The sequence below is a fragment of the Onychostruthus taczanowskii genome, unplaced genomic scaffold, assembly GCF_017590055.1.
Source record: "Onychostruthus taczanowskii isolate IOZ18803 unplaced genomic scaffold, ASM1759005v1 scaffold122, whole genome shotgun sequence".
Classification (NCBI taxonomy): domain Eukaryota; kingdom Metazoa; phylum Chordata; class Aves; order Passeriformes; family Passeridae; genus Onychostruthus; species Onychostruthus taczanowskii.
The window spans coordinates 1,409,195-1,553,373 of NW_024498374.1; the positions used below are offsets into that span (position 1 = coordinate 1,409,195).

The window sequence follows — 144,179 nt, forward strand, 5'->3', positions numbered from 1 at the left end:
CTCAGAATAAACATAGTGAAATCAGCTTGACCTACCATACGGGTTCTGAGCTTGCCCTCAAAGAATGGTCTTCCATTACGAACTGCTTGTTTCTGTTCACTGTGATGGAAAAAAGTGTTAAACATCAACTTTATTTCAGCTCATTAAAGTCAAACAAGTTCTTTCTAAATATACACTTTTCTTCTACTCTTTTACTGTTGGTAAAGCAAATATTAGAGTCATTGCCCTGATATACCTTCAGCATATTTTTGTAAACATTCCTTTCAATCTAACTGCATGACTTAATGTTTTACTTCAAAAATTTCCCCAGCCACTGAGAATATCTAAAGCTAAATCTGATAATTATGTGTGGATGAAAATAGGGATTAGATTAAGAATGTATTTCAAAAAGGATCTACTATAAAGCAGAATAGTAAAAGAGATCATAATATTGGTATGTAAGACAAAATATTATGATGAAATTTAGACCAAAGGGAAAACCACCATGGCTGTTTTATTTGAGTCGGAATTGCTGAGTGTCAACTCTGTTCAATAACACACACAGCTGCATGAGGGTTTTCACATGTTCTAAATGTCGCATTTGTTCAGTGCAGCATTCTGTATTCAGGACTGCTCTTTATATTGTAGCAGAGGCCAAAAGTAATAGTCAGACTCAGTGCCCTACTGTGAGCATCACTGAGCTGACACGTAGGAAGCCGAGGTCCCTGCCCTGGGGAAAAAGGGACATAACAATTGGAAAAAAACAAGAGTAGCAAAGAGGAAAGATAACAGAGCCAAGATCATAGATAGAATCTGAACAACAAACAATTTCTCAATAGTTTTAGTGTTCTCTCCATCTTATAAGGAAGGTAAATAAATAAAGTCAGTTTTTCCCAAGACTTACTCAATTAGCTACTATTTATTTCAATCTTTCTGAGATAGTTTAATTAGTTATGCCTAGACAAAGACATGCTCAGAAGCCAAGAAATGCTCATCAGTCCAGACCGTCACTTCAGGCAAACTGGCATATCTCTACTGTTGAATGTATGCTGATTTGTTTCAGGATTGGAAATACGTCTGTTTTCACAGACTCATATAATGGTTTGGATTGGAGGGGACCTTCAAAGACCATCGCGTTTCAACTGTTCTGATATGACAGGGATACCTTCACTAGTCCAGGTGGCTCCAAGCCCATCCAATCTGGCCTTGAATGCTTCCACTGATGGGGCATCCACAGCTTCTCTGGGCAGACTCTTTCCCTGTCTCACCACTAGCATTGTAAAAAAATATCTTCCTTGTATCTAACCTATATCTACCTGCTTTCAGTTTAAAAATACTCCTCCTTGTTCTGTCAGTACAGGCCTCAGTAAGAAGCCTCCTTCCATCTTCATTACAATCCACCTCTATAGACTAAAATGCTGCTAGATTGTCTCCCTGGAGCCTTCTGTTCTCTAGGCTGAACAACCCCAACTCTCTCAGCCTGTATTCAAAAGCAAGTCCTCCAGCCCTCTGATCATTTTTGTCTCACTCCTCTGGACCTGCTCCAACAGGTCCATGTCTTTCTTGTGCTGAATACCCAGAACTGGACACAGTACTCAAGGTGGGTGTATCTGAATGCAACAGAGCAGAGAGCAGAACTGCCCAGGATCCCATTGGCTTTCTGGGCTGGAAGTGCATGCTGTATCCCTTCTCTCCGTCAAAGAAAACTATACCACTCAGAAAACTTTTTCAGGATGCCTTCAATCCCGCTGCCTTTGTAATTAATAAAGATCTCAAATACTACTGGTCTAAATATTCACCCTTGAGGGACACTCTTTGTTACCGATCACCATTTGGACATGGAGCTGTTGATGGCAGCTCTTTGGATTTTGCCCTTGGTAAAGCCATGCTGGCTGCCTCTAATTAACTCCCTGTCACCCAGGAGGATATGTTTATGTAATCCACACAGAAAACCTTTTTCAGGGTTTACACAATGAACACAGCTGTCTGATAAGGAAAATAGAAACAATAGGTGTTAATAATATCAAACATTTTCTTGCCAATACCATGCTAGGAACCAAGACTGAGTTACAAATGTGTTATTTTAGAAATATCCTTTCCCCTGATCAGGTATTTCCATTTTGACATCATGTACAGCAAAGCACTGCTGTAGATATTCAGGAGGGACAGATGCCTAAACAATACTAGGCATATACTGGTTTTCTATAGAAGCTTGGCTAATACAACTTACAAGCTGGAACCCGCCTCCCTTACCAGAAGACCTTTGTCAGGTTCCTGTGTCCTGCTAGAAGCAGATCTCACTGTGGAGAAGTTGGACCATTCAGCTGTTTCTATTCTACCCTTATTTTTTTGAATGCAAACTTCAAACTCTATTTCTAATGTCCTTGATTCCTCTAAACATTCTCTCTAATGCGAAGGTGCAGGGGGCTTGCTTGTTTTTACTGTGTACATATTCTCCAGTGAAAACAAAGTGGACAAGTAAAATCCTAGACATAGGAGTTCCTCTGCCAGATCTTTATTTACCATCTTCAGTGCCCCACTTTTTATTGATTCACATTCACATTATGGAGGACAATAGTGATCAGTGTTTTAACTGAGCCTTGTCAGTATTTTTTTTTTTCTATTGTCAGTTATGAAAATTCACCTTGGGATTTGAAACAGGCATTTTCTCTGGCATTTTTCTGTCAGGCATTGAAGTTCCACAAATAAAGTCACCTGTCTCTGTGATAGCCATGCAAATTTAGGGATGGTTATGAAGACAAAGATGCTATTTAATAAAAATCACCTCCAGGTGAGTTTAGGAGAGTTTTTGATGAGATGCATAGTAAAATCATATTCCAGAATTTCTGCTGACATGTTCTGTTCTTCCATTATGTTGGGAAGTGTTCCTCTTTGTTAATGATTTACAGCCACTCATCCCCTGCTAAAGATGGAAGAAAAATGACAGATTTGGAAAGCTATCCATTTCTCTCCCTTCATACATAATCTCAACCTGGTGAAATGTCTCGATTCAAAACTAATTATTATCTCAAGCCTTCCTCAGCTTAGGCTTACTAGATGGGTTTTCTTGCTTTTGTGCAAAGTATGCATAAGGAAATATTCATTTTGAAGCACTGCCACAACAAAGATATGTATAGAACTGTTCAGCCAGTTTGTGTTTTTCACAGTAATCTCTCCTCAGTATCTACGAGTTTCAATAAAATTAGGTGTTTGTGCCTGAATGGTGGGCAGTCCTTTAGCACCTGCTCAGCTTGTGGAGACAACACAGGACTGAACTACCTAAGCAGTAAGGCACTGTTTACCCATGCACTGTCTAATCTAATCTGAATTTTACTGACCTTGTTAAAAGAAGATAACTCTAGTTCCTGTTGCAGGTGTTACTGCACAGATCTTTACTTCGAGTGTCTTGGACTGGTGTTCCTTTGTATGGGTCATCAGACAACTTGCATACTATTGCAATGAATACTACATAGACAACAGAGAGGGAAGCTTTCATTACAGATGCTGATGTATAAGAAAAGAAGAAGCTTTGGTGGATTTTTAACTCTCTGAATAAATTTGAAGTAACTGCATATTTATCTGTTTATTTCACATTTTTTGAAATCTCGCTTTTATAGAAATCTTGGAAGACAGAAAACAAATAGGAAAGTCAGAAAAAATATATAGAGATGGAACACATTATAAATTCAAGAAGTGAAAGGCTTTTTGTTTAATATTCACTGTGCTCTTTCAAAATCTACATTGCAGAAAAAACCATGTAACTGCATCCTGTGAAACCACTCACATTCAGCTTTAGCAACACTTCAATACTCTAGGCTTAATAATACTCATATTAAAACCTCATCATATATCAGTGATTTGACAAATTCACTGATATCAGAAGGCTTTGTCTTCAGCCCTCACCATGCAAGAAAAGAGCAACATCCGTCTCAGGTCCTGTAGCTGCTTTTCCCGATCAAGTTGTCAGAGATAAAGTGCGATTAATTTACTTCATCTGGTGAAAGTATTTGCAATTCTACCCATGGTGCATAAACCAAAGCAACCACAAACTGGTGTTGTAATGCAGATAGATAAACCCAAAATATTAGAGAAGGGACAGCTGGCATTTTGGCTGTTAATTTTGAATTGAGGACTTTATCTGCTAATAAAATTATAATAATTTTATTTTTTTCAACAAATTGGCAAGTTCATTGAATCAACAAAAATCTGTTTGTTCCTTTGTAAGTTCAGAGCAGAAAACAAAAGTCTATAAGTTTACTTTTGCATTTTACTTATGGTAGTGGAAAGTTGCCTGATTAGAGACTTCAAAATAAGACATACAAAGGGTAGTTAAATTTAACTGGAAGACTAACTTTTGTAAAAATAATAACTGTCTGCTCCAAAGACTACTGATGTCAGAAAAAGTCTATAACTCTTGTCTCTAATTAAGTTGGTTTGTTAAAAAATATCTCATTACAGACCTGAATCTGAAAGTGCTCAGTATTTTAGTTTCTAGTAACGTTCACATACTGTAAAGAATAACTTTACATCTTAATCAAAATTATTAAGGCGAATTCATTAAAATTAGGAAGCTTTTAATCCAACAGACTTACAAGTGACTTCCTAAATAAAGATACCTGGACCTTCTGTAAAACATGCTTCAGAAAAATCCACAATGTTCTGGTGTGTAACAAAATTGCACAATTTTTAATATTTGAATGCAAAAAAAGGGCAAGTAATAAAAAATATTATAAGTAAGATCTACAAAGTAAGATAAATTTGAATAATCTAGTTGCAACTCAGTGTTTATGCAAACTGAAGAATCAGAGTAAGTTCTGTGCCTATTCAAGCATAAATCAGCTTAATACACTGAATATTTCCCAGGTAGAAAAAGCTGAAACTAACCCCTGCTTTTCAAGATTTTTATTTTAGTGACTCCTCAGCAACCAACCCTTCCATCCCAAGTGAAAAAATATCAGTTTATAATTATACTTAACACATATTAAGTTTGTCTAGTTTCCTGTTAGGATTTTATAAAATTATTTCTATTTCTTGGTTTATGTGTGTGAACCTAGCTAAGCATACCACTTTTTGATTAAACAAGAACACTAATTATCCAACCCATTACTACAGAGCTGATATTTTAAAAATAATATTAAATGTAACAAATAATGTGATTGAAATTGGCATTTAAAATTGCTTCCCCTTTTTTACACTATCATACTTTTTTCATACACATATCAAATAGTAAGATTAAAGAACCTTAAAATGTGTGTCTTAGGACATGTATTAAGACATGCCAAATTCAAATAGCTTCGATTCTGTTTGGGGTATTTTTGTTGATTTTTGTGGTGAACAGGTTAATATTTTTCTATTTTCAAGATTCGCAACTGAACTAGCAGCTTAGCAGTAGCGTACATATTAAGGAAACTCCAAATGCTACTAATGCCATTGGAGACATTTTACTATTTGTAATATCTGAATGAGGACTGCTACAACCTTACAATTAAATATAAATTTAAATGTAAGTTACCACATGATACCAGGTTCTGAGACATTGCTGCAATTACTTACTGGCATCTGCTTTAGTTATTGTCATTTTTTAGTGAAGGAAGATTTTATTTCTCAGTTGATATGCACTGTATTTATTTCTGTAGGCAGCAGAAATCAAAATCCCCAGTGCAAGAAGTACCCAGGCATACCAGTCATTCCAGACAAAAAAGAAAGGGGTAAGCAAATGTTTAAGTAACTGAATTAACTGTGATCAGTTTAAAAACTGGACTTTACAAAGCATCTGTATAAGCCTCATGAGAAAGTTTAATATCAGAGTGCTTGACAGTTTTTGGGGCAGTCACAGTACCTGACTTGCTTATGAGTCTTTTAAATTATTGCAGAAATTTTCACCGCCATACCTCAGGTCACAGAGCTTTTTGATGGTCTTTTCAGACCCATGATGTAAGAACCTGGTGTAATTGGGCAAGCTGTGGGGAGAGGAAAGTAGTTAAATGGACATGGACACCTAGTGCTAAGGGAAGGACATGACTCTCTAGTGATGCTATTAATGCTTTTCAGACATTGTGAACCCTACATTAATTAACAAATGAAACTTGTGCTATGGAAAGAAACAGCAAACAGTATGAATGGCTGATAGATGGGTGAGAACACCAGCCTCAAATATGCTTTTTCCAGTTTCATGAAAAATAGTAACTTAATCAGGCATAAGAAAAAATGGCTGGAATCCCACTGTGTGGAAACATTGTCTAATATCACACATTGGGCAACAACCTGCTGTTTGTAACATTACTAAGATTTAGAGGAAGATTAAAAAGACAGAAATCTTATTCCTTCAGTGTTGCATTTTCCCTATCTTCAACCTTTCCATTTTACTCAGCTTTAGTCACTGATTGTTCCAGGCAAACCCTTAAGTGGAGAATAATATTTTCAAAGCCACAATGAGAAAGATCATAGGGGATGAGCAGCCTGCAAATGCGATGAATAAGAGAACCCAAGCCAAACCACCTCTGCAGCAGACTGCCCAAACCAGCACGGCCCGCTTGTGGAAAGACACCAGTTACTGTTCTGGCGGGGGGCCCAGTCCAGCAGATGCTCCCCACCATCCTGGTGCCAGCTAGCAGTGGTAACAAGCACCCACCTGGCTCGTGGATATGTTCTCAGGTGAGAAGACTTTGCTGTCTTTGGAGCACCAGTGCCCTGTGCTCCTCAGCGTTCTGCAGACTGACCATTTTTATGGCTAGAGCACAGCCAGCCTGGCGTGGCGAGCAGCCGGTGCCAGCGCTGGTCAGAGCCAGTGACTCCCATTCCATGGGGGGACCTTTGACACACAGAGTGGCACCACTGATTTCAGGGTGGTGAAAGTACTTTAAAGATGAGCACTGCAACTAATAATTCTACAGCAGTGTAAATCAGCATTCACCATCCATCACAGCCACAACACGGGACCTTATTTTTCTGTTTTTCTATTATTAAATGTGCACCATTTAAAGTAGTATGCAATTAAAATAAACTACAACACAACAGATGACAGGAGAACTATACAAAACCATCAAAATCCAGTGGCAATATCCACCTGGCCAGTAACATGTGGCTTGCTAACCTGACCTGGGGAAGCTGGCAGCGGTCCTAGGGTGCCTTGAATCTACCTGAGTAAGGTGAAAACCTCCAACCCAGACTGATCATCACTGACAAGATTCACTTAAATATCCTCACCACCAAACTTTCGGTGAAGGAGAACTTTTGTGTATTCTCCTCAATTCCTTTGCAAGGATTCATAAGCAAACAGCCTTTGGAAAAATACACCCAAAAGAAGTTTTGGCTGAAATCCATGAAACTTAATTCATTTGCCTTACTGGGTGATTGTACTTATCAAAACACAGCCTTGATGAACTCTTGTAAAAGCAGAAAGGAAGGGAGAGGCTTTCAGGCTGCAGCCTGCTCCTCTTCTCCAGCATGATTTTGCGGAGACACTACCCAAACTAGGTTTATTTGTTCTGGTGATGGGGCTAAGCCTCTCCCATGTGAAATTTCACTTTTCAATGAAAACTTGCTCCTGGAGGATCATCGCCAATATATTTCTCGTGTGACTCATATGCACAAAACCCAAAAGTCAATAGTCAAGAGTTTATTTGATGAAGGTTTTCTCCTAATTAAGAGGTCATCAAGGGGATCCGACTGTAACTCAGCGCTGAGACGAAGGTCACCAGCAGCTGCTCCAGCCCGGGAGATGTGCCGGCCAGCACATTTTCCAGAAACATGTTTCCTCTCTCGCCAGCGGCCCCTTCCCCCTCCCCGCCACCCCGTTTCTAGTCTCTCCAGCGCTGATGAGCTAATAGCATTTTTCCTTTGCATACTTTGGCGCTGCCCCACGGCATACTCTGGCAGCCTACGTGTGTCTGAGTGCGCCCGCCCGCCGCAGGCTCGGCACGGCTCGGCGCGGCTCGGGGCGCGGGGGGAGGCAGGGAGGCAGGGCAGGGCAGGGAGGGAGGCAGGCAGGGAGGGAGGACGGGGAGCCCCCGCCGCCGCGCCGGCCCGAGCCGCCCCGTTCCCCCCGAGCCGCCCCTTTCCCATTCCACCCGAGCCGCCCCGTCCCCGTTCCCCCCGAGCCGCCCCTTTCCCATTCCACCCGCGCCACCCCGGCCCCGTTCCCCCCGAGCCGCCCCTTTCCCATTCCACCCGAGCCGCCCCGTTCCCGTTCCCCCCAAGCCGCCCCCGCGCGGGGCGGGCGGCGGCGGGCGGGGGCGGCTGTGGGGGGAACTGTCAGGGCCGCACGTTTCCAGCCGCATTACGTGAACAAATGGCGGGGGTGCAGCCAGCCCAGTCAGCGGGGCTTGTGTAACTTTGCGAGCGTGCCAGCAAGTTTAAAGTCCCTGGTCTCTCCTCCTCCTCCTCCTTCCCTCGCTCCAGACACCAGCGCGGGCCGGAGGACGATGAGAGGCTGATTGTTTGCTCCGGCTCCCATTCGCATCCCCTCGCCTATAAATACCGGGGAGAAGAAAAGCCGCTCTCGCCGCCTCCCTCTGGCCGGGTTTCCTTTCCGACGGCCCGACCTGCCCGATGGCACCTCCCGGGTGCTGCAGCGCCTGAGACCCCGCTGCCCGCTCGACCCTTCCAGAGGCGCAGCCCGCACCCCTCGGCCTTCCCGCACCGCCCCCTGCTCCATCCGAGCAGGAAAGGCGCCCCTCACTCTTCTCTCGCCCCCTCCCCCCCTCCCCTCCCGGTTTCGCCCGTATCTCTCTACCCGCCGGCGCCCACGAAAGCGGAGAAGATGCGTTTCGCGCCGCCGGGGCTCCTGCTCGCCCAGCTTCACGCGTGCATCTACTGGAGCTGCCTCTGGCCCGCCGGCTGCCAGCAGCAGCCGCCGCGCCGGGATCCCCCGCCGCCCCCCGCCGCCTGGAGGCAGCGGATCCAGTGGGAGAACAACGGGCAGGTGTACAGCCTGCTCAGCCTGGGCTCCCAGTACCAGCCCCCGCGGCGCAGGCAGGCGGCGGAGGCGGCGGGCAGCCCCATCCTGCTGCTGCGGAACAACGGCACGGTTCTGCCGCGGAGAGCCGCCGCCCGCGCCGCCGCCGCGCAGCCCCCGCAGCCCCAGCCCGCCGCCGGCAGCCGGCCGGGCTCCGGAGCTCGGCACTGGTTCCAGGCCGGCTACCAGGCTTCCTCCGTGGGTCGCGCCGCTGCCGCGCAGCGGAGCCCAGCGGCCGCCACCCCCGCGGCCCGGAGCGCCTCCTCGGGGGCGCCGCGACCCAGCCCCGCCGGCGGCACCACGACCGACGGCACCGGGGCCGGCAGCCTGCCGCCCCTGGGCAGCTTCAGTCCCGGCCGGGAAGATGTCATGGTAGGAGACGACCCCTACAACCCCTACAAGTACACGGACGATAACCCCTACTACAACTACTACGACACCTACGAGAGGCCCCGCCAGGGCAGCAGGTACAGACCCGGCTATGGCACCGGCTACTTCCAGTACGGTAAGATCCCTCCTTTCCGCCCGTCCCGTCCCTCCCCCGCCGCACGGCCCGCTCGCTCCGCGCACGCCGGTCCCGGCGGGATAAGCGGCGGGGCTCGCCGGCCCTGCCCGGCCCTCGCTCGGGGCAAAACCTGACCGGGCAGGCGTTCTCCCGGCTCTCGGACTGCGGGCAGCCCAGACCCCGCGCCTGGGAGAGGGGCGAGCTGCCGATAAGCACCGGGGGTCCGGGAGTCGTGTTTGCGGTGGAGTGTTTGGGACAAGCCTGAGCAAAGGGGAACGCGAGGCTAACGGAGAGCAGGGGTCCGTACGAAAACGACTGCTTCTAACGACTGGGATGGTAGCCAAATATTTGCAAACGTGTCCTGGGTTGATCTTACTGTTATGTGGTTGGTTTGATGAACTGCAGGTCTCCCTGACTTAGTCCCGGATCCCTATTACATCCAGGCGTCCACATATGTCCAGAGGATGTCCATGTATAACTTGAGATGTGCTGCCGAGGAGAACTGCTTGGCAAGGTAGGCATCGTCCCAAGATTTTGCCCATTTGCTGTGGATTGCTGTGCTCATGTTTCCACCTGTGAACACGGTGAAGAGTGGAGAAGGGTGAGGCTGGAGGGCTCACGGAAACACAGCCCTTTGTAACCTTCTTCCAAGTTTGTGGCAGGTGATATAGAGTATGCACGTCAGAAAGCAATCCTGCCATATTAGAGAGACAAGCTGCAGATCCCTTCCACTCTGTGGAAATCTGTATTACATGTTTTTATTGCCAAGCTCACTTGAACATTTCTGAATTTTGTGAAATGAAGGCATCTAGAAAACCACTTCATTCTGTTGATTTTCATCTCCCTCCTCTACTCCCACAAGATCATATGTTACTTAAAAAAAAAAAAAAATCAAAAACTGAACAAAACCCCTATTCTTAACCAGCACAATATCCTACTAAGATTATAATAAGCTAATTGTTTCTGGACCTATGCCTTTTAATATCTCCTAAAACTAAAATCCCTCTGAAAAGTGTTTCAGAGTCTCTTAAGGGGTTGAAATAACAGCTTTGTTATGAAGTTAGGTCTTGTCCAGTTGGCAAAGAGAGATTTTTCCTGTTTTGTTTGGAAAGAAATCAACATGGCTGTTTTTAACTATTTTAACTTGTTTGATACCTTATCATGCAAAACAGGTTTATTGATTTATCAGCATGATAAATTTATGTTTCAGGGTCATGCCTGCTCTTCACTTGCAGAAAAAGAAATGTGACATAGTAGGGGTTTTTTTGCTAGCTTAATTGAAGTGTTCTTGCTGGCTATTAGTTGATTAAAATATTCCAGTATTTAAAGGAGGGTAGATAATAGCTGTGTAGAATAGGAAAACACAGCCTGATGCATATATATATTAGTTGTTTTTTTTTTTTACAATAGAATCAAACATCTGTTGTGTGATCTTGCATACACAGGGTGTTATTTTGGTTAACAGCAACTAATAAAATTATGTTTTTTGGTACCAGAGTAATTTTACAGCTCAGCAGTGATGTTTTTCATAGAGGGAGTCAGTCAGTGGTCAAACATCCGTTTATAAAATTAAAACCAGCTCTGAGTTTTACTCAGGTCTTGGTCTGACACCAGGCATTTCCACATCCTATGGAATTCCTCTGTGAATCTCCAATGCATGAGGCTTATGGAGCCTGAAAAGATCTCTGCTACTAGTTACTTGTGAGACAATAGAAAGCATTTTTTCAAAATATTTCTTGTGTATACTTATGGCCTTTTCCTCTCTTTTCTTTGATTTGTTTCATTGCAGTTCAGCTTATCGAGCAGATGTTAGAGACTATGACAATCGGGTCCTCCTGAGATTCCCCCAAAGAGTGAAAAATCAAGGCACGTCGGATTTTCTGCCCAGCAGACCCCGTTACTCGTGGGAGTGGCACAGCTGTCACCAGTGAGTGAAGTGCTCAGTATGGCATCTTCTAATGCTTTCTTATGCTTTTCACTAACAATTGTCACTTACAAGGCAACATTTTCCAAAACTAAAGTGAAGTAGAGAGAAACCATGGGGAAACTTTAGCCTTTTACTATCTGATTAGTTTTATGTTGTGGTAATTACTCTTTGTAGGTAGTGATAATTACTCTTTGCACAGCCACATGAAACAAAGATAGATACAAAGCTTATCCATATGTATGAAACTCTTACAATGTGTAGATTAAATACAAATACAAGTCTGAAATTAGATTTGACAGTAGCACTTTCTCCTTTTATTTTACATATAGTCCACTTACATTTAAGTGTAATCAGTAAATAAAAGTCCCAACCATGTAAAACTAAATAGAAACGCTAAAATGTACATTTACTGCAATATTCCCTATAATAACACCCAATCACTTCAAACAGTGATCCATGCTTCTTGAGCTGAATTTAATGAGCTAGTTCTTCACAAGGAATGGTCTGATAAATATGGAAAAAGAAAGCTACTGAGTTGACTCAGGTTGACTGACTTGATCCCCTTATCAATAATATTCTATACCTATGTGATGATATTTTGACATAGCAGCATTGCTCTAGAAATAGTATATTTGCTGGAAACACAACAAGGGAAATGTAGTAGAACAAGCAGGTAACACTGCAAATTTGTACCTTTTTGGAAAACTCATATACAGAAGTTTTCAGGTTTGTTCCAGTGTTTGCTATTTCTCAGCAGGAGCAGTTATAAAATACTAGAACTAATTACTCAGGATACTTACTTCCACCTTACTTAAAATACAACTCTGATGCTACAGGTACATAAGTGATAACTTAATCTCTTTCAAAAATGGTGTGCAGCATGGGTTTGGTCTGAAGGCTTCTGAGCCAACGGAATGTTTCCCTCTAGGTGCAGAGGCTTTAGGTATTGAATGAAAAATTAGTATCATTAGAACAAATTCTTTCAAAAAGACTCATATTATCAGTTCATAAATCTTACATGCATTAAAAAAGCTAAAACTAAATCAAACCTAACAAAAAAGCCTCTACAAGTCCTTTAGTTAACATCTATCCCTGAAAAAAATCTCCACCAATAACAAAAATCCCCCAACCCTCATGCCTACAAACTTGATAAATGGATGAAATGGGTAGAGAGCAGTTGAAGTTTTCCATTTGTAGAGGAACAGTTGCTTACTGTGCCACGACAGCCCAGCTTTCACTGTCCAGATGCAAAGTGTCTCTGATGTTGATTCAGTTCTTGGACAGAAAATACATTGCCTACAAAAAAAAAATGCATCTCTCATGATCATTTCCATAACAGTGAAGCAAACTCATTTGGAAACGAGCCCTAACTGCCAGTTGCTTTGGCGAGCCATCAGACCTCAGTGTTAGTCATCATCATCTGTGGAACGGTTTTAGGGTTCTGGATGTGCCTGCTTGTGTGCTGCTTTGTTTTACCAACACATTTGGGTTTTGTTTAATTAGGCCTTTCTCATGTACCTCTTGAGCTGACAGCATTCAAAAGTAATGACAGCCAAATCCTGCAAAGACACGGTTTATTTTCCCACACAAGAGAAAAATTTCCCAAGGGTGAAATTACAAGAATACGAGGTGTTAAAACTCCACAGTAAGAGCTAGAAGTTACTTTGTGCGAAAGCAAGGAAAATGCATCACTTTGCCCAAATCAAAAGCATAAACGCTTCTGAAAGAGAGACAGCATTAAGTACAGACTGTAAAAATAGCTGGTATTGAATGAAATTTGCATTGCCAGTACACAGAAGCTCATTTCTTTATGCAGATTTTGCCTTCACCAATGTTACAAATGTGTTACATTGAGGGCCAGGGAAATGTGAAACCAAATTGTTGGGGTTTTGCTAGCAAGTAGCAAACTTCCATGGAATTTATGGTATGTAAGGTAAGCATTCCTAGCAAACCTCTGGTTAAAAACACTTATAAGATGTTAAATTCAAACATGAAGTACCAAATACTTGCTATTGGAAAAAAGGTGAAACAAAATTTTGGAGAAACAGTGCTACTGTGGAATCTTTCCCATAACAAAATAAAACCTGTTATTTATTTATAGGATGACGTGGTATTTGAAAATGAGAGTAATGAAAATAATTGAGTGGTCAGTAGTAGGAAAGTATACTAACACACAAGTTTTGGGTAGTAAATAAAATTTGTCCAGATTTAACGAGATGTAGATCAAATAGGAATATGTGAAAATGCCATTGATAGGATCGGAGCCATCTCTAATAATGTATCTGTGGTTTAACAGACATTATCACAGCATGGATGAATTCAGCCACTATGACCTGTTGGATGCAAGCTCACATAGAAAAGTTGCTGAGGGACACAAAGCAAGTTTCTGCCTTGAAGATACTTCCTGTGATTATGGATATTACAGGCGGTATGCATGTACAGCACACACACAGGTAGGAGCTGCTCTGGAGACAACCATGTGTTTGTGTTTGGGTAACTTTTCTGCCAATCACCTGATACCCTAAATTAGCTGATGCCCTAACTAGCTTCTGGAATCCCCATTACAGAGACCAGGATTACCAACCTGGAGATGGTAATTCACCCACCTGCTGTTAACTGTGGGTTTTTGCTAAAGGGCAGTGACACTCCCTAGTGTAGCACCACTGCTGACTGAACTATATGAAAACACACCACAAGCTCTCGTGGCAGTAGGACTGGTTGGGCTTGCTAAGGGGCACTCCAGCCAGCCCAAAAAGGAGCTGTTCCCAATGCTCATCTCCCCAAACTGATGTCATTGGCTGGTGCCAGAGTTCATAGCTGGTGTTTTTCTCCCTTGTGAGGTCTGAAGCTGTCAGGGGCTGGACTGGCTGGCAGCCTGGCACAGTGATCTCAGGGTATTGTTCTGTGCCATAGAGCAGGAGGCTGTTAAAGAGAATGGCTCCTGCGTGGATGTCATGATGGGCCACGCACAAACGTAAAGCCAGGTGCCAGGGGAATGTGGAAAATGGAACATACCATTATGATAGACAAATCCATGCAAGACTCCTGCCTTGAATATTGCATCACCACCTCTCAGAACTGCTAAAGAAAAGCTTAAAAAGTCCTAACCAGCCAATGCCAACAGAACAAGGTTGATTAGCAGTGTAGTATGGCTAAGAAATTTCATAGACTATTCCATTTGGAAAACCAGAAATAAGACCAAAACTTGACTGGTGGATTGAAAGAAGAAATTTTTAATATTTACTGACAATAGTTGATATTTCTGTCAGTATATGAACTGAAGGCCTCTCGGGTAACAGTTTTAAAATAGAGAGTAGTGCTCTTTGGACATATGAATGAAGTATTAAATTCCTTGCCATTGAATGTTGCACAAATTAAAAATCTCCAAGGGATCAAGAAGAATTTAGACAAAGTAACAGATGTTATTAAACACAAAAATCCCATGCCTTAAATACAGTTAAATGCCTGGTGGAAGGAATTTGCCTGACATTACACATCCCACTCCTTATACTCTTCTTGTTAGGTGTCTGCTGCTGACCACTGTCACACACACATGACACTGAACTTTGCTGGATCTGTGGTTTAACCACAGTGTGGCCATACGTACACATAAACCTGTGTCCCTTATTCTGCAGCTTTTAATCTAGAAGGTAGTTATCCTGTCACAGAGAAATGCTATGTTTCCCTGCTGACGTGTCCACATTTGATTTTTAACTATAATGAATGATCTGCAATACATAGAGGCTTTGAAGAGGTTTTATAAATACCTTTTCTACTTCTGTAGACTATGACATCTAACTAAGCAACATACATATTTTACAGCTGGTGTATTTGTGTCACTAGAATCATGGCTGTGTCAGCATTTCCACTGGAAGCCCATATTTCAGGGGTTTGTAATTGGACTGTAAAACTTTCCTCCAGCCTCAGACTTGGCACAAACATGCAAGAGTCTGAGCTGATCACCAGCTGGGTCAAGAGGGAATTCCTACAGGACTTGGGTTTTCTGCACTCTGTGTGTTGCCAGAACAGATCAGCTCTGCCTAGAGCAATCTGTATTTGCCACAGCTAAAGACACTAGCTTTGAACCACCAATACATTCATTTGTGGGGATTCTTACTCTTGTTCCTAACAACAAAGAATTTTTCAGAAAGATGCATCTGGAACAAAGGCTACATTTTCAGTTACCTCAGATTCTTGTATCACTATTTGCCTGAAGAGAGACCATTTCCATGCAAAGCTCAATGTGAAAATGGCCCTTAACCCTACTATTCAAAGATGGCACATTCATAGCAAAAAGTTGCACCATTCCTAAGGGTAGAGAGAGGTTCCAACATGATGATCACGTCTGTGTTCTGAATATCTCAGAAGATACTCACTCGACATTTACAGATACTTAACTCCAGTCTTTGGTCAAATTTTATTGTATTCTGATCTTATGTGAAGAACAGAAAATAATATCATCAACAGTTTTTACATAAAAGGAGTACTGTAACAAGTGATTATAAGAAAATACAGATACCTCACAGATGAACAGCTGTCAATATTATAGGTGTTTTTTATCCAGTAGTCAAAAAGGGCAGTCTATAAAAGTGGTACATAAGACCTAGGTGTTCTAGTTTAGACACACAAATAAAACGCCAGCTAAAAATAAGATTCATTTTCTAAGTTAATTTTCTCAGTGAACTGTGCTAGTTAAGTGAACCTCACTCTGAGGGTCCCTAATGTCTAGAATGTCACTGTTTCTAAAGATTAATGTTTTTTCACATTAATCTTTACTTCATTCTTAAGGGTCTGAGCCCAGGCTGCTACGACACTTACAATGCTGACATAGATTGCCAGTGGATTGATATTACTGATGTAAAACCTGGAAATTACATTCTGAAGGTAAGCGTATTGGGAATGGGGAGGTTTGGACTTTTTTTGGGAGCATGTTTTTTTATTTTTTCCTGTTTAAAGAAGCAAATCATTTGCCTACATGCTTTGGCACGTAAGTTACCAGCTGAGGCGTGGCAGCAGACAGCAGTGTGCTCTCTCCCCTCCAGGTGAGTGTAAACCCCAGCTACCTGGTGCCTGAATCCGATTACTCCAACAACATCGTCCGCTGCGACATCCGCTACACGGGCCACCATGCCTACGCCTCTGGCTGCACAATTTCACCGTAAGTGCCTCCCCACTGCAGGTTTCTCTGACACTCTGCCCCACTGTCAGGATTCTATTTTGTGGGAATCTTAAAATTTGTGGGAATTTTGCTCTGGCACTCATGCTGTTGGAATACGTAACACTTTCTAAAACTGCTGCTCCTGTCCGCTCTGCCAGATAACAACCTGTGGCTCACACACCTTCTTTTGTACTTGCACTAGGACCTTTCCAGGATCATTCCGTGCCCTTTTACAGCACCCACACACAACTGAGCAGCCACAGTGCTCTTCAAGAGATTCTGCAAAATCCCACACTCTCCCTGAAACAGTTCTTTCACACATCCTTTATTGACAGTTTTGCTCCTTAAAAGTTTAAGCAATGCCAAAATTGTGCCTTTTTTACATTTTTTCCTCCAAAAAGGCAAGTTCATTTAATAAATGTCCTCATGGTCTCCTGTACCTTAGTATCTGTGAAACACACACAGAGAAAGCAGTCTTCTGTAACACAGAGGTAAGCAGATCCCAGAACACTGTGTAAGTTGCTCATATGAAATATTTGTCAGGAGACTTGGCTTGGATTATATAAGGAGTATTAACATTGTATAGAGCTTCATATTAAACAAATTCCAGAGCAGTCAAGGAAAACATGTGACCAGTGTAGTCTTCTATAACAAGAAGTATCAGTGAAACAAATAGACTGAATTAATGTGACTTGCTTAATTAGCCTGTAAAATATTAATTTCTCACTTTGCATTAGGAAATCAGTAGTTAAATGAGCCAAACTTATATTTCACGCTTTTAACTTCTAATCTCCCCATCCTACCTCTGAAAATGTCATTGAGTACATAGAATAATAGAATAGTTAATGTCAGAAAAGACCTTTTAGATCATGAAGTCCAGCCATCAACCTCAGATCAACACCATGCTCACCATTAAATCCTATACTCAAGTGCCATATTCACACTGCTTCTGCTCACCAATTCCCTGGGTATTCCGCTCTAATGCTTCACAACCCTTTATGCGAAGAAGTTTCCCCTGATATCTCATCCAAACCTCCTCTTGAGGCCATTTCCTCTCATCCTGTCTCACTGGTTACGTGGGAGAAGAGACCAACCCACACCTCACCACTGCCTCCTCTCGGGGATTCACAGAGAGTGATGAGATCTCCCCTCAGCCTCCTCCAGGCTAACACCTGATATACATATATACATTTATGTATGTATGTATGTATGTATTTATGTACACCATACTTTATATCTCTCTCAGGCACATGTTCATGCAGGGCTAGGGAACACAATGTGTTACTCTTGGCTGGCTTGTGCTTTCAAGGCGACAAGTGGGTATTCAGCAGTTCCTCCTTCTGTGCGTGCCTGCTCACCTGCATAAAATTATTTCTCCTCTTTCAACAGGTACTGAGAAAGATGCAAGAAGTGGATGAGATGGTGACAGATGTTTTGAACTGAAGTATCATTATACAAACTTCACTAGGATGCAAACACTATAGAAACAAAGCTACAGAACATACACAGAAACACCCACACACCTTATGTGACTTTGAAGCACTTCTGCTGCTTCTCAGCCAAAACTTAACTGGATTTTAAGAATCTAAATTGGCATTACTTTTATTGCTATGGAAATGTGTGAAACTGGTGCTTCATGTAGAGATATTTTAAATTTTTATAATCTAACTCATTCATAAAAACATGGGACCATTTCATAGCTCCTTCAAATTTGGAATTTATGTGATAGTAGACTTCAGTGGGAATATTACTGGCAGATGAGTTGAACATATTTAAAAATGTAGAATAAAATGTACGTAAAATGAATTAAATAAAACTCAAGAGAAAGTACTAATGTCAGCTATCTCAGAAAAGACCATAATGAAAAACAGATTAAGAGTGATGATACAGTACTATTAAAAATTCTTGCAAGGACACATTGATATGAAAGAGAGAAGTATGTTCAGTTTTCAAGGAATATTAACATATAGCAGAGAAATACATATATATTATATATATCAGTTATACCCCCGCAAGAAAAGTTATGTTTACATTTTTAATACATTAGAAGTTTTTCCATTTTCTTAAGTGAAAAACAGATGGGGTTTTGAAATACACCTTTCATCTGTGAAAATTAATTAAACAGCTTGCCCATCTTTATATGTTCGATAAATTTTTCAAAATGGGACTTTTAAAAAAGTTCCACAAACTTAATGTGGATAAAAAATACCTGTCAAGAAATGGGCTCGTGGAGATGATGAAGAGTCTCTGATGTGGTCATCTGTGAAAAACATCCAACTTGAACAGGTTAACCATCAAAATAATACAGGCAATTAACTCAGGTGGCACCACAAACAGAAGTAGGTCAGAATCTCTTACAAAGTATTTTTAGTGTGAGCAAAACCTACTACCTGCTTCCCCCTTAAGTACTGTAGTTGACTTTAAAATGTATATCTCAGTATTCAAAAAAACTAATTTGAAAATATACTATGTAGAGAGGAAGAGCAAAAATCAGTGCATTTGACATCCTACTTTAGGCTGTTCAGGAACTATATGGAACATTGTTAAGGGGACAAACTTCCAGCCCAAATTAATGTTTTTGCTGAACTGCTTAACTGGTGCTGGGTGTACTACTCCTCCTCCCATCCCCAAAGTATTTTGCTTTTGCAGTGCACCCTGCTGTAAGCTACAGTAGCTGTGATTTTTGTTTTAAACTGTGAAATGACATATCACAAGGGGATCTGGCTTTTTTTTTTTTTCCAGAAGATTTCTGATCATGTAAAATGAAGAATCTACTTTTGGAGCAATGGGACCTAGAAATATTGATTGGTGTTCATTAATTTGATCAGCAGTTCAAAATACCTAATGAAATATTGGAAGCTCAGTAAATTAGAAAAAATAGAAAAAAAAGTGCTATTCAGTATAGTTAAAAATTAAAAATCTGAGGAGTATGGAGAGATTTTATTATCACTATTGAGAATACTTCAGGTAGTATTTGGAAATATTTTATACTTTGAGACCCTATGGATTTAATTTGGAAGTTTGTTGAATTACCATAATATCCTTCACGGATCAGCTGTTCTTTAGTATATTAATTTAAGTTTATTTCCAACTTAATCATAACTTGGTTACGAATTTGCACAATCAGAACTTAAAAGGAGCCTGAGAACCAGCAGTCTGGTGATGACCACCCACCAGTGGGAGAGGGTGCGGAATAATTTCATTTACATCTGCAGGTCCCTTTCTGTTTGCTGCAAGATCCATTTTAGCAATCTGTAACCAGTATGGGCAATGAACAGAAGCAAAATTTGGAAACTTGATTTACGAGAAGACCATTTGTTACATATGTGTGCAAAAACGAGGGCCTGTTTCAAGTCTAGGCTTCTGAAATCTCAGCCCAGAGTTCTTAGGTTCAAGAGGTGTTAAGGGATGCAAGTGCATTCACCTTTCTATAGACTTAGGTCAAAACTGGGGTCAAAGTCTGGAGAGCAGCTTGGGCAATGGACACAAAAGCTACTGAATGGAAGCCAGGCTGTGGGCATGGGCTGCTTCCTGGGAAGAGGTGGTGTGCTCGTACCTCATGGTGCCTGATGCTGGATGTGGGATATGAGAGCACTAACTGGAGCCGGAGCAGCCGCGGGAAGGGGGTACCCCTCCTGCGTGACACACTCACCTGCTCTCACATCTGTGCCCAAACTACTTGCAGAACTCCACTGAAGTCAGCAAGGAGCCAGAGGGGCCTTGAGCATCTGTGTAGGTGGAACAAGTGGGAATGGCCTCATTTGGAAAGGTGTTGAATGCTGTAACTTTGAATATTGGGGATACTGGAGCTACAAAAGTGTAGCTTTTTTTTCCGTAGCAAAATATTGTATTTGTTTTGAAATGTGTGTTAAGCGACATGACATTGATGTACAATAGCACAAAAAATTGCCTAAGACATGAACAGAAAACCAAGGGATTTTAGGATTAAAAAAAATGAAGGAATGTGACTTCAACCCTAATTATAGTAAATCACAATGCAGTTAGAAGTAGAAGAGTTTATTATGTAGCATGTGTAGAAGTAGTTCTAACTAGGGTAGCGCCAACCAATATTTTCAGTATCTTGGCTCTGCAGATTTGACACCTTATTTTTTGCATACTGGAATATGTTTTTGGGATTATGTGCATTTTTAAAAAGTGTTTTGGAAAAAGTTTTTATTTTTACAGCAAATTGTATTTGGATTCCATTTTACCAGACATTGGGCTTATTCCCTTATCTTTGAAATGTATTGACATTAGTCTCAGTGGGAGCACAACCAGATTTAAATTTTGTGGGATTTCTACTAAGAATTTGCTGTCTTGCAGTCTCAAATTTCTTCTGAAAAGCCAGAATGTATAAATGTGTGTGAAACAATCACCTCCCACACTTCAGATCTTTACTTAAGAATTGCACATAAGGAACATAATGTATGTCAGGCTCATTAGAGGAAGGGTTTGTTATATATATTTTTTTAATCCTGAAATACATTTGGTATTTGTGTATTTCTAGACAAAAGTGTAACAAAAATGACAGACTGGTCACCAATGGAACCAAAACATTGTGTAGATGATGTTTTTGTGTTAGGAAAAGTCTACTCGGTTTTTTTCTGCTCCAGAATGAATGCACATATCAAATGTACCTTCCTATTGTCATTCATGCATTGTTTGCAGTGTGCTCATTCAAAACCAGCAGGGTGGTTTTCATAAATGAGACACTGAAAGGTGGTTTATCCTGTGTCTCACATTTATGCCAAAAAGGCATTTTCATTTTCTCCAAATCCTAAAAGGTGCTGAAAGATTTTTAACTTGAATTAAAACCAAAGAGTATGTAATTGGGAGGTTTTTATTATGCAACTAATTGCTACAGATACAGTGAAATGCCACTTATTTTTGCAACTTTCTTGAAGACTTTTCGTTATTTCCTTCACTTTTCTTCAAAGAGTCTTAATTTCAGTAACTTTGCATCTTTATCTGAAGAGCTCTAATTTATAATATTCAGGCACTAGCTTTGTATTCTTCACTGCACTTTCATATTTTTGTGTTACCTGCCCGTATTATGGTTGCAAGTTTATGTGAAAATGACTTGAATAAAATGTTTCAAGCGTTCTACTTGTCGAAGTATTACACTTACTGCACAGGCGAGATACAGCCCTCGGTGAGAAGGCTTCAGTTAAGGTTGTTATGTCTACATGGAAAAGAAGAAAATTCTGTCTTGCTGACACGGTCTCAAAAAAAATGTGACAAGAAGGTAGAAACAAAAGATAAAAAAATTCAAGGCACGATAAATTACCCCCCATACTACACAAAGGATTAACATGTCAAGGCTTAACAGGAGGAGGCATATGGTTCATCTGGACACACAATTTCCCTACCATATCTGTCTTGGTAAAAACAGGAACTTAAAAAGCACTTTCAGAATTTCTGTCCCAAAAACTATGCTTTCACAGACAGAACATTTAAGCAGTACATGGTAGGAAGTCTATGTACTCTAGAAAACTGACTAACAGATTAAACATGCAGCTACTCCAAACACATTTTATCCTGTTATTTACATCCTCTGAGTACAAGCCAGTGTCCTGCTGCCTCTTCAATCTGTCTGCTAAACTGATAAAACAGTCTGCGTTGTGAAGCATCCCTTGCCCCTTCACTGAGGGACTGCTGCAGAAGGGAATAGTTAAAAAGAGACTTGGAGTCTAAATAGTTTAACTCTTAATAGTTAAAAACAGTCTCACTGGAGACTTGTTCCAATAAGAAGTCACCAAACACATAAATATCAACTAACTGGTGCTCTTGGCTTCAAGTAAATGGAGATGAAACTGATGTAATATCTTTTAAAATTCATAAAAAAATGTAGAATTATTTCAGATATAACCCACTTTGTGTAATGCTTCTCTATTTAAAAAGTATTTCCTATCCTACTACTTATTAAAGCTAAGAGCTTTAAACTGAGAATTTCTTCAAGTGCTACTCCCAGAGCACAGAATCTGGAGTGGATCAGCTTCTGTGCAAATACAAAAATGCAATAAAAATGGCATATGATAATTGCAGAAAGCATATTCAAATCTATTGAAAATAAAGCATCTCCTAGTTCCCACATGCCTTCTAGCCCCATTCTATCGCACTTTTACATTAGATCACCTGCCTAGTATCACAAAATGATCTACCACCAGTAGATCTACCACCATTCACAAAGCAGCTCCAGAAAGTATTGTTGCAACTGAATTTTCATCTAAGCCCCATTTTTTCTGATCTAATTATTCCATAAAAACTGATTAAATAAATATTCATGCCTGTTTGGAAGTCTACCAAATGGTCCCATCAATAATACACCTCTTTGCTATTAACAAAAAACAACAATCACATTTAAACTAGTGATGACTGTCTTAAAAGATACTGAAAAATCTGAGATTGATTTGTTGGTAAGCATGAAGTGAAGAAATTGTGCACCTGAAGCAGCCTAGTAGTATCTGACAGTACATACCTGGCTAAAGACATTTCTTCTATGGTATGGTACTGAACTGAAAAGCATGGTTCTCAACATTTTGAAATCTAATCATCACAGAAAGAAATAACTATAAAAATGTCACTATAAAAACAAATTACTAGTACTTTGTGAGAGGTTTCTGTCTAAACAGTGCCACAGATATGATGTAAGTTAAAATCACATATATGCTGAAAATGTTATGCTGTTATAATGAAAACACTCTAAACTTTTATCAACAACCTCCAGGCAAGCTCACTGGGTTTATCAGTTCATACACAAATTGCCCAGTAACTTGTAAAAGACATTATCAGGTCTCCACCATCTCTACTCATTTGTATAATATATTAAGGTTGTGATCCAGGTGAGTCACTAAGCACCAGCAGAAAGTAGCAGTAACCCATTAAAACATGAAGTAATGCCAGTATCCTAATCTCTCTTCTCTCATTCATGTTCAGTGTATGTTATCTGTTTTATTTCCTTTAAAGTAAGAGCTCAGAGTATTTTTGAAGAAAAAAAAAAAGGGATGTTTTGATAAGTCAGGCTTCCTTCAGGGAGAATTCTGTGGCCACAAATTACAGCTGTAATAATGCAGTAAGAAACTTGCTCTAATGCCAAGATAAACCAATGCTCCTATCTTTTAAGCACGTGCAAAAAAGCACTTTAGAACACTGGCTCTTTGAAGTCTTGAGGTTTTTTTTCAAACTATTTGCAATCTTTAAGTTTTTGATCCTTAAATAGGGTACTCATCTGCTAAAAGAAAGCTAAGTAGTCCATGAAAAATAATGTTACAACTGATGACACCTACCAAAAGACATTTCTCTTGCCTTACACAGGAAGCACAGAAGTCACATACCAAACCTTTGTTTGTTGTGGCATTCATCTAGGATTTATTTACTTGTTGTATTTAAAGCTTTAAGGATTAACATTTGCATCCGAAAGTCCTGAAGTTTGTAGAAAGCACGTAAATGCATGGCTTTTTCTGTGAAATATAACCCTACAAAACCACAGTAAACATTTTTCTGTGCTTCATTTTGCAACTTTTGGCCTTCAATACTGTTCCATACGGTACAGTGAAAATAACAGCAACAAAACCACTTTGAAATGGAAGGTGGTTTGAATTTCTCACTCCTCTGGGAGGCAATGCCATTAAAGGCAGTATTACATATACTGACATTTGCACAGTATTTAGAAAAGAAAGCCTAAATAAGTGAGGCAAACCATGCCCAAATATTAATACAGAACAGACCAACTTGAAGGTTTTGTCTTCAAGAACTTAACACAAGATGGGATGTGTATAATGTAGCATTATCTGTGTTTAGTCCAGGGCAAGGACCCTCATACTGCTGGCAACGTTCTCTAATGCAGCCCAGGAGCCACAGAAAAACACTAGGCTTTTTTGGACTGTAGTAAGTAGGAAGGCTATCTACACCTTTCAGGATGACATATTCTACAAGTTTCTAGGGATTTAAGAGCAGACAAATCTGAAGAAAGGAAATTGATCAAGGATTATTAAACTCCATAAGCTACAATATCACAAGATGTCACTGAGCTGTAAAACTGGAAGCTTGAAGAGATGGATATTGCATGATGTATCACTGTGTGCTCCTTCTGTTCTTAAATCATTATTTTTTAACTACTTTCAAATATACTAGGTTAGATGGGCCTTTGGGGTGATGCAGGGCTTTCCTCAAGCATCCCGAAATGCTACATGAATAGTACAGTCCAGTCATTTACCAAGTTTATGAATTAATTTGATTATGAAAGGTATCTATATTTAAATAAACAACACTATTAAAGATTAATTACACGTTGAGAATTTCTTTCAATTAGGTAGTAGAAAAAGCACTTGAAGAAGTATTCAATGAACTTTTTTTGTCATATTCTAATCAGAACTCCTCACAGTGTCAGACTGGTACTTAAAAGTCAAATGCTTCTTAATGTACAAAGTTTCTTCACGTTTTCACATTCTTTCAGAAAGTACAAGCCACATATGTTGAAGAATCCAGACATAACTACCAGAACAAAGTATTAAAGACACCTCTTCATTTCTTCAAATTGGCAGTATAATCAGAGGACAGAGATCACAATTTAAAAGCACAATATTTTATTCTCTCCAGAAATTTTCATATTATGCTTAAAATGGATTGACTTTTCCAGCTACCTGATACACTGATGAATTTATAAAGTCTCTTCAAGTTTAAGAATCTTTTACTTTGTCTCAGTTGAGATATGACAATACAGAACCTTTCTTCTGACAACCAAATTCTCATACAAAGCACAATTTTTTACATATTAAAAAAAAAAAACCAACCACAAACCCTTCCAAACTCCTCTCCAGAGAATGTGTACTATTCCTATAGGGCACAAATTATGCTCCTAAAAACCCTTTATTCACGTCAGGGTATATTTAATGAATGGTGGTACTGCATAATGGGACTTATGAACCAAATGGCCATTACATTAATCACCAGACAGCAGAATGAATTAAACAATCTCGGTATTCTTCAATGGTAAATAATAGTTGCAATTTTGTAGGTTGCGAAGGATATGGACAGTACAACAAAGATGTTCAAACAGTAGCTGCGAAAAAATTTTTCTTAGAACCCCCATTTATGTATAGTCTAGTCATCAAATTTAATCTTTTTCCCCTGGAATGCTGTAATTTGAGACATTTGCTCTCTGCGCCTCCTGCTTGCTTCCCAAGAAGGATGAAGAGGCTGCTCCAAAGATGCTTTCTTATTGTTGCATTTAATATCCCCTGAAGCTTTTGCAAATGGTTTCTTCTTGAGCTTTGTTTCATTTTTAAGAAAACCTGTGCAAGTAAAAAACAAAACATTAACCACATCAGGAACCTTCATAAAAGCAGGCAAACTACCTTGGGATTGTAGATATTTTCAAAAATTTCATAATGAGCCATGGGGAACGCAGTTATCTGAATATTCACAGCAAGATTTCTTCATCTTGCAGCCTGGTAAGTTGCCACTCAGTAGGCTGCAGTTAAGATTTATTAATACTGACTAAACTCTAAATTTGTGTAGAAAAGCATTCAGCACAGATTAAATTTTTTTCTTCACAATAAACCAATGACTGTTACACAATGTAACTCAATATGACTGGAATTATAACCTCAGTCTTATGAACTCCAAAATGGTACCACAGAATATAAACTGAATAAAATATTCCACATTCAGGAACTATTGAAGAAATTACTTGAGACAAGGAACTAGTTACATATAACAATCTGGTACCTTTACCTGTGCACAAGTAATGCTAACTGCTTGACAGACAGAAAAGCATTTCCAGTGTTAAGTATTGCTAATATGAAAAAATAGAAAATAGCAGACAATATCCACAGATTAAAATGAAAGCTGAGCAGTTTGACCATTTTAACAACAAATGTTAAAATATGTACCACAAACTTGAAAAGAAACAAATACATCCCATCATGAATAGACTGCAGAGGCAACAAAATTTCAAAATGTTTTTTCTCTCCTACTTTTACCAGGTTAAGTAATACACACCTGTTCTTTCCTTTTTGAGAGGCTGGTGTTTAGTATTTCTAAAAAACAAAAAGAGAAATTAAGATTTTTCATTAAAATTTTAAGATTACAAACACCTGTGAATAAAGAATCATCATCACCAAAACACTCAGGGAGTAACTTCAAACATAACATGTGAGCTTCTTCAATACTGCTCCACCCATGTTAATAAAGAAGTAGAAAGAAAAGTATTCAGAAGTGATTGAATTTGGGTTTAGATCTAGTTAGGAATCCTATGCGTAAGTCAGTGCTATTATGAATACAAAAAATTGTCAAGAAAGCTTAAGAAGACTAGTGAGTAGTTTCTGTGAAAATGTTCTAAGGTTTGATGGGCTGAAATTCTCTTTGTTTAGTAAGAATTACTAGAAATCACAACCAGAAATCACATTTCCATTGCCATGAAGGAGGAAAGGAATGGAGAACGTAACATGGGGAAGAGGTTTACCTTCTGTTCTGAGATTTCTGATTGGTAGTAGATAAAGAACTGCAGAACACTGACTCCAGCTTGCTTGCTTTTGCAAGTGATTTTCTCTCTTCCATGATCAAATCCTGTGCTGTCCCAGTCTCTGTACTCTTCTCTGTTTTCATCACATTTTTCTGAACACTACCCTTTTCTTTTGTTGAAGAAAAATTATTAACTGCTGCTACTTTTTTCTTCTTTTTTACTTTTCCAATAAAGAAATCATCATTGCTGTCACTGTCAGAATCTGATGACTCATTATAAAACCTCTCTTCAGTACTATCATCAAAGTATTCCTTTTCATTGGTATGCTCTTGGTCACTATCATCATTTCTTTCTTTTATCACATTTAATTTGTTCATACTCATATTTTCTTCCCTTTTTTGATAGTCAAGTTTCTTTCCTGTTTTGTTTTGAGTAACTGTTTGCATTTCTACTGCCTGAAATGAAGGTTCTTCTGGAGCATACACTCTCTCTATTTCCACAGTTTTCTGCTCAGATTCACTCTCACAGAGCTCTTCAACCACTTTGTCAGTTTCTACTTTCATGCCTGGTTTTGTTTTGTGTTCACATCCTTGCTGTTTTTGAGGCCGCTTACAAACTTGGTCATCCAAGTTGTTATTGGAATGTTGTGCTGATTTAGGCTTTTCTTCTGACTGATCCTTTTTTACAGGAGTGGCTTTTTCTGGGTTCTTCCTTGCATCCTTAAAAGCTTTAACAGCAGCTGTACATGGAGCAAAAAAATATTTTGTTGCAGCTACATATGAATTATTTTTATACAATAAAACATTTTTGCAACCTCTATGTGTTGTATTGAGCATATTTTGAATGCCCTTGTGAAGTATTTACCTAAGTATTTACATGGGACAAGAGATACCTTAGAATACAGTATCAACAAAAGTGAAGGAAAAATGCTGAAAATATTTTCAAAAAATACACTATGAAATCTGAGTTAAACTGTGAACTTCTCTTTCAAAAAATAATCTGCAGCTGATAATCATGCTCACTTAGTGTACACTTGTACACACACGTACACTTTGTGTGCAAAAACTGCAAACTAATATTAATTTGTTTCTATAAAATTAAATGGATATTTGGTATGCTCTGTTATTAATGAAGTAACTGTGTGACATTACTACTAAGACTTTACCCTTCTTAACATTATTTGAATTTTAGGTGGAAAACTACAGTTTCAAGAGAAAAACAGAAATCCTAAATAACCAGGAAAGATACCCTAAGGATTCTGAGGACATTTTTCAGGGAAAATTAACAAAGAGATTTGTAAAACCTTTCAGGTGCCTTTGAAAATCTAGTTGTAATGATCCATTTATATTCCTATTTAATTTAGAAACACTGCATTACATCTATTTGATTTTTAGAATTCACATAATAAGCTCTGTTTGTTCAATACCCTATTTTAAATAAATGTCATATTGCATACAGTCACATATAAAGCTATATAAATTTCAAGCCATAGAGATGGTTTGAAGTTTGTGGCTTGGTTCACTGCAGCTAGTTAGGCTAATTACAGAACCTTTTAGTTTTGTGGGTTTTTTACTTTTGTTCATGTCAGAAATACAAATGAACAAGGTAACACACCAGTAAGCTACAGATAAAATAAAAAATTCAATAAAATGTTTCATACCTTTAAGTTCAACAAATCTGGGCTTCAAGGTGGGGTGTGTTGCAAGTCTTGCCATGGCTCGCTCAGCTGCAGTACAGTTTGGCTGCACAAGAAAAATTCAAGGGCATGAAGTCACCAGAACAGTCAACTTACACAGGCCTGTATCAGTTATGCTACAACACATACTAATGTGATTCTCACCAGGAACTGAACAAGAAGAAAGCTTATGACACTAACAAGTATTTTATTTTTCATGTATTACTGTCATGCTAAATGCATTAAAATCGGCCTGCCTAAACATTGACAGAAATGTAGCAGATATCACACAACACGTGGTATTTCTCAGGTACTGAACAGGGATAACATGATTTATGTTTTCTTCAAAGCATAACAGACGCATTGTTCACTGATTTGACATTTATATATATATTTATTTATATATTTCATACAAGAGCAAAGAAAATTAATGAACTCACTGAGTAAAGAACATCATACTGGTAGAAGGCATTCTGCTTGAAGGAATGCAATAGCTTGCAAGAATTACAGTATTGAAGCCATGAAAGTTGGCAAAATGACATAGCAGATACTGAAGGAATACATGTAAACCATTGAAAGGCAAGGTCTAACTTGACCATAAAGACAAATAACCTTAAATTTGATGTGGTAGAATACTGGAACTCTGCGAACTGATTCAAAGAAGAAATATGATCTTATTTCAATTAAAAAAAAAAAGAGAAAAGAAGGAATTGCTTCTATTCTGACTTCCTCTTTTTGATACTGGAAATCACAGGTATAACACATTGTAAATGCTCTTATTTTCAGGTTCTTGTCACCACTCTGCTTGAAAAACAAAATGAATGGTATCTAAGACTTTTTCAAATACAGCTCTGTCTTCTCTTAGGGTTTTTTTTTTCCTGTGTGATTGTTTGTTTCATTTTTTCTTATATTCTTTACTGAAAGAAGGAAAAGCTCAACAGATTTGTAAAGCACACCTTTATCAGGAAGATTTCTTAAAGTCTGCAGTAGAATTCTCTGGGAGAGAGTGGAAAAGACAAACAAAAAGACATACCTTTCTCTCTTCTTCCCAGTGGTACTGCAGTGGGTACATATTCAAATTGTTTCTGTGATTTCACCTTTGTGCTATGGAAATACCACTGCAGAAGCCACCAGAATCAAGAGGATGATATTCATAAAGAACCAGACAAGTGCCCTGTGACCAAACCTGAGCTGATTTTGGTGCCACCAACTCAACAGAGCATGCTGCCTCTCCTGTCCTAAGCAATCACCACAGCACACGCAGCCCAAGCCCCAGGAGTTACCTGGTAGACACCAAGGAGTAGAAGTGGTACAGGCTCTCTCCTGGGATGGAGTTAAAATGCTTCATAGTAGACAAGACGGCGCTGCATTTTGGATTTGTGACTAAAACATTTTAGAGCTGGTAACACATCAGTGTTTTAGTTACTGCTAGGCAGTGCTTGCACAGCATCAAGGCCTTCTCTGTTTCTTGCTCTGCCCCTACCGTAAGCAAGGAACATCCCGGTACAGCTGATCCACATGGACCAACAGGATATCAAGTCTTTTTCAAGGCATGCTAAGCAATAAAAGCTTGAGGTAACAAAAAGGTATGGGGAGATGTTTGCGGTTATCACATTTATTTTCCCAAGAAACCGTTATGTGAAGTGAAGCTATACTTTTTGGGATGTGGCTAAACATCTGTCTGGTGATGGGAAGTGGTGAATAAATTCATTCTTATCCTTTTCTTGTACATACAGGTTTGATTTCCTCCTTGAACTGTCATTTTCTTAAGATAGATGCTTTTCTGGCTTCTGCTCTTGGGATGCTCTCCCCATCCCACCGGGGCAGGTGAGTGAGCAGCTGCTGGGTGCTTAGCTGCTGGCTGGGGCCAAACCACCATGACACACACAATACACAATACATCAGCAATTCACACTTAAAGCAACTGACGTGATCCACGTAAGACTGTTCAGTGGTGAATGTCACTTGTTTGCATGTCCCTTTTCTTCCAGCAGAACCATGTGACTATAAACAGTTATATATCCAGTGCATAAAGACAGAGGGGGCAATTCCCACCTACTGCTAGTGCAAGAGAGTCACTCTCAGTGCTTTGGTCTGAAGGAAACACGGCAAAAGAAGGCACTACAAATAAACCAGAGCCTGTACTTCTAAATGCAGAAACATTTAATTGGTTTGCCAGCCATAAATCTTCCTCAACCAGTGGAAAGTAAATCCCATTTTGTAATTCTTCTCCCATAGTTTTAGAGCTTATAAAATATACTCTGCGGTCAGCCATATTTCAAGTTTGAAGTGTAGAGCATCTAGGAATTCTAGTACTTTCCTTTCCCCTCAAGTCTCTGCTACTACAACATTACTTCTTCAGGTCAAGAAAAACTGGAAAAATGTTCTCTCTGAAGTCTGTCTATAGAATCTGGCCAGAGGCGACAGGTCAAAAGATGGGTCCATTTCCAAGGGCCACAGACTGGCTTATTTCCAGGCCAGTTTAGCTCTAAGAACTTGAAATCTGAATTTTGATACCCATGTGACAGTGCTGCATGCTGCCACTAGATTCTTGGGACAGAAAGCCCACATTTCTGAAGATCATATGCTATTTTCTTTGGAGATTTTCCTATAGCTGGAAAATCTATTTCTGAACTTAATTAATACACTTTTTCCCTCAGCTACTTCCTGTGGGTTTTGAAAGAATATACCATGACGTTCAGAAAGCAGCAGCAGCTTCTGTGCAACATCTGGTGTCTTTTAGTTCAAGTATTTATAGAAAGGCTTTAAGCATATATAGGAAAATCCATATAGAATAACCACATTTTTTTCCTTAGAGCAAAATACTTCACAAAGTAATATAAATAAAATACTTCATACTAATAAAATAGTTCACAAAATACTACTCAGACTGATAGCCACCAGCTAACAAACATACGATATTCACATTCCCTCAAATTTCTCATTTTTCTGTATATGGATTTTTTGGTTTTGCTTTGGTTTGGGGTTTTTTTGGCACAACCCATGCTCACTTTATTTTCCCTCAAATATTTTCCAGTATATAAAATGTTTTAGAAATATAGACAATATAGAAAAAGACTTAACAAAGAAATGGCAATTATCTTTACTATCAATAACACTTTCCGCCCTCCTTCCCATCCCTTGGATGTTTAATTAGATACTAAAATTGTACATCTTTATTCTGACATAATTCTGCTACTTTTTGTATTATTTTGCACTACTTATCGTTTATGCAACAATGTGCTAGTACTTTCTACAGGAACATTCTTCCTCCCTCAGTGTGCAAGTGAGGCACTGGAAAGTGAACAAAGCAACAAAGCAGTGCATAGTCACACTTTCCAGTGAGAAATTTTATGTTATTGTGCTGGTTGAGGCTGAGGTAGAGCTAATTTCCTTCACAGTGGCTGGCATGGGGCTGTGTTTGGGATTTGTGCTGGACACAGGGTTGATAATACAGAGACGTTTTGTTATTGCTGAGCAGGGCTTATACAGATTCAAGGCCTTTTCTGCTTTTGTACTTCCATGTTGGTGAGGAAGTTGGGGTGCCTGGGAGGCTGGGGGGAGACACAGCTGGGTGAGGTAGCCCCAGCTGACCAAAGGGATATTCCAGCATTTGGAGTGATGGTGTTTGTTTTTCCAAGTCACTGTCACTGTCTGATAGGGCCCTGCTCTCCTAGAGATGCCTGAACACCTGCCTGGCATTGGAAGCACTGACTTCATTCCTTGTTTTGCTTTCCTATTGTGCACAGCTTTTGATTTCTCTATTAAATGGTCTTTATCTCAGCCCGTGAGTTTTCTAGCTTTTATCCTTCCAATTCTCTCCCTGATCCTGCTGCTGCAGGAATGAGTGAGCAGCTGCCTGGCACTTGCTGTTGACAGCTACAGTTAAACCACCTGAAGACAGTCTCCTCAAAAATTCTATCTTGGTAAATAATGTGTTATTTCTGTAAATAATATTAAAAACATCTATTATCAAACACACATGTAAGTCCCACACAAGAGAGACAAGCTTGGCAAATAGTGGCAGTGACTGTAAAGAGAATGGACGTTAAAACTTGCGAAGATAAAAACAGATTCTCAGTGCAAGTTTTGAGATGTGCTGGAACAGGTCAGAAGTTTGGAATGGCTCTGAGAGCTGGCACCACAGGGTAAAAAGAAGGAGCAGTGCGATGTAAACATCAGGCAGAAGCAGTGTGGGCAGAACTTGTTTCATAAAATGCAGGTAATAAAGTGAGAACGAGAAAGTGAGTGTCTCAAGGCAGATTGGATTGCAGGAGCTAAATGGTATGCCTCGGTAGTAAGCCTGAGACAGTAGAGCTTCAGGATGAATTAAAGGGCAGAAACCTGTGATTAATCCGAGAACCTGAAATGTAGACTTTTGACCATTGTTGTATTCTGAATAATCTTTCTGTTCCAATACTTTTTTCTGTACCCTCTCTGCTATAGTTATAATCAATAACAGGAAAGAGGTCATATTCTGTTCTTCAACAGACTTTTGCACAAAAAGGGAACTGCCTCACTACAAATCTCATCAGAAACAAGACTGTTATTAGAAGCATATACTACTATAAGGACAACAACTACAGATTCACCTGGGTGAGAGTGCTACTAAAGTGGTAATGCTTTGTGGCTCTGCATCTGTCATTAGTCAGTTATTTAAAACAATGACATTCAAATGGAGACAGTAAGAAACCCCACTGGGAAGTAAACAGTACATGGAAAAAAACATGATACAGAAACCAACACTGGAGAATGTGATACTAGTTTTTAAACTATCTAGAAGTGCAGTTTAATTTCAAATGTTAACAACACCCTGAATTTAAGAAGGAGGGAAAAAAAAGAGTCAATACTAACTAGAGTAAGCATGAAAAAGGTTAACACCCAGTTCTGGGCCAAAGAAGATGTCATTGCAACACTCTTTATTAGCACCTTGGGAGAAGACCTCTCTATTAAAAAATAGCAAAAACTGACCAAACAACTAGAAAACCTGTTAATCCACACATTCTTTACAAAATTCTAACTAGTTACAGTTGTCCTTCATAACAGCAGATGTGATTAATGTGAAGTCACAGGGTGGTTGAAGGTGCCAAATCATGGCTGCCACCCAAGTCTATACCATGACCTCACACTGCTTTGGAACAAGACTTGAAAGAAGTTACTTTCTGACTGTGAAACTCAGCAAGTTCTCCCTCTTGCTTTATGTCTGTAAGGCATACAGCATATGATTTGTGGCCATCAGACATGGTGATGATTTTGGTAGAGGAAGCCACTGGTTAAAGGCATTACTCATGGCAGCATTGCTGTCTCAGCTCCTGACAGCAAGGGGTTGGTAGTTGACTATGTCTCACATTAATGATGATAAATTATTATTATTTACTCATCATCTGCTCTCATTTTTTACTCATCATCTGCAAAACCTCTCATTTTTATAATAATCTACTACTTTGACTCCACTCAAGCTTTAACTATTTTCAGCATAACATCAAAATGATCGTACAGGTGTTAAAAAGTAGCAGTAAAGTTCTTAAAGAAATAATTTCTTTATGGATCTCAAGAAATTATCCAAGTTTCAGCAGATTTTTTTTTTAATTGGACAATACACAATTTTAAAATAGGCTGATAAAAATTTCCATTTGAAGATCAACAGATCTAAAAGTCTTAACAGATCTAAAACCTTTGCAAAAACTCATCAAGACAATGTTCTATGACAGAACTACAGAACTAAAAGTGAACAAATTCTTACAAAACATCAAGATACACAAGAAAACTTGTTTATTATTCTTTTCAATGCTTGCCACAGTTTATATTAATTGACATTGATTTCTTTTATCATAGTAATTCAACCATGAAAGTATTTGGATATTTACTTTATTTATCTTGAAAGCCATGATGGGTCAACCTCGGCTGGGTGCCAGGTGCCCAGTGAAACTGTTTTTACCACTCCCCTCCTCAGCAGAACAAGGGAAAGAAAATACAATGAAAGATTCATGGGTCAAGGTATGGACAGGGAGAGATCACTAAGTACCACAATGGGCAAAACATTACTTGGGGAAGTAATAATTTATTGCCAGTCAAATAAGAATAGGGTTATGAGATCTAAAAACAACATCAAAAACACCTTCCCTCCACCACTTCTTTCTTCCCAGGCTCAATTTCACTCGCCGTTTTCTCTGCCTCTCCCACCCCAGTGGCACAGGGAGATAGGGAATGCTCTGCTTCCTCCTCAGCTCCAGTGCCTGAAGCACTTCCTCCCCTTCTTTCTCCCACATATTCTCACTCCTCTCTTCCCTGGTTGCAATTGCTGCTGCGCATTCCCCCCATTCCTTTTTAACTCTGTTATTCCAGAGGTGCTGCCAACACTGCTGAAGGGCTCAGCCTTGACCAGTGGTGGGTCCATCCTGGAGCTGGATGGCATTGGCTCCATTAGACACAGGGCAAGCTTCTGGCCCCTTCTCACAGAATACATACCCTATAGCCAACCCATTCACCAAAATCTTGCCATGCAACCCCACCACAATACACTATGAAGAACATTATCAAACTGAAGACATGAGGTACATGGAAATATGCAAATTTTTGCTCATATGTAAAACTGCACACAGTAGAAGGCAGAAGTCTGGAAAATCTATCTGAGCTTGGGCTGCCAGCAGCAGCACTGACTCAACTCATCCAGCACCAGGGAACACCACTAGATTCTTCTAAATACTGTCAAGGTACTTACACTGCTGTAATTTTATTTGAATGTCTGGACCAAAGCTACCCTTTTCCCAATAGATTTGTTCACTCAGATTCATGTTCCTTTCCACATTACATTTGTCTTGTCTTGTTTTTTGGCTTGTCTTTTACCAAAAAGAAGTCTGATGTATAAACATGTTTCTATCATTCCTTCTCTCTTTTAAAATAAGAGTTTCAAATAAGTCATTGATTCAAACAAAAATAGATTATTTGGTGTTCTTTACCACATGCATGATAAAAAGTACCGACTATCTAAGCATTTCAAGATGTTCACAACAGGCTCTTTAAAAAGCCTAGCCCTCTGCAAATGTTAGATGGCCCTATTTAATAAGAGTATAAAAGAGTCAATAGAGTTTCTTTGGACTAGTCTGCCCCAATTAATTTAGCCAGGCAAAGAAGTGTGAAGTAAATGCTTATTTTTCAGATTTGGAAATGGTCAAACAGAAGAGGAGTCTTTCATCCCAAACTATCAGAGTGATCTACAGCAGAGCTTGGCATAAACCCCAGACCTGCCCAAGTACAAATTATGTACTTAATCTTCTACACTTTTCTTTTTCTCTGTATGCAAAAAACAATTCCTATGATTGTTTCAATAAAGAAAAGTCAAAAGAAAAAAGTCAAGATGAAAGTAGTGATGGATTCTTGCTTATTTCCTTATGGAGAACAGGGTCAACTCTAGGTGTAAGTGGAAACTGCTTCTAACTCATCTTCATTTTTTCCAAGGCTAGTAAGGCTATGTGTCTATAATCATCTCAATTTGGCATCCCACACAAACAATGTGCACATTAAAACAAACAAACAACTTCTTAAGGTTATGAAATAGGACATAAAGTGAGCTTTGTGTGACAACTGCTCCCCGAATTGTGATGGTCTAATTCATATGAACACTGAAACCACTGCTTTAAGAAAACTTAGGAGAATGCTGAACATTATTTTATGCTATAGAAAACTGTGGACAAATTCCAAGTGGAAAACAGATGTGAAGGGAGTGCTCCCTAATTAGAGTCTAAAAAAATTAAATAATTTAAATTGTACATGCTGGACAATTGACCAGAATAAAACACATGCAGTCCTGACTTATACAAATGCAAAATCAAAAATATAAAGTATAGCAGTATAAAGTCTACTTTTTTTTTTTTTTTGGTGTTTTTTAAATATATAGCTTTCTATAAAATATATGCCCTTCATATATTTTGACATTTGAACCGTTTGGGCACACTATTGCTATAAAGGTGTTTATGCACCTTGCCAAACTGCATAAACAATTTTGGGAGAGAGCATAGATGACACTAAAAAACCCACTCAAACCCCACATAAGAAAACCAAGCAAACATTCCATCCCAAAAAGGTAAGAGACAATCATACTGAGAGATTAAATGGTAAAGCAAAATAAGATCAAATAGAAACCCTGAAAGAAAACATTTTCTTCAGGGGGAATAGAAACAAAATACATCTTGGAAAACAGGCAGTCGCTGTGAGAAAAAGAAACTTCTTTGCCACAAAATTCACACAGTCTTAAGAGAAGAAAATGAAATTTGGAGAAAACATCATAAACAAATTAGTTGCACACCAACTAGGTATCAGATCTGAAACGATTACTGACTTTTACAAAAAAGTAAAGTTGAGGTTATTTCTTGAAACTGGCCAGCTTGAATGAGGGTCTGAAAAATTAAAACAGGCAGTTGTTTATTAAGTCTGAATAGATAGTTAAGCTAGGTAATATAAAAATTAAATATGAAAGAAATTTAAAAAAAAAGTATTAAAAATTGATTATTTATATTTATTTTTTCTAGAAAAGAGAGCAGAAACACAAAGGAGACCAACAACACTCAGGCAGAGCTGTAAACAATCAGTAAACAGAATTCTCTGACTTCATTTTAACCTGAATGCATCTGAACTCCCATTAGTCAGCTGCGCACCATGGGCTTGTCTGAGGACTGAGTGGAGCTGACGGTAGCAACTAAATTGATGATACAGGGATGAGCTCTGTATTATTAAAACTATTATAATGAACAAAAAAGTTAAAATATGCTGTCTTGGATGAACCAAAGGAATTTCAGAACTGAGATATTCACAATTGTCCCTATGACATCGATATGCTGACAAAACTCTGTACCAAACTATCAGGGATGCAGTCTTGAGATATCCTTACAATACTTCACTTTAAAACAGATGTTCAAACCTGAAACTATAACTACTCAGATGCAGCTTGATACTGCACCATAGTATAAACACACATGAACTTAAGTTTATAGCAGAGAAAGTAGATGTAGTTGAGCTCTTCAAATTTAAAAGAGATGTAATGCTTTAAAACTAGCTAACATTTCAAAAAGAAGTGCCACTTGAATCAGGTGTATTTCAGATAATTTATAACATAAAGGAAAAAAAATTATCCCTGTGGACAAATCTTGTCTTGCTCAGACCTTTACAGCTGCAAGCATTTCCACCAGGGAACACACCTATACGTAACTAAAGCATTGTCAAGTTAATGTCTTCACATAAAACTCTCAGGAGAGACGAACTTCTGTTCAAAGCACTGTTGAAGGAACTAAGAGAGAGGGAATTGGAGGCACAGATGACTTAACAGACTTCACAAGCACTGCGCACACTAAGCAGGGTTTGGCCATGTTATAATATGCTACTCAAGACATCATTTCTTGGCATACCACATTGCAATTTGCGTGTATGATTGAAAACAAATTTTTTAAAAATATATATGTCTTTCAGACTTTTTCTGAAAAAGACAATGGAAATACAAGTTCCATTCACTGAAAAACTATTAAAACATCAGAGATAAACATGCCAGTTCTCTGGCACCAAAATGTAGATTTTCCATCATGAAGTCTATTGACTCAATGCATTCGAGACCAACTCTAAAGATAAACACATGTCAGATACACATGTAATCCTTGGTATTACTTGAGCACATCAGCAGAGAATGGATGTAAAATGGATGGCAATCCTTGGTGTTCACATTTTATAGCTGGTATTTCACTATATGGCAACAGAACCTTTAGGCTTAGAGGCTCTCGGGCATCTTCTAGGCTATTACATATTATTATTACTTAACTCTGGCATGCTGTTTTCCTAGTGCAACCACTCAACCACTCAAATCATTTGGCAGTTATTTGAATTCCAAACACAAGAAAAACCAGACCATCACCATTAGAAATTGAGTGTTATATTTCCATTAAGTCACTAGTTACCTCCAGTTTCCAATACTTTGTCTTTCCTATCAATATTGCCAGAGAGGTGCAATGTGCTGTAAAATTATGCTGTCATTTTACCAAGATAAAACCTCTTCAAGTGGATGGTCTTAGCAGCTATGATCATTGGCATCTCAATACATAAGAATTTTTTTTAAACAGAATTCCATTAATTCAGGAACATCTTCTACAGTTTCAGGCAACAGTGGCTCTAGCACTTTTTCTCCTAGTTTTCCAGTGTTAACAACAGTTTGATGGGGTTCCTAATGAGCTGAAAGAGCCTGCTTAATTCAGTAACTTTTCTTTTACTTTTTTGATTTTTCTAAGTATCATTTTCTTAGTACTTAGTTAGGCACTTAAAAAACTTACCTGGATAAGAGAGATGGGAAGAAATGAGAATAGTGTATTTTATTTTTACATTATATATATAATGAAAACCTGATAGAGTTTCATTTGTAAAAATAAAAGGAGCATAAGACACCAGCAGCTGATTTTCATTTTCAGATATATCAGGAATGTCAGACTTTTTTATTTTGCAATGCAATTCTGAGTCACGCGACAAAGCAAATATACAGAAATAGTTTTTCCAGATAATAATGCACAAGGAACTGTTAATATAAGTAATCACGCTTGTTTATATAACATTAAAGACATCTTAACACTTACAATTCCCTAAACAAGCAACCAAAATAATGCTTAAACTCATGTAAATTCTCCCTTACGTTGTCTCCTTGCACTTTTCTTCTAGATAGGAGTGCATTCACTTGGCACACTATCATAGAGTCCCAACTCTATCGTGCTTCTCAAAGCAAGATCAAGACATAAACTATGGCCATTTTCCCCCCCAGGGTTCACCGATTTCCCAAATTCACGAACACAGAAAAAAGCCTTCCTGCTGGAAGTTTTATCTCTTAAAACCAGCTATAGGAAGCTTGGTTGAAATGGCTCAATGAGCATCAATTCTCAGATGATTTAGAGATTCATGACAAGACAGAGGAAATATTTTGCTTTGTCATTTGGTTGCACAAATCTATCTCCCTGCCCCTTGATGTGGACCAACTTTACAAACTGATTACTTCCCCTATGGATATCCCTATGGTATCATTTATGGATACATAAAAGATACAATTTAAAGATTCTGTCTTCAGTATTCAAAATAATTAAGAATAACTGAAAACACTGATTCTTATCTTTCCTAAATTTGTAGCTTCTCTAGTCTCATTGAACATTTTCTGTTCACCATTACCATTCTCACTGGGGCCTGTAGTACATAACTGGTATCAAACTTTTGTTACAGTTGGAACTTCAATTCAAAATACCTCTGAGTGCTTTTTTTTCTTGTAATACCTTTGAGCTGTTAAGCTACAGTGCTTCACAGAAAAGTACCACTCTCATGTGTGTACATCACATCCCATTATCCCTGTAAAGATAGTAAATTGCATTAAATTGCAATTTGCATCTTGAAGATCTGGTGGAAGAAGGGCATCAATATTATCTGTGATGATGATAACGGAATTCTAGTTCCCTGCCATGACTGTTTTCAGTGCAAGGGTAAATATTGAAGCATTCATAATTTACACTATTTCCCTGTATACCTTAGTATTGGAGGTGTCAATCAATTGTCACTGTAGCCAGTCTGATTTACCCTCATTACTGTTGGATCAAGCTGTTCTGTCCTTGGCCTGTAAGAGACATCCTCAAAAGTAGCCACATGCTCCCTGTGTGTCATATTACTGTTAGTTTGATGTTCCTCCATGCATATAATCTTCCCTGAGCTTTTAAATATTCCTTTACGTCCTTTAAAATTCTCAGTGCTGACAGCCCAGTGCAATAAGGATAATGCTGCAGGTCATCCTTCAGCTTTTCCTGGCCCCAAACACACTACAAGTATCTAAGTGTCTCGTTTTTATACCCTACACTTATCTAGGCACTGATATTCTGCCTCATAAGCATTGTACATGAGTCTGGGCAATATTCTGGAGAAGGAGATTGTGGCTATCAGTAACTTGGCCTATATTAAAAAAAAAACAAACAACCCCAAAACCCAACAAAACAACAAAAAACAAACCAAAAGGCTGCCAAATCAACCACAATACCCCGAGAACCTCTTTTTATGTCACTTTTCGTGTATTTTCTTCAAGCTTATATTCTCCTCTATTATTCCTGTGACAGCTCAAATGCAGATAGATACCAATGACACATCATTAATTTAAAATAGGAATGAAAGTTGTGAGTTGCTTGTCTTTTTTGAGTGCTGCAAAATAAAGCTTTCTGTGACTGAAGAAGTACAGCCATGCAGCATCATGCATCACAGCACCACTGCCACAGCTGTATCTGACTTTAACAGCACTGTTCTACCCACCCTGCTTTTCATCCATTACACTCTCACAAGCATATTCATTCTGTTTGAATTACCTGGGGATCCAAGCCAAGTCTCACTCACAAAAATGTGAACGAACCTTCTCTAAGCTTTACTAACTATGATATGTTTGCCCACATTCTGGTCTGGCACATCAAGTAAGTGAAATGAGCACATTAAAATCAAAGGCAATCACACCACTTCTGAGTCTAGGGACAAGACTCTGCTTTAGCAAACTTGAACTGTTCAGCCAGGCAACAAAATTAAGAAATACAGTCTCACAGGAATGCAAATGAGTGGTAGAAAGATTCTTGGACTAGCAATTTAAAATCTGAAAGGAGACAGCCCTTTTGTGTCAGAGATAAACAATATCTCTGTGAAACATTGCCAAAGTTACTAGCAGCTTATTTCGATACTGAACTTAAAAGAAGACTCCTTCCAGAATGAACAAAATCAAAGCTGTGGTTAAACTGAGTTCATTGCAATTGCTACTCTGATGTTGAAGATGATGCTAGCTTTGGTCTAGCCTACCTCCTTGCTCTCAAATGGTGGCACTATAGTGGAGCGTGTATGGCAGCATAGTTTGAATGTGAAGGGGCAACTGGAGAAGATGGGTAAGGTGGGAATGACATGGACAGAACCCAGTACAACTCAGTACTCCCCCACTGTAAGCCTGGGAAGGGATTTATACTGGCTAGGCTAGCAAACATATGGACAATTGCAAAGCAAAGTAGGTGGAAAGAAGACTGGAGAGAGATTTGTCAAAAATTTGCAGACTTCATTTACACTGATATAAAATTACAGTTGCAGCCACAGTAATGGATTCTAGGCTCTAAAATACAGCCTGGTATATATAAAGGCCATGCTAAACAGCTTGGAGTTCAAGTGATCAAATTTGGAAGATGAGGAACTTTCAGGAAAAGAAAACAAAGAACAATCAGTCACACAGAGAAAGTATTTACACCTGAATGTGATATTCATCAATGAATGCAAAATTCTTCACTTCATCAGTGGTCTTCGGAAGACCAGAGACATTCCTGTTTAACACTAACATCTGGTGTTTGACACAGAAAATTCTCAGGAAACTGTGGCTTCATACATTTAGTGTAACTTCCATTCAAACTGAGTAAAAATACTCAGGAAAAAAAGAATTAAACTCTGTAAGACTGATGCCCAGCACAAAGACAATTATCTTAGTCTGTGACGCAGGAAATTGTAATATTAAATGAATGCAACATATTTCCAAAAAATATAACAAGTTGACAGATGCATCTACTACAGAGAGAAAAGTCTATCTAGCATCTAATATGCAAATTAGTATCTATTGTTTCATGCTGAAATAAGATGGGAAGGTAACATTTTAACATGCAGGAAAATAAATTTACTATTATTATTTGGCTACTTCAGCATAAACACTTTGCTGGAGAATAGAAACAACCATGTACATAGTAAAGCAATACAGTCCTTCTGGAGCAAAAGGAAGTAAGATAACAATGTTTCCAATACTTAATACTTATAGGGAAGGGAGCAGGGAGGGAGGTGGAGATTATCCAAGAAATCCAGGTAGGCCATTAAACCATCATTGTGTAATAACCAAAATTTAGATAAAATTGAGAATCAAGTTTTTCATGGGGTCCCCAGAACCACCAGCCATCTGCCCCTACATAGCCAAAATCAAACCACAAAATTGCAACATATTAATGATAAGCATATTATACAATGCTTATGGAATATCACATCAGTATTACAAAGTAAATTGATTCATACAATAGTCTTGTCCCTATGGTTTATGTACTGCAAACAAAATATTTCCATAAGCAATGTTAAAAATTCATTTACATAAGAATCTACTACTAAAGGCACTAACAACAGAAACAGAAGTTTTACATCAATAATAACATCTAGACTAATTAGTATGCTTGTGTCATGAATAGAATTCTTCAGGAGGGCTGGGGGGAGGAGAAGAGAGGAGGTTGTAGAAAAATCCCCCAAACACTAAACAAAAGACAGCAACTATTCTGTGCCTGATCCAAAGCCTTTGAAGCTAACAGCAAGTCTCCAATTAAAACGCAGAAGACCCTTTTTAGGGGCCCTTTTTATGATTTAGTACATTTTCTCAGATTAAATCTACAATACATACAGAGGGGTTTGCTTAGATATTTTCAGCTAGGAAGTACATTTTAAAAATAAATGAAAGCAAAGCTCATAAACATACATTTAGGATTATCAGATGAGAGAGAAACCTTTCTATTTTTCAAAATTAGGAAATACAGATATGTCAGTTGCTCTATAGATATAGATGTGTTTAATCAAAAATTCTACTTGATTCTGAAATAATATCTTTCTTATCCTGCCACAAAGTTCAAAAGCACAAGGAGTATTAAGTTTGAAATTTCCTTAGTAAATAAGTATATTTAGTCTCATGTATTCTTTCAGCACGAATGATGTCTTGTATACATCTAGTGAGTTATTCTGGGACCCCTGGTGCTTCAATTAATTACTCACTCTTAATTAAAGCCTTAAAGCTAGCAGCCTTTCATAAACTGCCTTTCACATACTGTTGGTGTGAAAAACATTTTCAATATAAATCTAAAAAGAAGAATAAAACTAGTATTGTGACTACTCCACCCTTGCTCTTTTTTATGACAGAGAGGCTGTGAATTTATAGACTAATCTGAGGCCATTACCTGCATAATTTAAAAAAGACACAAATCTGACAAATGCTATTTTGATAATGTGATTGAAACACACTTTTGAAAGAAATAAAGTTAATACATATTTAGCCCTATAACTTTGTCATTCTTCTTCCTGTCTGTCCTGGGCAGAAACACCTTTCTAACCTCTTTTTTCTTATGTCCTTTTTGCTCAAGGACTTCCTTAGCCCTACACCAGAGACTGAGTGAATTCAAGGGGAAGTTTTGGAGGTGAAACAGAAATGTTCTTCTCACACGTGAATAAGTCAAAGTCCTGTTTGATAAGTCACAGAAAACCCTTTCATATTACTGTTAGTATTTTGGTTGGTTTCCCCATCCCAAGTTCCTTTAAGCCGTATAGGTAAAGTGCCAGAGATACTAAATTCAATCACCCCAGAACTTCTAAGTGTAATATATCTTTAGGCATCTATTAAAAATATCTGCACCAGAAGACACACAGCACTAATGTCAACCCTCCAAAATCAGGTTAAGCTGAGTTGTCCTCATTAGGCAGCTTATATTTTAAATGACCAAACTCATACTGTGTACCAAGTTGCTCAGTTAAATCCTGGCATGTGTCCCTATGGCTTTTCATGAGCTGCCTGAGATCCTATTTCTAAAGCCTTTGAATTCCTTTTAAATTCCAAACAAGGCAAAGTTGGTTCCTGTACATGAAGCAATGCAAAACAAGCTTGCCAGACCTTAAATTAGGGGAAAGAAAAAGAAAGTTCTACAAAAAGCTGCTAATGACTTCTATTTCTGGCTTACAATTTTATTTTTTAATATTTAGAAACTGTGGCAAGCTTTTCAGTAATCTTGAGATTCAGAGGAATGTGGCCCCAAAAAGCTCTGAGGATCATAATACACTCTATTTTCTGTGTAGAATCCTCTTTGCAGACAAGCATCTGTGTGATTCAAACACAACAGGATTTGAGCAATGGGTAGAAATACAAGACTTAACAGCAAAAGGTGGCATTCTTCTCAAGAACCACAGATTTAACATCAGTGTAAAAGAAGGGAGTATTATGCTCCTAAGGTTACATGAAGATTGCATCTGGAAGCAAAAAATATAGGTGGTATTTATCATCTGTGAATGCTTGTTCTGCAAGTCAAAAGCACATGCTCAATCCTCTGATCATAATGTATATTGGTACTCTATTCTCCACTCAAAGTAAAATACAAGAAGTTAATTTCTGTTTCAGCCCTGCTCCCCATATCAGACAGTTGCTGAATTTTGAACATAGAGTTTATTCTTTAGAAAAAAAAAAATAAGAAGTATTTTGACAAAAGGCAAGATGACATATCACTGCTTGTAAGCACAGTTCCGTCATGCTGGAATTCTGTCATTCTCAAGTGTTTAAAACACAGGGATTTCTTCCTTATGTGCTATACACCAAAGAATTACTGGAAGAAAAGCTAAATGAGATGCTACAGTAAGTTAGTGAACATCTGTTAGCAAAAGCAACAAAACCAACTGTGGTTATGACGAAGGTGTTTGCAGGTGGACCAACGTCCTCCTTTCCTGAGGAAACAGCCCAGACTATAAGCATACTTTTGTAACACTGGAAAAACATTAATTCATATTAACTTAGTTATCCTGCCTATCTTCACCTATCTGAATTATTGTTCAGTAAAATCTCTGTTAGCAACAAGCTGAAGAGAACAGTTAAGACTTTCCCAGCGCTCAGCTCAGTTTTCTGCTTGTAATGAACAGCATTATTAAGATTAGCTTCCCATTTGTAACATCAGTGTCCTGGAGCATAACACTGATGAATCAAGCTTCTCACACATACACTGCAGGAATATATGTTGTGTGCAACAGTTCAAAATGCCATCACAGCTGCAAATGTGAGTTTAAAATATGAGGTCTATAACATGTTTTTCTAATTTTACTAATGTCTGCCACAAATATATTTGTGACAGACAATGCACAATTTGGTACAAAAAGTGCACAAGGACTTGTAGAAAACCTACAAAATACAGGTTCTGTTCTTCAACAGCAGTAAATAGAACCAACAATATAAAGTCTAGTCAAAGCTGCATGATCACATTTATTACAATTTTTACAATATGATTTATCCCCTGTTGGTAACAATAGTGCTAGCTGCAGCAATATTCAAATAGATTAAAAATACTTCAGCAGACATAAACAAAGAATTGTTCACCAGCTGCTTCTTGTAACACTTTTATAAAAAGTCTTGTGCCATGGGGCTGGTGACTCTTGCCAACACCCCTTGCAACTTGATAAATCTATCTGCTTATTATCAATACAGCCATATTGAAATCTAAATCACAGGAACTCCCAGTAAACTGCTACCTGCTAAACACTTAGCACAATTTCATTGTACTTGATGGAAATATATCCAAACTCTTTTTAAACAGAAAAGTATTCTTAACTTATTCTGAAAAAGGTTGGGAAACAGCAATGGAATATAAAAGCTCAGTGAGTAGAAGCAATTAAAAAAGTATCCTGACTGCATGACCACTATGCAAAACTAATATTCAGCATTCCACAGTGAATTAAAAGCAGACTGCCTTTTGTCAATGAAAACAAACCTATCCTGAAAATGAAAACAGCCACAGGATGTTTTCCTTCAAATATTTTGAAACTCAAGTTAATGAAAAGGTAAACAGTGTAGTCGGTATTTCATGAGACTACAGAATATTGCTAAGGATAGAAAATCAAATTTTTTTAAAATTGTATGTTTAATGACTAAGTGGGAGAATCAGAAATAAAATACTGGAGAAATAACTTCTGTTCAAGCATAGAAGGGATGCCTTCTTTAGTTGGGGATGTTATAGTCAACCAAAAGCAACCAGTAAAGTTATGATATATATTGTACATATTCTTCTACTGCAGTGAGGTTAAAAGCCTTCTACGGATTTAAGAAAGCATCAGCATTCTATCCATCAGCTTGATTTGAAATGTAAGTTCCATCCACTAAAAACTGTGAGATTAACAGACTTCCATTCCCCAGAAAAACGGGGCCACCAGCAGAAAGTAACAGAATCAATAACAGATCAAAACCCTGAAACAACTCCATGCATTATACATTTTCAAGAATTAAAGCCTATTTTAAGACTCTAAGTAAATATGAGAAGCATATTTTCATATCAGTCATGACTATGAATATATAAAAAATAATGGGGTGAAAGTAAGATTAATTAAATTCCTTCAGCATTGTTTTCAATAAAATTGCAACCTTAGAAAATAAAATTTCAGCTGTGAACCTACAGACTCCTTTAAAAAATAGCATCAATAATTTCATTTTTGTGCTCCTTCACTTTATGAAATCAGGATAAGCCTGATGAATTTGAAGTCTTGGCAGAAGAATCTCCTGTGGTTAAGTGACAAAATGTCACTGAATTTAGCATCCCTCTTCAAGGACGAAATCCCTCTCCACGTGTCCTCACACATTCAAAATCTTCATGTCTGCCCCATTTCCAATATCACAGTAACCAGTTTCTGACTGCCTCATCTTCACACTGGAAAATCCTCGTTAAATAAATTTAAAAGAAGAATGTTCTTTAGCTTCATGTCAGTGTATCTGTGACCTTTTCCTTACTCTCTTCTATCATTAAGAGAAGGAAAAGCAGTTAGGATGCTTCTACCCAAACCCTTCTCCAGAAATACAAAATTCCTATGATATTTTCCTATTAACTTGATTTTGCTGACATAAAACATTGAAAAACTTGCTGCACACTATGCTAATAACTGAACTACATCACACAACTGTAATATGCAACAGCAGAGTTACATTACAAACTAATGATGCCATTAAAGGAGTAAATGACCCAATTCTACATTAAAACTTAGCCTGTGCACAACAAAACATTTCAAGTTTCAGCCTTCCTCAGTGGACAAACCACAGTAATTAAGGATAAAGTGAAAAAACCATAAAACCTAATGCACTGACATTTTTAAACTCAGAATTGCCTTCTCGCATCAAAAATGTAACATGCTCTTTGAAATAGGACTGCTCTCAGCCTCAGCTGCTTATTTCACTGAGTGTCTTCACACTTCCATGTCTTCATTTTATCCCTTACGACACCACTAGTTAGGCTGTTAATATTTGATACTGGACCATCAGCAGACTTCAAGAGAAACATTACACTGAAATGAATGAGGCACAGGAGTGTAAGAATTCCACCTTCATTTCAAGCTAATGTTTGTCCTGTTTTGTTTACACATGGAAACTTCTCTCTGCATTTAAAAGTATTGAGAGCCTTTTTCCAACTGTTGCTGAAAGCTTACTTAGATTATTTATACTAATTGAAAATGAATATATGCTAATTGAATTTATACTATATAATGTATATATACTATATAAAAAAACCCAAATCTATTTATAAAGACTAAGAAATCACTACTATGCTTCCTGGTATTCTGTTCTAATTACTATGGACTAACCCACCTGACTAATGACAATTCATACCAGATAGCTATTCATTTTCCTGTAGATACATCCCAGTGGATAAACCTCCTCAGAAAAGGAAGATGTACAATGAAGATACATTGTGCCAAATCCATGTTCTTGCACCCACGCATGCACCTTTTCATACTCAGAGAAGCAGAGGAAGGAAAACAAAAACCAGCAAGTCTTACCTTTTTGCAGACACTTTCAAAATTAACTTCTGTCCTAAGAGCAAGTCTGGTAACTTCATCTGGTTTTATTTCCTGTAGATGAAAGATAAATTTATTCTTCTTATGATCAAACTATATGAAGTCTTACCTTCCTTATAAACAGTCTAATCGTGGCACCTCCCTCATCTCTTAAAGGAAGAAAATCAGCTCATTATATGGCAATTTTTTTAGTGTGTATGTAAACACTACATTTATACTGACTGACCTTTTCAAAACACTACCTTATACTTAATCTGACTGCATATACTAGTGCTGAAGGCAATAAGGGTTTTTCAGCAGCAAACTATGTAGAATGGGTGGTTTCATTCACAGAAATATTTCAATTGTCCATATTGTTGTACTACAAATAAACTTCGGAACGCCTTGACATCCCAACTTATGTTCTGATGAAGTTATGTCTTATCAACATACATGAATATGTAAGTTAAAGACAATGAAAATGAAGCTGAGATGAAAAAAATACTATGGTTTTTTTTTCTAAAGAGATTGACTGAACATGCAGCTTGCATTTGTGCACTTAAGCATTTGCACTGGCAGCTGAAATAGAGGAATGAAAATTCCGGACACCGGATTTTGTTAAAAGCTGAATATTTTACAAAGCATGCTCCCACGACAGATTTCTTGCTATTTTAAGATACATGCTTTCTGTAGGTTGTATTATAAAATGCTCTATTAACCTCACCAAATTAATTAATTGAACATTATTTTCCTCCTAGAACAGTGCAACAAAAAGTCATGTTGCATACCAGTTAGTTTCCCAGATAGCCATTTCAAAAGCAGTCTAACTATTCTTATGCCAGATCCAAATAACGTCACCACATTTTGAAAAGTTAAAATTCTCTACAAAGTAACTTAGTTCTTCTGATAGCTTTCATGTTCAACAACTATATTGTATTTGTTAATTTCTTTCTTTCCCTGTTTAAGAATTCTTGAAGCAGTCTGTAAATTTCCTTAGACATAATTTCAGGAAGAACCAAGTAGCTTACCTTCTTATAAAAGGTCATACCTTACATCTCAAAACCTTATGTGTTTCTTCTTTGTATATATAAGATACTTTACAGACACTTGCAATTTATCCATTTATTTATTAAGAGTTTCATATGACTTAAAAGTGTAAACAATTATCTACTAACGGGAAAAAAAGTAACAGAACTCAGTTAAATTAACAACAACAACGAAAAAAAAAATCTCTTTTTGTGAATGTCAGAAGAACTTCCTGACAGTAAGATCTAGAACTCTGCAAAATCGTCTCCCAAAGGCACTAGTGGAAGCCCAATCACTTAGGGGACAGGATCCACACTGGAAAAACACTGGTGGATGTAGGAAACAATCTTCTACTGGCAGATGAACAATTGGATGACCTAATAGAGATGGAAAAGACCTATGATTCAGTTTTCCATGACTTCCCAAAGCGTTTCACAGATGGTGAAAGTAGGACACGTTGGTTAAGTGACATACTTACTGTCACATAGGTTAGGAGTTACGAATGAAGCTCTCTAACCCAATATTTTTTATTAAATCAAGCTGTTGGTTTATGAAAAAAGAACAAAACCACAAAAAAAGATAATTCCTGTGATCTTCATCCCAAATAAAACTGCCTATTTCCTGTCTCCTTAAGATTTAAATGCTGCAACAGAGTTCAGGGCAGAGGCAGACAAACTTCAGCAATCCCTCCATGAGAATGTCAGAAGTTTAATTTTGATATGACAATATTGCAGAATTCCCAGGACATTGCAGAATCATGAATAATACTGAAGAATGAATTACACTTTGGAATGTGAAGTCATTAAAGCCACACTGAAATGCCTAGGATACAAAATGAGGCCAAGAACCTTCCGTTCAGGCTTAAATCCCCAACTTTATAAATGATCTCCTTCACTTCTCCTAGACTTAAGGCAAACTAAGCATTTTTGACTTACACATTCTTCCACAGAACCTTGGTTTTGTAAATGTAGTCACATTAGTCAAGTTACTGTAGTAAATACATGTTTATTCTGTCTCTATTAATGGTCAGCAACAGATAATAAAATAGAAAAAGAAATAGTGCTATTTTATACAGTTTTATCAACTTTGAGATGCACGTGACACACAAGGAAAATCTTAGTACTGAATATCTATTATGGAACGTTCTTTCCAATTATGCTAAGGGATGTTATAAATGGAGCCCCCTCCAGCATCTTTGAGGCCCATCCAGGGATTCCTCCTGCCCTGACGCTGCAGCCCAGCCCAATGTGTCCAGAGATCCATAGGTGTCTGGCCCAGGTCCATATATGTAGCAGTTGCTTTCTTATTGACATGTTCAACCAGTAGAGAAGCTCAGCTTTACAGGATGTAGCACTCTCAGGACTCACACGAACTTCAGTAAAGCCAGCCAAGACCTCTCCTTTCTTTTCTCATCAGGACTGAAGTTCACTATCGAGAGCATGCCACCTTCCACCACCTCAAAATGCACAAATCCATGAGGACTTGTGGGTCCCTCAGTAGCAGCACAGCTTATGCTTCTGTCCATCTAATACCCCTTGGCCTGGGCCATAGCTCTTGCGCACCCCCATGGGCCTCCCATTTGCTGGCTGGCAGCGAGTCACCAGAAGGTACATGCACACACTCACCTTACAGGCACCAGCAAGGGCCCTCTGGCCACCTGATATCCCTTCCCAGATCACAGAAACACAGAACACAAAATGGTTAGAAGAGGCCATAAAGATCCTCTAGTTCCAACGCCCACCATGGGCAGGGATACCTTCCACTAGACAAGGTTGCTCAGGGCCCCATTCAACCAGGCCTTGAACATTCCCAGGGATGGGGTATCCACAGCTTTGGGTAACATGTGCCAGCACCTCACCACCCTGACAAAAAGGAATTTCTTCTTAATATCTAACCCCAATCTATCTCAGTTTAAAGCTATTACCCTATGTCCTATCACTACATGGCCTTGTAGAAAGTCCCACTCCCACACACCGCTACTCCAATTTGAGGTTTGCAAGTGAACTGCACATGCCAAAGAGACACACACGTGGGGTCAAAGCACGTGAGTATTAGACAGTCTGCCTGTCCCGTCAGCAGTAGCACGGGCACACAGGCTGTGACCAGCAGCCCAGTCCAGATGTGCCAAGAGTCACCCCAGCATGACTCGCTCCAGTCTCACCCGCAGATGCACATAGGATGCACGCTGCCTGTCCTCCCTGACAGTGCATATGCTGTTAGTGCCCAAGTGCCTGAAGCTGAGACCCTGACTGCACTGACACCACAGGCTTGGGGCACCTACACTCCTGCCCTGACCCCTGCTGCTTGCCCCATACCCTCAGCAGCTGGCACCTAGTCCTTACAGCACTTGCCGGCAGGGGACAAAGAGGTGAAATTACAAACAGGTAAGAAAAGAAAAAAATGTCAAGACGACACTGGGAAGAGGTGGCAAAGGCGGCAGGACCAGCCTGACTCAATTTTTGTAACAGTGTGGGGACAGATGCTCCTCCAGTCCTTCAATGCTCAGGCAGCTGCTCCAGTGCGCAGTGGAGCAATGTCAGGAGAACTGACCTGTCAGCCAGCTGGATCCTAGCTGCAGATGATCAGGCCTTGGCCTGAGACTAAGATGAATAAACAGGGTGTGAAAAACTACTGGACATAAGAAAGCTGGATGTGACAGACAATGCAAGAAGCTGCAGAATGGCTGTACAGATCATCAGGGCAGAGTTACACAAAAACCAGACAAGCTCCATGGAAAGGTGGAATACCGGGCAGACTTCAGGGGTGGACATTCTGCAAGGTACTAAGGTAACTGAACTAATAATATTAAATGAAGCCAACACTGCATACAGAGTTACACTGAAACACCAAATTTGTGGAAAAAGTAACTATGGGTGGGCAAAGACTGGCCTAAACTGGGGGAAGTGAGCACTGGGGCACAGGAAGGGGTGGTTGTGGGGCAGGCAATCATCTCTGAAGAGAGAACTAGAGGCAGCAAGCTCACCTCAGTACTTACAGAAACTCAGAATAGCAATGTTAGTAGATTTATTTTTTTTAATAAACCATAACTGTCTTACACAGAAAGACAAGACTATATTGAAGAGAAGTATGTCAAACATAAATGGTATGTGAAAATAGGATTTCATACTTATATTGATTATGGCTGCTCAGATGACACTTTATCCAAGTGATACTGAGTAAGATAGAGGTTCTAACCGAAAAGGCATGGAAATGCAATTTATTAAATAGCCTCTGGAAGACAGCAAAACCAAAAAAACTTGCTGTCAAATGAGGCTTCAACACATCTCAGAAATGCAAGATTTTTCATACAAAATGTATTCCCAGCTATGCTGTCTCAGGCAGTTTTAGATTACTGAGAAAAAAACCCCAGGCTGCCAGTGGCCTGTGGAAGCAATTTAAGAGTCCTCAGACTACTAAAAAGACATAATTTCAATTTTGTTTTGACTAGTATTTTTTGTTTACCTTTATCATAAAATCCATTACTTCTCATCGTTATTTTTTGACACTTTCTTAGTGTCAAAAATATAGAAACAGAACATTCCTACCAAAAGTCATATTTCTGGTGAAATCTCAGGTATAGTTTGCTACCCATTTAATACACTTCCAGCTTTTAAAACATAACCATAATCTTTACTCTTACACCAGTGTTTGAGACTATTTCCTCACAAAGTTTCTTCTTTCATTCAGTATCATTTTGCTACTTTGTCATTTTTCTAGGCTGCTTATGGGGAGAAAGGTATAAGAGAAAAAATTCCATAACACTTTTTTAGCTTTTCTTTCCCTAAAATTTAATCCCTCTATATCTTCTTGTCATAATCAATTTGCTCTGCTAAGTCTTCAGAAGTTCAGTATTTTAGTCATTCAGAACAAAAGTAGTCTTAGACTTACGGGTAAGCATTACCATTGTGAAAATATACAAAAATGGGGTATCTTCAAAGTAGTGAAATAAATCAGCCATGTCTCATCTGAAAGCTTATCCAGCTTCCAAAAAGAAACTAAATCCATTCTAAGAGCACAAATTTTTTAAGTTACAAAGGCATGCTTTCCAGAAATGCAGTGCTGTAACTGATTATTATCAAACTGATTATGAAGAAAAATAGTACCTTCTTCTCCTAGCAGTTTATAAATCCAAATCCCTTGTCAGTAGCTGTGACCTAAATACATACACAAGAATTTCTATTGTAAGTCACATTAGTGGACCACTACACCAAAGTAAATGCCACTCTGCCTATACAAAAAAATAAAATAAATAAATCCCAAACCTCTATCTCCTGAAGTCCCCATTTTACTAGATGTACAACCAAGATGAAAAGGACTACCAGAATAAGAATTTGGTTAAAATTAATAAACAGAATAAAAAAAAAATTGTTCTGATAAGTAAAATATTACATTGTCTAGTTAAGTGTGGCTTAAGCTTATTATCAAGTTTATGAAACAAATCAGGGCTACACTGACTTACCTCCTTTATTATAAAATCCCTATGTAACTTTATCACAGAGCTAAGAATTTTCAACTAGATGCCTAACTTACTGCCAGTGTTTATAAACTATTAGTAAAACACCTCTCAAGCTCTTTTCTGAGTAATTAGATATCCTGAACTTCATCTACCACAGAATAAAAGTTTAAAGATATGTAAGGTCTCTAAGTATCTTCTGTATTTGCTCTCATTTTTTAACTACAACTTTTAAAACAGGAATAAAATGGGAGGCAGTATCTTTCTTGGTAATATCTCACAGAAGAAGAGAAATCTGATCCTAGACAAAGAGTCTTAGCCCTGGAAATTTCATCTTCCATTTGGCTTTAGTTTTTTCCTCAATGGAATCCAGGCAATGCAGGTCAGTCTCATCTTTATCCATCACCTGTAAATTACATAAAATCCTTCCAGAGAGGCCTGCTGATTTGTCCCAAATTTCCCCAACTGTACTCTGATGAGAGGTAAACTGAGAACACTGTACTTGCTACTTGTTTGCACCTGCACCTTCTACAGTAAAGCATTTTTCTTTGAGAACTTGCTTTTGTTTTAATGGGTTTCCTGCTTTGCTGACTGTGACAGTTTCCAGTAAAAATTTATCCTCCCAGCTGAATGACAACGTGAGAATGCCCAAGTGGTGCAATTGCTCAGTTTATTTTACTTGGTGCGAAGAAACAGATTGGAAAATCATTAAGATGTTGCATTCATTGCATTTCTAAAACAAGACCTACCATTGCCTCCTTTTGCAGCAGACACATCTGTGGATGTGAAAGCATTACATATTTACCAGGAGTTTCCTGCTGAGAAGGACTGAGGTTTTCAATCCACAGATGAGAATCCCAGTGGGGGCCAGTAACAGACTCATGAGAGGTAAATTGATTTGACAGGAAGTCCAGGATGGTGCGGTTAGGGCCATCTCTGTCATAGGTTTGAAGCTGACTGATGTCCAGAAAATTATGAAGACTGCCAAGTCACTTGTTAAGAATACTGTAATACTTCATGAATCTATACCTATGCATCTCCATGCTAAAAACTTTCCTGTCAGTTTTTTTTTTTTAAAATTGTCATTGGGAAAAAGCCTGCACTCACCTATCCTGAAAGAGTCAGCTGACTTGCTGGCCCATGCAACTGAAACAGGGACTTGCTCTTGGAGCTCTTGGGTGAACCACACATGGGGCTAAGGGCAGAGGATGTGCTGGCAAACATCAGCACTTCAGCTGCCCTCTGTTACCACAGTCCATTCATACCACATAGGGAAGGGCTTTGCTCTGCCTACTAAGACACAATGCTGGATTTAAATAAAATACCATTAAACCAATTTATTTTTAATACTCAAAAAAGACAAACATCTACAAAGTTCTTAGGAAAATAAACAAAAGACAAGTTATACCTAATTTACGCTAAGGTTAAAGATCTCTCTGCCTCATTCAGTTTGACTTGCCATACTTCCTGGCAAGACAACATTTAGGATTTTCAATGTTTGTGCACATTTATGCCAGAGCCTACACCTTTCAGATAGAAAAAATAAAGGAATCTAGTTTTGGGAGCTATATTCAGTATTTCTTTGGTGACTCACTGGCATAAATTTTTGCTTTTCAAATTACAGAAGGACACAAAATCTAAGTGGTGCTATCATGTGAATTTTCTTAAAAAACACAAGGCTCTACTGTGTAGTAAGAAACCAAAAAAGATAGTAACTAAGCACTGTGGGGTGCATGTGTTTGGGAAAACCTTTTTATCTAATGCAATGTAATACAGTGACAAAGTAAAGACTGTGCGTTGAGGCATATGTGCAGTCAAAATTAATATAAACAAAACAAATCAGCATATTACTACTTAAATTAAATGTATTCTTTATTCTAAGAAAATCAGATGCCACATTATAATGTGGGGTAGGAATGCCTTTCCGACTAACAATGCTCTGTGTGTTGTGGAAGTGTCTTTTCATTATCAAAGACATATATGCACTAACAGATGTCAAAGAGGAATCTATTAGTACTTGAATGAATACTATTTCAGAAGTCCGCCAATAATCAGAAGCAATATATTATTTGAATAAATAACTTCAAGGAGTTAGCCTTTGCTAAGCTTACAGTCAATGCAGCAAGTCTGATAAATGTCTGAAAATATATGTATGTAGAAATGTAGCTTTCCATTAAAGTCAAGTTTTACTGTACACATCTGTGTCATAAACGACAGACATCTACAGCAAAGCAAAAGCACAGCAACAAAAAATATTCAATGGACTTTTAAAAAAATTATTTGTTTCACCAGTATAGCCAACACAGCTTTTGCCAGTGACCTGACTGGATGACTTGGTTCTGTATCACCATATCCTGAAAAAGAGAGGTTTTATCCAGTAGAAATGAATACATTTTCTCTCTAATGGGAGAGACAGGTTAAGTGAATTATAATTTAAATACACTGCCCTGGATCACTTGGGTTTAAGATTATTATGATGTTCAAAAGTAATTATAGAGTTTTTAATTAATAATTCATCAAAAATCTGTATTACAAAGAGAAAGAAAAGTTTAAGAATTAACGGTTCTACAGTTTCTAATTTTCCTGATGTATGTACCAAAGACATTTAATGTATTTTTAATGACTTTGCATATTTTATCTACTCCTAAAATTTTCAAATTGAATTTATGTTGCTTTACCTGGTCTTTGATCTTAATATAAGACATCTCAAAATAAAAAAGTAATCTTTCTTGAAATCATTAATTTTCAACCTTGTTGGGTTAATAACAACTTGGACAGAAATACTACAAAACAGATTAAGAAAAAAAAAAAGGTAATATTTAATTCATATTTTAAAATAACAAAACCAAAGGTGTCACTAGAGGAAATTACCAGAATACAACTTCCCAAAAAAATCAGAAGCTTAGGAATCACCTCACTTTAGATGAACAAAGAACAAGTGATTTTGATGCAAATTAACTGTACCTAACCATTCCAAAAAAAAAAAAAAAAAAAAAAAAAGAATACTCCAAAATCACAGTTAACCATTGGGAATTTAAGAATGTACTTCAAGGGGAACTTGTCTAGCAATTGTTCTTTTTGTAAACTACACTGGTGTCAGGTTTTTGCTGGCACCAGTTTTAAACATTACTAAATGTCTACAGTATTGCTGTCTCAGTTTAGATCCAAGTGAAATTCAGTGTTAACCTGTGAATTTTCATCTAATAAGTTTCACAATACAAAATTTTATAGTTTTCTGGGTTTGTTGTTTTCTGGAAAATTAAAGTTACAAAAATACCCATCTAATCAATCGACTCCATATTCTTATAAACACAGTTTTGCACAAATGGTTACCTTCCTCAAGTTAAACACCCTCATTCTTCTATGCTGCATAACCTCTTCTAAAAGCAGAACAAGCAGCTGAGGGCAAGACTACTTATTCACACTTTAATAACAAAACAAGATGAATAAAACAACTCCCAAAAAGAACACTTAACATGGTTAATTGTTTGAGCTCTTGTAAAATACCCAAACTTTATTTGGCAAGTACAGGCCAATCTTTTCTGCCACGTTTATAAACTAATTTAATATTTCAAGAGGTATGCAAGTCAAATGCCAGCAATTACATCAGTCTACTGAGATGAACACTGTGAACTTGGCATTTTATTCTGTCAATTAGATTAATCGAATTGTTTCATTTTGGAGGTTCACATCTGATGCAGTAGTCACAATCAGAGAGCAGTCACTGTTTTCACCACAGCAGACAGAGAGCAATTAGCTAGTCTGCAATCTTGTGACAATTTCAGAAGTAGAAGGTATTATGAAAGTAATCTACAAGCATATAAAATGACAAGAGAAGTAAAACAAGCTTAGAAGCACAGCAAGCATGATGCCAAAAATTATCATTATTCGAATATTCCTTTTTCTTCAAACATCCCTTAGTTCTGAATGTCAGTGTTCCCTTGCACTGTAATGCAATCTGCAATTTCATTGTACTGACACACTTTGTTCCACAGCGCTTTCCTAATATTGAAATAACAACCACATGCGACTCGAGGGTTAACATATTTCCACGCAGCGCTGCTCTGGCTGGAAGTGCCGGGGGTTTAGAGTTACTATCCGCGGCATTCGGCGCGGCTGCCAGCAGCGGCGCGGGCCGCCAGCAGCGCGGCCGCAGCGAGCGGCAGAAGGCAGCGCCGCCTGCCCGAGGCGCGGGGCACGCCTGGCGCGGGGCCCCGCTCCGCCCCTCCGCCCGGCAGCGCAGAGCCAGCCAGGCGCCACCGAGGCAGCCAGCGAAAGGCCGTGCTGGATGCTCACAGCATTGCCAAACAACAAGATAGTGACTGACAAATGGGTGCAATCTGCGTAATAACCCCCCACCCGCTAGGTTCGGGTTTGAAATAAGAGACGGAAACAGAAACAAATAGGGGGGGCAGAAGAACCCGGAGAGATGCAGCGTGAAGCAGAAGCACGTGAATACACAGACCCCATATGCACAACCTCTTTGTCTGCTTCCAGAGGGCATAAGAGTTCAAAGATTAGACACCATGCAGGAAAAAAGAACTTCTTGTTTTAATTTCTTTTCCCAGTAAGCACTGTCTCCAGGAAAATTACTCCTCCTCCACTCCTTTCTTCAAGCTCCATGGAGGAAAAAATGAATTAGTTTTTGCCCTTTCCTAGAGGTCTTGAAACTTTAGCAAGAGAAACCCGTCACCTGATTTGCCCAGGATAAGGAGTAAAGGCGGAAAGAAGAAATTGAAAGAAAACACACAAACAAAGGTTTTGCTTTTAATACATGCAGATTTTCAAATAGGCTGTTAAAACCACCTCAGAAAAATACCGGTACACAAGATGTATGCAGGACAAATACGTGAACTGTGTAAAACTACAGCATCAGTAGTTCCCCTTATATCCTGGAGAATCCTCTTTCAACTTTGTTACACCTATACAGATGCTGTGACACGTATGATCAATCTTGACATTCTTCTTTATACTTTTACTAGTTTATTTGGTTGTTTTTTACATACACAAAGACGATTTATGCAGTATACAGTAAAACAATTAATTTTAATAGGAACAGACTGTCTTCTGTCTGAAGACAAGGAAGGGCAATCTAGCATTTTCACAGATATATATGGTAACTATGATATCCACCTCCCAGCAGTATCAGCAAAAGCCAATTTCTTTCAATCCAGTAAAAATTAAGAAATGTAATTCTCAACACCACCACAAGTACTGCTTTGCATTTATTACCATTGAATTTCTTCAGTCATTTAGCTGCCCAGTTGATCAGTTCTGCAGTGTTTTAAGTATTAGTATCTTCACTACCCCAAAATTCTGGAATCTTCAAGCTCTGTCATTCATTCACTTTTTCTGAATCATTTCCAGCACTGAACTGCACCAAACTCCACTGCTAGCTTTCCAACACTACAAAAGCCAAGCATTTATTCTTCTCTTTCGCTTACTATGTTTAACTCTATGACTAAAAGAAGAAAATTCATATTCATGACCAGCTTTAAAAAAAGAAAAACCGAACTAAAACCACATAAAACCACTAGAGGCTTTGGTGAAAGCTGGACAATGGCTTTTTTAAATAACATAAAACAATATAAAAACTAAATCAACAATATGTACTATGTATTTACTCCTTCAAAGACCTCTGACTGATTTGCAGGGCACGACTTTCATCTCCTAAAGGCACCATTATTCTACCTCTATGTGTTCACTAAATCATCACCTAAACAAAAGCCAATACAACTGTCCAGCACTGGAGTCATATTTACATTAACATTACGTTCCCAAACAGACGTGGTTTTTTTTTGTTTTTTTTTTTTAAGCAGGAGGTAGCCATGGGGGAAACAAGATTTTACACACAAAAGCGTCAGTTGGAACAGAGTCATAGCAGCTGCAGTCACCATACTGAACTAATTAATTTCCAAGTGACTATAAAGATACTTACAATTGTCTCCAATTTCTTCCCCCCTCCCACCACAAATCCTTCAAAAGATCCAATTTCTACAGAAAATTTATTCAGAATAAAGAGGACAAAAAGAACAGATGATTAAGGATATTTAGACAGTTTAGTATTTATCCACCATACTAAGAAGAATATTATTGCAGGTATTATTCTTTGCTTCTCCAGAATAAATTTAGTACAAAGACCAGCTAGTATACAGCAAGAAGTTAATTAGAATTCTCTCAGAGATCTCACAATGACTACAATACCTCAGCATAGGATGATCAAAATACAAAGCAAAAGTATGCAGTACTTACAGAAATATTCTTTTTCAGGTTCTCATGAATTACAGAGATGTTTAAGAAAAGGCCCAAATTGGTTCAGTAAATGCATCTTGGGATGATGAAAGACGTCAAAAGTACAAAAAAAGTGTCTATTTTGAATACACAAATATTTTCAAAATGAGTGCAGAAACAAGCTGACACTTCTGTCATTATTTTGATTAATAGTAAGTGGTTTGTTTTGCTGTCACTGGTCAATTTTCACATACAGGCACATGAGTTACGTTCTTTTTTTAATATTATTGCAAAGGTTGCCTCTTTATTAAAATAAAACAATGAAAATACACAAAATTCAGTGAAGAGACGAAGTCTCATCTGCAAGCCCTATTTTTTCAGAAAGTGAAAATGGCTTATTCTGCATCCTTACAAAAAATGAGATAGTAAAATTCTTATGCAAGACTTGATAGAAAAAGCTTCATCTGCAAGCCATATTTTTAAGTCAGTTGACAACCTGCACTTAGAACACACTTTAATATTTTCCTTAAGATGTCTCATATCCAGCAAAAAGCTGCCCTTGTGATCTGTTTTAACTTTGTAACTAGGAATCTAATGCATAAGAAAAGAACCACAATAGCTGCTTCTATTTAAGTATCTTGTCAACAATAAAGGTTTCAAAATGAAGCTGATATTTTTACTGACTTCTATTTTTAAATCATGCAGCCCATTTTTTATGTAATCCAAGACAGTATCTCAGTATATTAAAAAAGCCAAAGAACTTCTGCTATCATAATGTAATAAAACAATAAGAATGGCTGTCAGCTATTTTCTTCCTTCAAATTAAAACTATATAGTACAAGATCCCACACTAATTATTCTTTCTGTCTTTTGTACAATTTTAAGTATTCTTTTATGCTTGCTATCTAGGAAGAAAAAAAAAGAAAGTATCATTCTACTGTATTCTCATGTTGAGATTGCTCATTCAACATATTTTGACCCTGCAAGAGAAGCAACCAAGCTTAGGAAAACAGTTAAGAATATTAAGTATGGAGTTTTTCATTTCTCATAAATATGAACGGAAGCAATGTACCAGTGAAAAGAGTATGAAATGCTATGAAGATTAATAAAAAAACTCAGCCAGTGATTATATCAACCTGCCTTCTCACTATTTTGAGAATCAAAAAAGGCTGTAAGTAGGAATATTCAAATAAAGTGGGTACACTGAGGAGACATGTAGGCTCCTGATGAGTTGTTCCTTCCTCATTCTTATTCACCAATTAAAAAAAAACCCATTAAATAGCTCACCTTTTTCCATATCTCCACACTGAGCTGTGGACTTTTATTTTCCTTTAGCCTTCTGATGCAGTGTACCTACAGAATCCATTCCTACAGAACTTCACATTCCTCACTCATTGAAAATTTATCAGAATTTTGTATTTACTGACATCATCTTTGCACACCATCAGCACAGTGTCTTCTAGATGCCTCACAGGCTGTCTGGTCTTGCTTCTACCTTTGGTGGACATCCTGTTTGTGTTTGGGCACTGTTTATCCACACCACCTTCTTCTCCATTATGTTAGGTGGTCTTTACATTGTGTTCCATACTTGGGAGAGCTTTTACTTCAACCTTAACATAATTTTAGATACCCACTGAATTAATATTCAGTTTTTTTAACAAAAATAATACTCCCTAGTAAGGCATACATTCTCCAGAACAGCCATGAACTGCCACTGGCAAAGTAGAATGTGCTGTTGAGAGCAAAAGCAGCAAACTTTTGTGTTTCCTAATAGCGCCTAACTCCTCACACGTCTACGCCTGAGCAACGCACATATGGATATATCTGCCACTCAAAGTCCCACACTTCCTGCATATCTCCGTAGAAGAATGCATCACTGCATGGATAGAAAGTCAGACACCTGCACCAAAGGAAGGATCTGGACTGCTCTCCTGAAGGAAGACTGAGTGACTTGAAGTTCTACCCCTTCTTCCTTCCCTGAAATTGTCTACAAGTGGCATCTGGCCCACACCACTGCAGATGCTGAACGACCTCTGCCTCTGCCTTTTGTTGCGAAGCATCAAGGACTGTTCCTAGGCTGACTACACTGAAGTTTAAGCAATTCCCATTACTCTTACAAAAACTTTTAAAGGGTAAAGATTCTACAGTATTATCTATTTTAAAAGAAAATATGCAAGACTGTTGGAAACACATGCCAGGAGAAAGAAAAAGCAAAAAAGTGCATTTGTTTCCACTCCAACTTCAGACAATTTTACGGTGAGATGTTAACTGAAAGCCTGGTTACAGAAGATGAAATCATTAACTGTTGTGGTGCACTACTTTGTTCTTTTGCACTGGGTGATTGGGAATTTGCACAGAGTAGTTTTTATATTGCACTGTATAGCTTATGTTGTATCACGTGGTTTGTTATCCCTTTCCCGCATCACATGGTCTTTCCTTCACCTACCCCAGTACTCCCTGGTGGTCTCTCTCCTGGGTTACCCCTCCCCTTGCCACTCCTCACTGGTATCCCATTGGCTGTGGACATTTTCTTCTGTCCCCATCCCCAGGGTATAAAAGTTCCCTGGTACCAGGGAATGCCCTCTTTCTCCCATGGGTTTGTCCACCTGGTGTGTCTCTTGGAATAAAGGGATCTTGGAATAAAGAGAGAACATTTCCCGTGTGGAGAAGAGCAGTTCTCTGTCTTTTCTCTTAATCTATGAAATATTGTGTGGGCAGGGGTTTATAGCTAGCTGGAGTGGACCCCAACAGCCCAGTGGAAAACTTCAATTAACCAAGAAAGAACACACTACTGCTAGAAGAAAATGACAAAGATTTACAGAAAAGACTGGTATTTTAGGATATAAAAGGCCATACCAGAAGAAAGACCTACCAAGCTCCTTAAGCTGACCTACTACAAAAATCATCAGTTACCCAGCCCTCAACCTTACACTATGCTGCACCTATTACTTTCTGGAAATTGATGTTGTTCCAAGGACAATGAGTGTGAAAACATCCTTCAAACTGAGATTATACTTTTATAAAATAATTTGGCTTTCACAACCATAGTAATGGAGTTCATGTTTAAACAAGTCTACTTCTGTTAACACCTTGTTAGAATATAAAACTAAGAACATAATGTAAAGCATTATTTTTTCCTGTATCTTTTGTACTAAATTCATTATTCTGTGATAAATACTGTTGTTTAAGTGTAAGAAAAACCCTCATTGTATTAACGAACCTGTTTCTCCAGTGATAATTTTCAGGATAGAGAACCTATCTTTCCAAGACATTTGAAAATGGCTGAAACAAACTGCTGCTCATTCCTGACAAAAGCATTTTTCCTTCAAGCACTGCAACTTGTCTTTTGTCCATATTCTCTTAATGGGCATCCCCCAAACATGACAAGATTTTTGTTTCAAGATAAAGGCCAAAGTACTCCTAGACACCTGGTAAAGAGATAACGATTATATTAAGATCTTTTTTCAGTCAAGATATTCCAACAGCTCAAGGTAAGCTACACACTGCCTAGTGATTTCTTAGCAATCTGTTATTTTTGTGTCAAGAAACTTTCAAAAAAGAATAGGTTCTTAAATATGGAAAGTACTACTCTACAATGCATAATTAATCCCTTTTGATAGTATCATCAAGCCTGATAAACAAGTAAAGAAATATCTGTAAGTATACACAATTTTGTATTTCACAGAAGTCTAGAAAGGATCTTACCATTCTTTTCCCCGACCTTTTGTGAATTCTGGAATAAATACTTATACAGTTTTGGAAAAATGAAAACTGAAGAACTCAAAAACCAGTGTATTATTCCAATAGCTTCGAGAACTCCTGCAACCAATTAACCCAGTTCCTGCATTCACGTAGCTGGAACTTTTAACTGCTCTCATTTTTCACAATGTTTACTTCTGATTGTTGTGCCTGAAACACTTTTAATTGTATTTGCCAGTTAAGATTTTTTTAATTCTTCAGTTCTAACAATGAAAATATAGAGAATAAAATATTTAAATGCCATTCTAACAATACTACATTATATACTATTTGCAAATTCAAATAACAAAAGGTTTTTCAACACAGCCCAGCACCAACACTTAACAGATTTTCAATATATATGCAGAACCGTGCATGCGTGACTATGTAGAGCATATTAAAAAAATACATGGACACTCTATTAAACCTAAAAAGTAAAAGCATCTTATACCATCTCACTCCTAGGAAACAGTGTGTTTAAAGTGATATGTCAGCACTGTCTGCTCAGAATTTATTTGAGGACAGGAAAACAGCATCCCTGAGAGTTAGTAATAGCAAGCATTTTGTCCTTCATATTGTATCAGACTGTAGTTAGTATAAACACAAACTAGAAAGAGAAGTTAAAGAGAGAGACAGTTTAAATCCAGAAAAGATCTATAAAGAGAAGTTAAAATCTTGTAACTGAATGTTCAAATTTGTTTCATTCAGAGAAGTCCTGCTGAGCTGCAGGCTCAAAAAATTTATGAGTTTCCAGGCAGTTGAACTGAGAAATAGTCCTAAGAAAGCAAAGAATTCTCTCTGATTAGGATTTCAAACCATTAGATTTTCTTTTTTTATGGGAAAGAAAAACTTAAGCCATTGCATTAAAAACTTCAGTAAATAGACAACGGTGTCAAGGCTGCAGAATTTCAGTCTTTCTTCCCTAAGACTGAACCCAATTCCCTATAAAACAGAATCCACCAATAATGCCTTCTGAAGGCATAAAGTCCTTCCTAATACTTTGCTACCAGCAGTCCTCAGGTGGCTTTTTTTTTTCTGGACATATGATAAGGAGAAGGGAGGTCTCGGTCTGTTCTTGATGATGGAAGAAAAAGGACTGATGTTTTAGGAAGAGGCATCTTTGTGCACTGGTTTAACACAATGGCTTTTAGCAGGGATGGGGGAAGCCACAGAAGCGGCTTCTGAGACAAGCTCCATGAAGTTTCTACTATGCCCAGAAGAGCCAATCCCTGAAGGCTCTAATGACAGACATGCTGTTGACCCAATTAGAGAAGTTGGTAACGCCTCTGCAATGACACATTTAAGAAGGAAAAACGTGTGCTCATTCCTTCCTCTTCTTCCCAGGGGTGAGGAGGCACTGGGGCCATCCCAGTGCCGTGAGTGGCTGCTGGGATGATGAGCAGCACACCATCTCAGCACAGCTCACAGTGAACGTTGCCTGCTTAGCTGCTTTTAGCCAGCCGTGCTGCAGGCAGAAGGGCAGAGGCGGCAGCAGCTTCTCCTTTTTGGCGCCCCACATGAAGAGAGGTGCGGAATGGTGCCAGCACCGCAGCAGCCGGCACAGCCCATGCGCTGCCAGCGGGGCACACGTGGCCGACAGCAAGGGGCATCATGAGCAATTCCCCGGTACAGAGCCCAGACAAGATCAACCTTTCAGTGCTGCAAAACCCTCTGAGAACTTTTCAATTGGCAGAACATGAGAACAAATGAATCTACAGGCAACAACTTTTTCCTGAGTCAGAGAAAAGGAGAAGGTGAGGACACATGAGGAGAACAACATGGTGACACTACGCTTGCAGGGAAAGGAGGGAGGGAGAGGAGGTGCTCCAAACGTCGGATCTGAGATTCTTCTACAAGTGTGGTGAGGACTATAATACAACAAACTGTTTCCTGGTAATTCATGAAGTGCATGGGGGGATCCAGAGATCCATTCGCAGGCTGTGAGAAAAGGTGCTCACGCTGGAGCAGCTGCATGCTGAAAAGCTGTAGTCTAGTAGGAAACCCAAACAGAGAGAGCAGACCCGTGATTCCAGAGATAGAGGAACCTTGCTTCCAAACTAGAGCAGCTTATCCTTAAAAGACTTACATATACCTCATGAATGAATATGACCCATACCATGTAGTTAGGAAAAACTATTTTGCCCAGGAGAGGGACTCATGTTACAGCAGGTTGGGCGGGACCGCTACTTGTGAAAATTAGAACCACCCTGGAAAAGTTTGCAGAGAACTGTCTCCTGTAGGAAGGACCCCATGGCATAGCAGAAGAGACTCCTCTCCCTGAGAAAACCAAAGAAAGATTTTGAGTGAAAAACTGTCCAAAAACTCCCATGCCCTGTCTCCCTGTACTGTCAGTGAGAAAGAAGGAGAGGCTGGAGGAAGTCAAGTGTTCTCAAGGTTTCATTATTATCCTCTTTTAATTCTGTTAACAAATTTTTCTTTATACCTTTTAAAGTTTTGAACCTGTTTTGCCCTTGGAATGTTTTGTCCTAATCCTTATCTCAGCCCATGAGCCCTTGAGTCTTTCTTTCTGCCTCCTCTGCTAAGCTGTACCAAAGGAATATGACTGAATAGTTTTTTCTCGTGGGTGCCTGGTGCTTAACCAGTGTCAAACCACAACTTTGGCTACTGGGAAGAACTTGGAAAAAAACTGCGCTATTTTCTTCAACTTACAGAAAGCCTTCAGGCCTTCAACCAATAAAGAATTTCCAGAAGTTGTAAGTTACCAATTCAATAAATCTTTTATCCTGAAAATACACATACTATCAGACTCTGGTGCAACATCCATTTTCTGGCTCCAAACCACTCTGGCTGCTGTAATTATTTTGTTGGATTTTTTGTCTTTTCCATTGAACTGATCTTTGTAGTTTGCAGCTCCTCAAGATTAATCATTCACCAAGAGAGAAGAGGCATTTTTTCTTACATAAAACACATAATGAGAAATTAATGGACAACTTCTTGATGTTAACAGAACATGAAAAATTACTATATCCACCATGCAATCCATCAATTTTGAAAGGATTTTGAATTTCCTCTGGCATGTGTTTGAGATCCACATACTAAAACTGTTAAAATAAACTAGAATAACTCAAACCTTAGTTGCTCTAAACTGCAACTTTATAGATCACTCTCTGTTTCTATTGTGTCCAATCTTTCCTTAAAATTCTCCAATTCTGAATTAGTTATGTGAAGGTGTTTTTTATTAATCTTATGATCCATAACTTAAGACAAAAGGTTGCTGGGATTGAGATTTCGCCAATATAAAATGTTCAAGTCACCTGAAAGAACGTTATCAGTTGGTGTGAAAGCTGTCTTTTTTACTTCTTCCATGCTGAATGAGGAATATTTCAATGTCAACTCTAAAAATCTCTGTTAGTACAGAAATCAACAGTGGTTGGAAAAATACATAAATAACTAGTGTCTTTTAGGAAGCGATTTTTAAGAAACGGGAGTTTTTCTTTCATTTAAGAAACAAATGTACTGTAGAGCTAGTAAGTGTCAACTTGTGCATTTTTGCACAAAAAATCTCCAAGTAAACAAACCTTTTTCCTATTAAATATTACTATAACAGTGCATTGTTTTTAACAATAAAGTCAACTTACAGCACTTAAAATTTCAAATAACTAAATGCATTTACTAGCTATCTACCCAAGAAGCAGGAGACTTCTTCCTTCTCAACTGCTTACTTTGAAGACTCCTCCCTTTCTACAAACTATTGCAGAGCAAAATTTGCCTTCAGCTTTCTAGACTACAAATCTATCCTCCCCTGACAGCCACTCTTAAAGCTATCATTTACAAGCCCTGTACATGTTCATGCCAACTGAAGCAACACTTGAATGTACTTGGCCAATACAGTCCTGAGTGCAGGCTTTAAGTTCTCTGCATGAACCGATCCTGGCAGGAAAAGCACAATGTGGACAAAAGAAAGATTCCTGGTAAATGCGTGCAGAACAAATCTTGCAGTGAAACCCTCTCAAGAACATTCACAAAAGCCCCACAAAAAAACCATGGGTTTCTGAGCTCAGTGGTCCAGCACACCTGATCACTTCATTATTCTCTTAGAAACGGAGACACACATACTCAGCATTAAAAAACAATTAAAAAAATTAAAATTAAAATTAAAAAAAAGGAGAGAGAAGAAAAAGAGCAAATACAAGACCAAATTTAAGACTGATGGCAAGTCCGTAATGCAGAGTGCTTCAATATTACTGTCATGGTGATTGAGCAGTGCTGCCCATTTCCTTTTCCCTTTTGCTGGTTTATGAAGACTCTTAAGTATTAAGCTAAAAACCCCTCTGATTCTACTTCATCAGTTTGGCACAAAGCACATGTAAATTGGTCAATGAAGCATTTCCTGTTATTAGCCTTTTTTGAAGACTACAATCTGTGCAAGGTTGACAAAAGAAAGAGAAATGCTAAAAACAAACAAAAATATTGTGCGCTCCCAGAATAGCACACAATAGTAGCATAATGATATAATTACTACAGTTATCAAATACACTTATCAAGGAAACAATCAAAACAGCCATATTGTGAGAAAACATCTGTCACGACCTATACATGACTTGTGTTCAAGTCCTATGATTGGAATTCATAACTCATTTCACCATACATAATTTTATGTAGTATCAACTAAGACTGAGAGATTAGCACAAATCATTATGAAGTTAGAAAATTTCTGAAGCATTTTCTTGATGTGATAACATATAAGATACAAACACTGTATCAATTAACAGCAAGGCTAAACACTAAAAAAAGATCTGACTCAAGTGTAACCAGTCCCTTCCAGCTAAAATTTGAAATTATTACAGAACCAAATACAAATGGCATGATATTTAGAGCTTGCAGGACAGACAATGAGGATACTGTACTGTCAGACACACAAAATGCCTTCCCATACTCCTGAGCGGCACAAGAATTTCAAATTCTGTGCTTTAACTGTTGCAGTAAAAACTTCAAACACCACACACCAACACACACTGCTAAGCAAATTCATGTTTAGTCTGGAATGCTTAAGACTCAAATTGTTTAACACCTTGACAAACGCAAATACTCACAATTTGTTAGCTGTGTTAATGTTCAAGCTTACTCTGAAAATACTTAACAGTTTCAGTAAGGCAGTCGCAAAACAGACAATTTAAAATAGTTGTCTCTAATATTGAATTATCTAAACATGGCATTACCTTCATGGCATGGATTTCTTCTATTAATCTCTCAACTCGTTTTTGGTTCTTTAATTTCAAGTCTTCTGAACCCCTGCAAGTGAAGTCTATTGTCATTAAAGAAATCTCAGTTTAGTTATTTTATTTCCTCTCTGGCAATACTAAGTAGCAAAATAAAAAAAATCAGGAGAGGGTGCATATACACAATCCCTTATTGGCAAATTAACATTTTAGCAAAGAGCTGAATATAGCCTAAAGCTTTTGCTGAACTGAACAGCAGAGGAAACGCTGAGGATTTAGCAGAACAATGTGAAAACAAATGTTACTGCATCAGAAAATACAAAACCACAATTCATATCAAGAACAGGTGACACCAGTGTCTCAAACAGAATTCTATTTTAAGACCTGTAGTACCTAAATATGGAAGTTCAGTGGATTTGCTTCTTAGTTTGGACAACTTGCTAAAATTGTGAGAGTATCCTCAATTTACACCATGAACACAGTGTGAGATGTATCTCACACCATCTCTAAGACACGTACTAAGTTACTTCAGGCCAGTAATCTTAAAAACAAAATCTACAATATATTGTTTAAGCAGTTAATATAAGAATTAATAGTAATTACTAAAAATCAAGTATGACCTGTATATCTATGCAAATGAAGTATTTTTTGATACATACTCCTGAAGATAACTACTGTGAGAAAACTTGGTGCAACTTAAATTCAACAGCAGAATAATCTAAAAAATGAAATCTGACACTTTCAGATGTGCTGTAAAAGGTTCTGTAACTGATTCAGATTACCTTCCAATACACTAAATCCAATTAAAAGTCATCTCAATTCTGCTTTATGAAACTCCTTTTAGTTAGTATTTTTAGTCTAAGATTATGTTAAAATAAGACAAATGTGTTTTAGTGCCTTAAGTTTTAAATTTAGTACATTCTTCTCCCATTCTTCTGTTTCTGTGAAAACAATTAAAATAGTGCCTTATTTATAAACCACAAAAAAACCCACTATTATTTAAAACTGACTTTTTCGATTTTAATTTCCCGATGTGTCTGGTTAGTCTGCGAATAGTGAGGACTCTGGCCTTCTTCACATCTTTTCTCATCTTCACAACCTGTAAGAAATATGGAAGACATTATAAACTGTTTTCCTTGATTATGTTCCACATACAATACATTCATTACATTGACTTAAATTTTAGAAATTAGTTCAACAAAGAGAAATATTTTGAAAATAGAGTGCATTTCCCTGCTAACCAAATTTCATTTCAAATGAATTCAGATTTCCATTAAAATCAAACTGCTTCCATAAACATCAGAGGAAGAATAACCAACAGTCTAAAAATGTGTCTGAGGTCTAAATAGAAGACAAGACATTCCTAACTAGCCATACTTTAATATTATTCTTAGAGCTAGACTGAGCTAGGGATTTGAAATGTCTCACCTTTTGCCTTTACTTAGCTTATTTTGTCCCAGAGAAACACCAGCAGTACATTAAGTCCATTGGTGCATAATACATAAAAGAATTTTAATTATTAAACATCTTCAAGTGTAAAGGAAAGACTCTCAAAAATTAACATTATTTATTATGGAACAGAATTGAGATATTAAATTCTTTTTATATATTTGAATTCATTTTTGTTGAAAACAAAAATCCAAATGATTTCTAACTTGCTGCAGTCTGTCTCAACCTGCCATCCTACCATGGTACTCTGTTCCCAAATTTAAGGAAGGCAGTTTTAAAGAAAATTTGGCAATTATATTTTGGAATTAATTCTCACACCAATAACAAAGAAAGAATTATTATTATTATTATTATCAGACAGATTGGTATGATTTCTTTGTTCATCCTATCTTTTGCAATTAAATTTCATAATGGAAAACCTTAAGCCCAGGTGCTGTCTAATGATGAATGTTTCAGATACAGGGAGTCAATAGCGATCCTTTATTTTTACAACTCAACTTCCCCCTTATTTATACATATAGATCTTACTATGTCTATTAAAATTTTGTATTTAACAGTTAAACTTAGAACAACATGAAATACTAAAAAAAAAAAAAAAAAAAAAAAAAAAAAAAAAAAAAGAAAAAAAATGAAAAAATATCAGTCTTCCTGACAAAAGCTAAATTTATCTTAAATTTATCCAGAGGGATAAGTTTCAAAATTAAGTTGGCACCTCTTTTTCAATAAAGTTCTTTACATTACATTTCTATTTTAATTTCTCAGTGATAACATCAAAGTGACAGACTGATGACAACTCCACCACCTAGTCAGGTCAAGAATATTAGTCATATAAACCTACATCAGGCTTGAAAAGAAAAAAAACAAGAAGAAAAATCTGCAAAGCTCACAGGGCAGTACTTCACACCTCTGACAGGGAGTCTGGCTAGTACATATACACCCTGCCATAGACCATAAAGATTACACTTTACGTAAAAGTGTATGAAAAAACTTTATGAAAAAACAAAAGGAAAGCACAACACATACTTTGCCTAACTGATTAGGTTTGTAGCTTAGATTACTGATTCAATCAAGTTGTTAAGCCCTGAAGGTATTTACCAGTAGCTTAACTGAAAGCTGAATCAGAGCAAAACAATTTCTAGAGAGGGGTATGTGTTGATTGTCAGCCTTGCCTCTGCCAGGCAAGCCAAGGAACATGGAAAGCAGTGCTTCTCTGAGAAGCAACAGAGGGGAATTGTTTGGGGGACAGCGTTAGTCACTTGCACCATGAGAAATAAAAAGGTAAAAGAGGTTTTGGGATAGAAGTAACTGACCTAAATGTGGTATCCTGTTCCAAAAATTGTTACAGCAAAGTTAAGTACTTACCTTAGTTACCCTAGTAAAAGTTACTGTGCACACAGATCTACCTACAAAAGCATTTCTACTTCAGTTAACAGCAGAAACCAATTGCCAAAAAGCACCAAGTGCCAAGTTTCTGCTACACAGCAGCACTGCTCGAGACTTCAACACGTTAAGGAAGAAACCCCTAACATCACCATTTGCCATCAAGGCATGCAGATATTTCTTTTTTACAAGACATTGAATAAGATTATCATAGGTCCCTATAGTATATCTTCTTCTAAAAAGAAGAAAAAAAAGGCAGCTTCTGTCTGAACAGCTCTTCAATACTATACATACTGGTACACTGAATGGAATGTTTGGAATGTCAGAGGAAAACTGGGTATGCTTTCTTAGAACTCTGGGGAGGGGAGGTTGTTTTGAGTTTGCGATTTTTTATTCTCTATTTTTTTAACAACCACTAAAAACTAAAAAATCCAAAAAAACTAAAAATCCATAAGCTAGAAACATACTGGAATTTAAATAACTCATACTTTACATATTACTTACTGTGTATGCAAAGATGAAGTACATTTAACTTTCTCTCAAAAATGTTTTGTCAGGTATTTTTTAATAGAAATATTAATGCACACACAGCATGCTTCTAGGACCTACAAGAGCCAAACTTCAGCCTCCTCTGCTGCCAGCCAGTGAAGGCTGTATAGACATGACAGCAGGAATGAGAGGAGGTATTCGCTCCTTGGCAGACTAGGAGTATCAATTTATGTAATCCAGTCACTTCTTTCACACGGGACAGTATGCATCAACTCTGTTCTTGGAAGTACTCATAACGTTCTCAAGAAAGCAGTCAGATCTTCGGGAAAGAAATCAAAAAAGTTTAGCTACAGATTTACAGTGTGCCTGAAACAATGGGGCTTAGACCACCAGGGTAGGCCCTGGTCTCTTGTATTACAAAGTGAGAGAGGCAACTTTGCCATTAGTAGAAAAAAAACCCAAACTAAGCCAAACCAAACAAAAAAAAAACCCCACCAAGAACAGTAATGACTTTCAAAAAATAATAACAAATATTTATTAATATTATAAGGTATTTTTTATAAATAGTTCAAGAAAAGATAGTAAGAAAAGGAGAACTCTTTGCACTGAAACATAAAAAGGCCGCAGTGTAAGTCAGGATCAGACTTTAGGCTTTAAGACTAGGCAATAAGGATTTTTAATTTACTCAGCAGTGACATTAAGCACTAAAGAATAATTATAAACAAGCAAAACACAAACCAAACAATTTCTTCCATCAACATGATTTAGGATTCCTGGAAATTAAGGAAGTCTGCAATTGTATGTGGAAATAACCACTTCAAGGATTTCTTTGAACAAAGAACAAGAGATGTTTTCCTTTGCTGAAGACAGTTCTTCATTTTGTTAGGAAATACTATTTACGCGACAATTAAACTATACTTCCTCATTAATGCTACCAAATGTTTGTGTTCACACATTATTAATAATAATAGATAATATCAAAGTAAGAGTAGATATAGACTACATATTATTAAATACAAAAGAAATCATAAAAGAAATGAACTCACTTTTTAAAACAAGCCTAGGTAGTAAAACAAGCATAAGCATAAATATGCACATAAGCATATTTCAGAAGCTACGGTTATGAACAAAAATCATCCATTTAGCACTATGCCCTTTCATAAAACAATGTATTTATATTACTATTGAAGCTAAACAAAGATGAAGTTCAAAAAATTCCGTGACTGATGGTACTCCACAAAGAGAGGCATCCATCAAGAAAACAGCTTTCCACCTGCAGTAAGCACTGCCACAAAGCATTGACATGTACCAAACAGCAGCATGCAAACCATTTCAAGCCATAGGCAGATGGTAGCTGCTGCTGCCCTTTCCAGAAAGGGCAAACAAAGAGCACAGTAGGGGATCAGCAGATGACAAGCCAGACAAGAAGCAGAAACTCTCCTGAAATTCACCTTTTCCAAGGAGTGCACATTACTGAGGGAGACTGTAACAGGAATTGCTTCGCAGTACTCATCTGGCAACAAAACCAGCCCCAACTTTAATGGGTACTGCTCACACAGTACAAAGGCACCAGAGGGTACATATCAAACCAAGAGGGTGATTTCTAGCAAATAATAAAGAACAAGTGTGTGTTTAAAGACATCACAAGAACCGTATTTAACCCAGAATGCACAGCTGAGAAAGGGAGAAACTAATAGCTTCAACTACTTTGCTTTCTATTTCAGGTTTTATACCTGGCTCCAAAGGGTTAATAGCCATTCCCAGAGATTTGTCTTTTTGTGTGGAAGTTCAACCAGACCTTCCCAATCTGCAGCATGTCCAAGCCCTTCTCATGCCCAGAAAGAAACTGACACAGGATTACTTAATTGTGTCTTTGATCTCTTAGTCTTCTCTAGGGTTTTTCCATGAAGTAGTTCCATTTTGACACTGGTATTTCACTCGTAGTTACAAATTAATTTTGACTAACAGAAGTCTTGGAAGGGTTGAATCAGTTCCTAAATCAGCGTTAGAATGTGTTAGGAAAGGGCTTCTGATCACAGACATTATCCCTTTTAAATGAATGGGATGCTGTTATTGTACATAATACAAGACAAAACACATGTACAATAGAAGAGGAAGTTATTTTAAGAGCCTGCGACATAAAGAAGCTGTTCCAAAAAAACTTGTTTGAAAATTTTCAAGTCTCTTTAAGAGAAATGTAAGGCATTTTTAGACAAAACATCAAGAAGGCTAGCTTAGGTCTTATTTTGTAGTAAGTCTTAGCTTACTACAAAACAGTCCTCATATTAGGGATGGTAAGAAAAACACCAAAGAATGTGGATAAAATGACAGTGTAGGTACAATTATACATTCAAATTCATATGACTAGTCAAAGATATTTGCCTTCACATTTTTAAGACAACAGCAGCAAAGTTCTCAAACAAGCATTACATTAGAATAAAATGTTATACTTGGCCACTTCTGAAACTTGTTTCGAGGTCTGTACAAGCAACATGATTCCAAACTAAGCTAGTGTTCAGCCAATTAGAAAAACAAAAAAGGAAAGTGTGACTAAAGATCTGTGGATGTATCAAGAGAGGTATGTGTCTACTCTGAACTGTGGTATCAACTGTACTTGACAAAAAAAAAAATAAAAAAATCCCAAAACCAAACCATTATTTAAAAGAAAAAAATCCAATGTATTGAGAAAAGCATTAATGTGTTTCTACCTGTGACTTGTTTGGATGTATTTCATTCTACCAACACTGAAATACTAGAACAACTGTGAAGGAAAAGCTTTTTTTTTAATATTACCACACACAAAAGCTAGTATCATATATCAAATATCTGAAGGACCTTGAATATCTTAAATTCTTTTTAACTAAATTTAATAGAAGTTAACTTATACAGTCAGCTCCAGCTATCCAAAATGCATGAAAGCCAATAAACTAATGGACAAGTCCATTTCTTCAGAGCAGTCTGAAGCACATACAACTGTTCTTCTTGGGCTTCAGTCCACGAGGTACTGAATATTTTGGTCCTGACCCAATAATGCACTTAAATTACTAAATCCTTAAACAACCAGCACTAGACAGACCAGATTTTCTTCATCCACTTCTGCTTTATGCCAGCACACAGTCTAGTCCTAGTTCTGGTACAAGCAAGCAGAAAAGACAAATCATTCTGTTCTCTTCAAGGAAGGACACTGTATGTGAACCCACAACCTTATTATAAGAGTTTATAACATTGTGAAATATCCATAATGTTGAACAAACACACACTCATTAAACAGAGGCCTCTAGCCTCTCCCTCAGCATGCTATGGTGTCTATGAAAACTGTCTTTAACAAGACAGTTTGCAGACACAACTGCAAAAATATTTCTTTTACAATTTGAAGACAATGTTCCTAAAGCAGTGTCCTGTAATTTTACACAGACACATTCAAATTCAATATAAGGTGCAATATAACGTCTTTTATGTCCTTTCTATCACCTGATGCCTAGAAAAAAAGATGGTAGTTCTGAGCTTGTGTTTCCATTTCAGTTTCTTCCTGTACTCTCCAGGCTTACAGGACTTATTTGACATGAGGGTAACATGTGAGAGTGGGATAACAAGGAGAAAACATCAAGAACCAAGGCTATTAATTCTGTCCCAGGAAGAGTCTGTTTTAAATATAGCCTATCATATGGCTATTGCTAAACTACCATTTACCAGTGTCTAGTGAATGAATGACAGGAAAAAGAAGAAATTGCAGGTGCAGGATATATACTTCAAACATTCCCTTCATGCCAAGAGAACCCTAGGAGGTTGAAATGAGAGCCTGATCTACTAGAATCAAAATGGCTCAAATCAAAAGGAAAAATATTATTTAGATAAGCCTGTAGGTACACAATACCTACATTTTTTTTTAGATTTTACTGCAGTAAGAGATTTACTTTTGAACTTCCTCAAGTTTAAAAAGTTTAAAAAGTACTTAAAAAGTTTAAACAGTACTGCTAAGGTAGAAAGGCAAGAAGTCACTAAAAATACACTAAAATCACTTGTGTTTTGTACAGTGGCCTTTTCTACAAATTTTTATAAATTGCTTAAATTCACATTAACAAGTGTGAAAACAAGAAATCCAGCTTAAAAAAACCCAAATCAAACAATAAAAAGAAAGTAGAATGTTTAAGATGAATATTTAAGGTCTCTCCAATACCTGCAAAAAAAACATGGAACTCAGTAATGTTTCAGCTCTCACTGGTCTTCTTTCCCTTCCTTATTTCAGGGCACACCAAAAGCACTGGTTTCACTTTATAGTTACTTGGCAGTCTTCTAACAAAGAAATTACCATGGCAACAGAGTATTCTCAATGTTAATTTTTGGTGTTATTTGGCAACACAGAGTTTTAAAATTCAAAACACCTGCAGCTGGATCACAAATTAGCCAGAACTAACAATAGTACATAATCTTTTGAGGGAATAATCTAAGTGAAAAAATGTTTCTGGAACTTCATTACAAATACTTCTCTCTATTATCTGGAATGCCAGCTTGAAAGATCTAATGATTTTTAGATGCTTGCGAAAAGCTAGCAATTGCCAAGTTTTCTTTTTTCCTATTTTTTACAAAAAGAACCCTTGTATTACACTATATATTTTAAACATGTCAAAATATGTGGAACTAGGCATAAAGACTTAATACAGCTTCATACATTTCATTATAAAATGCATTTAAGTAAAGTGGCAAAAGAACCAAGAAACAACACAAAGACATCTGTGCGGAGTATCAGTACTCAGTTCCAGAACAGTTTTATACAAATATATACTGCAAAAAAGAATATATAAAAAAAAAAACAAAACAAAACAAGGTGAATTTTCAGCCAGATCAGTTTCCTGAACTGTTTTCCCTTATGGTCACATCAATGTTAGCTACTTCCAGCACAAAAGAGCAAAGTAAGAATACACAGAAGACAGAGATATGGACAACAACAAATCAGACTACAATAAATGAACTCTCTCTTCATTTAATATAAAGATCAAATCCCACGAAAGAAAGTGCTAAGTAACACAGTTTTTCAATTACTGTTTGTGCCAATGTCATGTTAATCAACACCACTGACATGTTAATCTTGCCTTTGCCACCTGCAGCTACATGAGAACAGGTGTCAATCAAGTGGATTCAATTCTATCCCAATACAACTATAAAAACATACAAAAATTCTTGAAACATGAGGTAAATTCTTCTGGATTAAACTATTTCATCCTGCTGCCCAAAGCCGACAGAAATGCCAGCCAATGTTGGCTAGAGCATCAAGAAAGCAAAACACCTGCAGCTTCTCAGGCCTCTGGGTACTCACTCTGTCAGGTTTCCCAAGGGATTTGCTAAGGATGAATGAATAAAGCACACCACCCACTTGGGCGAATTTCCACCTTCCTCACAGGAAAAGTAATGCATACAACCCTTGTGAGTTACTGTCAAACCCTTCCTCCACAGTCTGCCCATGCTTTCTTTGTGTTTTCTCAACTTAAGCACTGAGATATGGGCTTCTTTATTCCATATAGCACTGTATTTCCTCCTGCATGGAGAACAGTCGTAATTTTTAGTGTAATTTGTCCAAGTGGAAACCACAGCGAGTACTTGGAAATGCTAGAAAAGATAAATTTCATCTAAAGGTTTTGAAAAGCAATTCCAAGTATCTAAGATAGCTGGGAAGGAGTAAGACTAGCCTAGAATTACTTGATCATTGCCAAAGACCAAAATTTAATGGATTTACTGCTTCAAAGTCAGTGTCTCAGTGGATGGAGTCAGACTCTATGCAGTACTTCAGAAAGCATTCAAGTCCAAACCAGGATCATGAGATGGCTAGACACATTTCTAAACCCTATATACACATCAGTAACTGTAAACGTCCAGATAAGAAGTAACAGTTATAAACTAGCCTCAAAATGCTGTATCAGATATATTACTGCTTCCACATGGAAGTAGAAACTACACGTTTTCCAAAACAGAGGATCTGAAGGTAATTTCTAGCACTGTATTTAATTGATCAGCAAGTCTGAAAACCCCCAGCTACCAATCTGCTAAAAATATTTCCATGGAATGTTGAAGGACAATGTGATGAAGGCATTCAATACAGACAAGCTCAACTCAATGGACTCTGATGTCTAGGAATTCTTAATCAGACCAGAGCTCTAGCTAGAACTCACATGTGAATTTCATGCCTCCTTAAGCTCTGACTTTACAGAAGGACAATAACAGCAGAAGCTGCAGTAGTGATAAAAGAATTATGAGGGTAAACACACATGAATAAATAGTTAAGAGTGCTGAGGGCTTCTACCCCTCTTCAAATGGTGAACCTTTTAAAAGCAGCTGGAAAAGAGCGCTGATTACAAGCTACATAAATCTACATTACATGCATAATCATGACACCACAGCTGGACTACAGCAACTCACAAACAATCTCTGCAATTTTTTACATTAATTATATAGGTCACAAACATGATCCAAACCTGGAGAGCTGAACTGCCATTATGAAAAGAAAATTGTGTCAAAATTGGGTAAGAACCTTTCCCCCTAACAAATATGAAATTTAATCACAGTGATTCCAGTATTAATTTGGAGGTATGTTTGGTGGCATGACTGCTTTGGCTTGGGATTAAGAGATGCTAGTATAAATTGTGGTATGGCCTCCTAAAAACCTTCAAGCCTTGAGTGCTAGTATGTTGCAACTTTTCTCAGCTACTCTGAAAGAGCAGAATATCAAAACTGTATATTCTGGAATTATATTTGTTAGCCTGGTTTCTGAGAAAATTAGGTTTGTCAGTGCACTGCTTGTCTGTCAGTATTTGTCTCTGGTAACTTTTGGGCTTATTAAACTGAAATCAAGTTTGACCAATCATCACAGCTCCTACATGTTTTGTGAAAACTGGCAGCCATGTAGGAGGTGTGAACTAACATCAGCATGGCTAGCATGGAAGAAAGCAGAATTCAAGTCTTTTCCATTTTGGCTGAGAACAGTACATGCATACTCATTCACCAGCACATGTGGTTCTGAGCCAACCTCAGAACACCCTCTCCTGACTGTCCTAACAGGCAGGAAACATAGGCCATAACTACAGTTATTAAGAACATGCCAAAAGCATAAAAAAACCAAGGATAACATACTGAAAACTAAACAGAGACAGAGGAATAACTGATGATCTACACTGTATGAAGTTTTATGGAATACTGGACTCAAAACTGTAACACGCCAGGCATTGCTAATTCTCAACTTACACACACAATACATTTTATTTTTATCACATTGTTTGTACTGATGATTTAATCTCAGTATTGAAACTTCAAGGGAAAATAGAACACAGATGACTTGCTGAATGGGACAGAAGAAGGACAGTTTCTTCTGTGCAAGACAGTTCATGAAAGACACTTTTACTTCAACTGCCCTCAGGTTGGACTAATTTCACACACCAAGAGGCCAGGAAAAGAACAGGAAGCCTGTACAATGTTACAGCATCACAATATTTGACAAATATTTTTATCTTACTATTACCAGGAAAATGCATTATTATTATCTGTCATTCAACAAAAGCATTTTGTAGTAAGACTCATTAATTTCAAAATTGGTATTTCAATGTCACTATATAGTCATTATTATGCAAGCATAAAGGAATAATTAAGGAAAAATGGTTTCAAGTTCATTAAGTGAAACAAAACAGCATCAGGAGAGGAGTGATGAAGTTGGAGAAATACCTACTAAATTTTCCATTTCTCCCTAAATCTGAATGATAAAAAAACTAGCTAAATACCACAATTTTTAGATTGACCATAAATACACGTTTAGCCTGCATTATGATATTTTACTATAATAAGAAAAATTACTTTTGTTTTAAAATTTAAACTAATTTTTCTTCAAACTCCTCCTCTGTAGTTTGTCCTCTGTCAACACAAGTATGAAGAGGCCTAAGTACTAGAAAAAGACTGGAAGGCTATTTAGGTATGTGAAAATTCCCATTAAAAAAAGGGAATGATCAACTGTCAACAAATGGAACAGCAATTAACTTCTGCAGCTTCTGGATAGAAGCAAACCATGCCTCAAGTTACATCTTACAGCAGTTACAGCTAATTTTCATCACCAGCATTGATACATTTTGAAGGGATATGCTGCTCTCCGTATTACACTGTCCTCTGAGCCTGAAGAAATTTCAGTCCTGCAAGAAACCTTTATTGTCATTTTAAAATAACAATAAGTTTCTCCTCTCTAAGCTGTAGTTTTCAAGAGTGTGCTTTCTTGTCTGATGTTCTGATATGACATGTATAACATTTAGAAAGACAAAGAAATCATCAATAAAAGTAGCATTACAAGACCATAACAAAAAACTTCGCGCAGGAAGTAGAGTGGTATGTCATAGAATGACACAGTATAATAAGAAAAGCACAGAATGGTGTTAAATCTAAAACAATACAATAACAAGAATAATAACAACAACAATAATACATAACCATTTTCTTATGTCTGGGAAAAAAGCTACTGAGAAATAAATAAGAAGGATTTAGTATCCACATTTTTAAAGGAAAAAAAAATCCTTTGTTAAAAAAAGAAAAGAGAACAAGAAAATAGGGAAAACAGAAAAGATATGTTTGTGGTTTATGGCTTCCAAAGTATTTGGTACTTCTGCCTTCTTCTTAAAAAAGCCGTCTGATTCAAAAAATATTACCAACCCCAAATTTCTTTGAAGAAGCATGAAACTCCTTTTACTAATAGACTATCAACTCTAACTTTTCTTATGGTGCCCCTAGCACAGACACCTGACATGCCTATAAAAAGTAAATATCAAAATGCATCCAATGATTACAAGTACAACCAACTCCTGTTCAGACCTAGGGTATGCTAGTGACCAGCAAAAGCCATGGCCTCAGTAAACACAGCCTGATAAAAACCTCATATAAGGGAAATCCAAACTTGCATCACAGATCTGACTTACACTTCTGAACAGACTGAATATTCATCCAAAGACTATGAACATCACCAGAACATGAGATAAACTTCCACTGGCTTCAAACATGCTGCAGTATTATTGGCCTGACAAACTCTGAAATATTATCCTACTTCTCAAAGAAAAACTGCTCATCCCTTAAGATACTTTCTGCTATTATGTCTCTATGACTTACATTTTTTGTGGAAACTTTCAGTCAGTAGTTATAGATTTATGCAAAAAAAAAAAAAAAATTAAGTAGCACTACCATATAAGCTACTCTTCAGTCTTTTTGGAAGGATGGTAATAATTCTTGCAAATAATAATTGTGGGAATGCAGAAATACCTTGTTACACCAGTTAGTGTTCCTTATTCCCTCAAATCAGTTTAAAAAACAAAACAATTTCATGATGAGAATTTTTCATAAACACAAACACATGGGAAAATCAGTGTTTAAAAAAAAACCCAAAAATCTAATAATCTGCATTCTTCCTAGAAGTTTCTTCATGACATCAATAGAAACTGGGGAAAAGGACAAGTAAGAAAAGTAGAAGAAATAAAGCCCTTAAAATATCCCTGCCAGATGTCTGACATCTATTTATTAATTTAAATACCTTTCCACAAGTTGTTCTCCATCAGTTGCCAAGATGCCAAATCTACAACAGATTTGTACACCACTATCCCAGTGCTACTTGCTAACAACTTGGAGCAATGCTTAAAAGTTCTTGCAAAACCTCCTTTGTTGTGACAGAACAAGTACTCTCACCTGTCTGCCCAATAGTATGTTCATTGTCCAGCCATTGACAACTTTTCTTCCACATCAAATGCTGGTTCTGTTGGAAGATTTCCTTCTTCTGAAGCTTGCTACCTTCTTCTTCAACCTCTAGGTGCTTCTTACCAAACTGATTTCTTCTTTCCTGTCCTTATAAGCTCTCCTCATTCATCAACCTATTTCTTCTTGTTCAACACACCCCATCACCCACCCATCTTTTTCATCTGTTCTAACATTCAAATACTTTCAAGCCCCTTCCTTCCGCAGGAGCAATCAATCACCTTAACTGCCATTTTGTTTAATATTGTTTGGAATTCCTAACTTACCCATGTAAGATATACTCCCCTGCACTATTCACAACCTCTGCAGCATCTCCTCAGTGGCACCTGACCCTGGATGAAATCCACTGTTCATTCCTTTGAAGCAGTTGCCATTCAGAACAGTTCTTACCAGACTCTTGTGCAAACAGCTTTTACCTGCTCACCTCTTGCTATATTAATGTACCTGTATATGACCTTATGTTTTCGCATATGTGTCCTCATTAAACAGCAAAGAGGATTCACAGAATCATTTACACTGAAAAACACCTTTAGGATGATAAAACCTAACCATAAACCAAATACTGCCAAGCCAACCACTGAACCGTGTCCCTAAGTGCCACATCTACACACCTGTAAATACTTCCAGGAATGATGACTCATCAATTACCCTGAGCATCCTGCTGCAGTGCTTGACAACCCTTTAGGTGAAGAAATCTTCCCTAATAGCCAATATGGCGCAACTTGATGCCATTTCTTCTTGTCCTGTTACTTGGGAAAAGAGACCAATCCCCACCTCACTACAACCTCCTTTTAGGTAGTTGTAGAGAGCAATCCACCTCAGCTTCTTTTTCTATGCAGTTTCACTTGGTATTAAATGCTGTATGATTAAACAGGTATCATTATGACCCCTCTTTGCAAAGGAGGTAACACAATGGTATTTTTTTTTCATATAAAAATCAGTAAAAGACTTTCACATCACTTTATATGACTTGAAAGACATTCAAAAGAGTCACTGAATTTAGTAGTTGCCCACTTCACTTCTCCATTAATTTCTCTTAACCACTGCAGCACAAGACAAACTGAAAAGAATTTTATCATTATGTATCAATGAGGAATTGCAATGAATTCACAACTGGCTATTATTCTCTTACAGGAATATCTCTGTTCCCAAGCCCCCAAATTCTACTATGAAGAAGTCTAACACCACACCTTCCCTTCTCCACCCGTTTCAGCCTTGCTCCCATCTTCATTTAGCACCAAGTTCCAGATCCAGCAATGTAAAGGCTGCTGAAAGACCTGTCCAAGGACAGCAGTAAGCAATTACACCCATTTACTGTAACAGAACTATTTTTGAATTGTGTTTTACCCAGGCATATATAGCCATAAATTACATTTAATAAAAAAAGCTACACTGCGTACTGCAAGTACCTCACAGTTCTCTTAAAGTAAAAGTTACTAAGTTTCCCATGACCGTCTGCATGTTTTTTTCATTATTGTACACCACCACACCAAGGAACCACAGATGTTTTTGTTTTATGAGAGCATCTTACTAGCCTACGTGGCCTACCACACACACTTTATATAAACCACTTGAGGTAAGAAAAAGTTTTCGTTCCTGTCCTCAAGTACAGTAGTCCAATAACGGCTGTATACAATACTGTCAGAAGTAAAAAACTGCCTTGTTAGCCATGGTTAATTGCTTCAGTAATCCGCTGAAAAAAATCTGTGTGAAGAGCAAGCAGATCAGAATTTGCTGCTAATATTAGTAAAACTGATGATGTGGCAACTCTAGAAACTTTAGAAACAGCTGCTGGAACAGTTCCTAGGGGAAAAAAAAAGGCCACAATTCCTCAGAATTTTATCTCACAGAGTATAAGTTTGGAAATTTCATAAGCTTTCAAAAGACTTTTTCCTTAGGACATTTACATGGTCTGTAAAAGAATGTCAGCAATTTAACACTTGAACTGTTTTAAGCAGAAATCAAGCCCTATGTAGTACAACTTTCTTTTCCTTCTTCAAGAAACTGTTGTGCCTACAATTATTTATTAGTAACACAACTAATGCAAGAATTTTTACATGCATTTCCATAGAGCTAAAATGACTGCTGCCAAGTATTCCAGAGTTTAAAAAGAAAGCCGTGTTTGCTTTCCAACTTCGCATAGACTTGTAATATACAGAAAAAACGCAGTGATTTGCCAGTATACTAAGAAATGAACTGATGGAAAAGATTAGCTATTTAGTTTTGAATTGTGCAGAAATTTATCTTTTCTCAGTTCTCATAACTTGTTTATATGCCTTTCCAAGACTTTAAACTGACTTTAGTGACATTTAAGAGAATGCAGAACAAGCTTCAAGGAAGTATTTAAGACCATGTGCGAGCCAGGGATACACAGACCTTGGCAGTGCCAGTAGTCAGCCACAGCTTCAATTTGACCACAAAGCATCCTAGACACCCATACTTTTTCAAAAGTATCCAAGAGCTAGCCACTCTACCTTAAGAATAATTTTGAAGTGGTCACATATGAACTTCAAGCCAGCTTAAGTCAACCAAGAGGCAGAGACTCTGTGATACATCTGAACCATACGGGCAGATAGCTCAGGAGAGTACAAGAACTGGTGTCCACCATCTGAGGAGCAGTGTAGATGCTGGGGCACTTAACAGAAGTGAAAAACCTGGTATAGGAGTCTAGGGGAAATGTGTCTCCTTCAAGAAAATGGCGTGGCAAGGATACTGTCTAGGTGCTGGATGAAATACAGCTCATAAATCACACAGAGAACAGCAAAAGAGAACTTGTCTATAGACCAGCAAAAATAATTTTCTCAGGAGTAAGAGTTCTGAGTTCCAGTTTGTCCTTTCAGGGAGCTCATGTATTTTACACTAATTGTTGGATAAGCAGCCCTTGGAGCACAATCAAGGACTTTTCCTATGGAAATGCTCCCACTGGTGAAATACATGACCAGGCTCACCTCGCTCCATAAAATCACCCTTTGCCAGACAGTAGCCCAGAAACAGTATTTGTTAATATTTGTGATTAGTGCACTCTGCTGGTCATTGAGATTCACAAGAATCAACTCACCTCAGACTGAGGGAACCTATACATCAGCTTTCTCAATTACTGGAAAGTTTTATAACAACTAAGCCATTACACTAAAAATTTCTCCCCCTCAGACAGCTTTATGCCTTAAAGAAAAATACCGTATTTTTAATTACGAGCAGTTCAGATATATCTCACAGCTCAGTCCAATACCAGGTAACTGGTCAGATGCCTCACCTCAAGTCTCACTTCCCCTTTAGATAAAGAGACCAGACACAAATATGAGATTGGCCTAAGGGATTCCTCGACTACCACATAGCCAGGGGATAGCATAAAAATAGATCTTTGGGGATAGCTACTTCATTTCAGTGAGACGCTGGATCAGTGCACTGGACTGGCTGCCCAGTATTTCAAACTGCCTAAAAGAGAGTAGTGTCTACAGCACTCTGTCAACCTTATTTTGAAAGTTTCCATATAGAATTATTTTTCATCATTGTAAGGAAGGCTTAGGAATATACTTTAAAATATCACAACATACCTTAAGTAATAGAAGCCATTTGGATCCTTGCATCTAATACACTAAAAATCTGAACGCTCACATCAATTTGCCCATCACAGCAAAAAGCATTTTAAAAGAAACCCATTGAAGCATCGTGCTTCAACAAGTCCCTGAGAGCAGCAAGTGCTAATTTCTTAATTACTGTTAGAAATACAACTCAAATACTACATTTTCCTCTACTTCTTACCAGACTGCAATCTTTTCTTTCACAACAGATAAAGAGACCGGTTTTTCCCCCCTCCGTCACATTTCCCAAAAAATAAATATAAACTTAGGGACATACAAGGGACTGTATGACCAGGTTCAAGGAAGTATTTAAGAACACAAATCGTCAGGGATAAACAGATCTTGGCAGTACCGATATCCAGCCTCAGCTTCAATTCTGATAACAGAGCATCCTAGGCACCTGTACACCTAGACACCACAGAAATTTTAAGATTCTTCTTTAAAGCTGATTTTAACTAGTCTCCTAGGAACTCAGAATGTAAAGCTATCAAGATTAGACAGATATAAGGGCTCCTTTGGCTTCCCCTTTGAACTCTGTAATTCTCCTGCCTTTACAGCCTTGACCACTGTTTAACTTCTGTAAAAAAATACCTGTCAGACTGCACATTATATATCACCATACTGTAAGTTTTTCTGGTTCAATACCTTCCTTAAATTCTATGTTTATTTCACAGAAAGCCATTGCTTACAGAGAAACACATAAGTGAGATGAAATACAGCCCAGCTCTATCAGCCAACCAAACAGCTCACTCACTCACTGTGGTGTGACAGTCCATCTCTCTACCTCTGTGCCCATCTCCCTTATCTCAGGTGCCACATTGCTGTTGCTCCCACTTGCTTGTAAGACTCTGTTACCATCAATCTATAGCAGAAAACACAGTAGCAGAAGACACACTAGCAACAAACTTCTTATGATCACAGGAGCAGGAGGCAAGACCACGTGGCTGGAATGGGTGAGGGAGAAGCCCCAGATTCAGAAGCAGCAAGTCCAGACACTTGTGAAACCACAGTTAGAGAATCACACTCCGTAAGGGGCACGGCTCATCTATCTGAGCTGCAAAGCAACGCTCCACAAAAAGCCTTATGTGAAGGTGCTTCAATGTTTAAAACTCTCTCAGTTTCTACAGAGTAAGATGTGAGTAAAAAACCAGACCATGAATAAACAAGACTTTGAATTGTATGTATAATTTATCACCCTAAATCAATAAAAACCCAGAGAGGTATATCACATCTGAGTGACAAGCTAATCACATACAATGCTGAAGCAGACTGAAAATACGGAAGATCTTGAGTAACTCCAAATAAATATTTACTTTGTACAGAATGCTTCTTGCAAAAACGGTGACCATTGAAAGACCAAAAAACTTTAAGTTAGTTTCATCATCAATTCAAAAATATTTATACAAGCATGCTAGACATACCATATAAAAACTAGAAATATATAATATACTAAGAATTAGCACAGGTAAATACTCAGATCTTTCACATTTGGTGCATCTTGCAAAAATCATGAGGCAGTTCCTGGTTATACAAACCAATTCAGCTCCAGGAAGAATGAATGCCCCTCTCAAATTTCCCCCTCCCTAATCTTTCCTGATATTCCGTTCAAACCACCTTCTTTTTACTGATGTACAGAAACTTCAGTGACCAAAAGTTATTTACTTATAAAAGGATATACTTGAACTTTCTTCAATTTGTGAATCAAGACATGTATAAATGCAATTTCAGTAGCTCTTTGTTTTCTGTCTTAGCTGCGTCTGAACACCTAAGGACAAACACAACACCTACCTATGCTACACCAAGACAGTTCAGTCTTTATATAAGCATCTCCAAACATACATTTACTTCTATTTGCACTGTGATAAAAGATAAAATAATTACAGATATAGTTCTGTACAATTATTAAATTACAGCTAAAACTCAAGACTGCAGTTTCAGACTTCCAGAGACTGTATAACCTTAACTTTCTCCTTAAGTTAAGGTTATTCCCCATGGCTTTTTGTCTGATTTTTTTCATTATCAGCCACGCTATTCATACCTGACTTTGGAATACACCAATCTAAATTCTTAATTCACATCTCCAGACTACTTCCTAAACGTGCCATTACCTAAACTGCCGCCTAGCTAAATCTGAGGCCAGGATGTCAGCCCTAAATCTAAAGAGTAGAAGAGCTGCCATGTACAGTATCACAACACAACACAAAGTGCTGGGACCCAAACCAATATAAACAAAATTTATCACCTTGAGTTTCATTACTAAGCTCCCTACATAACAATTTTAAGCCTGGACTTTGCTTGACAGGCTGAAAAATATGTGCACACATGAATCGTTCTCAAGGTATGATTTTATCTTGAGCTACCTTTCAGGAAAGAAAAAGAATTCTATTGTAGATGACAAGCATTAAACAGACATCACTTTTTATTATCTAAAATGTGTAGTTTTGAAAACAAAGAGAAAAATTATTTTGTCCACATACGATCAGTTATTACAAATTAAAGAGAAAAATTCACCTGATAGCAAAATTTTGATATCAAATCAATTTAATCCAATTTTGGAAAATTTGATTTGCATGTCACATAGATAGAAATTACTCTCAACTCTAAGAAATTGCTTTATATAATATGATGCCTTACTACTATTCAACTTTAGCCATTATGGCTCTCATGGAGATACATATAAGAACACTGATTTTTACAACACTGTATACAGACTTCATTTGCATTAGCTTCATGAGTTTTCTGCAGCACAGCTCCCTGAGGTAGCTGCAAACAGAATACCATTAAAAAAACAAAAAGGGCTAAAAAGAGAATAGAATTTTTTGTTGCAATAATTCAATACTTATAGCAGATTATGGCTGTAAAAGCAGAACAACATAGTTTAAGAAGCACAGGTTCTGAAAAAACCCTACAAATCTGTAGGGCTCCCTCTCAACAGATTCTGTTTCATACTATTGTGTACTGCTGATCAACAAGGATAATTTTTCACATTAAACATGAGCTATTTCCCTTTAAACTAGCCCTTATCCATGGTAGTTGATGATTATGTGCCGCCATCTAGCAAATGTTTCAAGAAAAGTTTAACTTTGGAAGCTATTCTGTGGCAAGACACCTGAAATTCCTTAGAAAGCCTTTTAAAATAGGAAACATATTCAAGACAGCAACAGGTTTTTAAAATTATTCCTTCAGCCTGCATGTTTGTAAGAGTAACCACAACTGGAGAATACAATTAGGATTAATACAGACAAACCCTTCAAAAGTAAGACCATATGCAGTGAATATGGAATTGCAAAACTAAAATTTTCATTCTACAACTTATGCTTTCCTTTGTTTCAGTGAACACAATGAGTAGAAAATGGTAAGAAATACTGCATTTTCTTCTTTCCTAAAGACTCTAGTCTTCACTGTTTCACTTTGTTCCAATTTTCAGGGTTTTATTTCCTTTGCACCCGCCCTCCCCCCTTCCCCCATCTAATTCTTCCTTGGTAATCAAAAAGCAGCAATTCCATACAGGAATACTATGCCCACATTAGAAAAAAATGGTATTTCTTAACCCTTTTCAATCTCAAATTTTCAGTCACACTGAAACTGTACCACGCTATTTACCAGCAGCAAGATGGCTTCCTAAAATTACTGGACCTTGCTGACTGTGGGTTCTGTCACGACCTTACTGTTTTGTTATTATCTAGGTATATATTCAATTAGAGAAAACTAAAGAAAACATTTATACACTTTTGGCGCAAGTCCTACTTGTTAACATGGAAATAGTGTGATGTTTTAAAGCACTTGCGCTGCTATAAACAACTTTTCATGAAAAGAAACATTAATGAAATGTCTAAACTAATTATTTGTGAGTATGATTGGTTTCTTATTATCTTCTGTCTTATTTCACCTCATCACAATAATTGCAATTTCCTCTTTTCACACTGGGTCCTTAACATTGTACCTTAGATCTCTCATTCATCCAGTCACCTAAACAGTACAACATTTTCATTCTTTGCTCCCCATAGATCAGAAGAGTGGGGAGACTATCGCTCCATGGAGGTATTATTCTTTAAGCAAATTATAATTTAAAAAAACCCCAAAGCCCAATAACTTTTAAGGTCTCCATTCCTGTCCAGTTTCTCTGAAATTAGGCAATGAGTTCAAAAGCTCTCAGAAAGGACACAGGCACCACAGTCCACTAATTTGTCTCATTTACCCAGAGCATTTTCTTAATCACCATCATCACTAAATAATCACACAATTAAATGTCCTCTAGTTTCAAAGCACATATACACCTCATGTGTAAGCTTTTTGACACTTATAACTATTTGTTAGCTACTAATATCAAACAAAAACCAGTAAGTAATTAAAATAAAGGCCAATTAACATTAGGATAAGTGCCATTTATATCACTGAGAAACACTGGTCTTAAAAATATCTGTTCTTCCTGTAAACAAAAGGTGAATTGGTAAAAAAAATTTGAAATCTATCATCCTAGAATTCCTCAAGATCCCACCACTTAGCATGGTATTTTATGTTAATTTAAAGCAGAAGTCTTTCTTAGCTGGAATTAACACATGAAATATATAATATTACAGAATTTCATAGAACAGTTTGGGTTGAAAGGGACCTAGAAGACTATCTGGTTCCAACCTTGCTGCAATGGGAAGGTGCTTGGAATGCATGGCCTTAAGCACCTCCAGGGACAGGGCATCCACATATGCACAGCCCAACACATGCTGGTGTCCTTTCCAATGTTTTGTCCAGAGACTTACTGTACTCTTTCACTGAAGATCTCCTCAGACAAAGAATGCTTCTGTTTTCATCCCTTGTTATTTCTGTGGTGAAAGACTGTGAAACATCACCCAAATGTGAATCAATCACAAGAAGTCCACATTACCACAATGAATGAAATACGTTAAATTTCAACGTTAAATGACTCATTTCTGACCTTACACTTAACAGCAAGAACCAAAAACTACCGAGTAAATATCTTGATTTTATGTACTATCAAACATTTTTCCTGATGAAGAGGCTACACTTCACTGAATTCTTGAAATCAACTTGCAAATTAACCCCTCTTCAAGTTATCAGATGCTTAAAACAAAGTAATTTTTGTTCTGCTGATAACTGTAATCAAGCTGTTAGTTAGGTAGGAATTCTGGAGGTGCACAGTGCTAAGTGCAGGTGCTGGTATCACACATGCTCAGCAGAACTGCCAGCTATTCTAAACTGCTGGTGCAACACCTAAAATAAGCTTACTTTAGTTGAGTCAGGTTGACTGTGCACAATGATTTGCAAATACGTAACCAAAACCCATCAAAAGTGAAACACACATAGCCGAATTCACACTACCAAGAAGAAAAAAAGAATATACTGAAATAAATATGAAACACCAAACTTCTCACAGAACAGGAAGAAATTAGCTGTAACCTATCAGTTTTTCATTTTCAGTCCCTCCATGTCCAAGAAAATAAGGCAGTATCTTTGCCATCCGGGAGACAGGCAGCTGGGGCTTTGGTGGGTCCGCTGGATCACCTGCAAAACTTTAGTGGGAACACAAACACAGCAAGACAGGCGTGATGGAAGGACACTCAGGGACAGGACGTCGGACCGAGGCACACGTGTCGCAATGGTGCGGCACCCCCCTACAAGCAGCTTCACTTCACCCGACGGATGTTTGTTTTTATCACAGCTGAGCTCCAGCACCATGGGACGCGTTTTCCCACGCCGCGGGACGGCGGCAGTCACCTGCGGTATTCCCCAAGGCTGCAGGCCGCCACGCCGGCTGCGGGGAGGGCCGGCCCCAAGGCGGCTCGCTCGCAGGGCGATCCGCCGCCGCGGCCCTGCCCGGCCCAAGCCCCCCGGCCCGCTCCCCACGGCGCCCCAAGTGTCTCACCTCGTTGTTGAGGTTCAGCACGGGCGCCATGGCGCCACAGAGCCCCGCAGGCCGCCCCGAGCGCTCCACACGCCGCCGCACGAAGCGAAACCACGCGCAGGCGCCGAGGGGCCGCTCCCGCCCCGCCCCGCCCCGGAGCTCTCGTTCAAAACGGGGCTCTAGAGCTTTCATTGGGCTTCTTCCTGCTGCTCGCTCGCCATGAGGGGCCTGAGCAGGGGGCGGATCCCGAGCCCGGCCTCCCCGAGGCGTCTGGGCCATTCCTGAGGAGGTCACCTCCCACCAGGCGGAACGTCAAGTATCGCCGCGCGGCGTTGTGCCTGGAGGCTCCTGTCGCCTTGCTCGCTTGCTCGCTTAATCCGGGGGTTGTAGGTTTGTAAATCCTTAAACTGAAGGATTTACCCCCATGACTAGTTTATAATATAAATATTTTGGGTTTTTTGCCTTTCCCGCCGTGTTGCTGCTCGGTGGAGCGCGTTGCAGGAGCAAGCTGTGGCCGCTGTCGTAGCTCTGGGCTTTGCTCTATCACCACCTTGAGAATACAGCCTCCGTTTTCAAAGTGCTGTACAGTTTTCAGATTGAGTTTTCCGTTTGTGCAGAAGGAAGATTTAGGGCTGTGTAGAAACTATACGTCTTGAAGCTTTTGTTGTGTGAAGTTTTATATACATAATTAATTTTAAATAGCCGTGGTGAAGTGTAGCTGAGCATGTGTTTTGGATTGAGTAACGTCTCACTCTGAAAATTTTGGCAAAATTTCATCAGAACTTTCCTCATCATTGCCAGTTTCTTGTGCTAGAAGGATTTGTTGATTTAAATTTCTATATTCTTCTGTTGAAACTTTTGCAAAACCCATGCTTGAATGAAAGCAAAGCTTAATATGTTTAGAGAATGAATCAGGTTTGGGTGGTTTTTTTGTTGTGTTTTGTTGGGGTTTTTTTGTTTGTTTTGTTTTTGGTTTTTTTTTGTTTTGTTTTGTTTTTGTTTGTTTGTTTTGGGTTTTTTAAAATTTCTGTTTATCTGCTGCACTATTCAAAAGAACGGAGGTCATATTTGAAAATACTTGGAGAAATTGTTTTAAACAATCCAAGTTTTGTTTATATAAGAAACAAAAACCCCAAAACCAAACAAAACAAAAAACGAAAAGTAAACAACCCAAAAGAAAACAAACCACCCCCACCCAAAAAAAATTAAAAAAAAAAAAAAAATTGAGGAAATTTACCAGCAATTAGCTGGCCTCAGGATGGCACTGTTGTGCCTGGAATTCTGCTTTGAAGTCTGAATATTTAAACAAATACGACTGTTGTCAGCTGTCTCTGTAATACATTTTAGCTGCAGGACCTAGCATTTGGATCTTGCTATATTTTAATGTTTGATTTCTAATGGGTACTTAGGCATCTCCTGTGCGTGAGCTGCAATAAAATCGCCCTTGACTGTGCTTTTTATTAAGCCTTACATGCAAGTAAGCTAGCCCAAGCTATTCCTTTCAAAGTGTTACTTTGAGTTCCATTTAGGATGTTTCTGAAGGTGATGCTGTATGTTCAGTAGCAGTCTGGGTGTCTTCTCGATCTGTAAAGAGCCAACTGAAAATACTTTGAGCTCATCCCTTCATCTTGTAGTGAAGGAATTAGTTCCAACAGGAGCTGAATTTATTTTAAAGCATATGTTTGCTGAGAGTGTTTTGAGTCTCATTGCAGATGAGGGGTATTTACCACAGCTGGTGCTTCATAAAAGTTCTGCCTTGGAGAGTTATGTCCAGTTTAGAAAAAGTCAGCCAACTGTCAGAGACTGAACTTTTCTTTGCAGTACCACCAATCTCAGGCAGCTACAGTGATCTACAAGAGAAGGAGCTGAATTTGACTGCATCTGAGTATAGATTAGTATTGGATGTGATACACACCATGCTGTCAATATGTGTTTAAGAATTACTGGATATAATCTCACACCTAGGTTGTATTTGTTTGCAGTGAGTGTAAAATTGGATGCAAAAAATCCAGAAGGAAAGATCTTCCAAGGAAAATAAAGAGCTCCTTCCTTTTGTCTTGGTATTTAATGCAAAACTAATCCCTACATGGGCCAATCTTAGGTTCCATTGTGCATCTTAGCAAAGAGAAAGACAAAAGCAGGAGCAGGCAGCCAGCTGTGGTTCTGTGAATCCAACCAGTGCCAGCCTGGCCTCAGAGTTGTTCCATCCGTGCAGCCTATTGGCTATTCAATTTTCCTTTCCATTTCCTCTGAACACTGAAATAACTTGCTTTGAAAGTTTCTTGTAGGCCCTGATGACACACTTCTGGCCCTTCTTCATCCAACAATTTTATTTTCTTCTCACTTAGTTAGTCATTGCTGAAAGTAAGTGCTTTATTTCTTTCTCCCTTTTTAAACCTCAGTGGTCGTCCAGAGTTAAGAATCTTTGTGCCTCATAGCTTCATTGTCAGCCCTTTGTCATACTATTTTTTGACTTAAATGCATTCTAAGTCAAGATTTTCTTGTCAGCTTGTCACAGTCAGGATGCTTTGAGGCATTGCCCCATATAACACTTTTGTACTTTGATGCTTTGGTCTGACATTTCTTCTTGTGGTGTCAGTATTTCACTCCAATATTTTGGCACGTATTCTGAGTGTTGGAATGCAATTTTCTGAACTATTTTCTCTCCTGTGTGAAAAACTTCTGTGTTTGCACATTGCAGGGCAGCATATATGTATGGGCTACGAAGATGGTGAAGAGCCTAGAAGGGCCATACGGGGAGGAGCTGAGGTCACTTGGTCTGTTCAGGCTGGAGAAGAGGAGATTGAGAGGAGACCTCACTGCAGCTACAACTTCCACATGAGGGGAAGAGGAGACACTGATATCTGCTCTGTGGTGACAGTGATAGGGCCCAAGGGAATGGCCTGAAGCTATGTCAGGTTAGGTTTAGGTTGGACATTAGAAAAGGGGTTTTACACCCAGAGGATTTTTCCCTAGGAAAGTGGTCACAGCACCAGGCCTGACAGAGATCAAGAAGTGTTTGGACAGTGCTCTAAAATATGTGGAGTGATTCTTATGATGTCCTGTGCAAGGCCAGGGGTTGGACTTGAGTGATCCTGATCCCTTCCAACTCAGGGTATCCTACAATTCTGTCTTTCTATTTGTAGGATGTAAGATGTTGCAGAACAATACAGGGGAGTTGAAATGGAAAACTATTTAAAGAAAGAGGGGGTTGTAGCTGGGTCCTGTTTCTCTCCCTTTAGCTTGGCACTCTCCAGGTTCATGTGATGTGGTAGCAGCTTGTAGACCATCTTGTAGCTACAACTGACTTTGATCCCAGAAGCCATGCATAAAAGTTATATTTTTGGAATACTTACTGAAATAAGTGATTATTGCAGATGCTTGCATTTGTATGCTCAGTACAGATGTAATGAAATATGTATGAAGTTTGTTTTGTGTTGAAAATTACAATAAGTAAATTTTAGACATTTCAATTAATCTTTTATGTTTTGTAAATTGAATTTGAACTTTAAGAAGTTTCATAGAAAGGAGTGCCAGTAATGTTAGCTAGGCACTGAGGACAACAAAAACAGAATGTTTTCTGCAACTTGGTGTTTCCTATAGTGTGTGCTTTGACTTTTGCCAGAGGAGTTTCTTTTTACTGATACCAAGACATCTGTTCTGGGCTTTGCTCCCTTTCTTTTTGTCATGGCAGTTTAAAGATATGGACACTCACTAAAATGAATTGCTCCCCCTAATTTCAACCAGTCCCTTTCCACCTATAAGGAACAAATATTAAAAGTTAAAAAATACCCGTTACTAACAGGCAAAACAGCAACAGGCAAAACACCCCCAAACCAACTAGTAAACAGTCAACACAAAATTGCTAAGTCTCAGGAGCCCCATGGGAACAAGGAGACTCCCAAAATGGTGGGGTGCTGCCCCCTCCCAAGATGGCAGCCCCTGCTACTGACCACTTGTAGGGAGGCAAAGGGAAAATGATGCCAGCCTCTTCCCCAAGATAGGAATTCTTATTTACATAGAAAAATTATTGAAAAAAATATACAGTAAAAATTTTCTTCATCCTCTATAAACAGGTTCTATGAAGTTAGTTGTTTTGAATTCTGTGATAGAATAGAAAAATTTGTTCTTAATATTGCAGATATTTTCCTTATTACTTTCTTCACTTTTGAGTCTTCATACACACAGAAGACAGAAATCTTCATGTGTTACTGTCCTTATGTAAACATTAGTACACACACTTTGGTGAAACTCACTATATTTGCATCATAAATAGTCATATCCCTCTGTTACTAAGAAAGCAGAATTAACATTGAAATTCCTTCCTGCTTAGAATCCATTCAACATTCAGCAACACTTTGAGAATTTAAATTTAAAAAAAATAAAAATCTGAATTTAATGATTATTTTATTGTGTATGAAAACAGCTTAGAAAGAAGATTTTGTGGTGAACTTCCACCTGGGATATTAAGTTTAGATGTGTGAAGCACACTGTTTTCTTCTACAATCCATCATAAATGCATTATTTAATAATTTTTATATCCTACATTTTTCTTTTTTAAGAAGCGGTTCCAGTAGTTCAGCTGGCTATTTCAGTTGCATGTTGTGTGAGGCCAAAATTTTCTCTTATTGCATACAGATGAAGTGTTAAGTAAAAAATGGGATCCTAATGTCTGCTAGATCCCTTAAGTATTATTAGAAATTAAAAAAAAAAAATCCCATGAAAGTGTCAAAACATTCCATATCCAGAAATTGTTAAAGCCTGTGGAGTAGAAAAAAACAACTCTGTGTTTCAGTCCAGAGATGAATGCTGAATTTATGATAGCAGAAAGGGCTACTCAAAGGCAAGATTCAGGTGGAGAAAAAGACAAAAGACCAAACTCTCTCTGATCCCTTGCAGGAGGAGCCCTTGAAAATAAACTGCAGAAGCACTCTGAAGAGATCCCATGAGCAAAAGATGGATGGTGGGTCTTTGTCATGGCACTCAAAGAGGTGTACTGGGAAAGACGAGAATGAAGTGTGTCTGACTCATTCACAGAGAGAGTCTCAGTCAAAGATGCACAGGGAGTGCACTTCTTTGGTGTCTCTAACTTACAGTTAGAGCTGTAAGTCCTTGTACCTGAAAAAGAAGGTCCCTGAAAAAGAATTTGGAAGTGGGTGATGGAGCTTAGAAATGGATGGGGAAGGGATCTCTGGGATAGTACTGGAGTGACTGATGGGATTAATGGGACTGTCTGCTGCCTGTATGGCAAAGAAAAAGCTGCAGAGAATGAGTGGGCAAGAAAAGGATACATTTTAGTATGAAAATTCTAATAAGTGGGATCAGGGCAGCATGGAATCATTACTGCAAATGGAGAGGTATGAGAAGACATTGTAGAGGAGACAATTCTTGGCTAAAATGCAAGAGAATTTCACATCGGTAGAATAATTTTAGTTACTTACATGAAAATGTAAAACAACGCATCATTTAATTTACTCAGACAATTCAGAAATTATTTTGTTCCAGAATTTAGATTTAGTAAGCATACATTTTCTGTATAGAAAAGTCTGAAGGCCAAAGTTTGTCACACCTAGTTTTAGGCTTGTAAGCAGAATGTTTTATCAGGCAGGAGTCAAATCAGGATTATTTGTGACTTCCATTACCTTCAGAGTGAGACAGAGGGATACTTCCAGAGAGCACTTAAGGCTTAACTGTCTTAGCATGGCTGTCATTGTGGGTGTGATGAAAAGCTCAGAAATACAGAAGGAGAGAAACTGGTTGCAGTCTACCTAAGTCTGAAAGCATAAACGTGTGTGATTTACTCCACACACAACAAGGTGATTCTTGAGTGCTCCCTGCAGTAATTAAAAGCCTTTGAGTCAGTGTCGTGTTTCATCAGGTTCATGGACAAAAGCAGCTGGGGAATTAAGAGTCTCAGAGCATATTCCAGTGGGCGCCTGGCTGATCAAGATTGCTCTCTATTTTCTTTTCCTTTTGGAACTTATCTAGGAGTCAAATCTGAAGCTGAGCAGAATTCAGGTAGGATTCCTCTATCACGAGTCCAGTCCAAGGAACTCATCAAACTGTGCAGATCAGAAGGTGATCTGTGAAGCTTCCTCTCTTCTAAAATGAAGATTTAGTTTGCAAAATCAAATTATTAAAGTACAAAGAGTACTACTTTGAAAATTGCATATTTACACAATACTGTTAAGTGGTGATTAATAAGAATCATCGTTCAGTGTTGATAACTAATAGTTTTGATATATGAGAAAGATAAAAGACATGCAAGAACAAATTTTAACAATGTAAAAATTTGAATTTCTCAATTCAAAATTTTTCTGAATTCAAAATTTTTTTTCTGAATTCAAAACTCTGAATTTCTTTCAGGCTACTCATTAACAGTTGTTTTTGCCAGAATGTGCAAAGGATTGTGGCATTTTAACCTGAGTTTTTTTTTAGAGGCATTTTTTCCTCATATCCTATTCTTAAAGTAAACTGAATTTTTTCTGGAAAAAAAAATCATGTTTTGTCTTCATGAAAATCAGCAAAATGTAAACAAAAGTTTGGAATGCACTGTAAGTTTTCTTAAAGTAATTAGTTATACTCAGTAGTTCTTGGAACACTCAGATTTTCTGTCACTGATCTTCTGTTAAAGAAACATCTGCTGTCCCTTAGGTTATGAGCATAATCACAGAACTAATGGAAGTTCTAAAGAGTTTGGGTAGCCAACAACATGAGCAAACTTTGCAATAGTGCATATTGCATTTTATGATCTCATATGTATTTCAAGCACTGCCCTTATACATCTTCACCTGACCATCTGTTACATCTTTGAATAGGAAAGTACATTACTGGCCAATTTCAGGTTACACAGAATATAAGATAGATTGTAGCAACTTGAGAGCAGAAGGTTCTACTTACAAGCCTGTGAGTCCAATCAATGGGTACTCATTTGTAGTGTCAAGTTCTCAAGGATAACTGCATCATGTCTTTCATCAAAATGAGCAAAAATAACAATTTTCAATAATTTCTATTCAATATGTAGTTTATGAAACAGACTGATTTTTGTTTTATACAATTTATAGAAACATAAAAGCTGGGAGACTTTATGCTTTAAAGTTGGTCAGTGTTTTCTTGGTTGTTTTTTGTGTGTGTGTGTGTGTGTGCTCCTCGCTTAGAACTAGTTTACAATTAGTCTTAGAAAGCTAATGTTAATACCTAAACATAATTTGAGAGTGAGAGTCTGTAGTGAAAGTTCCGACTAATGAATCTGTAACTCTAGCACCTTAGCAGAATTGTATTTCAAGGTTTTTAAAAATGAAGTTGAGAAATAAAGATGAAAAATTAATGAGTCTTTTTAATTTACAAGGTTGAACCAGCCCAAACAGTATGTTTCCTTTAAAAGTGCTCCGTGTCATTACAAGAGAGTACATTATGTGATATACCCAGAGTTTATGTAACATGTTATCCTTTGGCAAAGATTAAACATACTGAGCTTTCAAGCCACAGAATGATGGAGAAAATTTGGTGCCTTTCCAATGTCAAAGCTGTTGTTGAATATTTGCTGTGAAACCACTAAAAACAAGATAATTTTCTGAATTCTAAAAGCTTGGGGCTGAGATGGTGGAAAGCAAATTGGCAGGAAAACATCTTGGTGTCCTGGTGGGCACTGGTTGACCATGAGCTAGAAATGTACCCTCATAGAAAAAAGGCCAGGGGTCTCCTGGTTTATACTAGGAATGACATTGCCTGCTGGTAGGTTGAGGATAGTGTTTCTCCCCCTCTGTCACCTGTGAGATACATCTGAAACTGTCTGTCTAGCTCTAGGCTTCCCAGTGCAAAAAAGATATGGACATCCTGGATCAAGTCAAGTGGAGGATGATTGTGGGACCATGTCTTCAAGGGGCATGCAAGAGAATTGGGACTGCTCAGCCTTGAGAAAGCTCAGGGGGATCTTACCAATGAATATAAATATGTGATGAATGTAGTGGCGCCTTCTTGATATGACAAGAGGCAACAGGTGCAAACTGATAATATCAAAACCCAGTGAATAAGTAAGTTTTTGGTGTTTATTATTCTATATTGAAATAGGTAAGTGATGGGAAGAAGAGTAGGCCATTCCTAACTGATCAGTGTTTATATCTCAGTTCTTTGGGTTTTTTGAGCAACTTTGTCATATCTTGAGGGAACACATCAGGGGTAGAATCTTATATTTTGGTCAGAAGAACACTGCTAGAGTGATGAAAAGATGTTAGCATTTAGCACAAGAGCACTCCTTCTTTTGAGTTTTTTGGTTTTTTTTTTTTTTTTTTTTTTTTTGTTTGTTTGGTTTGTTTTGTGATGTGGATTTGTAGGAAGGTGGACTTTGTTTTTTGTAGCAAGTGGGTAATATGCTAGAAAATGTAAGACTCAAGGATGTTGTTACTGCATAAATATATTAGGCACCTGCCATGGTTTTCTTCACAGTCTCCAAATTAGGCCTCCTTTTCAGCCCACTGAAGACTATTCTGAATAGAGATTCCACCATACAGATTGTCAGGATTTTTCTTCCTATCTATTTTTTTCAAATTGCCTGCATTATATGCATCTGTTCTTGTTTCTGACTTGATCTAATTTCCATTTCTGAAATAAAAGCCTGACTTACCATAAGCTGTGAAACAGAATAGGAAAGTAATTGTATCTGTTGGCTTGGATTTTTTAATTTTTCTTGCATTTCATTGATGTTTCTAATAAGCACTCCAGCAATTTTATGAACTTCTGTATTTTAATTTGTTATAACTGTAGGAATAAGGTTCTAATTTCTTCTTTGCTTTTTTTTCTTGACTTTTTAGGATTAGCAAATTTGTTAAGCTTGCTAAGAAAACATTAGTAGGATTTTTTTCATTGCTTTGATATTTGTGTGTGTGCACATGTATCCTGTGGATCTGTAGCTTTGCTTTGATACTGCATGAGAGAATAAATGGAAAAGTCTTTTGCACTACTGAGAGAAATTTAGAGGAATTCATTCACAAGGCCTCTGTAGCACTGCTGCAGCAGCCTCTGCATGGCTTAGTTAGTGCAGACACAGATCCTCACAGATTTTTCGTTTTTCAAAGCAAATGGAGCAGGAGAGGAGCTTAGTGATTAACCTGTCTTTTCTGTTGCATCTGTTGCAATAGAAAACTCAAAATGGTGTTGACAACAGTGTCAGGCAGTGTTTCAGTCACAATATTTTTCGTGTTTATTAGTTTTCTATAGGAATGACTGGCTTGTAAATTTGTATGTGAGTTCTTCTGAAAATGGTCACCACAAGTTAATCATAAGTTGGAGGCAGTTGGGGTGATTACCACTCTGAATGAATAGCAGTTATTTTAGGAAGAGATGCATGTACATAGAGAACTTTTCAAGTTCTCTGCCATTGAATGTATAAAGTCTCTGCTGTAAGAGCCTGAATGAGAGATGCAGGACTCCAGGCGGCTCTTCCAAATGCAGTTTATTACATCCAAGGTATTATAGCAGTCCAGGGTCGTAGGCGACAGAACCTGTGCCTACAGCTGTCAGCTGCATCTGCAGGCAGGCCCAACCCTTAATAATATCTTGATCAATACATGGTTTTAGTTCTTCCAATCGTGCACGGAAAATATCAAGTGTATTCATGAGGTTTCAGTCAGAAAGAAGCCTGTTTAAAGTGCAATTTTCAAGTGAATACATGAGTGAGAAATTCTGTGAAATGATTCTTGTAATCTGATTTCTTGATGTCCGATGATGAATATCCACCTCTGGAAAAATTTGTCATCAAATATATGTTGAGAACATCTTTTAAGACTGCTTAGGCTTGGTTTGCTCAGAATTCTTGCTCAAATTTCTATCAAGCAATGTTGATAGAAATGAATGCTTTTAGCTTTGTGGTCTATCTACTGCATTAGCAACATTTTAGGCTCTGGTTTCCAAGGGAAAGGTTATGTCAGTCCTTCTGATTTCTCATTCATTTTGTTGATAGGTGAAAGATCTGACATTTGTGCAGTGCACTAGTTTTGGAAGGCAGATAGGAAGTTCATAACTCAGCCTCTGTAAGACTTCTCTGCACAACTTCTGGGGGTTAATTAATGGTAATGGATTCTGATTTTACTCCTTATCCTGATGTGGGAGCTCCTTGGGAAAAAAGAGAGGTCAGGATAGTCATTAGCCACTGAATTCTTTTCTGCAGTTGCTGGCAGCAGGCTATTAGGATGCTTAAATTTATGTGAAGGTCAAAAAAGCCAATTGCAGGGCTGCTGGATGTCTGAAATGGACAAAAATTCCTTGCTGAGTATAGCCAACTGTGAACCAGAAAATCTAGGCTAAAATCATATTGGAAATCTGCAGTGCAAAAGCACCTTTGTGCATAGGCTTCACACATAAAAAGTTTGGCTTCAGCTCATGTAAATATTTCATCCACTTAGCCATATCTTTTTTATACCAGTTAAATTCAAGTATCTCATTAAAGCTCAAAAATAAAGATTCCTCTAGAGTTGAGCTGAGGCGTTTGGGATGGGCATAGGGTTAGTCTTGTTAAGATGATCTGATCATTGGGGATTTTTCTACTACCACAAGGAGATACTTTCAGAGATTATGAGGTCTTTTATGATCCCATTAAAATGAAATATTGGTGAAAAAGACCAGAAGCCAATTTCCACACTGCTTTTTGAATGTTTATATAGTCATTAAAGTAAAACATGAGCATCCACGAGCTCTGCAAGTACAACAAGAGGAATGAGTACATTCACCTTGTACACACAGCTCGAAAAGAACTCTCTGAATAATTTATTTTTGTGCCCTAGTGTCAAACCAGAAACCTGAAGAAAAAGTTCAAAATTACCTGGTTGTAAATTTAAAGTAATGGTTATTTACACCAATTTTCCACTTACATTTAAACCAACTTTCCTGTTGTGTAGAACAACACTGGGAAGAACATCTAGAAAAGAAAAATTTTCCTCCTACACTTTTCTTTGTATTATTGTCTGACAGTTTGGGGAAAAGGTATTAATAAATTATGACTTCTTTATTCAAAGAAATTTCTCTACAATTTTTGTTTAACTGTTTTGGTTTTGTACCAGATGTCTGAATGGTAAAAATCCCCATTTCTTCCATGTGTGATGCTTTGCATGATTCTGTTATTGACTCATAAGATGTGTGCTCCACCTGAGAACCCTGATTTGGGTTGTGTATGGTGGATTATGCTTGTAATATAATTTCTAAGGGACAAATTCTCATTTTCTGATTTTCCAAAAATTCAGTTATTTTCAGCAGGTTTCTTTCTGCATCCTGAATATTAGAGAAAGACTATGTGTTCTTTATAGAAAAAAAAGGTACTGCCTGTCATGCATAATTAATGTTAATGACATTAATATTACAGTAATTTGAATATTTTCCTGGACTCTGTTATAGCAACTTAATTTTAAATTTGACTATGCATTAGGAACTGTGTGTTCTCTTTATTGGTTCTCACAGATCTTGTGTATGAACGTCTAAGATCTTCTATGAATTATTTTGCCTTCTGAAGTTACAGAGATTTGCTGCAAGTAAAGTGAGTACAGCAAGGTCAAGAGTTCAGGTTATGGCATTCTCTGTGTTATAGATTGAAATAGCTTTTCTGGTGTCTACGGTAAAGGATAAAGTAGAAATAGACCCAGCTGTTGGGTTTTGAGTAAATTATACAATCTCTTCTCTCTTAATTTCTGAATTCCCGCTCCTATTCTTCTAATTTACTTCTCAGAAATAAATAAGTTTAATCCAATGGAGTTTGGGTTTTTTGGTAGCTGTGGGTTGGCTACTGCTGGACTTTTTAATAAATACTTTAATAATTTTTTTTTTATCCCCACAGTAGATCATTTAGAACCACTATAACTAAACCTCTTTCATTGTTATGTTTGTCAGTTCAATGTCAGGAAGTGTTAATGTGCATTTTGAACATATACAGTGAATTGAGGAATGATTGTGCTGGCAGAAGATGTCAGTACTTCTCCTGATAGTCTGAAAGGTTAAAAAATGCCCAAATCTTTCAAACCATTAGTTTATCTGGCTTTCAGGGAGCCTATACGCAGTTCAGGACAATGTGTGTAAGTGAGGAAATGTTACAGTTTGTTGTTGGCTATTATAACTGGGAGGTCCAAAATGCACTAACATTTATTTGCATGGATGTTCAGATGCATTTTGTAGCATACTTTTAGGTATATGTTAACAAAATGTTAGGTATATGTTAACCAAATGGATTTTCATTCTGCTTAAGTCAGGACAGAGATAATAGTTTATAGAAATTTTAATGTAATAATGACTAAATTCTGTCTGTTTTATGGATACAAGTCCACACAAGTACTTGCTAAATTATGCTGAACAGATTTTAAGTAATTTGTGTGATGTGTGCAATTCCACATAATAGTCTGTGAATATAGTTAGGCACATAAAACAGGTAGTGGCATGCACCACATGCATGGGAACAGGAGGTGTTTCCTTTCTCTAAGAACAAGTGAAAATGTAATCATATTTGTAACTTTATGTCATGCAACTGCTAATTAAGGTGGATATGAAATAAGTTCAGCTTTTAATATCACCAAGCAATGCCTTCAGACATCACTCAACAGTCAGATCTGATCATATAATTTCTGCTGTTTTTACAAATTTTGCTCACTAGTACATAAACAGCCAGTCTTCTACCATCATAACCTAGAAGCACTTTTGGGAATAAAGTGTTCACTGATTAAAGGAAACTTCCAGCTGTTTATAAGCATGTGTGTCCTATCTTTTGTTCTATTGATACCAATATTCTTTTATTTGCAAGAAAGAAAAGTAAAATTACCATTGGAGTTATTAAAGGACTTTTCACTGCCAAAAGGGACAGCTTTCTAAAACTTCATACTATTTTTTCTGAAAGTTCACGCTGTGTAATGGTAATTTTTTTGTCTACTTGACAGCAGAGACAATGTTCAAAGATGTTAATGTTGAGAGAGACCTTTTTCACGATTATAAAACTCTTAGCACATGTGTATTATTAGCTGATTTTGCTGCCATTAACTGTTTAATATTAGCTATTATCGGATAAGTATGTTAAAAATCTATGAATAGTGTTCTGAAATTTAAATTCATCATAAGATTCTTGATATTCCTGGAAGTTATGAGAAACTGGCCAGGAGATTTTACTTTGGATAACAGGAAATACTCTCTAGTATTACATGTTTATAACATCTCACAAAATTTAGGCTCTGATTTATTTAGAATATATATTATTTGCATATTATATAATATGCACAGGTATCAAGTGCATATATGCTTACAATGTAATGCTTAGATGTGATCTTGACTTTAAGGATGTATTTCAAAATTTTTATGAAGAGCAAGGGACTTAGTGGTAAAGCAGCTTTCTTACAGAATACCATGGATCTTTGTATGTCAGCAGAAATCAGTTTTGTACATACTTGCTTAAATACTATGCTTTCCTTTTAATTAGGGAATGCACCAAGGTGTGCTTAAAGGTTACTTTATTATTCACTTTCTTATAAGTAAAAATAAATTGCAGTTCAGAATATGATTTTTCAAAATATGTAAAATAAATCCTTCTATATGCAGCCACTGTTACTCAATACTAGATTCAAAAATCAGCTCATGTCTGTAATCTCTAATTCTCAACAGACTAGGAAAGTGAGGAGCAAAGTGTACTAACAATAATATGATTGTTCATTCATTCTTAAATGCTTGATACCAGGGTGATTATTGCAGGAGCTCTCTGTAGGAGAGCTGTCATTACTAATGGTTGTTTCCAGTATGGTTTGTGGCAGTACTGAAAGCAAAATTGCAGCATCAGATTTCTCCAGTGGAAGTTAGTGTTCTTCATAGACCTCTTCAGTACTGCATGAAAGGTGGCAAAACTCCAGATTACAATTTTGAAGTAGTGGGATACAGACTTTAATATAGCTTAGCCAATATGAGAAATATATGAATCTGTATATGAAGCAGTCAGATACATAATCAGATACAGATCAACTAAGGTAAGAAATATTTATTCAATTGTTCCTTTTCACTTCTTTACAAGGAGCACCACCAAACAGTTATGAGAGGTAGCAATCTCTTCAGGAAAGTACAGCAGGTCAGAATATCCTTGAAAACACCTTAGATAGCATAACAACTGCCCACAGCCACATGCGTGCAACAGACTGTGATGTAGACTTCTTGCAAGGGAAGAACATGACGGAGCAGTGATTCTATAAGGCATGTTCTCTTCTCAAACTCATATCTCATATGGAGAAGGAAGTATATATTATGGCATGATAGAAAATTGGTCTTGCCATACATGCTCTGAGGTCCTCATTGGAGACTTTTCTGTGTACATCTGTACATAGAAGTGGTATATGCATGTTCTTGCTTAGGTCAGTCTGCATTGCAACTTTTGAAATATAATAGGATTTCAGTTTAGTCTTCATGGTCATAAATGAATTTATGTTATGGTATTATACTTTACAGGTGCTAACCCCTACTAACCCCATGATAGTCACAAAAGGTCCCTGTAGAGCTGCTGGAAAGTTAAGATTTCAATGCTAAGTTTCATTTCAATAATGTTTTTGCCTTTGAATTTTTCAGAATAATTTGTTGTCTAACATTTAAAAAATAATGTTACGAAGCTCTGTATTGTTAGGTTAGAATTCAATTATGTTAATAATAAATTAGTTGGTTAATAAATAGTTTTTAAACATTAAATGCTGTTTTCAGATACTTTTTACTTAATGAGGTTACTTTTAAAAGCGGAGGTGTTATTAGTCTCCATCACTGTACTGATATATGTGTTGTTATAATATATTCTTATTATATTCCTAATTCCTATATATTTCTGTATTCCTGGGGTATTCAGGGTACTGAAGCAAGTGGCTGTTGGGGCATTGAGTATTTTTTCAACACTTGTTCCTAACATCTGTTTCTCATTTGAACTTTCTGTACTCCTTTATTTTCCTGCCCTGTCTGGGCCTCACTGTGAAACAGATCTGCCAAAAGGAAATCGAAAGAAAAAAGAAGTTTCTGGTCCCTTGTAACTCTGGTCAGGCAGCAATGTTCTGTGATACTTTCTTTTTATACCATTAGACATGAGAACATGCACTCTCTCTTATTCTACATTTTTTCATGCAGGAAAAACTCTAGCCAACTTTGTGACAGAAGAAAAGAAGCAAGAAAGGCTGATACATGACTTCAGGTTCCAGAAGATGTTTTACACATTGTGGTCTGCAAATAGATTTACCAGTCTATTGATCTGGACTGTCATCCTTCAAAGGAAAATAATTTACCAGGACACAGTGGGCAGCAGTTCTTCTGAGAGCACTTACCTTGAAGAGCCAAGATATTTCAGAGGCTCATGTTATGAATGTGTGTTTTAGGGTTGCTTAAAGAATCATTGGCAAAGGTACTGCAAAATCAGGGCTTGTGTAAAAGCAAAAGCATAATAAGTTCATTGCTCAGGTTTACCCTGCTACTTACTAGATGGGTAAAGCACACAGAGAAAAAGTAAACAAAAATCTAAACCCATTTAACCTGCAACCAAAATCAACCCCAAAATTATCTGTGACAAGGCTTGGGGGCTGAGGGAGAAGGAGGGGAAGGGAAAAAAATGGTTGGAAAGGATAAGGGTCAAAAGGAAAAAGGAATAAGGAAGGCCCTCCTGTTGACTCACAAGATTCAGAGTAGACCCCCTTGTTAAACAGAGCCTAGGAAATTTTTCGTCTAAAGGTTTAAACCTAAACTTAACAGCAGTTAGTCTGTTGCTTAAGTTAAACAATTGAACAATTTGTACAGAATTTGTGGTAGCACAACAGTAATTCACAGGCCTAACTTACTTAAAAATCTAAAATACTTAATCCAGGAGAACAATATTCCCAGTACATTTGCTATGGCGTATTCACATTGGCACACACACAGATGTCAAGGAGTGCAGGTCAGATATACACCTCTGAAAAAATTCCCTTCCATTTCATCAAAGTACTTTTGTCAGATGCCTTTGCATCTTCTCAGCAGGCAAAGGGTTGAGTCTGGAGGAGGGGGTATATCACCATCACTGTCGTTCAGCAGCCCTCCACATACAGCAGACTGGAGAGTTTGCTGCCTCAGAGGGAAGAGCTGGTCACAGCTGCTGCAGTCCAGGAGAGCTCCAAGGGTTTGGATTATGGTTTATAGGGTTACAACAGAGTGGGCTTTGGTCATAATGATTTCTCATCCTGGCTGCAGTTCGGGTAGGTGGCTTTCTTCAAAAAGTGTTATTTCCCTTGGGCAGTTTTTCAGGCATGAAAAATAAATTTCCAACACTGTTGAAAACCAGCAGCTCGCTGGGCAGCACTAGTTCCTGGGAACAGTTTTTCTAATAAGCTCAAGAAAATCGGAGCCCAGGTGCTGTTCTTCAAGGCTGAGACCTAATGAGCATTTCTCAGATCATAGTTTGCCCTGAGCGGGGCAGGAGATGCACCACTGCAGGTTGTCACAATGTGGCACTGTATTTAAGCTGGGCCATGTTTCCCTGGACAAAAACTCGCAGTACTACCCAAATCCCACTTCAACATGTGTCTGGTGGAGACTTTTTAAGAACACATTGAGGAAGTTTAGTGAAATGTGCACATTTGGATTTCCTTTCTTTTTTTTTTTAAGTAGACAAGTATTTTCAGAAACTTCATTTACATATAAATGGGCTGTGAGAATGAAATTGTGTGGGATATTTTTGTAAAAGATTGAAAAGTTTTCTTAGAATTCTGAGGAACTGAAATTTGTCTAAAGCGCATTAGCAATGACTCATGGGATGAAACAAAAAGGGACTAGGTGATAGCAAAGTTGGTGCATGTGCAGCATGGTTCAACACTGAAAGTGAAATCTGTCAGGAGTTAAAATGCTATGCATAAAGTATGGTAAAGGGAGATTGGCAGAGGCTAAAATTTGTTTTGCTTTTTTTTTTGCTTGTTTTGTTGGGTAGTGTATAATAGCATTTCAGTGTTTCAGCATTTCAATAGCTGATGAGGGAAGAAAAGACTGCGTTGTATGGTCTTCTCTGCTTTCCAGTTCCTTCTATGATGAATTAAAATTTTTCAATCATGTAGCCAGGTCAAAGAGAGGGAAGTTCATGTGGGATTGTGGGACATGGTATTAGGAGAGTCTTGGCTGAAATGGATGCCTGACATATAATTTCCATAATGAAGTTGTAGCAGGCCCAGGGCCTGCAAGGCTTCCTTGGAGGTCAGAAGCCTGAGCTAGGAAATGCCAAATCATGATGACTGGGCCTTAGAAGCCCCTCTCGGCCGCCTTTCGGACCCTTGCTTATCTCTCTGTAAGCCTATAGGTCACTTTCCCCTGACCCTTACTATTGGACAATTTCCAAAACCCCTGTAAGGTATATAAACCCCTACTTCTGCCTGGTTTGGCAGAACAGCTGTCACTGAGAATCTTCGTAGAAGACCCCAATAAAGAATTCCTGCAGAGCCTCACACGGCCTTCTCCTCTCTCTCCCTGCATCTGCCTGGCACCTAGCAAGGTAAAGAGCTGAAATCACAAAGAGCTGATAATCACTGGGAGCTGAGTTTGCTAAGGTTGCCTGTGGCTAGCAGGGAGCTCAGAGACACTGTGATGAGCAGCCCACCAGACATAGCCCAGCTGGAAAGCCGCCGATAATGCAGTAGAGGGCCAGGGAAATGATACTTCTTTTTTTTTTTTTTTTTTTTTTTTTTTTTTTTTTTTTTTTATGTAAAAGGACGTTTCCTTTTGGTATATGAGTTGGAGAGACTCACAATGAAATATTTGATTTTGACTTTACATAAAGAAAACATAAAGAAAACAGTTTTCCTGTGGAAAATTCACAATGAGGTTTAGTATTACTATTAGTTAAGCAACTGCTTATTCACTAAACATGTGGAACTGTGCTACCTCTAGTAAATTCCTTTTTAATTTGTATCCAAGAGCCTTCAGGAAGACAAATATTTCAGTAGAAACTGGTGATTTAGCATCAGTTTCGTTCTTTCCAGTTAAAATTAATAAGGAACTTGTAAAGACTAGATAAAATTTCTGTCATAGGTATGTTTCTATTACAAGCACTGTGAGGAGTTACACTGAATGGAAAAGAGTTTCACATGTCAATGATAAATGTACAAAAAACAATGAATCACAGACTTTTCTTTCCCCTCTTCTCACAGTCCCTACATACAGGATCCAGCTGTTTTGATCTTGAAGCATTTGTAGACATGATTTCCTCATAAATTACTTAGTCTGGAAATGTCTTAACTAGAAACTTATGTTTTCAGGCAATAATTAAATTCTGAGCTGTTATTCAGTTCCACAGTTTCACTCTTAAATGTGGATTGATTTATACACCTTAATATTTGCAACTTTGTTGTCACAATTCTGTCTTGCAAGCAAGATACTCCCTTGTGGAGAGATATGCCAGTTGCATATTAAAAGTCGTCTGCATAGTTTGAAAACAATAGCAGGCAAGGTTAAAGGGTTTAGTAGTCAATAATCCTATGGTACTTCTGTTAAATCAAGAAAATGCTATGGATAGCATGTAGGGCCTTCTCAATTTCTGCTCAGAGAAGCAGAGAACTTAAGTGATACTGCAAAAAGTTGTTAAAAATAGGAGAGGCCCAGGTATCAGACTTAAATACTTGTAGACATGAGCCAGGAAGGAAAAGTGGTCATGCTGACATCATAGTTCTTATAGTCTGCTCCATGTGAAAGAATAATTTTGTGTATTTCATTGTCTTATGAAGAACACTTAATTGGTCTTAATAGCGCTGAAGAATAAAGCACAACAAGTACTTTTTGAGGCTGCTAGCTAGTTATTATCATCATTTTCAAATGCAAAAAACACCCTAAGGTTATTAATGGCCTGAGACAGACCTAGGGAAAGGTCTTGAATTCCTTTGACTTAACCTTTTCAAGACAATGTCTCACATTTCTGGGTGTTTTCTTAATACACAGAGGAAGAAAGAAAAGGATTTGTTTGGTATCCATTACTTCAAACTTTCCCTGTTAACTGAATCTCCTGAAGGTAATGCGTCGGCTGGTACATTTATCCTGTGCTCCCAGATGAACATCAGGAGAAAAACACTGCTGAAGAAAGGTACAAGGACTTTTAATAAGAACTTGCTTCAAAAGTTCAGGTTTTGGTAGCTCTTGTGAATCAAAGTCTGATTTACCACACCAGAGATTCTGAACAAGCAGCATGTGCAATTGAGCCTCCTGTTATGTGTGCAGGAAATTCCTTGCTCAGTATTGTAAATGTAATGTTACAAAACTTAGCATCTGGAAATTCTGCATTTTATTGCTTCATTACTGCTTAATGAAGTCTAGTAGTATTTTCACAGACCCCATCATTGGTTCAGCTCAGGCTGTTGTATGACAGCATTCCACATGGACTTGTAGAACGGCTTGGGTTGAAAGAGACCTTAAAGACAATTCCACTCCTCCCTGCCATGGGCAGGGATACCTTCAACTGGACCAAGCTGCTTAAAGTCCCATTCAACCTGGCCTTGAACACTCCCAAGGATGTGGCATGATAAAACTTCTCTGGACAACCTGTTCCAGTGCCTCACCACTCTCACAGTAAAAAAATTTTTCCTGAAGTCTAATCTAAACCTACTCTCAGTTTAAAGCCATTTTGGAATTAATTGTCCAATTACAGCTTCAGGTTATGAAGTCCCATCCTCCTAGTTTGTTCTTCTCAATTTTCTGTTGTTTATACTTTCTTGGGATTGAAGGTGTGATGGTGACCTTGGTTTTCAGGCTGGAAATGGATTGTGTTGTCTAACTAAACTGTGAAGATAACTTGCTAACACTTTATATGTAGTTTAGAGTTATATACTAATGCAGCACAGAATCTGAAAAATATAAGAGCTAAGACTTATGGCATCACTGGAAGGCCTCAATTAGGTCACCTTGTCGCCCTGATTTTTTAAGATTTTTCTAAGCCTTCTGATGTTTGCATTCTTGTAGCAAACTTTCTCACACACTTTCTGTAAACAACTTATTGTTTTGCATTCTTTTATGGAGGAGGAGAAACTTGATAGACTGTTGGTTTGTCCAATGTCATTGGAGAGGTGGCACTTGGACCCTCCAATCCACTGTCACCTTTGGAAATCTATAAATGTTGGAGTCAGAAACTCCCCCTTTTTTCCTTCCTTGAGAGCAGCAGCACGTCTGCGTTGTGTTGTCTTGTGTCCTATAGTGACATCACCTCAAAATTTTCTCTTCACTAAAACCATAAAATTCTTATACAGGATCTGAAACCCAAATGAAGACATTTCCTACTTAAGAATTTTTTATGGTGTGGAAAGGATGTGATTTTAAAACAAGATCTGCATTTCAAACCCAACTTTTATGAGCTAGGGCTGCGGAAAAAGGTTTAGCATTGTCAACTAGAATTTCTATTAGCTTTCCTTAGGTTGAAGAGCTGCTTTACTAACTTTTGGAAGGAATTGAACTGGCAGCCCTGTAGAGGCTGAATGAAAAGATATTGCTGGTGCTAGCCAAATGCAGTATTTTTATTCAAAGAACTTGGAGTTTGTGATTTATTATTAAGACAAATGTGTGTCTGCAGAAAGTTACCCTCTGTTCATTCAATGAAAACATAAAGTGCTATTGAAGCAATTCACTTTTATTTGGCGAGATTATTGCATTTATGCAAAATAAATTCTTAAATGTCACATACTGTAACAGCTTTCTAATGAAAAATTATAACTTTTTATATGTATCAAGATTTTTAAGTGGTAATTTTCATAAAAAGCTGTTGAATTATAAAAAAAATCTGGCACAGAACAAAGATGTATCCACGCTTCTAGAGTTCTAAGTTTTAAAAGCAGATTTTTTTCTTACTAATTTCCTTAAATACTTAATTATATATTGCTTGTGTTGGAGAGCTTCCAAATAAGCTGAGGGCATTGAACTATTTCTTGAACAATAGCATATAGAAGCTGTGTTTGAAGGCTTCCATAGTGTTTACATTACTAGGGATTGCAACTACTGGTGAAGGGAAAACCACTTTTCACTTTCCTCTGCACTAGTACATAATGATCAAAGTTAGAAAACCACCTTTTTCTTTAGATGCTAGTTTAAAAAAATGAAATACAGTATGATCTTGTAATTATTCTTAGGCTGGCTGTGCTGTTTTGCATGCCAAAAAAACCTTTCATCTAAGAGGCATTAGTGTAAAGTTTCTGCATGCATCTATTGTTTCTTATGATGTGCCATTAAAAGCTTCAAGCAAGCACAGTATGAAGTCAGCTTTAAAATGATCCTAAACTCTTTCTCTTGCCCTTTCTCAGAGATGGAACAAAATGCAGCAATGATAAAAAGCAAAAAGATCAAAACTTTATTAATTCCCAAACAAATAATCAATCAAAAGTCCCAAACTTAGAATAAGTACTTCTGAAGTGTCAAAGATTTCTGTTATTTCAAGGTAGCCAGGATATTATGCTGCAAGGCTTTCATGCTTCAGCAAAAACTCCTCTATGTTGCTGTGCATTGAGATAAAAGTCATCAAGTCAGTGTGGTTAACAGATGTAAACAATATGTTATAGCGAGTCTCCTCTGATGGTACAGATGACATAGAAATGCTCATAGTAATACATTAGGAAAGCTATTAGAGTTACAAAACATTAAAGGAGAGGAATACCCTTGAATATCCTTTTGGGACCGTGAGGCAAATTTATTCTAATATGTTGAAGTGCTGATGTAGAGCTGTGATACAAATTCTTCCCTGTCATAATATGTCACAATGAGTGCCTTGTCAATTTTAGCTAATTACCACTGCCAGTAATCCCAGTAAGACATTACCTTAGAAATAGCTTGTGATCTCATGGGTACTGGAAAATTGAACTCCCCTGCTGCTATATCTATCTTTTCCATCTCTCTACATTCAATTTATAAGAAAAGTTTAAATTCCCTTAAGTTCTCTAAAAAATAATCATAGTATCTTAGTAATTTCATATTTCGATTCTAGCTGATGAATTTGAATATAAATTCATTCAGTCTTCTCTGAGCTGTTAGGCTGAGCATGCTGCATGGGAATAAACACAAGCAGAGGATGAGCTATTGGCTTTTGCTTATTTCAAACTGCTCAATTCTGACTAATCTAAGAGATTTATTGCCACTCTTTTCTGAGGGATGGATTCACCATTTGCTTTACTTTTGTTTTTGTGTAGAGGATCTAATGAGTACTCTCTGCTTTTAAAGAACATCTTTCTACAAAAGGTTAATCCACAAGTTGTTCCCTTTACACTGTATCTCATTTTATTTATTTTTATTTTCTTATTAAATAAGAAGACTAGTGCAAAAAGCAAGCCTAAGAAACAAATCACCATCAAACATTAATTTGCATTAAAGTTAAACTTTCTTGCTTTGATTTGAAATAATAAAAGGGAAGACTGTTAAGTGGAGAAGAGTCTTCAGTAGCTAATAAGCAAAGAAACTCCAGAACATCCTCTATTTGTGTTTATGTTGAAACTGAGTCAAGAAAATAATTGCTAGATAAAAAGAACCTTGAAAAATATTAAACATTTCAAAGTAAAACAAAAAATGAAAACATGAGATAGATTAAAATTAATAATCAAATATAGAAATGAAGAAATGACATTACATTGCCAATTTGTCTTTGTTTAAGTGAAAATGAGTGAAGGGAAGAAGATATTAGTAATTCAAGGTGAAATCTAAATTAAAATGAAGGTAATAGAAAAAATTAAAGGATTGCAGTATGAAATCTAATTTTCCCAAGAGGGAAGCTATGAGTAAACCATACTGGTTTAATGGGTAATAAAACATGGGTGATACAGGATTAAAAATTAAGCAGAATAACATAATGACAGCAAATGCATGTATTTGTTTTAGTTGGTGGGTTTTAAAAAAAATGCATATATGCAAGATTAATATTTTAGGCTTGCTTACTATGACTTAGTAATGGGCAATGGTTTTAAATCAAATAAGAGTTGGTTTAGGATATTGAACGTTCTTTAGTATGAAGGTCACGAGGCACTGGAACAGGTTGTTCAGAACAGCCGTGGATATGGTATCCCTGGAAGTGTTCAAGGCCAGGTTGGATGGGACTGTGAGCAATGGTCTCATTGAAGGTATGCCCTGCCTGTGGTGGGAAGGTTCGAAGTAGATGATCATTTAGATCCCTTCTTGCCCAAACCATTCTATGGTCCCTAGGATTCTGAGAGGAAGTGAATCATGGCAAGAATATCAACTAGCAATGCATAAGTCTGAATAACTTTTCCACTTGCCCAATGTTCATTCTGTATAAAAGACCATGCATTAGGGGCCAAATTAATTTTTTCTGAATATTTACTAGTTTATGCATTCTTGGTTTTTGGCAGTAGTTACAAAGGTTCAGATAGAAAGGTGGGTTTGAAAAACACCTTAATCTTTAATATCTACAGCCAAATCCAGAACAAAATGCTGATTAAAGTTGGCAAAGTGTTAAATTTTGTGTTACAGCTCACTGCACATGAAACCAGCTTGAAGATCTCACCTAAGACCTTAGTAAATCATGGCTAGCATATCTCTGTAGGGGCCCTATAAATGATAGTTTTGCCAACGTTGAGTAAAATGTATGTTGCTTGTTTCAAGGGTTTTGCGATTTCTACAAGTTATGAGAAATAACTACATAACTCATAACGACAATGGAGAAAACAGGAATGTGCACTCAATTTATAAGGAACAGAAGAACAGACTGCTCTAGGTGTTTGAAGCACAGACTTCTTGTCTGGCACATTTCTGATATGCAGAATTATTTTAATGTTGTGATTGAGGTAAGCAAAGATAATGATCTTTGCAAAAAACCATTCATTTTCACATAATCCTCAGTGCAAGAAAAAAAGTAGCCTTTGTTTTGCCTTCTCCATCCCACGGAATGCCCTCTAAGTGTTCCCAGTGGCATTTTTTTTTCCTGAGCTTTTCAAATGTTTGTTACTAGCAATGTTAATACCTATTTAAGTCTGATGGAGTTCTTGATGCCTTCCAATGGCAGAACTAACCAAAGAAGCATTTTGGATGATGTAGTTCAACAGACCTTTTCAATAGGTTAGAGGGAAAAGAGTTTGTGAATTTGTTTTGTGAGCCATGTTGGCTTTTTCCTACAGCATTGCTAAAGCAAAACTTTCCCCCTGGTTTACCCATCTCCTCTGACTGAGATCCATTTGGAAGTCAGACATTCTTCTGATTACATCATAGGTATTTCTATTTTCATCACTTTTGAGGGAATTGTATAGGCTGTGGAGGAGTATTTACTGAACACTCCTCTCAAAACTTGAACCTTCTCTTCTCCAGATGGATGCTTCACTGTCCCTTCTTACAGCCATCACACAGTAAAGGGATCTTGGCCAGTTTGTGCCTTTTTAGCTACAGTTAATTTTCATATTCCTTATTTCTACAGGCTTGCAAGTAGAAAGTGTTCTTATGCACCAAAATGTTTTTATGCACTAAAAATTATAGATCTTGTATGTACTACTGCACCCATTTGTCTGATGTGGCATTTTTCAGTAGGTTAGGGCTTGTGTTGGAGGCCTGTGTTGGAAAGCATGAAGTCATAATCAGGCAAAGGTGTAATGCTGAAGAATTGGTAAGATGTTGACGTTCTTGGGGAAAAACAAACTGCAAAAGAAATCAAGGAGGATGACAAATTTACGAGAAGTCAGAAATTGTATGAAAAGAAATCAGAAGCCGATAAAGAGATTTAAAAGGGAGATGTTCTGTGGTTTGTAAGTGTGCAAGATGATTCTGACAGTGACTTTCTATGCTGTAAAGGAACAAACGCAATAATAGCCTAGACAAGGGGCAGTAAAATTGCTATAGGAGAAGATCAAAGAGAATTTTAATCACTGATATTGCAAATCCCCTGGAGTTTGAAGATGTTAAAAGCAAACAATAGCAGACTGGATACGACAGAGGAGAGACCAAAAAGATTGTGGCTAGGAATCTCTACAAAATTGAGCTTTATTAGCTGTTTGGACAGCTGAAGGGGAACTGATTAGGATAAAAAAATTATAAACAACAAAATAAATGAGACCATCCAGATATTGTGAAAGCAAATGTTTCCTGGGGTTAGTTGTCAAAATTGATAAAGCTGAACAGTCTCTTTATTTCTTACATATCTTCTTCTAATTCTTTAATAGTTCAAGGCAGGAGATAAAAATTAACTTCTTTTCCTATCAGTCACAGGAATTTTGTTGGTGACAGTGTAATACCATTATGTGCGGCAGTCGTCAGTTAAATCTCTGCAAAGTTATGATTGATATTCATCTCATTTGCATTTTTTGACCTTTGTGTGGAGCCTTTTTCCTACAAAACTACTGCATTTCATTTCTTCTTCATCCAGTATTCTAGTACCTGACCTGGTTGTGACACAGTGATTCTGAAAGTAGTTACTTAACTGCTTTGGGCAGCAAAGGTCCACAAGTGAAAGTCTGAGCAGCCTGAGAGAATATGAAGTACCTGCATTAACTCTAGCCCATTATCATCTAGCACTTTGGAAAATATAGAGTTCTAGAATAGCCTAGTTGAACAAAACCATTCCTTGAATTAAAGGTTTATTTAAGTTTGACATAGAAAAGGCCCATGGTTTGCTTAAGAAAGGGTTTGAGTTCTTACTCAGTTCATCATACTGACATTATAGTGCAAGCAGAACCACAGCTGAGCAAACATGCTGACCTTCTGTAAGCCCTGAGGCTCTCTTTGATTCTAATATAGTCATATAATGGAGGCATGAAATTGTACACAATTATTTCTGTTGACAACAATCCTGTGTTTAATATTGCAATACAGAGATCAATTTAACTGCATATACTTCTGGCATGTGATTTTGGACTTCATCCTAATGTGTCATATTGCTAAAAGTCCCATGTACTGATTTAGTATGAATTTAGATGTATATCTCAAGGAGGAATATGGAGTACAAGTTATTTCAACTGAAATATGGGCTGGTACATTTCTGTTTATGGTTCTCACAAGTTCACACATTCCATGCTTAACAGGGACAAGGGTTGGTGGAGTGGTCTGAGGTCTTTTTTTGTCTTCAGCAGTCATAATTTCCATTGGGCCTGAATAGACCTGTGTGAAATAACAAGTTGCAACTTCGTAACTGACTCAGTGAAACTCCACACAGAAGAACAAATCATTATTAGCTGCATTTTGAGTAGCCTTATCTTTTAAAATAAAGTAGAATTTTGATAAAGCAATGATTTTTTTAAATTACCCGTATGTGTTCCAAGCTTTGTTTCTATACTTACAGAAATAAGGAGCGAAATAGTGTTAATGTTTGTTAAAAATTAATAGTGAAGATTACAGAGAAGTGATCTGTAAAGCAGTTTGTATTTCATCTTAGGTTGTGAATAACTTTCAGTTGCAAAATGGTTACTTTGCAGCAAATCTCTTTTGCCTTTAAATATATATCAGGTAAGTTATATTAGTGCTGTTAATTAGAAGGAATTAAGTGGTAGTTTGCAGTTGGGAAACATAATAAAATAAGGCATATTTTCTTTTTGGAACAGAACTGCATTTTAACTTTACAATAATTTAAAGTAAGAAAACAACTAAATAACTGGGACGAAATTTTCTTACATCTTGTAAGCAGCTGGTGGAACTAGTGCCTTCAGTTCAAATTACTGCTCTGCTCTTTAGATTCATTAAAAATGAATCCAGCTTGCCTGCTTTAATCTTGCAGAACAGTACAGTTTGTTCCCAAATTTTAACTTACATATGAAAATGGTGGAAAAGATTTTAGCCCTTGAGATAATGTAAACATTTTAAATTGGTATGATTATCAGAGTCATGGATGTGCTATTTTGCTCAAATAATTACAACTGTGCTCCCTAGTATAAGTGCTGTGTCCTATCCCTATGTTTTCTGATGGTAACATTCCCTCAAAAAACCTGTCATATCATAAAACTGTGTTTATATTCTGGCATTGTTCTCTTTTCCAGCTCTGATGGAACTGCTGCATCAGTGCAACTTGGATGTTGTACAAGTGGTGTTTCATGGTTACTGCTTTATGCAAACACTGGAAGTATGAGCAGTAGATAAATACTGCCCATTAGTGTCTTTGCTGGCAAGGAGCAGGCCAGGACAGGTCTTCTGGACAACAGAAGAACAGACAACATCAACTCTTCAACTACATGTTTCTTTTTGTGGAGTGTAATGGGTTTTTCTGCATTTATCTATCCCATGTTTGTGTATATAAATATTTTTGTTGTGTTGGAATCTAATTAGGCGCCGTATGTGTGCCAGTCTGGCAAAATCACTACATCTGCATGAAGACTGTGGCTTCAGGAATATTCAGATCTCTAGATGGGAGTTGTTAAGAAACAAATATCCAAGATCAAGACATAACTTTGTGCCGCCTGAATAGAGAAATTTTGTTGTATTTTGTTCAACTATTTTGTTCCTCATAAATTGGTATACCAAAACCCTTCACAAAACCAGCATACTCTATTTGGGGGCTCAATTGTTCCAATTATCTGCTAAAGCTGATTTATACATTCTAGTAATCTCTAGAGCTCTTTAATTCTGTATTTACACTAAGAGTGTCATGTGAAGCCACCTTAACTTGTGTTTCTGATAGCTGTTGAAGAGTTTTAACAGATGATTCTGCCATAAGCTACCATGACTGAATATTGACTTATGAATGTTGTGTACAAATTTGTTAAGCACATTTTTTAAAGCAGGGATTTCACTAGAAAAGAGTACATCATCCTTTTTCATTCACACATACATAAATTTCTCTTAAACTTAGAACAAGGCAAATTCCAATGTAATTTCTTTTTATGTATCAGAAATGAAGAAGTGTGAATAATACCTTAAAGCAGAATGTCCTAGGATTTATGTTCCTAAATATGTGGGTAGTCCAGATTTGTTGTAAACAATTGCCATTTTTTTCCATATAGAGCACATAAATTTGGCTATAACCATGATCAAAGCAAAAGGGGAAAAGGTTTAACACTCCATACTCCATACCTGCTGCTCTCACAACAGCCATGTCAGGTATGGGCAACAAGGAGGCTGACATCTTCTGCTGCCTCCCCAGAATGACCCTCATATTCTGTCCATATTTTTGTCTCTGTCAAAGTGCAAGAGCAGGGAAAAACTATGACAAGGACAAACTCGCAAACTGTACCATTGCAAGTTGCCAGAGATGATCAGTGAGGCATTTTAGGGAGAATAGACAGAGTGTGGAGAGATCTGACTAAGCTTATTGTGGTATTTGGAGTCAGTGAACATAACCACTTTCTAAGAGGCATGCCTGCCTTTTTCCTGTACAGTGTGGTGGCCATCAGCTTCATCCTGTAAAATCTTTGAACATCTTAAACTTCCTCTGGCTTTACTTGAAGAGTGTTCATTACTTCTGAAGTCTCTATATACTTTAAATAACAGAGATGAGAGAGTCTGAAAGTCTATTTTTTTCCAAAGGAACCAGAATTTAGGAGGTACGCAGCAAGATTTCTGTGGTGTCATTTCCCAACCCACCACCTTTTGTCCTTCTAAATGGCAATTAGAAATGTTGATATTCTCCCCTAACAATGTATGAGTAAAGAGAGTTACTTTTTCTGAAAGGTTGGAAGTGGTTTACACAGCCTTTGCAACTACATCTTGGGCAGACTGGGTATTATCAATTAAGACTAAAATGAGACTCATGCCTGGTATTTCTAAATTATTCAGTATTCAATCATCCTGGCAGAGTTATTGATGTGCATTTGTTATATATATGTCATTTTTCAAAAGCAAATACAGATAACACACATGTTCATAGGAAATTGGTTTTGAGGATATCTGAGCCTGCATTTGTATGCTGTGGGGATTTTGAGAATATTAATTTGTTGGTCAGCTCTGACAAGTAAACAAAAATGTTTCCAGAATCATAACACTTTCCTCAAATAAAAAAAAAAAGTAAATTTTGTTTGTAAATTAAACAAATTCTTACAAGAATCCAAATGTATTTTAATACTGAAACTCTGTGACATATTTTGTGGGATATCCTTGCCTCACAGCAGTTATGTACTTTTCAGTATATGTATGCTTGAATAGAAAATGTAAAGATATTTACATTCTGTTCCCTTAACTGTTAATTTAAATCCTGCCTGCTGTAATAAAGTTGGACAGGCTTAGTTTTTAAGGTGTGAAGAGCAACCATCAAATAAGAAATCAAATTCATTTAACTCAATCAAGTTAAGTGTTATTGACCTCTCCAAAGAGCACTTTTTATTTCAGTATGCTGGGGAAAGTAACACAATAATGGGTTTTTCACTCTGGTAAATGCCACTTTGAAATAATTTAGTGAATTCCCTTCCCTAGATTAACTCCATTACTCATTCAGCTTTTGTTTAAGAATCCCATAAAGACTTACCAAACAGAGTAAAAATTTAGTGGTCAGGCATTGATTCATATTTCTCTAAAAGTGTTTAGCATTGTGTGTTGGTGACAAAATGCCTTCTCCTGCATCATCCCCACACTCACCTCCTCTTCCTTGCAATTTTTTCTAATGGGCAATATGATTTGTGCTGACACAGGAGTACCAAGTGTAAATTGCAGGGGGGGACTCAGGATGACCACCTGATGAAAGCATTTCAGAGATGAGGGAGCTGTGATGATTGTGACGGGCTTTGGTGCACGCTGGCCTGCAGGAGGGTGTGAAATGCTGCTGGACACTGAGCCCACCAATCTCCTGGAATTGCAGACAGCTTCCAGATGGATCTGCCCCCACCCACCACATTCCCTTCACTCCCCCCCTTCCTTCTCCTCCGTCTCCAGCCAGGAATATCTGCCAGATACATCCGGCCATAACACTGGAAAGTCTCACTTTTGAATGGAGAAGTAAAAGTGTTAAGATCCTGATTACCTACAGATCTTAAAGTAGTTCCATAGGTACTTTGTTTCTTTGTAGCTGTGCATTCTGCAAGGCCAAAGCCTGTACATTTCTAGGTCAATCTGTTTATATTTTATCTCTTTGGACCTATTTATACTATATACACCACTGACAACATTTAAATATTTTATTAGCAACCAATCTAAAAATAATCATCCACATAACCCAATGGAGAGGCTTTTCTCTACTGCTTTGTCACGTTAAAATTGAGAAGAGCCTGGGCCTATCTGTTTGACCCCTGTCCTTACTTGTATGTATTAATGAGATTGCCTCTTCATCTTCTTGAGCTTGGAGGAAGAAATGCTTGACTAATAACCGGCTTTCGTAGGCCTATCTTCCCTCCAAGGCTTTATCCCAAGGCATGTTACCAAACAGATCACTGAAAATGCCAAGTCAACTCCTGAATTCGAGGGTAATGAACTTTCTGTGCATACTTTTCATTGCCCCAAAGATCTTGAACTCCATTTCATGGTCACTGCAGCCAAGGCTGCCCTTGAACTTCATATCTCCACCAGCCTCTCCTTGTTGGTGCGAACAAAATCCAGCGTAACACCTTTCTTTTTAACTCTTCTATCACTTGCAGAAGGAAGTTATCAAGATAAGAAACCTTCTGGTGGAGTTAACTTTCTTCATAGCATTTTCCCACTTCTTCATTTTCCTACTTCTTTTCTTTGCTTTTAAATTGTCTTAACACATTTATGTTCCTCCAGTTCTCTTCCTTGTCTTGCTCTAGGGGTAAGTGAGTGAACAATGAGGTGAGGACTTACCTACCAGCAAGGGCCAACCCAGCACAGTTTGTTGGTAAGTATGAATGCTTTTTTGAGAGTTGAAGAAACAGTAAACCTCTATTCTTACTAGCTGTTGTTTACTATAACATTCAGATCTTAACCAAATTTCACTTCACTGCACCAGATGCACATACCACTGACAATTTTTATTTTTGGGGTTTTTTAGTGTCAATTATTTGTCAAGGGAATACCAGAAATGCAAAACTCTATAACTTAGCAAAGCAAGTTATAGACTCTAGTCTATAACTAGCAACTCTATAACCTAGCAAAGCATTTATACACATATTTAATTCCAAACATAGCTAACACTGTCAAAAACAAGATGAGATTTAATATTTGATTCAATGACAGTCAGATTACACATGAAGTTAGGAATCCATTTTAATATTTTTATGGACTAACACCATGCAGCGCATTTTCTTTCCAATTTGTAGATCTACAAATAAGGAGGCCACTTTGAAGTCCCATACTTACAGGAGTGAAAGGAGGATTTTAAAGAAACCGGGTGTATTTAACCTTAATTTGAAAAAAGCATAGCAAGGAAAAAAAAAATCTCTGTGCAGTAACATCCAGTTGGCTGGATTGCAAATGGCTGTCTGGCTGAGCTCCAGATCTCTTCTCATTACAATTTTAGCACTGTGGGATTGTTAAAGAGTAGAGGAGAAACAGCCCGTGTTTAAAGTAATGTTGCTTATATTGTTGCTTAGCCAAGGAATTAATAGCAGGCCTCTGGGGAATGTGGTTGGCATCTGGTTCATGGCATGATGGAGGACGCTGCTACAGAAGCTAGAATACTAGTTATCTTATTAATAAGTTGCCCTCATGTACATATTTATTACATACTATATCTTCTGTCAGAACTATTCTTTGTTCACAGAGTCTTTATTTATGGTTCTAATTCCATTTGCATTATTTATCTACAGTGACGAAATATAAACACTGAAAGGTAGATGTACTATATAAAAAATGTTTGGCTGATTGACTGAGTGAATCAATATTCATATTTATATTGTGTGTATCACCCAAGACCCCCTCAGGACTTTCCTGTAATTATGAGAAGTAATAAAATATTGCCTTAAAGAGCCAACGTAAATGCTAAAGCCTGAATTTATTAGCCTGAGAACTCTACATCAGCACTCTCCAGTTTTAAAAGTGCTGAAGCAAAAACTATTCATAGAATATGAATTCATAGAAGCAAAAACAAGGATAGAAGTAGCCAACAGGGATTTTTAAAAATCTGGTGGAAAGATAGTTTGGAAAACATAGATTTATAGACAGAAAGTAGTAATATGATTCTGCTTCAGATTTTTATTTGCTGCAAAAAGAGTATTTTTATAACTTCATCTTCATCACAATTCCAACTCCTGCCTGTGCTGTCACAACAAATCAAGAGATGTTGTTGCCATAGCAACAGCAAATAGGGGGAAAATCTGCTTTTTGAAAAATTAAGCTTGCATTGACAAGGATAATGTCAAAATCATTGGTTTAACTCTAATGTAACTCCACTATTTGTAAAAGAAGTTCAGTTTCCCTGAAGCTAGTGAAGTTGTGCTGCTCAAAAATTACTCAAAATCAGATCACATTCAGAATCAGAAATGAGATGAATATAAGGAGTAGAAGTAGACCCAGAAAAAGCATGTATGATGGTTGAGTAGGTTTTAGCATGAAATTGGATGTCAAATGATGTCTTGAGTTAGAAATTCAGGTTCAGACTCACAATTTTCAGCTGATCACATTTTCTTCAGTTGGTCTGCTGGATCTGGACACTGTCAGTCCCTATGGCTGAGCTACCTCTCCAGTGCAGTACCTGGCCTTGAGTCTGCTTTGTCATCTCAAGTAGCAACTTCTTTAGAAGAACAGTGTATAAATAGTAAAAAAGTCAGAAACTAAGATATTTTTCTGGAGTAAGAATTGCAGACAAGGTTTTAAATAACACACTTCAGACAGGTTAATATGTGCATAACAAGTTTTTTCAGTGACTGGCTAGAAAGCTTTTATATTATCAAGAAATGAAGTATTTGCTGATCTACTCTAACTGCAGATTTCTTTTTTTTTTTTTCCAGTGTAGTTGCCATTTCTTTTCTCAACTCAGAATCTTGGAATCGTCTTTGCATTAAACTTTACTATCCTTACTCCAGACACTTATCTTACCCCATACTGATTTCATGATGTTTATTCTAGCTGTTTGTGTCATGGAAAGTCGAGTGCAGCTTTCAACACATTGCTTTGTGTTGCAGAAGCAGTGAGAGAAATGTTTGACTAGAGTGACTAACCAGAAATAAGAATGTACTATAGTCTGGCTCTCATAAACTTATTTCGCACATACATACCATCCTTTGAAATGGCCAAGCTGTGTCTAACGTGCCTACTGGGGCTTACGCAACCCGATGGCCATGGCATTTCTACCCAGCAAATCACTCTCAAATCCAACTGTCAAGTTGTATACAAACAATTTCAGAGAAGCAGGAATCAATTAGGCCAAAGATCATCTCAAACAGCTCAAATGTTGGCAGGAAAGGTGATAGAATCAGGGTCCAGTTTGCAAATTAATGAGCTAATGAACATGAACGGTCAGTACTGAACATAAAAGCTATTTGGTGATCTGAGTTTTGCTGTGGGATTGAGCACCTTTCAGGAATTCTGTGTTAACCACATCCTTGTAGGGCAGAGTGCGTTCTATTAGGGCATTCTGCACCGTACTTCATTTCTTATTCTTAGGTAAGAAGATAGTAAATCCTTGTAATTTTTCTTGTTTGTGGTGAACTGTTAGCTATTCCCACACACCAAGTGACACCTAAAGCTGGATATTAATGTCCTATATGTGTTGGGTCATTCATGTTAAAGGTGTCATTCGTGGCATGTGTTACACTAATAAGTAATGGTAAATTCACAAAGGTGTGGCTAGTTGGTTGCCATACGAACTTATTTTGAGATCATTATAAATATACTTGGGAAAATCCAGGTATTACAAATGATCTGTGACAAAGATAATAGCATATTTCCAAACCGTATGCACTATTAAAATCATTGTCTGAAGACCTTGAAGATATTGTTTTCTAATGTCAGGACTTCAAGAACAATGTTATAGAACATATGCACAATGGCAGAGAAGAGTGGTATAAATTATGTGTAATAGTGAAACTTCAAGTAATTTCATGCGTGTGGGAGAATAAATGAATAATCATTTGCTGATGGTAAATATGTCCCAGTTACAATGATTTCTTGGTCAGGAAATGGCTAGTAGGGACATTATTTTCTGTAACATTATTTCAAGTAACATCTGTAATTTCTTCAAAAAACATTCGTGCCTAAATGAATTGCCAGCAGTCTTTAATTGAATTGTTTTAAAGTAATTTCTCTTGTGTAACCTGAGAAACACTGTAAAAGTTTGATTCCACTTTATTCAAAGACTTGGTCCCTCTGAGGTACCTGCGTTTTTTGCCATTAATTTCAGTATAGCCAGAATCCTGCTATGAAAATATGTCTTCCTGCTGTGGACATAGAACTGTATATAATCTGGTCTAGGACAATTTTTTTGCCCCCTTTTTCTGTGATCAATAACCTCCTGCTTGTTATTATTCATAAGCAAGGAACAACAACAGTGAGATATCTTACAGCAAAATAAAATATGAGCCAATTAATATCTAGAAAAAGGAGAAAATATAATCACTGTTTATTGTTTTCTACCCTTTCCAGAAGGTAGTCTTTTAATAATCAGGATGCCTTTCTTATTGCAATACTTCAACTTAAAATAGTTTTCCCAGTTTTGATTTAGGATAACAAAAATGTAAAGCAAAATGTTTATCTGAGTATATGACTTTAAATGATTTTGTGTCCATATGCTGTTTTGACAGATATAAGGAATGCTTAAGAGTTACAGAAGGGAAAAATGCGGTTTTCAAAAATATCGAAACCATATTAACTTCAGTTATGAGAATATTTTTAATAAAGAAATTCCAGAATGATTTATTAAAATAAAGTTTTAGTATTATTTGAAAAACATACAAACGAATGTATTTCAGAGTACTTTGAAAAAGCATAGAGACATTTCTGTATTGTTATTTGTAGGGTTTGAGTGGTTTTTAAAAATTTGCCTATGATATATTCCAGAACTTCCCTGAGGTAAGTTCTTTGGCCTTGGTAATTATTTGTAGATTTGCACTTAAGAGCTTAAAATTTATACTTTTTATCAATATTAGACCATGAAAACAATCCTTTGAGATTAATATCTTGATATTATGAACTCTTAAAGTAAAGAGATTAATTATTTAAAAAGTAGCAAGAGAAGTGGTAATGGAGTACATTTTTGTGACCCTATGCTTTAGGAGAATAGATCTTGTAAAATGGAAATGGATGATTTCTTTGCTTTAAAATGTACTGTACTAATACTTCCTGACCTTTTTCAAAATTATGGCTCAATGATTATAAATATACTTTCCAGATTAAGCAGTAGGAGTTTTTTGAAAAACAAATAATTAAACAGGTAATTCGTATTGTGAAGAATCACAATAACTGTAGCACAAGCTCAGTAGTATAAGATATAGATACAACTAGTTTTTCTGTTATTTCTGTAACTGCTGTTTTATTTTGAATTAAATATTTATTTACTTGAAATTAGACCAAAAATTTGAAGAAAAACAGGCCTTCTGAAAATTAGAAGGACTTAAGTGAGATGAAATTAAGTAAATTGAAATTCATATTACAATATAGAAGTGGTTTAAAGAACTAAGGCCTCAGAAGATAAGCCAAATATTATTCATAATACTTCAGTATATAATTTTAGACAGGATAAAGGGACAAAGGGTAGGCTCAAATGTAGAATATCATCGTGGTACTCTTATGTTTAAAATATTCAAACTTGGTCTTTTTTTCTTAGCACTGACAATATTTTGACGAGGAATATGGATGTCATCATTCATTAAAAATTTAAGTTCATACTTACACATTAAGTTTTTTAAAATTACTTTCTGTTTTAGTTGCTTCCTTCACCCCAGATAATTACTATGTGGCAAGAAGTACTGCTAGATAGATGGATGGGATGTATGATCAGTTGTCCCCCACTGCTCTGTCACTATGATATTTCCAACATTTTGATGGGTCTTGCCCTAATTATAGCTCCACAAAGTACATTCAAAACAGGGGTTATCTTGAGTCTCAAATTCACTGCCCTGTTCATCACCATCTATTTTTAATTATCTCAAAGTGAAATTCAGAATTATAAAAAGTCTTGGTATGTGTTATGGAATATTTCAGAAGAAGTTGCAGTTAAATACTTAATACCTGTGTCCTGCTGGGTGTCGTTGCACGGATGTATATGGAATATTTGAGAGAAGTATTGACAAATAATTCTTGTTAATAGGAATAGGCAGAGCTTTTCACATTTAAACTTCAACAGTTCACTGCCTTGAGCACCAGCTAATTTGTGTTTCTGAACCACAGAATTATACAGAATAATTTAGCATCTAGTGCTTCTGGTTGTGCCTACCAAGTTCAATTTTTGTCTTCTTTAATCAAATGTAAAACTTCCGATAAATGTCACCGCTGTCTTTGAATGTCCTTGATCTTTAGCAGCTTTGCTGTAGTTGCACAGAGTTGATCATGAAGTATTCTACTCACATTTGTAGGGACAGCACTGAGAGGGCATCTGAGCTGACAGTTTACACAGTAACAATTCTCTCTGACACATGCAATGATAGGAGCTGGAAAAGAATTTATTTGTCCAGTGCCCTAGGCTCTGGGTTGGCTTGTTTCCATTCACATAAATGACTAGGCTGCATCAGTGTGTACAGAGCAGCTTTCTCAATAAACTAAACATAAACTTCCTAAAATCAAATGAAAAGCCCTAATGAAGGCTTGTGTTGTGTGTGTGCTGCAACCTCATTTCCCACCTGTGTGCACGCTCTGCCTGGAGTGGCCCAGCATCCACAGAATTTATAGGGATGTTCCATCCTCCTCCACCTTAGGTGCTAGAGCAGTCAAAGACAACTTTGTGTGCTCCTCTGCTGTGGTGCATTGGTACACCAAGAATCAGATTACCTGAAACCCAAATGTTCTGCCATGTGCTGAGTGTCCTCTGAGTGTGCTCCGCCACTTTTATACAAGTATAATTCCCTTCATTTTGCCCTTGTTCTTCATATATGTATAAATGAGAATAAAGTGAGTCCCAGTGTCCTTGTAGCATACCTTTTTTTTTTATCTGTCATGCTTTCTGTTCTTCATTTTAAACATTTCAAGTGCTGGAAAAATATTAATATGAGGCATGTAAATTGGTGCATAACATTCTTTTATTCTTTTATTTAAGGAGCACTGTACCAGTGCCAACTCATATTGGTTTTGAACAGAATAATAATTTTGAACAGAATGAATAATGTTGTTTTACACATTTCTAATAGTGATAGAGTAAAAATCTTTCATTAATACTACTGAGACTATGTCTATCCCAGAATAGGAATTTCCAGTGTCTCAGTTTTTTGTAAGAGGAACCACAAAAACATACTGTTTATGGTAAATTAGGGGTGTTTTTTTCAGTAATGTACCCATTATAAGCTGATGGAATTTTAAATCATGTCTGTAGAAGCAGTCATCTGGTTGGTGGGGGAACACTAAGATGTGAAAAACCTCTGATGCCTATTCTTATGTTGGTGAGGTTGAAGATTTTTATTGCATTAATAAGATGTACATTCGAAAGTCATACCACAAATGAGCATTAATAGTTAAAACACTATTTGTCTGGGGTAAGAGAATAAGGTTATATTTCCTTCTAGCTTTTTTCAAGTGGGCAATGACAAGAGGATTTCCTTAAGTTTTCCAGAAAATGTAACAATTTATCTCATTAATTGCAATTTAAAAACTCTAAACCAATATTCATTAGAATACGGATCATCTGCAGACTAATGACCACTGACAAGATCCAAACTTTCCCTCTTTTCATTGCATGGAAAATAACATCTGGCTTCCCCAAGTTAAAAGGCTTCTGTTTGAGTTCTGTACTAATGCTGGGGAGGGGTTCTGAAAAATGACAGTCAAAAATGAATGATTAAATTTTAATTTATTCCCATCACTCCATATATTCTCTGGTGTATGGCATGAGGAATTGCATGTGGTACAGTGCTAATCCAGTGCTGGCAGCACTTCCAGTTACTTAAACATATTTAGAAATGTTCCCTGGTGACCAAATTTGAACTTTTCAAACTCTTTTCCATTAATGGAAAATTAATAGCTTGCAGTCTCATTTTGCTTTATCTAGCATTGTTTCTCCATAGGTATTTTAAATATGATGGGAAGAGACTTTTCTACTTCTTATTAAGAAGTGAGCATGGTGATGGGGAAGTCACTGTCTTTTAGGAATCAGCATAGAGAAAAAAATGTATCTGTGACACCCAGTGTTTTGTGTTTGTGTATTCCTACAGGTTAGGTTTGATATTTCTGTCTGGCATAGCCATTTGCTATCTGATATTCGATACTGCTGATGTTAGGTGCTCTGTCTGTTACTTATCGGTAATTTCAATCTCTTTAAGGTAGTAAATTAGATTGGACTTTGATTTAGGTCAAGTCATGGAAGTGAAAGGATAAAAAGATGTGTAACAACTCCCATCAATAAAAAAATAAAACAAAGCCCCTCCCCACCACAAAACCCATCATTTTTATTTCAGTAGAAGTATGGAAATGCAGTAAGAGTAACAATACTTAAGCAGGTAGAACAGCATTTCAGTACTGAACATTTTGGTGTGTGGCTGCTCAAGTGAAATGGCCCAGCATTGTGCGCCTGCTCTGCCTGTACTCTCTGCTGCTGCAAATCAAGGGAGGTCTGGAGCCCCGTGATCTGCTGAGAAAATGCACCCTGAGAGTCAGCGAGTGAGGTAACAGAGATATTAGTCTTAAATTTCTCCATTGGGTGAATTTTGCAAAACAGCATCACAGACCCTGAAGTTTCTCATTAAGCTCTTTTTCCTAAGAGCAGAACAAGATTCATCGTGAGGCAATCACCTCCTATAGCAGCCGTGTTCCTTTAAAGCACGTAATTATCAGCACCTGTATCAATGCCCTGTTATAAGGTGCATCTGGGTTTGCTTGGGGAAAAAGCCTGTCTTGCTGGTCTGCACAGGACTGAAATACAATGTATATTTAAATCCACAGCCTTCCAAGCTATTCTGTCTGGGGATCTTGCCACTCTTTAATCAGCATTCACCTGTCTGTGGGTTGTAATTAACAGATTAGGCAGCTGAAGTTTGAAATTTTTGTACCTAATTTCCAGTACCTAAGTCTGGTACTTAGGTTCCATTCTGGGCATCTAGGTACTTTTTAGATCTGGGTTTGTTCCTCTTTGCACTGCAGAAGAGGAGCATATATCAATGCTCTTTGTTGTCTGATTTCTAAAGAAGACTGTAATCTCTTAGATCAGCTGTTTTTTCAGGCACTTCTTCATAAATTCTTATTTACTGTGATCATCATCAGCTTTGTAGATTCTGCAGTCAAGAAGGGAGATAAAGTTATTAATTAAATATCTTCTTCAGATGTCTGAGCAATCAGTGCAGTTTGTATCAGTTCAACTAGCTCCATCTTTCTTCTCTGCAATATAATCTATTTTACATTATATATATGATTCATGGAGAGATCCATGGCTCTCTGATAAGGGAAGAGATAAAAAGTCTGTCATTCTGTATGAACTCAGTTTTAAAATTTGAGCTGTTGTCTTCTTTCAGATGCTCTCCTTTCCACCAATAGTCTTTAGTTTTTGATTCTTTTCCTCTGTGGCCATTCACTTTTCATCCATATAATGGATGAAAAAAGGATCCATAATTCCTACTAGCTTTTGAGTTCCCTTTCCTTTTTTCTTATTTTATTCAGAAAGAAAAGTATTAGAAAGGTGAAATATTACCATAATTACGAGAGATGTAAGCAAGGTGCGTACTTTATAAAAGTAAATGGCGCATACCATTTCAGCTCTTTATAGATAACACCAAGTAGATGATATGTTTATTTTTACCAATAAACTCATAGGCATTGTCAATATCGTACTGAATAAGTCCAGAGCCAGCAAAGGGGATGCATTTGGGTGGGCAGCAGGCACCAGGACAGAGGACTCACAAATCCAGGGAAGGTGGCACAGGTCAGAAAGGGGGTCACTACCCTGAGGCAGGGCTGACACCTGGCCAGGCAGGCAGCCAGCAGGGAAGCCCAGGTGGTTAGCTGTGCACAAACAAGACTAGTCTAGACTATCAGAATACAGTCTGTTTATTTTAGACTACATGCTACATGTTTCAGTCCTGACATGTATGTATCATGCTGGCATCAAAACCTTTGTTACCTCCTGTCCGTACGTCATATAAATGTGATACACGATGTTTCCTGTTTATTATTTTTTATTTTTTCTGAATAAATTCTTTACAAAGACATTGTAACTCAAGAGTTCACACCATAAATTGCAATTCTTTTTTATTCTTCTACATTAAATTAGTACTCCGTAGAGCTTTTGCATTTTGTGTATGCCAATGTCTTCTACCAGCATAACTACATTTCCTATTATATCTACAATAGATACAAAATATTCATGGTGGATTTTCCCCCCTCTTTGGCATTAATCCTCTTTGTTAAACTGCACAGTATTGTTCATTTTTTTTTTTTTTTAAGTAACTTTAATAAATTTTCCCGGTCACCTAATTTTTCCTGTGTTTCTTCATTCCACTTTTGGACATGAGGTTTTTAATTGTGACAGGCAGCATTTGTTTAATAGCATTTTTTTAAACATGCATGTACCTACCAAGAAGTAGAACTACTTGATTGGCAGATCTGTAAGTTTTCAGGAAATCTTTTCCCTACACAGGAGCTTGTGCAAAACTTTTTCAACCACTTCTGTGGCTGATCAGTGTTTTGAGGGTCTCCAGTGGAGGAATATAAGTATCTGACCATTAGAAGGGCCCATATTGCTGCTGTTTACAGAGTATTTTTTTTTAAGTAATCACTTTTCTTGTTTCATGTTACTACTCTTTTGCAAAGGTTTTATTTACCAGTTTTACTCTTTTGTTGCATAGAATCCACAAAACTTGCATGTTAAAACCCAATGAAACACATGAAAACTCAGAAACAAGTAAACTCTCGTTCAATATGGAAAAATTATATATGAATATGTTTTCTGTCTTCTGGAGCTCTTCTTAGTGTGCTGATTTCAAACACATACATAAAATAACCAACCATAAGGGGAAGACTGTTGTGTACTGGCATGGATTATGCAAATCACTGCATTCTGATTTTTTCTTTTGCTCAGAGCATTGATGAGTACCCTATAAAGGAATAAAAAAATAACCAGAAATTGGTTATGCAGATCAAGTTCTCTAAATTACTAGATTACAGAAGAGCAAGTTTGCTTCTAAAAATGCAAAGCATTTCTTTTTCTTTCTGAGGTAATTTCATTTAGGCATAATATAAAACTATTTTATTTTAAACCTTCTAATTATATGGAAGACATTTGGCATACAAAAAATATTAAATTAATCACTTGTTGAAATATTAATCACTGCAGCAAACCAGAACCAGATTGAACAATAAAATATTGCAGAATGTTTTCAGGATATAGTTTTTAAGACTCTGAAAAAGTACTGGTTTGTGTTTTGGTACAGTTGTTTTGAAGGACTCTTAACTGAGAAATTTAGCATGATATTTATACTACATATATCTGTAAACGGAATCCATTAGGATATGGTGAATCAATTTACAGTGAATCATTTAAGATATATATGTGTTGGCAGATGACTAAGAAAATATCAAAGGTCCACATTGTATTGTCTCTATTCACACATACTTTTCCATACCCACATGCAAGAGACTTCACTGAATTTTCTCATGTGACACTGATCCTTCTCCAAGCTCAAAAGATCTTTGTATCAGAGCCTCTCATAGTTCTCAATTACTCTCTGCTTTTATCTTTCAAGTGACCTTGGTGAGGTGTTCAGCCCATTAATTTTGATCTGTTAATCCAAGGTGCAAGTTCCTAGTGATGAACAGACCTCTGGGTATTTTAAAAATCCTAGTAACAGTGTTTTAATGCTTATACTTAGTTGGAGAAGGTGAAATGGAATAATACCAGTGATGATGAGAAACCTTGTGGTCACAAGGGAAAAATAAGGAGCAAGATCTGCCTAGAATACTAATAAATAGGTGTAGTAATAAATTATTTTTTCCATAAAGGATAAATTGAATGCATAGCAAAGCATATTTCATCAGCATATTTCATATTTCTCCATCTAAACAGTGTTCCTTGACCACAGCAAATTTTTATCCAGGTCAAAGTGGCACACAGACAAGATTTGAATGTTTTTGGTCAACATACTTCCCCTGGTTTTTAAGCTTTACCAAAGCAAGTGATCATATAAATGATAAATAATGGTTTAGGGTCCAGGATACTGTTAGATTAAATCTATTCCTACTATGTCCCAATCCTTCATTCTAAAGGCTTTTTCTCAGTGTTTTCCAGGTGGGCAGGTGATGCATTTTTCCAACACTATGCTTTACTATAGCTGTGCAGAAATGAAAAATAAGTATTTTCAAACAAGCTGTGCCATGCTCCCATAAGGGCAATTTAACTAAAGTGTTTTTGGACTCTCTTTTGGACTTTAACTTCCCTCCTGCACTGGCATTCTTTCTCTTAAATGACAAAAAGCTGTATCAAAGCTGTGCTGGGTGCCATAGAACTTCCCTCACCATTAGCTTCTTGTCAGAAGTTGGTGACAGTGACTATTGTCACGTTGCTGACATATGTAAGAAACTGATTCCCAGAAGATTATTAACATCATTCTTCTTCTCAAGGAAATTAAAAAAATGCTTCCAACATTTTGGTGATACTCTACAAACGTTGAGTCTTCTCTATTGATTAATCTGGTTGGAAAGACCTCACTCCTGTCTCTCCATGCCACTCAGGCCCAGTGATATGGATTTAAAAGAGTCTTAAGATGAGGGCACTAGAAAAGCAGACTGCAGTACTGTGGTGCATAAAATAAAGTGGAGATTATCATTATCACATTCCCCTTTTCTTCAGACCATGAATAAGATACAAGGAGGTAGAGAGGCACAGTTTTAAGATAAGTGAACGAAGTGGCAGTGCCAGGTTCACTTCTGTGTGTGCAGTAGGACTAAAGCTCTCAGATGGTTGTTGAACACAGCTGGGGACTAGCACAGCCCTTGCTAAAGTAGGCTGTTGAAAGCCTACTCTTCCATTTTGCAAGAAAATTTCCAGAAAAGAGCATAAAGATGCAATAAATTTTTACATCTCTTGCCTTCCTCATGGAAACCATAGCTGTAGCTATTGAGTACTGTGGATAGATAAAAGCCATAAGGAAATAGCAAAGATTCAGTTTGCTGTATTATGGGAAGTAGGGGGGTAAAAGAAGATTTTGGGGCTACATTCTTCTGAAAGATTTTTTAAAAAACTAGATTATATAAGATCTTCTGTAAAAAGTTTGGAATTACTTAGGTTTTCTGTAAAAGCACAGAAATTTTCTGTAAAAGCACACCTTTAAACAGTAATGTAACACATTATTCATTGTTTTCCTGAACTGGAAATTATTTATCAGTTTCCATTTACTGTGTAGTTTTAAAAGCATTCTGGGAGCAGTTATTATAACTGTAGTCAGTGAGTTGATGAGATCCATTCAGTGGGTATTTAAAAGGATTTCCTACTGCATTTTCTAGATTGTAATTAGTCTGCACAGATTCACATAAGGAAGAAACTTCTCTGTGTTCCTGGCTATATTAATATGTATACTAACTTTTTAATATAAGATTCTTCAGCAAAGGCAGTGTCTATGCTATCTTGCGATGTATAGGATATGGGCCCACTACTAAATGCCCAGCTCTCCAGCCTGTTGAGATCCTTCTGAACGGCTTTCCAGAATTCTGGGAGATCAGCCATTCCTCCTTGGTCCCCTGGGAGATTCCTGAGGGCTGTCCTTGTCAGTGGCGATTTATGCTAAGAAGCCATTCGCTACCTCTGCCTTCTCTGCATCCTCTGTCACCAGGGTTGCTGCTCCATTTAGCAATGGGCCCATATTTTCCTTAGTTTTCCTTTTGTTATTGATGTATTTGAAGAAGCCCTTCTTGCTGTCCTTGACATCCTTGGCCAAATTTAATCCCAGATGGACCTTGGCTTTCCTCATGGAATTTCTTCATAATCTGATAGCATCTCAATATTCATTCCAAGTGATATTCATTCTCTGTGATTCCACCTTCTGTGTGTCTTTGGGTTTTGACAGAAGTGCACTATTCACCCACACAGGTGAACTCTCACCACCTTTGCCCAATTCCTTACTTATTGAGATTAACTGTTTTTATGATGTCACTGCTTTGTCTAATTACTTTTTCCCTTCTTCAGCAAATTAAACATTCAATTTGCTGTCACAATGTCAGAAGCCAGGAAATGATACAGTAGAAACCCTCTCTTACTGTTCATTTTTATTGAGAGAGACTTGATTCTATTGTTTCCATACTATTCTCTTTCACAGTTTTTGGTTTGCTCAAAACACAGGACAGATGGTGCTCACATAAAAAGCAAATTTTTAATATTGCACTTTATCTTTGTTGTTCAGCAGGTATCAGAAAGAAGAATAATTCATTTCCTGAGGCTTTTCTGTATTGATTATGACTATAATACCTGGTTCATCAAAACCATCAATTACATGATCCGACACCTCAGGAATCTCAGTGTTTATTCCCATTTCAGAAGCAAATTATTTACAGTTTTCTCATCATCACCCATGAAGGTCAGAAATTGCATAGTCTTTCCTGGTGCCCCATTTTAAAAGACTAGACATGATTTAGATTTTTTTAAAGAAGTTACTACAATTTTCAGTTGCAGCTGTAACCTGTTCATCCACTCTTAGATCAGAATAAGCAATTCACATGCCAAAAGAAAGATCATATCTGATAACTTTTTTTTTTTTTTTTTGAGGTGATTTGTACAACAATACATAGGAAGTTGAAAGAGACATTTCCAGTCCTCCGCGGACAGTATTGGCAGCCTTAATAATTTCCTACTTAACTAGTTCATTAAAAGTCTTTCAAGTTTATGTGAAAAGGAAATCAATAAAACCTAGGTTTTATATCATCTTCACTCCATAGCATGATTAATTCTAAAAGCACTACCAGTGCAAACATTAATTGTCAGTATGAAGTCATAATTAGGTCAAATAACTTTTGCAGATAAATATTTTGTCCTTGAACTCTTGATTTGTGATTGATAATTTATTATTAAAGAAGGAGAAAGAAATTCTGTGGCACACTGTCCCAGTGACATCAATGTTATTTGGTAGAAGAATGAGAATGGACTCCATCCCTTGGTTAACAAAATTAACTGATCTCCACTGTACTTCATTATTTGAATGTGAAGCAGCTGTAAAGACACTTTCAGTGTATTTTGCCAGTGATTCCACAAATGTATCTGGATATTAGAGGAACAGAGGAGTAAGAGTTCTTTTTCCCTTCAGACTCTGGACAATGTCACTGGCCAGTGCACTTTCACGTGTCAGCTGCCTCCCAGCTTGTGACCTCTTCCCATCTGACCCTGTCTTCTTCCCTTGTTGCAGATGGATTCATGAAAAGGGCTGGTCATGCCCAGCTGCTTGGCACAGCACCGTCCATTCATCATTAGGAGACAGAGTCAGGAAATAGGTAAGAAGTTAAATCTTCACTCAGAATGTGCAAAGTGATCCCTTCTTCTCCAAAGAGGGCTATTTGGACAGTCTTTGAGAGCCCCAGAAAGAGCCAATGCAAACAAAAAGCATTCACAAACTTCAAAGTTGTCAGCAATGGGATTATGGTGATTTTGCAATGGAACACTTGGGAAAACCAAAACCAGAAAATGCTACAAGTCCACTTATGAGTGCGCAGAGAGTGAAAAGATTAAACTGCTTACAGAAAAGTCAAAACACAAGCATGATTGTAATTTTTGGAATGCCCTTTGGAAATTTTTGAAGTGAACCACTTTAACTCTTATTTTGAGATCTACTTTTAGAAACTGTAAACAATGATACAGTAACAAGCTAATCAGAGGTTAAACTTCTTTCTTCCATTACAGAGGAAAAGTGAAACAGAAAACATTTTATTCTGGAATGAAAATTGTAATATCTTTATCAAGTAAAATGTTACGTATTTGTTTTCTCTGGAAGAAATTCCCATTATGCGTTCATCTGAATGTTTTGTCTGTATTTCTGTTTGGCTAACCAACTGAAGCAGCTATAAGTGTTTTGCTGTCTTTCCAAAACCATGATTTTTTTTTACACTTCATCCCAGGCTTAATTCCTTCTAACTGTGAAATGAGGTAAATTAAAATGCCAGCAAGTTATGAGATAACTTTGTGAAGCAATCCTCTTTTTACATTAAGGTCTGTTGAGTAAGTATGCGACAGAACATGGAATGAAAAATTGTTGTAAAGAAGATATATTCAGTTAAATTGGCTCTAGTCACTTTTCTGTGTTTTCTGCCATTTCTCTCTAATTTTGGCTATTTAAACTGCACTAAATAACATTGTAGAACCACTATTTACTTCAGAATAGCTTTCACTTCAGTGCACCCAGGTTCTAATCCCTGTTTGAAAGAACTGCAATTATTATGCATTCAGCTCTATAATAGTATCTATTTACTTGTTTGTTCAGGTTTCCAAAACAATCCAGCTGATTGTACTGATTGATTCCTTGCCCAGTTTGACATCATCAACAGATAAATATCCCAATATTACCTCTCTGCTGGTGTTTTAAGCATATTCATTAAAGATCCCATCTAATCTTATGAAAATATAATATCAAACAATATGGCTCCTAAAAAATAATCCAGGCCTAAATAATAAACCTGTAAGGGAAAGAAAGAAAAAAAAATCCTACTAAACCTTTTTTGTAATATTAGTGAATGCAGCAGAGCACCCTGGATTAAATTCACTTGTATCACCAAATATCCAGTTATTTTATTACACAATAAATATCAGTTGATTTGTCAGTATTTGTAGAAGATGAACTGCAGCAAGCAACACAAATCTATGGGCATAGAAGTTGTAAGTATTGATTCTTCTTTGTTTAAGATTTTTTTATGCCTTCTGGTTTACAGTTTTGATCGATCTTTGTTTTAGATAGAAGTAACAGCAGAGTATGCAAGGGAAGGGTTCCAAGAGAGCTACTCTCTAAAATACATAAACTATAGGGCTGTTGGAAGAGCATTTTGGAAGAATATTTCTTTAGAAGGTTTTTCCTCTACACAAATTTTAATGGGTGGTAAATGGATCAATTGATCTTATTTCCTTTCCTTCTAATATTTCATGTGAATTGCTTTCAGAACTATAACACAGAGGCTACATGGGCCTGTTCAAGCAGTGTGTATATATTGCTCATGGCAGGTAATTACAGCACTGGGACACTGAAATACTTTTTCAAGTTCTTTGTGTTTCCCTGCAGAGTGAAGAGAGCAAAAAAGGCAGTTTACACAGAAATTAAGTTCAATAAGCTATATTCTGTACTGTTCTGGACTTTGTACTTGTTCCAAACATCTATATTGCTGACAGTAACCTTTACATAATTTCAAATTGATTTTGCACTACTCTAACTTTATGTTGACTATACAGTCTCTCAAGGCAGTCTGTTCCACTGATTCACTGTCTTCATTGTGAAAATTTGTCATGTAGAAGGAAAATTCACATATCTTGATGCACTAATCCAATACAGGATTGAAATAGCTCAAGACCTCCATTTCGGCACATGTGAGTTAGAATATCTCATATTCTCTGCAATATTTCTGGATGGTCCCTGCCTGGGAAATCAACCTGGAGGAATTCAAATAAAATAAAATCAAATTGGATCATTTTCAAATGACTGTAACTTTAAATTGTAAAGAATGGGATCATTGACCATATATGTATAAAAATGAAGAATATGAAAATCCTGAAACTTTCCCACACCTTCTGGGTAGCCTATACTTCTTTATTTCCCAGTTGTCTGAAATAGAGAGCATTATGAATAATGCTTAGGAAGCATCATAGATCATGGAAGACATTTGGATTTAATGACTGAGTTATGAAGAAGGAAAGCAGGATTTTTGATACTGAAGATACAGATGCTTCAAAGCTAGCATGTGTTTTCCAGTTTGGTCCAAGGTGCCAAACGTGTCCAAAATGGACCATGAATGTCTAATTATAGTGGATTAGACAAATAGTTTTCTATTTCTGGGGTTATTGTATTTATTGTATAACATACTAAAGAGCTTACCTTTGATTTCTTCCAAACACAGTTTTAAGTGTGAATTAAGAAAAGTATTTAACAATAACTAATCCTTCTTTATATAGGTACATCTTCTTTCACATTCAATGATTTAGCTTTTCACAAGTAGATTTGGAAAGGAGTCGTGATGCATATAAAAGGGAGATTTGCTGTGACTGTAAGCATTGGATTAATAAGAAGTAATCCTGTCACTTCTAGCACTTGGACCCTCTGCTGCCTGTTGCAGCAGCACCCAATTAGACGAGTTATCCACAAGATGGTGTACTAACACAAACTACTGACATTCATTTTTCAAGGAAAATAATTCTAAATGGAAGGAATAAGAAAGAATCCTTTCTACTGACAGTGAAAAAAAAATTCTTATGCACAAATTTTTATCAGTATCTACAGCTGGTGTCTCTCATGAAGTGTTAATTCCCATTCATTTCCATTCATCTATGTAGCTGTTTGGTGACTTCCAATAGCTACAGTAAATATTAAAAATGTTTCTTTCAAATCCTGGAGCACTTATCTACATAAAGATGATTAATGGCCCAAGGTGCCACAGAGAAACACCATTTTGTAATTGGTGAAAAGATCTTTCAGCAGTGAAGACATGATAGCCAGTTTTTCTGAAATTCTTTTTCCTGTACACCATATAGGGCATGTCAGTACATGATGGTGACAAAACTGGCCATATCCCAGGTCTTGTAACAGTCCTCAGGTGGATTGCAATAGTTCTACAGCAGTGTATGATAGTCCTAGACACTCACTTTTCTGTTCTTGTCTTCCAGAGTTTTGTTCTGATAATAGGTTTTGTCTGAGATTTCTCTAATTCCTGCAGATAAAGACACCTTATTACATACTGGATGTATTTGGAATATTGGTTTTTAAAAATCAGTGGAAGCATCAGTCTATCAAGGAATTCTAAATGGAATATGGACCTGCATTTCTTTGTAAGTGGTTTTAATTTAGCATCTCTAAAGAGCCTTTAAAGAGGCTAAATATGAAAATTTTCTAAACATGAAGAAAGAGACATACATTCAAACCTGAAATTTCATAATAAATATAGGCAACTGTAAGTAACTATTTTTCTTATTTCTACTGTAGGCAATGTCTGCATTCATCTGACTATCTGTATAGTCTAACATAAAAATAAATGTATCCAAAATATCAGATTCTGATCTAGTAAAAGCTTTAATAATATGTGTAGTTTTTAGGCCTGAATGTGATGCATAGCATTGAACTAAATTGAGAATGTTTTGTGTTTTAAGACTTTAAAGTTTTTAAAAATAATTTCCACTTTCACCTGTTCATTAATTTTTCCTTAGTGTGTGATACAAAGTGAAATTAAAGACAAACAGATCTAGAGAAAGTGAGCCTCAGAGCAGACTCTCCATATGTTTTTTTCTCCACTTAGAATAGTTTCCCATTAGTACAGCTCAGTGATTTGACTATTCCTGGCAATATTTCAGTTTGGTACTGTTTTCTGTGATTGTGGAAATGAAGATAAAACCTTAATGTCAAAAGGCTTTAGCTAATTTTCAAATAATTTAGTGCTTTAAGAATGCAATTTCCTTTCAGATTTAAGCATCCAAATCTGAAAACTGTATTCAACTGTTTAGAAACAGTTACCTGTTTCTAAAGGCATGTTGATGGATTGCCATTTTATTTAATCCAATAGCAGTAGTAGTCAAACACTGCCCTCACAAAGAATCTCATAAACTAGGAAGTAAATGCCCTCACTTAAGCCTATAGAAGGCTTAAGTACAGAAGGCAAAATGCAAATCTGAATACAATCTTTTTAATTGAATATAATGAAGTATAGGAGAAGTAAACATGTAAAACTGCTGAAGTGGATGTAGTGAAGTATAGGAGGTGTTTCTGTAAAACTTCCAGGTATGACAAACTTACAGGCCAGAGAGCTTTTTTTTGGGAATTATATCTCCTTCTGGTGATGTACCAGAGCACGCCTGAGTGACAGAGCAAACTGTACAGCTATCTTTTTTCCCCCAATTTTTTTTTTTCCTGAAACACTTTAGTATTTTAAAACTCAGTTTTCTAGATTCTATATAACTACAGATTTCAATGTTCTTCTGGGGGATAGATGTGAGATTTTTGCTATGCCTCTGCAGTCTTTCAGTCATGGAAGGATCTAAATTCACAGAAGTGAAGCTATACATTAGAAATCAAGCTCCTTACTAATGTGGTGGATAAGTCAACTTAGATTAATTGCACAATAAAGAATTGGTATTGACCTGGCACAAGTCATCAGATTCAGCTGTCCAATTTAAAAAATGATACTGGTTGCACAGCTAGTTTAATCAAGCAAGTAAATATTTTTTTGAGTGGGGAAAATATACTTAAAATTGTAATAAGGACATTATTTGAATATTTTTATTACTTTCCTTGCATAGTAAAGCTGAATTGTTAGTTCGATTTTAATTATTATTTAAAATGGGGACTGTTTTTCATCTTAATTAGGTCACTTGCTGGTGTTTCATTGGTGTGTCCTTCCTTGTATCCAGTGATAGAATATGTGGAAATATATCAAAGCTGCACAAAGGAAGATTTTGACTGGACATTTTTTTACCAAGAAGGCAGTCAAAAATGATAACACAGTTCCTAGAGAGATGTTTGATGGCCCAAGCCTGACAGTGTTTAACATGCATTTGGACAATGCCCTTAATAATTTGTTTTAAATGTTGTCAGCACGGAAATGCCCAAGTAGTTGGACTAGATTATTCTAGTAGGTCCCTTCCAGATGAATGATTCTATTCTATTCTATTCTATTCTATTCTATTCTATTCTATTCTATTCCATTCCAGCAACAGCTGTAATTAATTTTATTTATTTCAGGGGAATGGTTCTTCATGTTCACAGAAACAGAGTAAATACTTTTGGGGGTAAAAATTGTCAGAATTTCAAATCGAAGCTGCATTGATTGAATCCTTCAATCTATATGCTATGTCAGTTTTTTGTCCTTCAGTGAAATGTCTTGAAAATGGATTCTTGACATTTAAGCTTCTTCCATTGACCTTAGAAGGAATAAGCCAAATCCTTTTGCTTCAATAGGTCAGCTGCAGGTCCCAATATGTAAGAAAATCAGCTAGAAAACTAAGCTCCAAATTTCCTTACATGAATCTTAAAAGTCCTAACAAAACCAGACCATGAAAAGAAGTGTGGGAGCATACATGATGACAAGATTACATGATGTGAAGTGTCTTGGGAAGATATTAGAAGCTTTAATTGTTATTATCCCATTGAACTCTTACCTCACTTATGTCTCCTTTGATGAGAGACTTTAGAAATGCCTAGTTTGGAAGAGTTGCTTTGTCTGAGGTTGTACTTTAAAGGAAGAGGTATAATGAGGTTTGAAACAATGCCTTGCCTCTGGGGTGAGCTGTTGTTACAGTATTGCTATTAGCAATAATTCTGAGTCAATTACTCAGTGAACATTGATTTTGTTGCAAGCAAGGAGTTATAAATGTATAAACCCGCAGTGAGCAGTGCGCCTAGGTAAACAATAGTTAACCCTCTGCTGGCTGAAGGGCTCCTTTCCTTTTCAAGCTGGAAATGAAGAAAAGAGTTTACAGATTTCTACAGGAAAAATGAGCATCATCTGGAATTGAGTTTCCTCTTGCAATACTCTTAATGGGTTTTACATCTTTCTAATTTTTCTTTTTTTGGGATCTGCTGATTTCCTATCCATCCCATTAAACACTGCTATTGCTATGACCGTGATTTCCAATTCTTGTTCTACATTTGCAAGGGACTTGAAAAAATAAATAAAGACATGGAAATTGATTAATTTACAGCTTGTGCTCATTGCAAATCAGAAATGAACAGAAAAATTAACAACGAATGAAAGATGATGGTAGGTTATTTCAAAAGTAGGACTGGTAGCTAATTTAAGTGTTCTCTAATAGGTAGCTTTAATTATTACTGTAGAAACCAATACTGCCAGTATTCGGGGTTGTTACATTTTGCATTTGATTACAATGCTTCTAATTCAAGCATTAAACAAGACTACTTTCAGTTTGATGTTTCAATTTTGTAGCTCAGATACATGATTAATTTCCCAGATCTTGACTATATACTCAGTCGTGTTGATTCTGCTTGTACAATCCAGACATTTTAGTGAAATCAAGACATCTTTCAATGTGTCCTGCTTCTAAAATTTCTGTGTAGTTACATTTCACTTTTTATGCCCCGTGCTAGAGGACGTGTAAATGCAAGTGCTAAGTAAAAAAATGTCATAAATGGAAGACATACATTTCTGTTTTGCTATCTCATAATATTTGTTTCAAGAAAGATAATTTCTACTTATCAGTCATACTGGAGTAGATAGTGCAGAAATCACAGGGACATTATTTGGTGTACAAACTTTTGTGAATGACAGAGGGTTTTTTTTAGAGTGGATTTGCCTTATCCTCTGCTGAATTGGTGCCAACCTGGGAGAAATACATGTATCTTAATATTTTGCATATGCACCCATAATAACTTGATTTTTACTATTGAACATATGTTAATTTGTAACACACTGAAAAGTGGAAGGAGATTCCTGAGCAATGAATTCATTTGAGTGGATATAGATTTGGGTCTCCTGACCCAGCAAGTTAACCCTCACTCCATGATCAAAGCTTCCCCTTCAGCTAATAAATTGATTATGCCCTCTTTCATGTAGCACTCACTTCTCTATCTGAGAAAATCTCTGGAAGTAGAAAAGATTAATTAGTCTGAATAACAATAAAAATAAATTAAGATTGGTTTAAAAATAAAACGTCAAATATTTCTTCTGTTTTCTCAGTTCGTCTTTCCATTTATGTACCCATTAACCCAAAAAGTTCTTATGGACCTATTCCTGGAATTTCTTTTCAGGAAAATTACTAAGCCATT

The 144,179-nt window shown here is 37.3% G+C and overlaps 2 protein-coding genes across 3 annotated transcripts; one reads left to right on the top strand and one right to left on the bottom strand.

The window, feature by feature from the left end:
- Positions 1–8,418: 8,418 nt before the first annotated feature.
- LOX (lysyl oxidase) lies at positions 8,419–21,627 on the top strand. Of its 2 annotated transcripts, XM_041395973.1 has the most exons (7): positions 8,602–9,440; positions 9,846–9,954; positions 11,230–11,367; positions 13,664–13,820; positions 16,156–16,251; positions 16,410–16,525; positions 17,915–21,627. In XM_041395973.1, the coding sequence occupies exons 1-7, from the start codon at positions 8,741–8,743 to the stop codon at positions 17,919–17,921; spliced, it is 1,323 nt and encodes a 440-aa protein (XP_041251907.1). In that variant the 5' UTR covers positions 8,602–8,740; the 3' UTR covers positions 17,922–21,627. The 2 variants fall into 2 exon arrangements, with proteins under 2 accessions (XP_041251908.1, XP_041251907.1); XM_041395974.1 differs by lacking the exon at positions 17,915–21,627 and having other exon boundaries at positions 8,419–9,440; positions 16,410–16,529.
- A 2,972-nt stretch (positions 21,628–24,599) lies between these two features.
- SRFBP1 (serum response factor binding protein 1) lies at positions 24,600–91,541 on the bottom strand. Its single transcript, XM_041395997.1, has 8 exons — positions 91,432–91,541; positions 69,900–69,988; positions 68,890–68,962; positions 48,265–48,336; positions 28,651–28,732; positions 26,991–27,729; positions 26,528–26,565; positions 24,600–25,818 (listed from the first exon to the last, which is right to left on the bottom strand). The coding sequence occupies exons 1-8, from the start codon at positions 91,459–91,461 to the stop codon at positions 25,628–25,630; spliced, it is 1,314 nt and encodes a 437-aa protein (XP_041251931.1). The 5' UTR covers positions 91,462–91,541; the 3' UTR covers positions 24,600–25,627.
- Between the last annotated feature and the right edge of the window lie 52,638 nt (positions 91,542–144,179).

What these genes read in the sequence shown, in the direction of transcription:
- SRFBP1 (XM_041395997.1), bottom strand. Translation starts at nt 91,461, where the DNA reads ATGGCGCCCGTGCTGAACCTCAACAACGAG. An exon ending in GGGAAATTAAAATCGAAAAA is followed by an intron (nt 68,963 to 69,899) that starts GTCAGTTTTAAA and finishes CTTCACTTGCAG; the next exon opens with GGGTTCAGAAGACTTGAAAT. An exon ending in TTGAAAGTGTCTGCAAAAAG is followed by an intron (nt 28,733 to 48,264) that starts GTAAGACTTGCT and finishes TTTCTTGTGCAG; the next exon opens with CCAAACTGTACTGCAGCTGA.
- LOX (XM_041395973.1), top strand. Translation starts at nt 8,741, where the DNA reads ATGCGTTTCGCGCCGCCGGGGCTCCTGCTCGCCCAGCTTCACGCGTGC. An exon ending in GAGGAGAACTGCTTGGCAAG is followed by an intron (nt 9,955 to 11,229) that starts GTAGGCATCGTC and finishes GTTTCATTGCAG; the next exon opens with TTCAGCTTATCGAGCAGATG. An exon ending in CATGTACAGCACACACACAG is followed by an intron (nt 13,821 to 16,155) that starts GTAGGAGCTGCT and finishes TTCATTCTTAAG; the next exon opens with GGTCTGAGCCCAGGCTGCTA.